The following is a 140,467-nucleotide window of genomic DNA, read 5'->3' on the forward strand; positions in this document are numbered from 1 at the left end:
CTAAATGCAGTCCCCTTCAAATGTAAATCCAGCAAACTTATTTGCAATTCTAAAGTGTTACATAGATAGTCTGCACATTTGATTCAGTTCAAAATATTAACTAAAAACTATGAACTTGATTTTTACGTATAAGACTGTTTAATCTCATGAGCTTTCATTTCTCTGCAGAACATAAAAAGCGGGGAGCTGGCAGCTATAGAGGAAACGCTCAGCAGCACTAAAGGTACACATGCACACAGATGTATTCTTGTCTTGCTATATGTTGCATTGACTTTCTTCAATTTTGTTTATATTCAACCCTATCTGTGCCATAACCCTGAAAATAACCCCAATAGCGTTACCAGTGCAAATCTGAACCTCAAACCAAACTCAATTCACATCTTAGTTCTAACCCTGTTAGCAAAAAGGAAAGTGAGGATCAGCAAAATGTCTTAATTTTCTGGTGCAAACAGTCCTTAATTTGATGGTGAAAAGAGAAAAAGTTTTCACTCTGACATCATAACAGGAGTACTCACACATACAGCTGCTCTGCCACCATGTGATGACATCCAGGAATGACAGCCTAATACTGACCTGTTCTCTTTTTTTAATCATAAGGGACCCTTACTGCAGAATCTGAAGTCTGGAAACAGGACATCATCAATCTGAAGGCCAATTTAACAGCATCCAGCCCGATATGTAATTACGTGAAGAAGGATGAAGTAGCTACGTAAGACAGTTCAATAAAACAAAGCAAACATTTTTAGAAATATGTAACTACACAGATTGATAAATAACAAGCTCTTCTGTTTTTCAGGAAAATTTGTGCCACGCAAAACAAAGCAAAATGAAAAGAAGTTCAGCAGACCGGACTACTGCTAAAAATATTAAGGAGATATTTTTCAGACAAAGGAAAATCTAATGTCAGGCAAGCGACCTTGCTCACACTATGAGCCCTGGAGCTAAGCACCAGCATCCCCCCTACACAGCCCTGCTGGATAACCTGGCTTTAGATCATGAGTAGATGAACAAATGCATAAATGGCTATTGTTGGTACGTAAATGTTTTCATAATTTTAAGGAAGTTCTTTCTGTTGAGGGTTGCTACTTCTTATTTTGCTTATGTAACAATATCCTGAACTGTTTAGATTTAATGGGTGTGTTTACCTTTCCAGGTTGAAAAAAGCTTAACCATGAGCCAAAATAAATTATCTTATTGCAATGATTTGTTCTGTAATATTAAATCTGCATTACCAATACTTTTGTGTGTTGTCAGTTTTTTTTTTTTTCAGTCTATTATTTCTTTACTCTGATTTTGAGGTGATTTGTAACACGATGTAGCTTAGTAGGTATTAAAGCAGGAAGAATGTTGGTAGAACCATGAAAAAAGCGGAATACAATTAGATAATGTCTTTAATGTACATCACTGAAAAAATCTGGTGATGATGAGAGGAGTGAAAGACAGCCTATACGTACAAATGTTGAGTAATTAAAACAGATGAGACAAGAATGAGATGTGGCTTTATTGATAAACATAAACCAAGACAATGATGCAGAACAGCAAAAACGAGCAAAAAAATTTGTGCAAACTAAACTTTCACTTTCAAAGGCCAGGCTCCAGCTCCAGATATCTGGCGACTGGTTCATTAACAGAACTCTGTGGGGCTCAACATAATGAGGAGGTATTCAGTTTAATCAAATGGTTGGATCGATCTAAAGTTACAAGACACTAACCCTAAGGACTGAGGTTTGATTACCCTGAAATAAAATGGCACACAGCAGGGGTATGCGTCACCAAGAGCTCCCTTTCTTCACCCTTTCTCACGCCTAATGCCATACTGATGAGGTAATTCTTCCATTTGAATCAACCGTGTTGGATAAGGGATGCATTATTTAATCCCCTTATAAAGCTCCAAATTACAATACATCATCTAAATGCACTTTAATGAAACAATTCAATCAGATCATACAGTCAGACTGGTCAAAAGTTCTCTAAGGAAACCCATCTAATTGCTCTTCCTGGCTAAGCATAGGGCAACAGATATTAGCTTGCATTTGCCATTTTTTTTTTTGCGTTTTGCCATTGACAGCAACACTGGAGAGAAGAAAACAAAAAGACTTTGTATGATATTAAAGGTAACTGCTAAATAGCTCCATAGATGGTTCTGTAGAGGAAAGAATCAGTTAAGCAGATAAGCTCTGAGAGGTTTTTTATGTCGAAAAGGGGTAAAGAGAGCACATACAGTTAGTCATAGACAAAGTTGAGCTTATGGGTATGTCTAGGTGAGAAATTGGGCTACTGTAAGCACTGAAAAACAAATTGCAGTTGTAGAAGACAGCAGTTCAGCTACTGCCTCCCTCTAGCATGTGGTCACAACTAAATAAACCACCAGGCCAGATGAAGCTGCAATGACAAACAAAAAGGAGAGATAACATAAGATTAGCAGCTAAACTAACAGAAGTAGAATTTAGCAGAGTGATAAAAAATTGTCCCCATGTCCTTCAGAAGCCTAAGCCTATAGCAGCGTAATTATAGAGATAGCTCATGATAACCTCAGCCTCTCTATGAGCTTTATGAAAAAGAAAAGTTATAAGCCTAGCCTTAAAATGAAAAATGATGTTTGTCACATGGACCAAAACTGGTAAGACAAGGCAAGTTTGTTTACATAGCACATTCCAGTGGGATCAAAGTGCTGCACATGAGAAAAGGAATGTGCACTGCAGTTGCACAAAGACAACACAAAATAATTAAAGATGATGAAAGTGAATGATTGAAATGCGATCTCAGGGAAAACAAAGTAAGATGATTCGGAAAAAAAACTAAGGTGTGACTGAAAACTTAACTAATAATGTTGAGATAGCACTGTCAAAGGCCACTCAATCAAATACATTTTTTATTTATTTAAAGCAACCAGATTTCAGTGCTTTTACAATTTTCTTGCAGTTTATTCCAGATCAGTGGAGCATAAGAACTAAAGACTTAGGCCTCACCTGAAGACAATAAAGCAGCTGGTCATTGTTGTGAAGGTAATTTAGCTGTTGAATATAAAACTGATTGAACTTTATTGATCTCACATTGGAGAAATTTACTTCTGCATTTAACCCATCCCCTTGGGGAGCAGTGGGCTGCTATTGTGGGGCACCTGGGGAGCAATCAGGAGTTTAGGGTCTTGCTCAGAGAGCCAGAGTGGTAGTCTGCAGGCGTGGGTTTCAAACTCACAACCTCAGGATTACAAGTTCTATGCCCTAACCACTAGGCTGCCACTCCCCCAAGCTTTTTCAATGATCTTATTGATTTAATGATGGCCGTTTGACAATTGCTGGTTTAAGAGCACAAGGGGAAAATATCTGACTAAAGGGAAATGTTTATTATTTGAGATAAATCCGATTTTATGACAGGCAGAACTTTCTCAACGAAAATATGGAGATAGCAGATGGAAGAGGTTAGTTACTGTATTACTGTCTTCAAAGGTTTTGTAGGTTATTTTGCAAAATTGGGAAGTTTTTAGTTCAGTCCTAGTTGGAGGCAACTTTGGATCTGGACATGATATTGATGTACTGACTGCCCCTCTATTTATTCTTCTTTTAGGAAATTTGTTAGAGAGCCCTGGTTGAGTGGAATTCAGATGTCATCAGGGTTTGTTAGCCTGTCGACCATGGCAAATAAGACAAGACTGGTGTTTGCTAATGGTGTCAGAGAAGAAAGATTTGCATTTTTTCATTTATATGTTATATCTATGAAGTCTCTTTCTATAGATGTAAAATGCATATAAATGAACCGGGAGCCCAGACTTTTACCATCTGCATACAGCTGTCCCTTTTTTAACCTCTGACTAGTGGAGCAATTCTCCACAGATACTTTTTTTCCCCAGAGAAAACCTTCAATTTAACTGCAGTAACTGAGTCAATGATTTTAGAATAAGTGTTCTACCAGCGCTTGAACAGAGTGAGAAGGCAAAGTGGAGCCAGATGAGTAAATCTGGTTAAAGGTTTCAGTATCACCATCCTTAGAGATGCCTTTTCTTGTGAAGTCTCTTTAGAGACATTTTGAAATAATTTGTTAAAAAATAACAGGAAAGTGGTAAAATAAAGAAACATCAGTAACACACATTCTGGAAATATTTAGATCCTTAGTGATGATCAAGTCTAAAACGTGACCCTTTTTGCAGTTTTGCAGTTAACATTTCAGGTTTCACCAACATTTCTTAGAGTATCACATAGTTCTATTGCATTTCTGTTTTTCCCCTCCCTCCGTCGCTCCCAAGAGGGAACGCCTATTAAACGCCTATTAAAGAGCATGCAGGAGCCCATTTCTCCTTGTGCATCGCTCATACAAGCCTACTTTCCAAAAGAATATTTGTAATTTTTTAACTATGTCAAACTCACCACCGGTAAGTGAAAATAGGGACGAGCACATACTGTAGGACAGACTTACGTAAACATATCATGAGAATGATTGACGTTTAGGAGGACCACCTATTTTGATGATCCACCCAGAAAAATAACTTCCTTCACTATACCTTTAAAACGTATTTTTCAAATAGAATTACCACTGTCACCGTGCATTATGTAGCTTTAAGATTTGTCCAACTTTTCAAAAGGTCTCCCCACGATGGATGTTTTCATGCCTGCTAAATTTCAGATTTTTCCACTTGTAAAATAAGGCACTGATACATTTGAATCTGAACGTTTATTTTGAGCCACCTGCCTATTTCATCTTTAAATCTAAATTCATGCTAAAAGGTCAGGTGGTTACAGGCTCAGCCTAACCCGCACAATTAAAATATTCATTTAATTTATCGACTTTAGTATTGATAAAAATCATAAATTTAAAATTCTTATTGTAAAACAATATATTTTTTTAAGATATTTAAAAGTTCTAAGGATAAAGCAATGCAGTTCTATTTAGAAAAGGACTTGATTCATATAATTTTGTGCAGTGAGATGATCACATTATATTAGGAAACTATGAGCCTGCCTGGTATGAAATAGTATTACTCATGATAGTACTACTTAATACATTATAACAATAGTACTACTTCAAGTGGTAGGCTCCACATTCAAAACCTGTTCATTAGTGATGAGTAATTCATTACGCCTTTTTGTTCCTACTGACCTGATTATTCCTCATCTTCACCGTGTAACATAAGGCCACTCTGGGACTTGCCTATCAGGAGGGGAGGGGGGCACTTCCACCACAGGGGGAGGGAGGGAGGAAGAGGGTTGAGTAGACGCGGCTGTGACAAAAAGCCGATTACAGAAGGCCACTGAGTCCTCTGTGGCAATTTGCATCCATCCTCTCCTGGTCATTCGAGAGGAGGACACAGCTGTGGCTGAAGTTTTCAGGAAGCAGAATTCCTTCATCAAAAGTTTTCCTGGGAGGCATCAACTTTATAACTTCTTTTTTTACTTTCAGGCTTTTACTTTCTTTACAACATTCTTGGGGTTATTTATTTTTAAAATCTTAAAGCGTTTCAAAGTTGTTGTTTTTTCTCCCAAGATTATTTAAAACCAACAGGCACCAACTATTAAGGTGGACCTTTAAAACTTTTTTAGAAAGTAAATGAAACATTTAAGTCAGGAGAAAGATTAAAGGAACTATACAAGAGATATTTTTTTTTGTACAGAAATGACAAGCCCTTCTAGGAGTATAGATGCTCAGAGAGGAACTGGAGAAAGCCCAGCTCACAAACCGGAGATCCCCAGGTACCGCAGCTGGAGCAGCCTCCGCTTCGCCAAATGGAGAAGCAGTTCTCAGAGGACGAGTCCTCCAGGCACCCCTTCTCCAAAGACACAGAAGAGAAGTGACGTATCCAGGACACTCTTCTCCCTTGTCAAGACCCACAATGACGACTACACAGCAGACCCGGACGGCACCCTGGATGAGGATGGAGAGCCTGAAGGAGGCCTGGAAGACCTCAGTGAGGATCAGTCCACATACTTTCAGAAGCAGTTCGGCTCTATGTTACAGCCTGGAGTCAACAAGTTCTCCCTGCGCATGTTCGGCAGCCACAAGGGGGTTGCAGCAGAGCAGGAAAGGGTCAAGAGCTTTGGAGTGTGGATCATCCACCCCTACAGTGATTTCAGGTAATCTAGGGTTTGGGTGATCATTAAGATCATGATTTAAACTACAAAATCAGCCAAGCATTTTATAAAATGTATCTGTTATGTTTAAGGTATAAATGTATCTTTATTTTCTACAAACCTCCCTTGAAAGCAGTAAAGCCAGCCCCCCAAGCAGCTTGTGACGTCCAGTTCTCCAAGGACATCAGCTGATGTCATGGTTCATAGCACATGATAAGAAGATGAGGGGATTTGATTAATGATACAGTATTTAGGGCGAGATCAAGTGGATTAATGGTGCAACTCTACCATGACTCAATTTTTTCTATTATAGGAAGAGGCGGATTCATTTTATTGACCCTGATAGTTTTAACTGAACAATTATTGTTGTTGTACCCATGCTCAGCCTTGCCTTAGGGAAACTTAGTTGGACTGTTAAACTTTTAGATAACATTATCTTAACTGTAAATCCTGAGCTGCCTTAATGTAAAGTCATTAACAATAGCTGGCATCAGATTTGTACATTTTTTAACCATCAGGCCTATGCCAAACAGGAAGGATAAACCCGGTTATGGGGATTAATGCCCATAAGAATCCCCATAATTCCCATCTTGCTCTATTATGCAATAATACACAGACAGCTGAGGGGGAGATTACAGAGAGCCTGCTTTCCTTGGACCTTATGGTCCAGCTTCCTCCTTTATAATAGACCAGATGGAACAGCACTGCTCTAGTTTAGTTTAGGTTTCAAGGACACATGGCTTCCTGTTAAATGACCCAGTAAAAGTTGAAAAATATGATGCTCGTTGGTAAAGATATTTAGTCACAAATAGACCAAACCTCCCAAATGTATTTAATGTAGATTTTTTAATTATAGATAAAAATGACAAAAAGAGACAAAAATTGTAAATTGAAAGGGAAATAACATGTTTTGTGTTATAAACATGTATGCAAGGTGTGGTTTGCATGCTGCACTTATAAATGTGATACAGATGAGCAAATTTAATTAAACAGGGCTCCCACGTTTTTATTTTTTTCATCATAAAAAACTGTTCTGTGAAACCCTAAGAAAGCTAAGAACAAGCAGCTTGATGAAAACAGAGAACACACCAGCAGACAGGAGTTCAGGTATAATGCAGTTTTAGAAGATAAAATAAAATCCTCAGCCCTAGATATCCGTGAGAGCTAAAGGCTACACCATAACCTTTGAAAGGAAGGAGTATGGCAGGACCGTAAACCTACGAAAAAATGGTCGTTAACCTGAACAGCAAGAGAGGTAAACAGCACCTTATTAAGAGAAATAGTCAAAATGCACATGGTAACCTCGGAGAGGCTGCAGAAATTCAAAGCTCAGGTGAAATTTAATGTAATTAAATGAAAAATACTAAAGACTGCAATGGCTCACCTTCAAGCACTCCTAAATAAATAGCTAAAAAAAGCAATAGTGTAGAATAAATGAACTGCAATGCTAAAATATCTACTAAAAAAAAAGTTAGAACTATAAATTTACAGTCATTTTTACTATTTTTCAAGGCTGCAGTTTTAAAAAAGATGAAATTGTCCAGACAAACAAAATTTCTTTTTGTTTTACACAAGTGTATACAAAATGACAAATAAAATCTATCTAAGTCTAAATATCTAAATCTAAAATGTCATAGTCAAACTACAGACCTTGAAGTTATTGTTAAAAAAATTGTCGGAAACAGACGTTGAGAGATGTTCCCCATCCTATACGACTCAGAAAAAAGAAAAAAAATAAGGAAAACTGTTTTCAGATGAGCAAAATTGGAGGAGACATATTTTACAAGACTTGCAGGGGTATTTTTAGCCAATGGCTGCTCTACAAAATACTAATTCAGGAAACACTGAACGCAGACATTCTTTGATTTACAAAAAGTATTTTTAAACAGCCTATAATTTTCCTACATGTCAAAACTATGCAAAAATATTTGTTTGTCAATAACATAAACTCCATTTAATATGCATTAATGTTTTAATTTATTCTCTATCTAAATGTTCAGACACTTTTGCAAGGTGCTCTAGCTTAATGTATGCAACTCATGACAAATCAGTGCTGCATTTCTCACAATATGAACCCTTAATAGCTTGTCTAAAAGCTTTTTTTTTGTGCAGCTGAAACTACTCTTGCACGTTAAGCTTGCATAAATGTGGACAAGTCCATGTTGACAGCTGTAAAGCCATCCACAGTCGTGGTGAATTATTAGCAGCAGGAAGTAGCCGTTAATCTGTTGTAACATAAGTAGTCTTGTAAACCGGCGTGTTGACATGGAGGACACAGCCACAAGAGGATTGGAGGATGAACAAATGTGAAAGAAAACAAGAATCTCAATCAACTCGTTCTTTATCTCCACCTGAACTGGTTGGAGGAAAAGAGACACTTTCTCAGTGCTTCCATTAAAATGAGTCCGACTGATATTCTGGTACCGTGCCTGAGTAATAAAGGAGTGAAAGAGGGCCAGTAAAGTAATCTGTACTTGATGTAAACAATCTGTAAGGAAATCCTTGGTTTGTAACGGGACACTGGAGAAACATAGGCCAGTAGAACGTGTTGGATGCAAATAAAGAGTAAAGCCACAAGGCTGACATTTCCACTGAGTGATACGTTCTTTTGTTCATTGCCGTGTTTGACATGTATGTCTCCCTATGAGACAAACTGTATTTATTTTTAATGGTACAGGTTACTCCTGTGTCAGGAAATGTTCAGAGAATAAAGAGAAGGCTCAGCGCTCTCAGTGGAATTACTTTTAAAGCCACGACCTTATAATTTAATCTACAGGTTTAAAAGATAAGATTAAATAATTCAGCAACCTGTTATTCTATGAAGGGAGGATATTTTATCTCAGTGAGCAAATCCATAAAGATTTAACACTTTTATTTTAACTGTGGTTGGGTCTTTCCAAGACTTTAACAGAGTTTTCTTGAAATTTTTTTTATTTTCTAAACGATGATTTGGGCCTTTGCTCTTTAACAGTTAAAGCTCTCAGTCCACATATAGCAGAAAGGGGTAAAAGAAAAAAAAAGGTATTTTGTTAAATATCTGTATTAACCAAAAATTATATACTGTGCTAATAAAGTAAATTGATCAGTAACTTCTGGTAAGCTAATAACAAAGGTCCTACACAGTTTGGGAAAAATCTGTAAAAGTGTGATACTTTCAGGGTCTAGTGAACATGGAAGCAGAATGTAGTAGACGAGTTTATCTGTATATTGTTAACATTTTTCTCCATCATCCATCCATCCATCCATCCATCCATCCATCCATCCATCCATCCATCTATCCATCTATCCATCCATAGATAGAAGAGTGTTTCAGGTTCTCTTTAGAAACTGGTGTACTCAGAACTGAACCTATTTTGTAAGTTCAACAAAGTTAGGAAATATTAAATAAATTCACGAAACCGCCTGTAGCCTCTTAATATCCACCTCATTTTGGGAAATTCTCGTCTATTTTGCATACCAAAATAAAAAAGCAAATAACTGAGGAGCTGTAAGGCCAAATTACATGTGTTATACATTATTTGAAATCTAACAACTTCTATTTTCTGAATAGATATGGTACATGAAAATGTGGTGAGTGAAACGCCCAAGCTGCATCAAGCCCAAGCTGCATCAGTTCAAACAAGACTCAAAGTTGTTTTTTTGATTCTCAAAAACACACAAAAACTATCGGGAGATTGAGACCAATTGTTTCTTTATAAAAGACACAATTAAACCATACATATAGCCTATTACTGAAGGAGAGCTGCTGCGCAATGACCATGGCTGGATGCTTGACAGAGAGTTTATGAAGGTTTGCTAGTGTTTTAGGGTTTATAGAAGCTATTCTGAAAGTGTACCTTCATAAACGGTAATAATAAAGGTCAACAGAGAGGACTATCATTATTGGTTTATATAATCAGTGGGGAAAAGGCGGCACTGTGAAGACTTTTATAACCAAGCAGTCAGAATTTAAGCAGTGATGTATAGAAGTCAGAAGTAAATATAACTGTAGATGTTGTATCAATATTGCTGTAAATTAATGAGGAGGATATTTGTAAAAAGAAAATGAATAAAGCCAACATTTAATTGGCTCTATTACAATTTAAATCTCCTTTTTGTTACAGTATAATCAGAAGGTTCAGTAGTATCATCACAGAACTATAGAGATAACTGCACTGCTCTCTCCTATTTTGTGTAGGTTTTACTGGGATCTTGTGATGCTTCTCCTGATGATGGGCAATCTGGTCATCTTGCCCTGGGGAATCACCTTCTTTGAGGATCAAAACACCTTGCCCTGGATCACATTCAATTTTCTGTCCGACACCCTCTTCCTCATGGATCTGGTTTTCAACTTTAGGACGGGGATCCCGGGAGAGGACAGCCAGATTATTCTGGACCCCAAAGAGATCCGGATGAATTACCTCCGCACCTGGTTCCTGGTAGACTTCATCTCCTCCATCCCTGTTGACTACATCTTTCTAATTATTGATCTTGAGTCCCGGCATGAATCATCTGATGTGTACAGAACCGCCCGCGCTCTCCGGATTGTACGCTTCACCAAGATTCTCAGCCTGCTGCGTCTTCTCCGACTCTCCCGTCTCATCCGGTACATCCATCAGTGGGAGGAGGTATGTGACAGAACGCAAAATTGCTTCACCAGTTTGTAATCTTTTCTCGGTTTTAAATGTCATGCTTTCACTGACTTAAGGAGCCTTGTGATCCATGTGCTTCTTGATTCATGCAACACTCAAGACTGTTGTCCAATTCTTAGCTATCGTTTAAAACAGGGATTCCCAAAAATATGCAGACTGGCAACCCTCTAAAAATACATGATTTTTAATAAATTTTTATTATTTTATTAGTTAACTATTTAATTGTAAATTTTATATTCTAATAGAATGTTTAATGTTTTAGTCAGCATTAGTCAACATGTTTTATTAATATGATGGGACATATGTGTGCTCTACATACCTTGGGGATCACATCGTGATTGCAAAAAATCATCTTCAATCATCTTCACTTAGTTTTTGCTTTTTTAAATCACCTTGTGTTGTTTCTTTGGTTGACTCAGTACCATCCTAGATGTACTTTATATAAACTGATCTTGAACTCAGTCTAACTTCCCCTCCAACAGATCTTCCATATGACCTATGACCTGGCCAGCGCTGTGGTGCGTATTGTCAACTTGATTGGTATGATGCTGCTGTTGTGCCATTGGGATGGCTGCCTGACCTTCATGGTTCCCATGCTGCAAGACTTTCCACCAGACTGTTGGGTGTCCAGGAACGACATGGTGGTGAGTCAAGACTCAGTAACCTTAAGGCTTAGTTAGGCAGGTTTTGAAAAAAGATATGCAATACAGGTTAAATATAATTATGCCTGTAAAGCAACCAACTTGGCCTGCCTTTTTTTGAGGTGCTTTTATTTTAAGTCAATTCAACCCAACATTTATTTTTATTTTTATTTAAGCTTTTGAGCAAAACTATGTGCTTTTTTATCCTCGCATTTTAGTATTTGTTAAACCCACTTGGAATTAAAGTTTGCTATAAGAATAAATACATGTTTCTACTCTTCTTTCCTTATTAATCTCTCAAATATCATACATGCATGTTTTATTTTTAATAAAATGATTTATGCTAATATTTTTAAAAAGAAACAAAGTCATATGAAAGAAATCTATATTAGAAAAAATCTGAAAATTTCAACGACTCCTCTTTATAGCAAAAGTGATTTTATCCTCTTGGCTGTTGTAATATTTAAGCTAACAGCTGGCCTCAAACACTAGCCTATTCAGCTTGAATACTTAGTTTGTTTCAAGAGGAAAATGTTAATATTACCTGCTTCTAGCCAATATGTCGGGTCTGAATTCAGCCTTGCTTGTTTCTACTCTAACAAGAGCATAACTACATTTAGAGTGTCTTGTCATGCAAAGTGGGGTTGTGCTTAAAAAAGAGAAAATAAACAAATCTAAGGCAAACGTATAAATACCAGGATTCGACCCTATGGGATTTTAAAAATTATATATTTTTAACTGTTTATGAAGTTAATCATTTTTATTTTACAATAAAATAAAAAAATAAGTAACAGAATCAACAAAGAGCAGCAAAAATAAACAAAATAATGAAATGAGAGAAAATAAAAAACATTATTAAACCTAAGCTAGTAGTTAGTTGACAAAAGATGTTCATTTCTATATTAGGTGGAGCACATGTACTTTTTGAGGACCAAAAACAATCACAGCATCATCAGATCAGAGCCAAAAACAGGAAAGAGGGAAACCAGTCCAGTCCAAGCCAGGCTTAAGCAAAGCCAAAATACCTTTTCATCAAATCCATCAAAAGTTTTCATCACCAGATAGCCTTCTTACTGACTGCCTGTAGTATCTGTAATAAGTAGCGGTCTTGTTTTTTCTGGCAATTGGTATATTACCAAAATGAAAAAACTCTAAAACTCTTTTCCATTTGCAGCCGTTTAATAAATTGAATTTTTGTAACCACATCTGTCCAATAGGGGAAGAATTTGGGACATTCCCAAAACGAAAAGTTTGTGTGAAAGAAAGGTTTACCCACAACCCTTCCAACATTTACCGATAATAATACCTTTTAATTTAGTGAAAACTCAAGAGAAGAACAGAGAAGGGAACTGATATATCATTAATTAGTTATATCATTAACTGCATCCATATATTTCAGCTATTGCCTTTATCTGTGTGAATTACACATTATATTTTTTGTGAATTCAGCCAAAGAACTTAGAAAAAATTCTATCTTGTCTGACATACATTCGTTTTCTCTATAATTTTGTGGCTTCAGGGGTTAAATGACTAAAATTATCCTTAAAATATTGAGGTATTGGATTAATATATGTGGAAAAATTGCCAAAGACCACCAGAAGGCCTATATTTTTCAGTAAAAAAATATGGTTAACTAATGATTTATACACTATGTTGCATTGACTTGAATTTCTTATTTGGTATGCATATGACTAGATTGAAGTTTCAGCTTGTGACTTTTGAATGTTTTCCTCTTCAGAACTCCACCTGGCACATACAGTACTCCTACGCCTTGTTTATGGCTATGAGTCACATGTTATGCATAGGATACGGCGCTAACCCTCCAGAGGGAATGACGGATGTGTGGCTTACCATGATCAGCATGGTTGTTGGGGCCACCTGCTATGCCATGTTCCTGGGTCATGCTACTACCCTGGTCCAATCTTTGGACGCATCACATCGCCAGTATCAGGAGAAGGTAATCACCTCTGCAACAAACTAAATCTTCCTGACATATACACTTGACGTTTCACCAATAATATATTCCAGGAGCATCATGTGGATGCTAATGTGCCCTTGAGGTTTAATATCGCAGCTATGTTCCAAACCAGAAGCTTGTTCGTTTTTTCAAACTTTACTTAGGGAGACAGTGCTACATACAATATTATTATTATGTAATAGGGTTTACGGCATTACTGTGACCTTTTCCTGGGGATTTTCACATAATAAAGCTGAGCAGATGATTGCAAATTGTGGCACCTTTGTTTTAGATCACTGTCTGCTGTTAGCAAGTGCAAATGAGTTTGTAATCCACTTAGAATAGGTGAAAAAAAACACACATATTAGATAATTTGAATTACTTTGATCTAATTCAGCAAGTGCATGGCAGCAAACGTGAGTCATAACACATGATATAAAGTCCCACAGAACTTTATCAGCACCTAAAGATGTTTAAATCACACCTCGTTTCATATAATTTTTGCAGTATAAGCAAGTGGAGCAGTATATGTCATTTCATAAACTGCCAGCGGATGTGAGGCAGAGGATTCATGATTACTATGAGCAGAGATTCCAAGGCAAGATGTTTGACGAGGACAGCATCCTGGGCGAACTCAGCGATCCACTAAAGGAGGTGAGTTTTTCTTCAGACATGCGACTTTCACTGTTCTTTCACTGTTTAAATAGCAAACATGTTGAGATTAGAGTAGAATCAAGGATTTGTTTATTATGATCGCATCTCAAGTATGCATGCTTGTGCAACAAAATTTGGACTGAGGTTGAAGATCTAAAAATTTTGGAAAAAGAAAGATAAATTGAGATAGCTGAATTAAATGTGGCTGGGGTTCACCAGTCTAATATCTGCAAGGTAGAAACTGTTTCTGGGACTGGTGGTCTTCACATTGATTCAGAGATTATCTTCTCTGCACCACTGCACCAGATGTTCAAACTCCTCTCTGCATTTGGACTCATTGTTGTTTGTGATGTGTCCAACTACTAATATGTCTTCTGCAAGTTTCGCCATATGACAGCAGGGGTGTCATAACATGCAATCATATGTTAGCAGAGTAAACTGAGTTATCTCAGCGTGCTGCCCTGGGGTTGCCCAGTGCTGAGGGAGATACCAGGAAGTCGAGGATGCTAAGATAGAAGATAGCTTAAATCTTATATCAGACAACCTCTTTTTAAGTAGGTGTTTTAACACTTACGTAGTATAATTTTCATAAAGTCTGTGTTAAAGTGTTAGGGTTAATGAGAATAACCCCTTATTGTCCCAGGAATAAACCAACAGACACAACACAAGTTACTTTTCTGCAGAAGAGGAGAGTGGACCTAGATGGAGGATTACACTCCCTTAATGTCTGTGGTCAACTCTGTCAGAACATCTCTGTCTTCTGCTTTTATTGTTCTAATTCAAAGAAAAATCAGGATGGGTCAGAAGTAGTTGATAAAGCATGAGAGTTCCTTGTGTAGTTTTATTGCGGGTGATGATCAGTCACCTGCAGCATAAGGCCAGGCCTTGAGAGAAATATTTGCTCTCCCCGTTTGAAGTTAAAACAATACAACATTCCTAGCAGGGCAAATGTCTGTAACTTAGTACAAATAAAATGATGAAATTAAAATTTTTCTAAGGTGTAATCTCCATCAACGTGATTTGTCTCTTTTATGCAGGAGATTGTCAGCTATAACTGCCGTGGACTCGTTGCCAACATGCCGCTCTTTGCTAACACCGACCCTCACTTTGTGACAGTGATCCTGACTAAGCTGCGCTTTGAAGTTTTCCAGCCAGGCGACTTTATAATACGAGAAGGAACCCTGGGTCGCAAAATGTATTTCATCCAGCATGGCACCGTCACAATCATCCCGCGTGGCAGTAAGGAGATCAATCTCAGCGATGGAGCATACTTTGGGGGTAAATCATATTTAACTATATTTTGATTTCTAGAAGTATTTTCGAAATAATGAAATAATGAAAATCTAATGTTTTTTCATTGAGAAACATACTTTATCTTTAATGCCTCGCTAGAAATTAACAACAGTTATGAAGAAGTAATTAATGCTTTAAAGCTTTGACCATGAAATAACTTTCGTGATATTGTTTTTTTATTAGAATTGTCATCAGACTTTCTGACAAATGAAAAAAACTGCATTAGTTAAATCGGATCATTTATTTGCATCATTTGTCATTCAGTAGGCATTTCTGTATAATATTTTATAGATGTTCTGTTCACTTTTTCTGTATCTGTGTAAGTCTGGGTTTTCAGCTAAAGAAATGTCTCACTGATGATGCAGAGGTCTCAAGAACTCATGTATCAGATATGATACACTTGGTTTTAAAGGGTTAAAAATTGTAAACTTAAAAAGCCATAAAAATAAGTTGCAAGTTGTTTTGCTTTGCTTTAGAAATGGTTTATTTTAATTCTGAAGTATTTTTTGCAGTGTAACTGTTTAGCCTTGTGTCCATTTTATTCTGATCCAATGGCTAATCCCAGTCTTTTTTTTTTTGTTCAGAGATCTGCCTCCTAACACAGGGCAGACGTACGGCCAGCGTTAAAGCCGAAACCTACTGTCGTCTTTATTCCTTAAGCGTGGACGACTTCAACGAGGTCCTGGAGGAGCATCCTCTGATGAGGAGGGCGTTTGAGAGTGTGGCTGTGGAGCGATTGGATCGGGTTTCGCGCAGGTCCAGTTATCAGCCTCCAACAACTGAGTGAAGAGACTTCAGTCAGAAACATAGAACACTTTTTGACTCCTCTTCAGATAAAAAAAAAAACAGACCTAAAAGGAGCTGTGATGGACATCCAGAGGGAGATGCATAACTACCAAAATGCTACAACCCTTGGATAAACCTTTTGCACCCTCAGCTTATTATATTTTCTAACTTGGATATTGAATTTAAACATTATGTTTATTTATGTTCCTCTGTGTTAATACAAAATAACTGAACCTCTGTCATGGGTTTTCATTGTTTCCTTCCTTTCTTCATTTTTTCCCCCGTATTTTCAGACTGTAAATCTTGCTTTAAGCCAAACAGATAATGGTGAAGCTCATCATAAAGCTTTCTGATTCAATTGATCCCTAAATTCTTTATGCCGTTTCACATGGAGATTAATACCAACGGGCGCAGACGATATGCTCTGATGATGCAATAACTGTGACACCGGGTGCAGGTTGTAAACTTAACATCCCTCTATTTTTCATCTTGGTTTGTTGGGATTTATAATGACATGGTGTTTCCAATTATAATGTTTTTTGAATTATCAGCAATTATAATTAAAAAGCTCTCTCAGGATTTAACCAGATTGTTGCAAGCACATTTTACAAGCAGGTGAGGTAGATGCAAACAGATAAAGGCTTTTTTTTGACATTTTTCTTATCTGTGGATACTGAACAGTCACTTGGTTTACATTACTGTTCATAAAGTTTGTTTATATTGTATAAAAAAGGATTTTGATGTAGTTACAATAATATTTGAATTAGTATTGCACAGATACCGCTAAAATGGTAGTATCAGTATTGGCGAGTACCGTCAAATAGGACACCGATACCATTTTGAGAGCCAAAGGTTTATTCAACTATTGTCACGCATTCCAGGTTAGCAATAAAAATTCTACTGGATTCACTTTTTATTAGTCTTTTTCCTGCTTCACAAAGGTAGGCAGCAGCTTGACAAAGCCATGATGGCAATTATATTACATCCAAGTATTATACAGTTCTTCATATACACACACACACATCAATTTTAAACAGATGGTATCAGTATGGTATCGGTATCGGCCAATACTTCACAGCCAAGTATTGGGTATCGGTATTGGGGCCAAAAAATGGCATAGGCGCAACACTACTTTTAATTGAATAACAGTGAATTTAAAGTATAATTTCTGTGGCACATTTGATAAAAGGAAAAAGTAATCTGCAAGAGCTAATCCGACATAATTATCTTAGATCGCAGACCTTTCTTACACTGATTATGATTGTAAATGTGAATATTTCTGTCCCTAAAATATAATGAAAGTGTATTTTTTTCCTAAAAAGTTGTCGTAATATTTTTTTGTCTTCTTTCAATATTCATGGTTCATCATTTGAGCTTATGTTAAGCGCTAGCTCAGGTTATTGGAGACGACATTTGGATATTACATTGCTTATTCAAAAAAAAGAAGAAATTTCAGGAAAGGTTGGAGCTGCCACTCACTGTAATATAAATACGTGTACCCGAACCTCAGCCTGTTGTTTGAACAGTGCAAGCATGAAAAGAAGGTATTGCTCTACATCACATATCGCTGATGATTCGGAGGTTGGTGCATCACTGACAGTTTACGATACAGTGCTTAATCCAAGGGCTCAAGATGGTACTAAAAAGCAATTGGGTATGAGATTAGAAGACATAATGTTCAATATAGAAATAAGCTAGTGGGAAAAATATATAGTAATAGTCTATGGTGTGTTTATAAAAGCCAGTGCTTGATTGAACGATGAGAGAATACAAGTGAAGGATTTTAGAAATCAGGTTGGAGCTTGCAAATGCAATTAATATTTCTTTCCTTGTTTGATTAATGAAAGTTTTTTGAAAGATTGAAATAGATAAAAAGAGAATCGGACAAATTTTCTGTCTTCCCTGACCTTCAGTGTTCATTCGGTCAGATGTGTTTTTTTCAGATGTATCAACCACAAAAGTTTAGGGCCTAACAGGACTAATAGACCAATAGTGTGATCATTCTTTATATTAGAACTGTCTCATATTTAGCAGGAGGTTACCAAACTCCAAAACAAATCTATACCTGTAGTGGTGGCAAGAATAAAATGAAGAGTAGTTCCGATTTATTGTTTTATAAAAAGCTTTGAGTGAGTGGTCCATATCAATGATGTATTACAGGGCGATTTTGACCTATTGCAGTTTGATTACCAGGTTCACAGAGGAGGGGAGGACACTTCTGTGACAATTTTTTATACTCTACTTAAGAATCTTAAGTGCACAAAAACACATACAAGACTTTTATTTGAAACTTGAAATAACTTTAGATTCTGTTTGGAAACATTAAATTCCAAAATACTTTATTAATCCAAAGGGAAATTAAATGTTACTACTCCTTTTCAGGTTCTGGTGCTCTGGGCCCCAGTGGAGACAGACGTGAGGAAGCAGAATTTGATCAAATAATCTGGTAGCAGGTGAAGAAAGAAACAGACATGAAAACATCACACAAAACTGAGGACCCAATAAATATTGCTAATTGGAGGCTTAAATAGTGAAGAAAATATATGCAAATGATAAACAAAATGAGAAGACACATCTGAGCAGGATCTACTAATAAAAAGGTGAAACGAAACGATAAGAAATAAAGTAGAAAAAGCCAGACGAAAAGCACCAATGTGGTAAAAACAAGAAAGTATGGCAATATATAATGAACCAAATACAAAACTACCCTTTAGATTCTGAGAACTATCTTCTTTTGGTTCCTTTCATAAGTTGTGCTTCATGCTTGGCATGAATTTGTCTTCAGATTTTTACACAATTTAGTCGCTTATCTTGGTGAATAAACTCCTGCACCCCTTTAAATGTTGATGTTTTCAATGAAATTCGTTTTAGACATCATATTTGCTGGTAATCTGTTTCAGAGAAGAATTTGTTATTAGTAACTTTTTTTGTCCATAATAGTTTTCTTTTGGTCTGTAGACTACATAGAAAAAAACTAAAAAAACACACAAAAAAACTAACAAACCGCCATATCCTACTCTGCCTTATTCTGTATTGATTCATACCACTAAATCTTACGGAAGAGGATTAGGGCCACTGAACAATTTATTAAAAAGTTAATTGATTTTGAAGTTTTATTTCAATATAATATGAGATAAAATTTATTATTCTGACTTTAATCTCAGAATCCTTTTTTCTCAGAATTCTGACTAATCTCTAAATTTGGGCTCTTAATATAGATGGGCATCATGAAGGAAGAAATGTGGGATCACTCAGCTTCACTGAGAAAGATGGAAGTTGTTTGGGAGGGTCAGTAACACATTGGCAGAAAATGACAGAATTAGGCGACTTTGTACGTGCCCAAGGGGTCCCTGGTGACGGTATTTCATTAATGGAAGAACAGAAGGTAATTAAAACAAGAGAGCTAGTTTAGTCTTTAAAACAGACATGGCTACGGCTTGATGCTAACATGTTTGTTAGCTGTCAGACCTAATCTAGAATTCTGAGATTAAAGTAAGAATTCTGAGAAAAAGTTTCAATTCTGAGAAAAAAGTCAGAATTCTGAGATTAAAGTCAGAATTCTGAGAAAAAGTCTGAATTCTGAGATTAAAGTTAGAATTCTGAGAAAAAGTCTGAATTCTGAGATTAAAGTTAGAATTCTGAGAAAAGTCATAATTCTGAGATTACAGCCAGAATTCTGATTTTTTTTTTCCCCTCATATTATACTGAAATAAAATAAAAAAAATCAGTTAACTTTTTTAATTTTTTCCAGTGGCCCTAATCCTCTTCCGTAAAATCTAAGTCCATATGTGTGAAACATTATCGATGATAAAATTATTCTGACTCCAAATTAAGTTATTATTTCTCAGGTTTTAATAGCAACTACAATCATTTCTCCTGGCATGAAAATAACCAAGACACTATCAGATAATCTTACCAAACATTTTATTTAGTAAGGTTACATATGTCCCGTCAGACAAATGTTATGAAAGCTTTTTTTTTTTTTTTTATCAGTTATATATGTGCCACCACGGCGCTGCAGCTCTATTAACTACTTCCGGTCTACTCGCGCCGCTTCCTGCTAAGCTGTGTTTCATAAACCTCTACCGCAGACATAAGGTAGGGTGGACCGCTTGTTTTTGTTAGTAAATATTGACGCATATTGCAGGTTATGTAGAAGCTAGTCGTAGATGTGTTGTGAACTCAGCAGATAACAGTACTCTTATAAAAGTAAACATGTAGCGCTGTGGATCCCCTGCTTTTATTCGCCTGCAAGGTGAACCGCTTTGCTAGCATGCTAACACTGAGGTCAGATCGATCTACACAATCCTTGTTTATTCATGTAAAGGCTGGTTTAGCTTTGATTTTTATGAATTTATTTTAAAATATGTGTACTATGAAATTCAACACCCACATAATCCACCTAACAGCATTTACGTTTTATTCTCCCTTCTGTTAGCTAACGCTTTAGTTACCTGTGACGTAACATTGAAAGATAACCCAATACTTGAAATATCCAAGCTGGAAATATCCACTTTAGTATAGTTTTACTGCTGATATTGCTTAACGTGGCTGTCAGGTTGTATTTTACATGTAAAAGCTTAACGTGATGTAATAATCGATAATGCTCTTATTTTGGCACTGATTGCTGTGGTGCTTTTATTTTGAAATTCGATTTCCTACTAACCTAAGCTTTTATTCTTTAAGTGGATAAAATAAAACTGCAAACGTCCTATATAATTCCTATAAGATATTCTGCTACCAGCAACTATACAGTTTTTGAGTGTATTTTAAATTAGTTATGGTTGTCAGATATTTTATAAAAGTTTTGTGTGAAATTATAATTTGAACAGCCTTTTTTCTTTTGTCAAACAGTACAAAGAAGTTGTGACATTAAACAGAAATGCTTCGACATCTTTGAAAACTGAGACTGGGATAATATGTAAATTTACATTGAAAGAATGGGACCCAAATAGGATAAAGCATGTCTGTATTTTGTTGAAGTCGTTTTTGTAGATCAATTCTTCCTATTTAATATGATAGTTTAAAGTTGTAAAGGAAAGAAGGAAGACTTTCTGTCTAAAGTAAAATTCATGACGCTTCCTTTATTTATTTATTTTATTTTTTTTACTTAAACATGGAACTTATTTCCAATTTTTGATTTAAACTAGACCTTGTAGGGCTAACTAAGCACATATTTGACTATCAAAACTGTTAGAATAAAACAAACTTGACTCTGGTGTCAATTGTTCAAATTTTTTTTAATATATTTCCATGGCAAAATTTCCACACAGATCCTATTCCAAACTCTGCACCACTGCAGCTCACTTATGATAAAATTACAGTAAAAGAACAAATTCACTGATTGACACATCTAGTAAAAAGGGAATAGTGTTAATTAATTATTAGAGTTATACCTCCATCCTTATGTATTTCTGTTCTGGCTGATGTATTTCTGTTCTTGCTGATGTTTAAGTTTTTGATATAGAGAGCTAGTATATGGTTCCTATTTGATATGAGATATTCATTTAATAGCCTTTCTTCTGCTGAAACTCCTTTGGCGTAAAGTAGTATTCCATTATGTAGTATTGTATTAGAATTACTCCAGGCATATGGTGCTTGGTTTTAATGCTGCTGCTCTTTGTCTTTGCTGCTGGAAGGATGCTGTCCTTGTCTCGTTCGGTGGTGTGCGCTGCAGCCCGTGCCCCGGCTGCCGTGAGCCAGGGAGGTGTTACCACTCTCTGTAGGTTCAACAGCACTGCACAGGTAAACGGTTAGTTTTATTTTTTTATATAGGCACAATAGATATTGTAATAGTTATGTGACAAATGTATGTTTTTGTTACTAGCAGAGTGCTCCGAAGAAAACAAAATTCGGCCCACTGGCAGATGAGGACAGAATCTTCACAAATCTTTATGGTCGTCATGATTGGAGGTAGCAGGATCAATGCTTTCTCTCGTATTTAATCCAGAGCTTCATGTTTGTTCAGTGATTTGAAAATCATTAAAATTATAAAACAAATAATCCCCTTTTTGTTTCCGGGAAGGTTGAAAGGGGCCCTAAAGCGCGGGGACTGGTACAAAACCAAGGAGATCCTTTTGAAGGGGGTCGACTGGATTCTGAATGAGATCAAGGTGTCTGGTCTGCGGGGGAGAGGTGGAGCCGGTTTCCCGACTGGAATGAAGTGGAGTTTCATGAACAAGCCCAGCGATGGCCGGTCAGTGCAGAGCAGCACATCTTCATTTAGTTAATTTAATTTTCTCCCTTTATCTATTCACTTTCTCCCATTTAAGATTCCGTATTAAAAATAGTTTAGAAAAGTCCGAAATTCGGACTTAAAATATGTTAAGAAAACATTCATAAAAATCACTTGCATTAGAGCAAGTTTAAGCAATTGTCTGTTAAAAACGATTTTTGAGCCTATCACTGGGTTGGCTAACAAGCTGAGATAAAAAAAAAATGTTTTAATTTTTGAAATCAGTTATTTAATTGAGTAAATGTTCACCTGGATGTTTTGTAACTAGAATCAGACAGGTGGTCTTAAAATTCGGTTTTGCTTCCGAATTTTAGGCCAAAGTATCTGGTAGTTAACGCAGATGAAGGTGAGCCTGGAACCTGCAAGGACAGAGAGATCATGAGGAATGACCCACACAAGCTGGTGGAGGGCTGCCTGATCGCTGGCAAGGCCATGGGGGCCCGTGCTGCTTACATCTACATCAGAGGAGAGTTTTACAACGAGTCATCTAACCTGCAGGTAAATGCATACTGACTTCTATTGATTGCAATATCTCTAAAATTTGCAGTGTTTGTAGATTGAATTGAATACCACTGAAATATTTTTTTATTATTTATGCAGTTGCAAAAATAAGACAAGAGTAAAGAAAATCTTTATCCAGACTTTTCTTTGTTTTCCATTTTTGCAGAATAGGCACATTTCCATAAAGGGTGGATTAATTTTCACACTGTTTATACAAAATATATCTATTAAAAACAATAAAAAGCTGGATGCTGAGGTGATGCTTTTTGTTATGATTCTTCTATAATAAAACAAACCTGACATATGTTGTTTTTCCAAAATAAATAACAGATGCTTTATACATGACATTGAGATTATAGTAGAACCAAAGAGGACTTCTAGGCTCATATAGATATAATGTTAATCTATTTTAGAAATATATGCTTTATGTTAACATGAGATGATTAAACAAGAACTGAATTATGCTTCAAAAACAGTGGAATTTAATGACAATGGTTATCCTGAGTTCATAATAGAGCAAATCTAACTAAAAACAACTAACTGCAAATTGCGTTCCCTTCACACTAAAGCGTTGATATCACTATATCCTGTCATCTAAAGTGATGATGAGCTGGAATGGCAACAAAACAGGTTTAAGGGCTTGAAGGTTTTATTTGCAGAGAAACTGTAACGAGCTGACTATCTTTCAATCAGAATAAGTTTATTTATAAAACACTTTACAAACCCAGAGTGATTTCAATGTTACCAACAAAGTAATAAAAAAATAGAAATAACCATATACATATGATAGGATGCAATAAAACATATAAAGAAAAAGACAGAAGAAACAAAGACAAGCTTAATGGTCAGGCTCTTCTGAAATAACTATTTGAAAATAGTTTCTAAGAATTATTGAATGTTATGTAATAAAAATGAATAATATAAAGTTTTAATAATAATTATTGAAGGAAATTACCTGTTAAAAAGAGCTTGAGCTCTTATCCAGAGAGAGAGAGAGAATTTTTAATGACCTTTTTAAATATACTCATTTTTTGTTTGCTTGTTTCTTTTCCGTAGTTACACTAATTAGTTAACGCCTTTTTCTATTTTTTTTTTTTTTTTTTTTGGTACTGCAAAATCATAAAACGAACTCCAGTTATTATCTCATTATAACAATATAAAGACTGTCCTCCACTGCAGGTATCTTGCATGTTTTATTTACATCAGTGCTTCACTTTATCTCTGAATAACACCTTAAACCGCAACTTTGTTGGATGATGTCTTTTCATAAGTGCGTATTTTGCTCCAGGAATGTGTTGTAAAGGAGATCAGACAGCTTTTTATGTATAATTTGAAAGCTGGTCATGTTTCCCAGTGCTTCCCCAGTTACACACGTTTTATTTTTTTAAGTATAAATCAAGTGCACTGACTGCAGCAGGGGTTGCTGCTTGATGAGGGAGCTTAGACTCGAAATCCACAAAGATTTAAAAGAAATAACGCTTAGATTTACATAAATGTCTAAAGTTGCAGGAAAAAATCTGTAGATTTAAAATAAAAATAAAATTACAACTTTAAAGATAAATATATACATTCAGCTAAGATCAAAGATAATTGTTTAATGTTACTTTTTTTGGAAAGTATCATCTATTTTATCTTTTATAATTAATAAAAATTTGATCCACTGTTACACATTGAGATTTATTATTTTCTCTCTCTTTCAGGTGGCCATCAATGAGGCTTATGCTGCAGGGCTGATTGGCAGAAACGCCTGTGGTTCTGGTTATGACTTTGACGTGTTTGTGATGCGTGGTGCTGGCGCGTACATCTGCGGAGAGGAGACCGCCCTCATAGAGTCCCTCGAGGGGAAGCAGGGGAAGCCACGTCTCAAGCCTCCCTTCCCTGCAGATGTCGGTCAGTAACATCTATACATTTTACACAATGGTGCCAACCCTTTAGATCTTTTTTATTTTTTTTTATTTTTATGCAAATGTGGATTTTAATACCTGCAGCTCTTATTTCTTCTCCCTACATATTTTCTTAAAGGTGTCTTCGGTTGCCCAACGACTGTTGCTAACGTGGAGACGGTGTCTGTGGCGCCTGCGATCTGTCGTCGTGGAGGAACCTGGTTTGCAAGCTTCGGCAGAGAGAGAAACTCTGGAACTAAACTGTTCAACATCTCTGGACATGTCAACCACCCCTGCACCGTGGAGGAGGAGATGTCCATCCCTCTGAAGGAGCTCATTGAGAGACACGCAGGTACACGATGGACCCCAGTGAGCCTCATTCTGTTTATGTTTATGATGGCATCTATACACGTCTGGGAAAATTATGTCTAGTTTGATGCTTCTATGTTTATTTGTGGCTTTTTTAATCAGACCCTGCAAACTGTAAGCATACATGTTTTAAATTAAGACTAAACCTCTGTGTTTTCTATTTAACATTGACATCCTGAAAACTCAATCTAAAGAAAGTTTAGTTTTTAGATTAAAATTAAATCAAAAGGTCAGAGGTGGATGACCCAAATGTTCCATCTGCCACGTTATCCTTCAGATCAGGGGTTATGAAGTCAAAGATTAGGACGGCTTAACATAAGCGCTAGTATAGTTTTATTCCCCACTTAATTGAAAACAACATCTGTGGCGTAGGTGGAGTGCGTGGAGGCTGGGACAACCTGCTGGCCGTAATCCCTGGAGGTTCTTCTACTCCCATGATCCCCAAAAATGTATGCGAAGAGGTGCTGATGGATTTCGACGGCCTTATTCAAGCCCAGACTGGTCTAGGCACGGCCGCGCTCATCGTCATGGACAAATCTGTGAGTCTGTCACCTCTGCAGGATGTTCAGACGCTGGCAAAGCCCCAGTTCATTGGTTGATTAGGGTTGTTTTATTTTAAAGACTGATGTCATCAGAGCCATCGCCCGCCTGATTGAGTTCTACAAACATGAGAGCTGTGGCCAGTGCACGCCATGCAGAGAGGGTAATTGCTGCTTCCTAAATGACTTTTTTTTTATTTATTAAATGCTTTTTTAATAACAGCACTTATATTTCTACAGGAGTTGACTGGATGAATAAGATGATGTGGCGTTTTGTTCGTGGTGACGCACGGCCAGCAGAGATCGATATGATTTGGGAGCTCAGTAAGCAGATTGAGGGACACACTATCTGTGCTCTCGGTGACGGTGCAGCCTGGCCTGTACAGGTAAGGACAACAGGAGTGTGGAGAGTTTCAAGCCCTCAATTATTCCTATTAGATGCCCCATATATGTACTAATAAAGGGTTTATAGCTTTTAAATTATTGTTATATTTTTCCCTTCTTGCCTGTTCTTTCTCTATTCTTTGTACTGATTTCTTTTTCTTGGATAATTTTTTTTTCTTGTTCTTCCTCCCTGGTGGACAGCCTTTTCTATTCTTGTCAATTCATTTATTTTCCTTTTCTTTCTTTCCTGCTCTCTATCCTTCTTGTTCCCTCTCTATTCTTTTTCCTTGTTTTATGCTAGTTTCCTTTGTTTTTCTTTCTTTTATTTATTCCTGTTGTACCACTTCCCCACTTTAATCAGGTCAGAGGTCATTCCCCCTCTGTTTCCTACTTTCCTGCCTTACTTTTATGCCCTTTATATTTGTTTTTTCTTTTCTTATACCCTGCTGTCCTCCTGCGTTCTATCCTTCATTATTCTTTTCTTTTTTTTTTCTTTCTTCCATTTCTGCCTGTCGTTCTTTTGTCTTTTTTAATTTCTTAATATTCTTATGACCCACTTTCTTTTCTTCCTCCTGTCCTTCCTGATTGAAGTAACCATTCCTCCTAGTCTTTCTTTGGTTTCTTTGTTTAATTTCTTCTTTCCCTCTGTCAGTGTATCCAAGCTCTTTCTGTTATTCCTTTCTTCTCTTTATTTAATTTTCATTGTATTATACCTCCGTTTCTTTTCTTTTTTTCATGTTATTTACTTTCTTTAAGCTCTTAATGTGTGCTACTTCCCATCTTTTGTGTCATTTTTTTAAACTGTCCTTGGTTCTTCCTTTCTTTATCATGCCTCCCTTTCTCATGTGTTAACTCCTTATTATTGTTTATTTGTTTCCTTCTTCCCTTGTGTCCTTCTATTCTTTACTTCAGTTCGTCTTTCCACTGTTTCTCTTTCCTTGGCTTCCCTGTATCAACCCTTCTTACTTTCATCCTTTTTTGTGTTTCTTCAACTTATCATACACTAACAAGAACACCTTGATTTTTTTCTGTTTTTGTAGGAAAAAAAGTGTAATATTTTCTACCAACAGGCTTTTTACACTTCAATTTTGAGCTTTTGAATATGATCTGAATATGCAGTAAAAAAACATTCACCATATATGATTAAAGGTGTTATTGTATTAATTAAAAATGTAATTGTGTAGAAATTAAAGTATACAGAGAAAAAAAAAAGTAAGTACTCCTTTTATTTGAACTTGGTTCCAGTAGATGTCACCTAATCCCTCAATAAACATCTAAACATAATACAGTTGATTTTTTTATTTTTTTTTAAATGCCATTTATCCTTAATTAGTTCCCTCTTTTATTAGTTTGCTATTGTAATTGTGGCTTAAATCTCTTTTTGTTGTGTTTTTAGGGATTGATCCGCCACTTCAGGCCTGTGATGGAAAGCCGAATCGCTGAATACCAGCAGGAGAAGCAGGCTTTGGCTTAAATGGCTTTTTCAGTTCATTGCACTCTTCATTATGTCTTCATATGCCTTTAACCTTATCTCCATGAGAAAATATTTAAACTAAAGACTACGTACTCTGTTTTATCTCTTCAGAATGCTTTGGGTGATGTCTCTGCCGTGTTTGGTAATGCCAATAAAGAAATCCTACCGAAAACTAATGGTTGGCTTTAAAGAGTTGAATCGTTTTCACTTCTCAGCAATTATTTTTACTTCACACCTCCACTTTTCAGTACAAAGACTCCTGTCATCAGTATAAATATTCAGAGGACTACATTTGTTGGGTTGCATCATAGTTGGAAGGCTCAGAGTGCTGGTGGAACGCTTTTAGGAAACAATAATCTGAACTTGGATGTGAATAAAATGTAATCAGGAGAAGAAGGAACAAGCCAAACAATATCATGATAGATGTGGGAATGGTGTATAAATACCTCTGTGTTCACCTTCACAACAAACTAGACTGGAGGCCCAACTGTGAAGCTGTCTACAAGACAGTTTACTTTTAATAATAATACATTTTATTTAACAGCACCTTTCTGGACACTCAAGGTCACTTTACAGAAAAGAAAAAGAAAAATGAAAATAAAGGAACATAAAAACAGTTATGGATAGGGACAGATAAAGAAGGTCAGCTCCGTTCTTGGGACTCTTGGAAGCTCTAGATGATTTTACAACAACACAATATCTTTAGTCAGTGGCCTTTTTTTAGCAGATGGCTACGGGAGATTTTTCCTGCCCAGAGCCTTCAAGATCTACAGCTTTTATAATTTACACTACCTCATTGATCCCAAATTGTTGTAAGACTTTATAACCGCCACTGTTCCCAACAACCTCAATAAGCTGTTACACTCATGTTGATTTTGCACAGTTTCTATCTTAGTCAGTTGAATAACATTCTGCTGCTTTCAAATATCGATTACTGTACAAATGGCGATAGCTGTATATTGGTTATTTTATTTTCCAGGTGCACAGATTTATATTGTTAAAACACTTTACAATAGTGCATCATTCCAAAACAAAAAAAAACGTTTCAATTTTGGGTGCAGGGATCTACGGCTCACTAGGATTAATGACGCTAAATAAATATGTCCTTGATGTAAGATAAAATTCTAAACAAAGATATTCAGGTCCCAGTTTACAGCAGGGAACTACGGCAAAATTCGGGTTGCGTTGTAAACTTAATCTCGCGAGATTTTCTTGAATGTCACGTGACAAGGGCTAAAATGTACGTTGTGGCTTCATTTCCGTGGACGCCATAAAGCAACTTTGGATTTGTTTTATTATTACAGATTTACACTTTAGGGTCAACCCTCGCAGAAATAAAATGCGGGATGATAAATGTTAGATGTTTTAAATCAATTTAATTAATATAAACAAAATAGCGTCGCTTCTGTTGTTTATATCGCCCTAATTCATTCATCGTTTGGATAGCTGTCATATTTTTCTAACAGCAGCCTAATGATTGATGCTTGGAGTTTAAGACATACAGCGTTAGTTTTCTATTTTGCTTTCCCTCTGATAGACATATACGAATGTTTAAGCTATTAAAGGCTTAGGTTGTTTTTATAACATTGTGTTTGTGTCACACCTTAATGTAGATAGATCTGCTTGCTGGAAGCCTTGGCATGGAATTGCTGAAGATAGAGAAAGTCGTTGGAAATGAAATCAAGTCTCCATCTGCAGAGATCAAGCCCAACCCCGTGGTCGCCCCGAAATACTGTAAGCTGTTTACTATTATTACAAAGGACTTAGGAAATAATAAGTTTTCTCTCTATTAGAATAGCAGCTAATAGACTATAAGAGCTGCTCTTGGAAGCAAATGTGTAAATGAAGCAACTTTTATACATGTTTATAACTGCACCATCTTCTTGGCAGTTTTGTTATTTTAAACTCATCTTCTAAGCAGAGGTGTAGCCAGAAAATCCTAATGGGGGTCGCCGAAAGGCACCAGAACCAGAGGCGTAGCCAGAACATTTTTATAAGGGGGGCTGGGCAATAACCAATGTATACTGAGGGGTGGCCAACAGTGGATAGGCACCAGAACCTCAGGGTCCAACTACACTGTTCCAACAGGAACAAACACAACTTCCATATTTCTAAATAAATACAAACTATAGTTTCCTACAGCCTTTGCTAACAAATAGATGCAAGATAAAAGGTATATTGGATAAAATTCTTTCAGGTGTGAGTTCTGGTGCGAACATCTTTTACATTGTCATTACTTACCTACTTATCAATATTATTCTACATTAAATTGATATTTACAAATACCAATATCTACATAAATAGATAATTTAATAGGTTTTTATTAAAATAGTTATTTACAGTATCTATGATTTCACTGAAGACTCTTAGATGACTTGAAGAGACGCATCATTTTCTCTTTGTGGCATATAACACAAAATCTAGTTCTGAAAGAGCATGAATTCTGTATTAATCTCTAATGTTGGTATATTGATGTGCATAATCAATCAGTGTTTCTGTTGTCAAGTTATTGTTTATATATATAAAATTTAATTGTTCTGAATATTCTTCTTGAGAGAAAAAAATCGTAGGGGTGGCCAATGGTTGCCCCCCCCATCTAGATCTACCCCTGACCAGTACCTAAGAGTCAATCTACACTGTTCCAGCAGGAACGAGAACAATTTCTATTCTCATATTTTCTAAATAAGGACAAACTATACTTTCCTGCAGCCTTTACTAACAAATAGACACATATATTTAATCTATCTAATCTATCTATGCTGTGTAAATAAAAGGTATACTGGACAAAATTCTTTCAGGTTTGAGTTCTGGGGCAAACATATTTCACATTGTCATTACCTACTTTTAACAATAATCATTCTGCAAAAAAGATATATTTAAATCTACTAATATCCACATTAAATTAGTTTTTATGTTATTATTAAAGTAGTTATTTATCTATGATTTCACTGAAGACTCCTAGATGACCTGCAGAGGACCATAATTTTATCTTTACCCTAAATAAGTTAAAATTTAGTTCTGAAAAGAGCATGAATTCTGTATCTATTATCTTTAATGTTTGTATATTGATGTGCATAATTAACCACAGCATTTCTGGTGTAAAGTAGTTGTTAATATATGAAAAATGTAAATGTTAAATAAGTTTGAACATTCCCTTTCAGAGTATTACTGCTGCCACCATCTGTATTATAGGGAAAAATGGTAGGGGTGGCCACAGGGGTGGCCAATGATTGGCTAAGGGTGGCCACCCCTGGGCCCCCCTCTAGCTCTGCCCCTGCTTCTAAGAAAGCTCATTTAACTCCTGATTTCTGTGCACTGGCCTGGCTTTCTACAGAGGTTGACATCCAATTTGAATGGTTAGTGCTAATTTATAAAACACAAAATATTCCATCAGCATCCAGTCTATAACCTGCCTCTGTAGTTGCACTTGTGAAAACAAACTATATGAGGAAATCATAGTTTTTGTTCAACAACTAACCATGAGCTAATTTCTATACATGTTATTGCAATATAGATCACCACGAGGGCCTGCAGTGTTTCCATTGTCTGATTATCTTCAAAGACCTCAAATCCAAGGAGAGACACATCAGGAGGAACCATAGGGATGAGTATGCACATCATCTGCAACAGGTAAAAAGACATCAGAGTGAAAATAAAAAAAAATCAGCAGGTTTTTTTTAGACAAACTCTTGAATCCATTGAAAATAGTAAAGCACAATTTTATCTTTAAAAGATGAACAGCTTTAAACTCTAGATAAATAATAAATAATGAACTTTAATTTTAAAACAAATATGTGCAGATAATATAAGAAAGTATTGGAAAAAAATTAAATAATGTCATCTTAAGGCACTTCACAGAGACAATTAAACCAGATCATATAGTCCGAATGATTTGAAGTTTTCTATCTAAGGAAAACCTGCTGACTCCATCAAAAAAACATCATGCTTACAGATATATTTTAGGCTAGGCAATTGTTTTTCTGTATGTTAAGTATTATTTTAGATTTATATTTTGTTGGATTTTTAACTGTTTTATAAGCTGTTTGTTGATCTTTCTTGGTTGTTATCTTTTTCTCCAGCTTTTATTGTCATCACACTGTCACAGAGCAACAAAATGAACTCTCTGCATTTAACTCATCCTGTTGGGGAGCAGTGGTCTGCCATTTTTGGCGCCGGGTGAAGGGTCATTGCTCAGGGACTCCTAGTGGCAGGCTTTGGGAGTGGGTCTTGAACTCAGAACCTCTGGATTCCAAGCACAATGCCCTAACTGCTAGGTCACCACTTCCCCTTAGGAGGATCTAGACATAGACCTGACTAGGGCTAAGCATTTGTTAGTCCACCGTTTTGATTGCTATCCCTGATAACAAATTCCTCTTTCATACAGATGTGCCTCATTAAACTGAACTGCTACTCAGTTCATTTATTTCAGGGCTTGGACTCCTCAAGTTTTTTGTTTTTTCATATAAAGTGATTTATATACAATATTTATTACTGTAATTTTTTTTCTATTTTTTATTAACTGATAACCCTCTCATAAAAAGTAGAATATAACATGAGAGAATACAAGAAGATAAATTTAGTAGACATATGCCAGTATTAAGGTTTACATGTTTGTAGTAAAGATTTCTGTCTTGACAGCTGTCCTGCAGACCGTTGTTGACACCCTCCATGAGGAGGCTCAGAAAGCTGGCTGATAACAGAGTGATGCCTCCAAGCACAACAATGCAAAATTACGAAGAGGGAAAAACTGTCATATTATAAAGATGCATGATCCTCAGAGACTCTATTGATTTGGATCCAATCTGGTTTTTGATTTATTTGAAATCATTGCAGGCTAATTAATGTGTCAAACAAAGTAATGGATATTATTGGATCAGAAAATATTACATCTTAGTCTTTGTTGATTGGTTTAATATTATTCTGTTGTATATTTTCCATCCATTCAGCCAGCCTCTTTGTCATTTTGCATGTTCTGTAATTAAACACTGACCCCTGTTGACATTTCAGCCACAAATAAACACTGTACATTTATGTTTACACTTCAAGCCTGGATAAATTATATTTGAAAAGTAATAATAATTAGGAACCATGCAAATAAGGAGTTGGTTACTTTTATCTAAAATTGTATGGAGGTAAACTGTGTATGGACATTGCTGTAAACATTTTGAAAATGTCAAAATGTGATAAATTTATTGTATATCGTGGTAAGGTTGCATCTTTTTTTAAAAGCTAAAATATAGCTTCTGTATTTTTTTTTTATTTGAATATGTTTTTGCAGAATAACACGCTGTTTATGTGCTACAAGTGCAATAGGCTGTTCTCCACCGCAGAGGAGCTCAGCCAGCACCAACGTACACACATTACTGATGAAAAGCCATTTGCCTGCAGCCTGTGTCAGAAACGATTCTGCACCTTTTCCGAGGTGGGAGCGCTACCACTGAAAAGGTTTTTTACATGTGTGCTTTAAATTCAGAGTTTTAGTTTTCTTTACCATTTATCCTGATTTTTTTCCCATCATTTTGCAGCGGAACAAACACAGGCGAAAGGACTGCGGAAAGCGGCGGTATCTTTGCAAGGATTGTGGCACCCGGTTCCCCATTCCCTTTCGCCTCCGCAAACATCGCATTGCAATGCATCCTGAGAAAGAGGTTGCAGCCGAAAATGCCGACATGTTTCAGTGCTCTAAATGTGGCGTTTGCTTTCAATCAGAAGAAGAGCTCCTTCAGCACCTGGAGGAATTTTCGGATTGTGTTCTCGGAGAGGCACAAGGGAAAATACGAGGCTATGAACCCGTTTCCACATATCCAGAGGTGGAAGTTAAAAAAATCAAGCAAGAAAAAGATGCAAAGCCATACGAAGGATGCAGTGACTCAACAGGAACTGCTTCTGTAAAGCCCAAAATTCCCTGTCCTGAAGAAGACTGTGACTGCACCTTTCCTTCAGTGGAAGCTTTGCGAGGTCACAAAAAAGAGCAGCATGGACCCTGCGCCTTGAAAGCTCCCAGTTCTGAATACACCCGCCCTACCTTTGGGGAAAACTGTGCAAGAGAAAGCACTTTAAAGGCTCATCAAACCTCCCATATTAAAAGAGAGGTTGATGTTGAAAGAGATGATATAGAGGGAGAAAACATCCCTTTGATGTCACACGATTATGTCATGCATGTCGCTAGATAAAGAATTTTAATGTGCTTTAGAAGCATTATTTATTTTCCTTTTTGAGGAAATACTCAACACTAAACTGGTTCTTATGTGTGTAAATATTCAGTATTGTTTTTCGATGGGATCGTGTCAAAAAGGCAATTTTATTGTTTAGATTGTATTTGTTTCATCCTAAAATGTTGATCTCGATAATGAAGTAGCTGTGTAATTCTTTTCAGGGTTGTGTGCAAAACTTGGAAAATATGTCATATAAGCATGAAAAATAAATGATAGTTCTGTTTACTGGTCTGAAGTGTTGTCTTTATGTTGCTGAAATAAAGTGAATAAGAATTCTGCTGTCCTTGTAGTATTAATTGGTGGTGAGGGGTCTCTTTGTTTCCTTATATTTGTTCTTTGGGATATTTTGTGAAGTAAAACAAACCCTGAAATGTTAAGGTCTTTTTTTTTCTGTGTGTCTTTATAAACTCATGTGGTATTATGTTGTCGTTGAACGGCTTTTTCTTCTCTGAAGGTCATTTCAACTCATGTAAATACGGGACTCATTTGTATACTCCTCCAGTATTTGCACAAGGTTTATTGCTTTCATTTTTAGGTTTATTCTCATGTTTCATATCAAAACAAGTTAATCTCTGGGAAATAACCTGTCTCTTTCATTAGTAGAACGATAAGTTGTCATTCTCACCGTGTCTATATTTACATATACTGTAACTGATCACATTAGAGTGGAAAAAGTTGACACTTCTCTTCATTTAGAAGTTTATAATTTTTCCCCCAACTATTTTGAAGAAATGTGCTTTGAAAAATGTGTGTAATCTATATAAGTTTGGATTAATTACTTCTCTTTCAGAGCTTTATTATTATTTTCGTTTCACTGCAGCCTTCTATAAAACCCTCGGCTTCACCCAAAAATATAATTTTAGACCAACCAAAGTCCCTGTTTAGGTCAGCCTAGATGCATTGAAATATTAGTTGATGTAATTGCAATTTTCTAAAAAGATATATAGCTCCACCAGGACTGACCCAAGCCTCTCTGGGTCCCAAAGCAAAATTTTATTTTGGAGCCCTTTATTTCAGCCAATGCAACAGTGCAATAATCAGAAAATTTACACACCTACTATTAACTCATTGCAGTGCCCATAACATTTGCATGCCAAATAACTTAAACTACTATGCCATTTATTTACAGTAAAAGCTGTATATGCTTAATGGTTACAACTGCAGAAAATAACATGTAGGATCAAAAGCAAACACACTAGTTCTGATAAATAAAACTTGTTAATATATTGTACTTTAACAGAAATAATTAAAATACACAATAAAATATCAAGCATGTTAAAAGAAACAATGTTTTGTCATGACAAATATACCATGAATGATTTCTACATACACATATTAATTTTAAGAATGCAGTTTTATCATCAAATTGAGTTTTTTTGTTACTGTAATGTTGTAGAGATTCTTATACATAGAAAAACCTAAAGAGGGAACTGTTGGACACCCTAATGCCCCCTATTTCCCTTGGCACTTAGTTTGCTTATGCCTTATGGGGCGGCCTTGGGCTCAACCATCTGTTAAGAAAAAATAACAGAGAGCTGGAGGGCCTTAGTTAATAAAACATTTTCTGTTGCGTCAATTTAAATTTAGCTTGAAAGCCCTTTATATTCATATTCCCAAATAAAAGAGCAGCCCTTTAAAAGCGCTGTCGTCTACCTCAAAGCGATGCTGGTTTACCCATGATGCACCGTTCTCGCGCCTAGATCAGACCCATCTTGCCTCGCGCATCGATGCAGTGATCCTCTGCCCCCGCGCCGTCCCCGTTGTTGTAGTAAATATAATGGCGGCCTCGGGAGGCGGATTATCATCTACTTCCACCGTTACCGGGCATAGTTCTCAGGCACCGCCGGCCCGGGCTCGCTTCCCGGGTCGGCCCTTCTCGGTCCGCAGCAGGCTGCGCTCGGAGAAACGGGTTAGACGCGGAAGACTGAGCTTGGACTACGGAGAGCTGGTCGCAGCCGGGCCGAGGCCCATCAACATCGGCCTCGCGTTAAGCGAGGACCCGTCTCTGCTGCGTCTGCTGGGGGTGGCGGAGAAGCACGGTCGCCGGGGAGATGTTGGTTTCGACTCCAGCAATAGTGAGGAGGTGAGTCAGCCGGATAGGAAAATATATAACTTTTAAACGGCTTCTGTGTAAAATAGTGACATTAAAGCGTATTTTTATGCCCATTATATAAAGGACAGTTAGGCTAATGTGCAGCTAGCTAGCTGCAAGCATAACGTAGAGAATTGTGTTGCTGCAGCTTCAGATGGGACTAATTGTTGTTGTGGTATTACGCCTTCTTAAATTAAAACAGTAAATTTATACTCAGATATATGCGGAACTGATATAGGAAGTTGCATTTAAATAAATAAAAAAAATCCTTTCAGCGCAGTTTTTGCATTATAAACAGATAAGGCGGAAACTTTGGCGGTATAAGTAAAGGCGTTATCATACTGGCAACCATTCTTTGTAACACTAATGTAGTTTGTAATTTTTTTTTTCCCACGCAGGCCTGCTAAATATATTCTAATAACATTATCGTAGTTAAAACGTTCGGCGCTGTCAGCTGACTGCTGAGTGTTTTTCAACTTCAGCTGAACGGAGGAAGTAGCGACAGGGAGGCAAATGTTTTATTTCAGTCTGTAAGACAAATCCTCCCTTGCATGATGATCATAGAAGAAACTTTAAAGCGTTATGCTGTTTGTTAAAGAGCATATTAAGCGAGGAAGTGTTTCATGTTAATGTTTTTATTTACATCTTCACAAGTAAATTCGTACATTACTTGCAAAAGTTAGTATTTTGTGATTTAGGGCTATTTTAAATGAACCAATAGGTTGTTTTGACTTTTTTTGCAGTAACGTGCAGTACTCAAGATGTGAGGTTTAATTTTTTTTTTTTTTTTTTTTTTTTTTTTTTTTTTATAAAAGGCTGTTTCACTGAAAATGACTCACAGAATTCTTAGTCATTTTATGGTAAACAAATGCAGCAATCAAATGCTTTTTATAAACGCTGACTTAGTTGTAGGTGTTTTTTGATTGTTGCAAAGGTCTACGAGTCTGAAAAGCTTTTTTTGGTTCCATAATTAAAATTATTAGCTTCCTCCACAGATCCTTTTTCGAAATTTAAGAACGCTTTAAATCTCCATCCATCCATACAGGTGTTTTATTGTTCATGTTAATTGTCTCTGTAAATGATGAATAGCTACTGAGAAATCGGATCTCATTTATCAAATATATGACCTTTATGAAGTCCTATCTTCATTCTACTAGAAGATCAACCAGCAGCATGACCCATGATGCAGTTTAAATTATTAAAAGGTTGGGTAAAATCTTAGTTTCCAAATTACTACTTTTATCGGATGACCTGTAGACATTAAGAAAAAACGAAACCTCTATCTATCAGCCAGAAAAAGCTTTATCGGTCCATTTTCAAGCTCTTATCTATATTTAGTTATTTAAAGTAGAAAATGACATCTGATGCTCTATTTACATGCATATAAACCCGTTGTTACCGGTAGTCAGTTTTGATGAAAAATATTTTAGTGCTGGTATATGTAGTGTTTAAACCATGCATGGGCTTTAGTGTCTGACATCAGCAAGACTTCAATGATGCAATCTCCTTAGAGTGGACTGTAACACCAGCACATGGCTAATGTTAAAGCTTGTGAGGATGCTTACCGGGACCTCTCCACATCTAATACCAGGCAGAGTTTTTTATGCTAATGTTCTGTTGACCAATGCTGAAGATCGTTTTGTTTGAGATGGAAGTAAGTAATATGAACTGAGATATATGTCAGTGGCTGTGGAAAACAAATGGGTGCTTCAGTCAGTGAATGCATGGTGCATCAAGTTTTTTTTTAATGTAAGTGCTATGATGCTAGGATTGTGTTTTTTAGCAGCAGATTTCTTAGAATTCTGTATCATTATGAGATTTATATGGTTATATTTTAAGTTATGGTTAGAGCTTCAGAACATAATCCTGTTATTAATGTGAGAATGGAAATATGTGCACAGTAATATTGTACAGTTCGAAAAAGAAGGTGTGATCCATTTGGATTTTTCTGCTGAGTCACATAATAGATAATAAAAGATAGTTTCAGTTGCTGTTTCAAAACTGTACTGATAGACAAGTGTAACAGTAAAGAGGAGTGCTGCTGATGCTGGCTACAGTTTCTGTTGGGCAAGTACCTCATAATCAAATCATGAACCATACTGACTCATTAAGTTTCTGCTCTAGACATATATGCATGTGTGGGTTAACGGTTCATTTTTAGTGATACTGATGAACAACACAACCAAGGCTGTGCAATGTGCCTGACATGTACCACAATATAGTAATTATATCAGTCGTTAATGATAGACACTGTCTATCTGCCAAAAAACTGAACCATTAAGGTCTACGGTGTGATTGACTATGGGGCGCTCTTTTAGAAACATGGGTCGAGTTTATTTGGATGGATGGCAGAGCAGAACAGGGACGTGTGAATTGTGTAAGCAAACCACACCCAGACGACTAAAACAATCTAAGTTTCTTTTTTTCCGAAAAATAAAATGAATAAAATAAAGTTACCCAGGCAGCAGCCTGGCTTGGGGATGGATTTGATTGGGTTATGTTGGGTTCTGGATATGTATGTGCATACATGCGTGTGCATGAACACACACATTCATATATAATTATACTGACTTGGCAGTTTTCTTATAAAATCTTTTCTAGGAGGAGGATTTCACTGGATTCGGGAGATCAAGAGTATGTCCACCCAAACCTAGAACCACTGTCTCCAAGAGACCCGTGAGGCAGACCGAGCCTCCACAAGCTTCAGGCCAGGGGCCAGAAGCAAAGTCTATCATAGGAGGATTTTTTCCCAACACTCAAAAACAAGCTCCGATTAGGAAAATTGTACCTAAAGTTCCCAAGGAAGAGCAGGATGTTGGGAGCACAGATGAAGACAAAGAACTTCCAAAAGCTGCTGTTAAAGGGCATGACAAAGGGGCTTCCTCAACCAAAACCACCAAAACTGTTAGTGACACTAAACCTCATGAAACGGGGTCGAGCGCATCTTACCATGCAGAGCAGGCTCATGGAACAGCCAGGGCAGGAGGTGTGGTGTTGGATGACTTGAAAACAGCTGAAGGATCTGAAAAGCTTGAAAGTGGTTTTCAATTAGGACGCACCCGGCAATCACCTCGAGGAGGCACCACATCCTTTAAGTCCTTTAACACACATCAGCGGTTGAAGAGCATGGTTAAAGGTTTGGTTGTCTCTCCAGCGCCTGCAAACCAGAGTGGGGAAGATGTTGGAATGTCACCCCAAGGTAAAGAGACTGTAGTGAAGACGGTGCACAAAAGGCATCGAGGCAGATTTTTGTTCGGGTACAGGCACAAACCATCAACAAATGTTTCAGTCAACAAACGGCCGAAAATCGGTGGGGTTAGCACACGGCATGTTTATTATGGCTATGTTCCAGAGGTGCTTCCATCTGCGGAAAATGCTGAACAGCAGGGTCAGAGTATTGAGCCATCAGCGGACGAGACAAAGCCCAGCTCAGAGCAGCCTTCCCAGACCTCCAACAATACAACCATAACAAGCGGACGGTCTTCCCGTATTATCAAAACCCCAAAGAGATTCCTAAATGAGGAAATTATTCCTTTTCCAAAGGGTTCTCTGTCAACATGGCTGAAAACACAGCAGAAGGACGACACAAAACCCGCCCTGTCCTTTAACGAATCAGGATACGATGGATGCTCGCAGCCAGTCGACAGCTCGTTGCTTGAATCGAAAATGTCATCCAAACACAGTCCAGGTGCGAGCCATGCTGAGATCTACAAGAACTTAAAGAAACTAACTTTAAAACTGGCAGAGAAAAAGAAAAGCCAGTCTGGCTTTCAGGAGGACGGCACCGACCAGGACGACGGTTTGACTTTCCACCACAGGAAGAGGCGCAGGTCCAAGATCATGATGGGGGAGATGGATTCTCCTGGAGTTGTGAGAAAAGTGTCTGTGGTGGTCAAGTCAGGCATGGAAAGTCCAGCAGAAGACAGAGGGACTAACGGTAAGAATCAAATATTTAGTTTTTCCTTAAAATCTGTTTAATATAAATGAAGATTACAGCAGTAAGAAACACAATGAAACTGTAAAACTTTTTTTTTTCTTCCTGTCATCAGATAAAGATGAAACAGCAGTTGTAACAGGGTTCCCTAGTTGTGAGCTTTCGGAAGCGGACGGTCCCAGCCATCGGATTGGTCTCAGTGGAGCTAATAAGAGGATGCTGCACCTGCTGAAGAAAGCCAAAGTCCAGCTCATAAAGATAGATCAACAGAAGCAGCTAAAAATGTCACAGGTTGAATAACATTTCCTGGCTTTCGTGATTTCACATATTTAGAGAAGAATTTATACTGGTAAAACAGACAAATAATATTGGGTTCTGTACTTATCAAAAGAGTACCGGTTATTCTGTTTTCATAAAACATCAGTCAAGCGTTTTCATGTTAATGTCAGCTAAATCCTGTAAAATATTGAATCAGTGAGGTGAGCGTTTAATTTGCTCTCTAGGTATAGCCTCATTATATCAAGTGTAAAAAGCATGTAGCTTGTTAGGAAGGTTTAAATTAATGCACTTGCATTGAAAGCATTATTTTTCTACTTCTAGTTGAGTTCAAGGGAATCCCAGGTGCCAGTTTGTGGAAGGCGGAGGAAAAAGAGGAGGAGAGCCGGCCTTTCTCCCAAAGAGTATGGTCCTCAGGTAATATTTTGACTGAAACATCTGACAGAGTAAACGTGTGGAGTAAAGTTCTTTCTTTGAATAAGATCCACATGTTACAATTTATATTTTTGAACAAAACAATAAATGTGTCACTGCATATCACCCTGAACACACCATCCCCATCATTTACCACCTAGGAGGTGTTTTCAAAGGGGGGCTTGTGTCGCAGCTTTTCACTCCAGTGTCTGTGTGCAGGAGCAGCCGCTTGGAGGTCCAAGAATCAAGCATGTGTGCCGCGCAGCAGCTGTGGCATTGGGACAACCTCGTGCTTTGGTGCCTGACGATATCCCCAGACTCAGTGCTCTGCCACTTCATGAGAGGGAGGGCATCACCTTCTCCCCTGCAGCAGAAGGTACAGTCCACCCTCTGAAAATTGCTAATCATTTACATATTGATATTGAATGGTAAAAAAAAAAAAAAAAAAAAAAAGGAACTTTGACTTGGAGATATTATAGTTAAAATAATATTATAGATAAAAAAATTATTTATTCTGAGTTGAACAAAAAAAGTGCAACTTTTGTTTTTCATTGGATGAGGCAATTAGATAAAATTGGTCATGTATATTAATCTTTTCCTCATTCTTTCTGTGTTGCACCATAAAATCTTATATTTTTTAAACATTCATTATATTCAATTTTTTTTATTTAACTTAATTTAAAATAAAGGTTTGTTGCAGCCCCAGATTATTTTTTTCAGTCTCTTGTTCCTGAAGTTAAGCAGATTGTTTTCGTGCTCGTTTTACGAGATTGAGGGGAAAAGGATCTAAATGAGGTTTAGTCATAATTTTTTTTTGTTTGGTTTTTTTATCCATGTGTAGCAAATTATTTAAAGGGCTTGCATTTGTTATTTTGTTGGTAATTCAACTTCGCAATTCAACTTATGAATCACCCAAGTATTCTTACCGATTTTAGCAGATTCATAACTCATTTGTTAACATCTTATAATCTTTTTTTTTAACTACTTTAAGTTTTACCATTCTCAAACATCCTGGTCTTTTGTTCAGGAAGAAGGCAGATGGACTTTGTCTTTAAAAACATCACATAGATTAAAACATTTTGTCTCCAAATTTATGGGGAGAAACAAAATGAACATGAACAATGCTAAATCAACTTTTTTTAGATTAATTGTTGAAGGATAAAGGCACCTTGGTTGGTATTGTTCACAGATGGATTGAATGTTCTTGATTTGTGTGATATAGTTGTTGAGTAATCTGGACTTTTACAAACTTTTGGATTAAGTTTTGAATTTCAGTTTTTATAAAATTTAGGTGGGTTTAGTTGTAATAACTATTTTGACCTTGACATCACCCATAGGATTGGCAACTAGAGGTTTTAATTAACTCTCTGTAATGACAAAATTATAACTCCAGTTTGAGAAAATGTACGACTTACTTAGCAAGCAGTTTTGCTGTCTCAAAAAACAGCTCTGTTACCTAAAGTGAGAGGATTGTTGTTCTTTTGAATCATCAAGCCCATTTAACAGCTTCTGTTGGTTTTCAGACTGATGTGTATTGCAAACTTTTCTCCTCATAATATTATTGTAAAGGTAAGTTGCTGAAGTTTGAAGATCTTAATTTTAGATCTTGTGTTCAGACCGAACACGTTTTGAGCATTAAAATGCGTCCAATGTTTCATCTTGCTTGTAGACATTAAAGCCAGATGAAAATCAAGAGGGTCAAAAAACCTTTCCTCGTAAAGTCTAAAGACCCATCTGATGCATGTTGCTTTTTACTTTTTTACCAAAACAGATGTAATCGACAAAGTGGGTTTTCATTATTTGGTCTGTATAAGTTGGGTGAAAGTTGTTTTAAGGGGTTTCTAAGCGAGAACGCTCCTCAAAATATCATCCACGCAGTCAGTTTATCAGGATTAAGATCCTACTTTTAGAAACACTACTTTTTCCAAACAGTGGAGCCTTGCATGGAAGTACGCCTCAAACCAGCCAGTCACTCTGGGATTTCCTGCCCCCCCTTGCAGCTGCTGACAGCTCTACAGGAGGAGAGATGAAAACAACCATCACCCAGAGAGCCTCCTGATCAGGGCTGCGCTGAAGAAGTTTAGATTCCCCAAACCTAGCATTTTTTCTTTAAATGTTCTTTTATGCATGCCAACGCCTAAAAGCTCAAAACGAGCTGCACCTGATGGTTAAAAGATGCTGCCCCTTGACGTGTATTCAACCATAGGTTTTGCATACATACTGGAGGCACCTGATGCTCAAAACATGTTGGGTCTGAATGTAACTTTGAATTTGCAGTAAAGGAAAAAAGTGGATGAAAATTTTAAATTTGAGACTGTTGAACTCTGAAACCTCTGCTAACAGCAGCTAAATAAAGGATTCGAGGCAAAAACCTATAGTGGTTTAAAAGTTTATTTGATTATTGCAGTAAAGTGGAGCACTTTCTGTATGTCACTGCTCTGAGATAGTTTGTGGGTGTAAATACAAAAAAAAAGATTTTTATGATTATGCAGAAGTTAATCTTATCTAGAACAAATAAAAAATATTGTTATAGTTTATGCAACTTAAAAAGAACACTATATCAATGAGCAAGGTTTTGGTAACGACTCTCCCAAGTTAATATGCAGAGGGGAAAAATATAAAAAATTTCAATGTATTAAATAAAATATTTGCCAGCAAAAATATCTTTTGTCACACACAGATTAGCCACCGCTGTTGGAAAGCTTTACCCAACACTGGTCGAGTGAGCTTCACTCAGTATGAGGTGAGGAAGTGCTGCTTGACAAATGAACTCACTGATACGCTGTGCATTTTAGGACTTGCTCTGATCCCAGGGATACATCATGAGAAGTCTGACCAAATGGTGTCAGTCTGTAGACAAAAAAAAAAAAAAAAAAATCAGGTCTCGGGATAAAAAAAATCATCAGACTTCAGAATTGGATAAATTTCATGAAACTGGTTCGACTGAGATTCAGTTATTTCCTTTCAAACTACATCTATCCTGTCAAAAGGCCATAAGGGCTACTATTTTGTCAACTGAGCTGGGTGAAAAATGTGTCCTGTTTCTTTAAAGGACAAAGTTTCCACCATCTATTAAAGCAACACTTTGTAATTCTTAGCCACTAGGGGCGCTACACCTGTGACTCCCCAGCTTAGCTCCCCTGAAAAACCCTGACAATGCTGCATTGTCAGAAAATCAAAGGATCTCCTTCCGTGTTTTGGAATTAGACAACAGACTGAGAAGTTATTGCGATATTATTAAAGACAAGGCCACACCTACCTACTCTAAATTAAATCCTACATTAGAGAACGTATTGGCTTAATTAGCCCTCATGTTAAGGGGAGCTCAGGCTGACATGAAGCAGCGCCTTCGCTCTTATAACTCATTCAGTGACGAATCTGACCTTTTGAGAAAAGCAGGCTGCACTGACAATCAATAAACACCAAAAGCTGTATATTAACCTTAGAAAAAAAACTGAAATCCTTTAAGATATCTCAAATTAAGAAAATATTTGGTTAAAAACTTACATAGTATTGCTTTAAGTTCCTGTATGGTAACATGATCTTTTAACAGCCATCAGAATATGTGTCCTGTTTCTCATACAAGCCAGGTTGTGACTAAAAAGATGTGCAGAAGCAACAGCACCATCTGCAGTCACATTCTCAAGTTGCAGAGAAGGCCTGTCAGTGGCTAAACCTGTGAACCTTAACAACACAAGGATGATTCTTTGTTATGACTGAAGTGTGATGGTAATTCTCCTGTTACTTGAGTTTTTAGAGGCTACAGCTTCAAATGTTGTCCTGAGACTGGCAGTCCTAATATGTACAACGTATACCGAACACATATGGAGAAAGGGCAAAGAGTGATGCTTGCACACGGTTAAAATAACCCTCTGAATCATTTTAATCTCATAATAGTTTGGGCATCTTCACTCTGAAACATCCGCACAAAGGAAAAGTTCTGATCAAATATTTAAAAAAATATATTAAAGGGAGTTTCCACCTGTAATGGATTTTGTGGGGGACTTAACATTTCATCCAGTCACCCATCTTCTTTAAAAAGCTTTATTTGGTCAGGCAGACAGAAACATACCAGTAAGAAGTCTCCTTATTTGAAAAAAAAGCTTATCATTGCATGTAACGAAGCTCCGGTCCCAGAACTGAGACCCTTAATGTCTCCTGTGGGCTTCCTGAAAAGCTTCACCACACGTTTGATGCAGATTCGGTGCCGTATCAACTCTTTACCCATCCTCCTTTGTGTCTCGTTTGCAGATGTGGCTGATGATGATGACGATGATGATGATGACATCTCTGATCAGGGCAGGGCTCAGTGGGCTGTCTCTCAGGAAAGTATCCAACGCAAGGGGCGGAAAAAGGGCCACAAGTTTCAAAGGAGGAGGTTACTGAGTCAGTATGTCAGTGGAGGAATCCGTTCGAGACGCTGTGGAATCTGCAAAGGCTGCTCCGTCGAGGACGATTGCGGGAAGTGCATGAACTGCTTGGATAAGCCCAAGTTTGGAGGGCCCAACACCAAGAAACAGTGCTGCATGTAAGTAGAGGTGCTTTGTTTTAAGGGGCTGAGTTTTTGTCTTGCATGTGGCGAACTTTTCACAAATCCTCTAAAGTAATTTACTATTTTTGCTGTCCTTTAATTAAAAGGAAAGAACATAATCAGTGAATTTGATACTCATTATCTGAGTAACCTTCTTCACTGTCTGAGGTGTTTAGAAACTCCCCAAATTCCAGTTTATTACTGCAAATTCTCTAAATATGTGAGAATTATCAATCACCCTCTATGTTCTACAAAACGGTTAATTACCTATTAACGTTTTTCACTCTATGGTTTGTTCAAACTACAGCCGTAATGGATTTTTACGTGTTAAAAACACGTAAAAATATCATATCATCTGGCCAAATAATCTTGGCTAACTAGCAGACATTGCTGCAAAATATGTAGACAAAATCAACTTTAAGATGTTTTTCTCACCTTTATCAATATTTGTTAAGAATTAACTTAACATTTTTTTAAGAACATAACTAAAGAAATCAAACCTCTCCAGTGTGTGCACTAGATTGAACAAGTAAGTTTGCAAAAATGGAAATGTATATCAGTGCCTGTCAGACTACTGTCTTAAAGAGATAAACAAGGGGAAACCCTCAATGTTCAGTTTAAACCCCTAAGGGTTTTTCCAGTTAGTATGATCTATTATTACAAGTTAAAAATATAACGATTTAAGATATAAAATTCAGTGATGGAGATAGAAAAGGTTTGTTTGCATATGTTTATCCTCCATTTTAGACAAGTAGTTTGCAATTGAAAAAGAAAACTGTTTATCATTTTCCTTCCACTTTAAAAATGCAAAGGATCACATTATACATTGGGCCGGATCTATCAAAGGTTTAAAAACGTGAGCTATTTCACTGCGCACGCTAAAAAATGTACAAACTGATCTTTCAACAGCGTGCTAAAAGGATTTGGTCTTTAAAACGTGCTAAATAGCGCCTCTTATCCATTTAGTACTTTTTCTGCAATGAATATGCAATATGGGGCGTTTACACGCTAAAGTGCGTCTTGTGGGAGGAGAACATGTAAATTTGCACCTTCAAAAGAAGGTGCAAATGGTCTGTATGCGTAATTGCGCACACATGGCAGCGGTTATTGTCGCAAGAAGGAGACATCGAAATGAAGCAGGGAGACGCAGAGAACGCATTTTTTCACTCCGTGTGAATATTTTTGCAATGAAGGAGGAAACGATCATCAAAACATAGTTTATCCAGCATTGCCATTTTGGAGCTGTTGGGGGAACTCCGAATGGATTTGGAGCCAGCCACAAGGAGGACCCACGCAATACCAGATATCACAAAACTCCTTGCAACATTGCACTTTTTTGCATCTGGGTCATTCCAGCGTACGGTTGCAGCGAGAGCTGGGATCTCCCAATCTCAGAAGTGCTGTCCGACCGGGTCGGGGTTCTCCCACTGCGCCTGTGGAGTAACATGCCAATGCTGCGGGGATGCGTAATCTCATCCACAGTCACTTCTTGTGAGCCATTTGGTATGTGCATTTTTCTACAGGCCAATACAAAATACCTGTTTGTTTTTTATTTTTTATTTTTTACTGCAGTGAAGTAGAAATTCAGCCACATACCACCTTAGGGAATAAAGGTTGCCAAAGTTTTTTCTTTACATATATATATATATTTGTTGGGTGTCACTGTAAGATTTAAATTTCTTAATGCACTAGTTTGTAGAAACTACAAACTACTTTGCCGCAAACCACAAAACGCGCAAAACCGTAATTTAAATAGGGCGTCTCCAACAGTTTTGCACCTGCCACCAGTTACGCAATCACTCTTGTTAAATCACCCGCAAACCATGGTTCAGCCCCTCGCGCAAAATTCCAGTTTGCGAGCGCAAATTACTGCACGCAAAATTGTATCTTGATAAATCCGGCCCATTGTGTACCTGTGATCTTCAGCGTTTATTTTTTGGTTTTGTTTTTAATTTTCATGTTAATTTTGATTTAGGCTTGGACTGAGTCATTCTGACTCATGTGTATACTTTTTCAATCTGGATAATATCAGCTCAAGCACAAGATTGTGATAATGTTCCAGAATATTATAAAATGATATGGATAACAAATACCCACTGGCTTCCTGACTCTTTCAATTGGATATATTAATACAAAAAAAAATACATTTTAGACAAGTGGACCGAACTGTCTAGATGACTACAAAATGCTCTTTATGGTTAAAAATGCCTTTCAGACTTATTTGTTAAAACTTTGGGAACTCGTCTTTCTTTCTATTACCACTTATCAATTACTCGTTGTTCCTCAATCTCATAAAAAACAAACGACTACACTAACCTTTGTGAGATTGAATGCATCAAGGAGTCCGTTACCAGGGACTTGTCTACCAGAACTGCCACAAAAGGAAGAAAAATGTTCCTTTGGCTCAACAATACAACAAAGCATCTTGTCTGTCAAAATTATTAGCAGAGTTTTGATCAAGTCATTTATTTGATGTCCAACTTGGTCCAAAATATGTTTGCAGTAGTCTGTAAAGGTTATTTTGAAGCTAAAGTACTGTTTAAATTGTTTTACATAAAACATGAAAATACTTTTTATTCCTTTCCAGTAACACATTTTAAACAATCTTCTTAAATAAGGCAAGTTGGCTCTTACAGTTCAACACATTCGCAGTTGTCTACAGAGAAATTTACTATCGCTGATTGATTGATTTTCGTCATTTCTTCTTCTTGCAGATACAGGAAGTGTGATCGGATTGCGAAGGGAAAAAATGACCGCACCTTTAAACCATTTAAAAGTAGGTTTCTAATAAGGCTAACAAGGATTATTGTGTTCTCTCTTAAATAAGTAATACTAAGGTATCTAAATTCTTATCTAAATATGATTTGATTTTCTTTTCTTCCTCAGTCCAGTCGCGGCATCTTTTAGCCTCAGGATCCAGCAGTGATTTGACCTGCAGCGTCGGAGATATAGGGGAGGAATCATCCTTGATTACGTGTGGAATCAGGAAGCAGTCACTGCGTAAAACTAAGCCACGCTCATACAGGAGATTGCTCAAATCTGATTCCGAAGAGGAGGAGGAAGAAACAGAAAATGAAAAGCCAGGCAATCCAAACACTGCTGGTGCTTCACGTCAAGGTAACCAGCTGTTACAGGTCACATTTTTTTTAACTAGCTGCCATGTGTAATAAGTAGATTTGGGTAAATAAAATATCCAAGTGTTTCTCCTCAGCACCAGCATTGTTTTTATTCTATTTTAGCATAACTTCACCTCTGTGTATTAAAAAAAAAAATGACTAGATCATGTAATTTAGGTGAAGTTTTAGCTTTCATTGCTTGTTTTGTCTTTTTGTACAGTGAACCCTTGTTTTTTGCGGGGGGATTGTTCCAAAAATAACCCATGAAAGTCAAAATCCAAGAATTGGTACAATTTATTGTTTTACAATTACTATTAAAAACTTATCCAGGTTTAAATCCCCCTTCCTCAAGGAACGCTTTAATTTTATTGTCCAAAAACACTTCTGCTCCAGCAGTATTCGCAGAGGCGGTCTCTACGTGCAGAGAAATATTAAGTCCAAAACGTTTCTTAGGTTACAAACCAGCCCTTGTTTGCATTAAATATGCTTGGTACTGCATGAACAGCGCTCGTATCTGCACCCTCCTCCTCTTCCCTGTCATTAATGTCATTGCTGTCAGTTTCTATTCAGTGTTCTAGCTTTTTTGCAGATAAAGTTCGTATCCAGCGAAATGTTCTTTTTTCTGCAGTCATTAATCCAAAAAGCCATTGCAGACACCATCCATACCATGGTCTTGTTGCGGACAATTGCAACCCCATCCTTATTAAAAATGTATTAATGCTTTCGTCCTTGTATTACTTTCTTCCTTCTTTATGGAATGAACGGGAGATTAATTCCGTAATGGCTACCTACAGCAACATACCTTTTACGCTCCTTTAGCATGTCCAGAAGTTTAACCTTTTCTGCATTAGTTAGTTTCCTCTGCCTTTATGGCCCGTCCACAAGTGCCTTTGTCGTTGACATTATGTTTTGGAGACAATTTGCAAACTTCATTTTTGACATGCTGTTTTAAGTAAATTTATATTAAAATATAAAACCGTAATGTTATTGACACAAATGTAGAGAAGAAGCGTGGAGAATGCAGAACACATTGCACAATGCGAAGCACCGAGGCTGTGAAAGGGGAACTGTGGTATAGCGAGGGTTCACTGTATTTTAAACATATGCCTGTTAAATTAAAATGTATTTTTGCCTTCGATCCTCTTTAGTGTTCCAGCATTGCAACCTTTTTTTTTTCAGTTTTATTTTTATCATTTTGTTATATTGCTATCCCTTTACAAGTTAATTGCTATTTTATTGGCTGAAAATATATATCGTATAAAATAGCAACCATGTCTTATAAAGTGTTCCAGTTATTTATTTTTTCTGAATGTCATAAATTCAGTAGGACTTTTACCACACTGCTAAAGCCTCAGCTGCATGTCACTTAATGAATCTGGAAACTAAACAAATATTAAAGCCCAGTTTGCTCTGTGTATTAGTGAAAAAACATTAAAGAAACGAAAAGTCAAATATTGTTGGAACCCCTAGTAAATCTAACCTATTCTCTATATTTTGAATTAGTTTTACATAACTTGCCTCAAAACATATATTGACCAGAGTTAATGTTTCTGCCAGTTTTCACTATTCTGAAGGTATGATAACCCTGTAAACCTCTCCAAAATAGACTTAAGCTGCTAAAAGTGGCGTTTAAGGTCAAATAGAAAACCATGGAAAGACATTCCTGTCGGTCTCCGAGAGAGAACTTTCTTCTGTTCAAAGAACCCAGCTTATGCTCAACATGAAGCATAAGGATTGAATATTGACGCATTGTTCTTTTTGTGTTCAAGGCTTTTCATCGCAAGATGGCATTTTACTGACAGACGACCAGCTCGTTGATCCAATGAAGAATCGCCGGGCTCTAGCCAAAAGTACAGGCAGCAGACTGAGACTGTACAAGGTAAAGAAAGGTTACTGTCTCTCTCTACTTCTATGTCCTACCTAATTGAAACTGGGCAGATTTGTATTGTTTGGAAATAGTTTTTCCATCAATATTTTTCGCTCTAATTTGATACAGTTTGTTGACAATTTGGCCAATAACCCTTCAACCTGTGGATCCGTTTAAATACGTGAACTGAAAAAACTAGCATTAACCATCTCCTGATTTATAAATCAATATTTAACTATTAAAGGTGCTTGTTTTCTCCTTTAAAACTAATTTGTTTCCACCCAAATAGCACACACATCTGTTAAGATATTCATAATTAAAGCACAAATTATTATTTCCAAATAATACAATCCCCAGGACTTCATGTTACTGATTTTTTTTCTCCTTTTTTATTTTTGTCTGTTTTGAATATACTAAGATAAGATACCTTTGATATCCAGTGTTTCTTATTTTCCACTTCTGACTTTATGCTTTAAAGTAAGCTGTCTGCATGATCATAATCTCCTTTTGTGAACTACAGATTCTCAAATATGTTACAGGGCTTTCTCTCCATTTAAAGAAGTATTACATGTTAAAGAATAATGCATTTACTAACTTGGTTTGTGTCTATTACCTTTATATCCTTGGTTTTAATGTCTTCAGTGTTTCTTCTTTTGAATAAAAAAGGCAGTTTTAGTTTATTACCTCTACTGCAATTGCATTTCACTGAATAGACCTTCCATTCAATGTATTTTTAAAACTGTGCTGCTTTTTTTCTTTTTCTTTGACAGAGTTTTATTTTAATTGGCATTTAGTGGAGAATATAATTTATATTTCACAGGCAAAGTCACAATATCTGAGCTAGAGATTGAGCAATCTGGGTTTTTCAAGGCCGATAATCTTTATTTTGACATCTATCTAATCAATCCCCAATATCTGCTGGTGGTCATAATTTTTTGTTTTGGGCTGATTCCTTCAGCCTATATTGCTTTCGCTTCCTCCATTTATATGATTTAAAATGACAGAATAACAGAAGTCACTTAAGTCTGAATAGAGAAATTATTAACAAATAAAAGAAACCATATTAACCATGGATTGCAAATTGAGGTAGTGGAAATGATTGCGCATTGCGTGATCCCAAGGCATGGCTGCTGAATGCACTAATGAATTGGCGACAGCATGCACATACAGACCAACGCATTAAATGGAAAGTTGTTGATGGATTTATCTCTCTATCTCTGATCTGAACCTGTCCAGCAATAATAGTGGTATCCTGTGTAAGTTGGGTTTAGTTGGCATCTCATAGTCATTTCTTTGGTTATGACTCGAATACGCTGGCTGAATTTTGCTGTTTAAAGTATAAACTAATCTTAGAAACCTGATCTGTTTGCATTATGTGTCTATATCTTTGTTAGTTTAATATGCTGTTTTCCTGCTTATGATACTACTTTTTTTTGCTTTTCCTTTACTGCTTTGGTCAAGTTGTTTAGTAACAATCACTATATTTGATAATTGAAAGTTGAAATCTCCTTTTTTATTCTTTTTTTTTTTTTTTTTAACTGTTCAGAGACAATACAAAGGTTTAATTAGTGTGTACTTTTATTTTTAAAAAGTACTGCTATTGTTTTATTTTTATCCAGGATACCGATCCAATTTATTTAAGATGAGGTGTATGTTGATAGCTTAGGATTTGCTAAGTCAATGGCAAACTGAGAAGCTTTTAGGTTTTTAAATGCTTTACTATGCTGTGCTATTGACTCTGTCCTTCTTTAATGATGATGCTGCTAGGGTTGTCACGATACTAAACTTTTCAACTCGATACCGATACTAAGGAAAATATTCGATACTCAATACCATTTTCGATACCACAAGGATAAAAACAAAGGATCCAAAATTCTACAGAAATATTTTCATTAATAAATAAAATACAGTAAAGGTTGTATGCTGTGCACTATATTAAGCAAGCTTGATAAAAAACTTATAAAATTAAAATTAAGTGTTCCTTCCTTGGCTATGCTTTGCACACATAACAATGAAACTAGCCAAACCGGTTAAGAAACAAAAATAATTCTCAGCAGCTGCAGTTCTTACAAAAAGAAAAAGTCTGAAACTGAAAACTGCGTAGAATTATTCAATCACACAGTGCTCTGAAAGTGCATTGTCCTCTATTCTGCACTCTAGATGAATGACTGCTTAGGTGCCACTGGTGGTGGCACTGTATCGATACTTTTAAAAACGAGTATTGTATCCGGATACAACTTTTCAGTATCAATACTTTTTTGAGTTTCGATACTTTTGACAACCCTAGATGCTGCACAGAAAAGCTTCTGTTTTTGTTTATTTTTAATATAGTCTCTGCAAGATTTTTGATATACTACTCCAACAAAGATTAATCAGGCTTTTAAAATGATCAGAGAATACCTTAGCTTCATTATGAGATAGTAGAGATATCTGCTTCGCTTTGACACGTATACCTACTGTCTTGCTGATGAACTGAAGTGCTAGGCTAATCTAGCATGTTTACGCTCTCATTTGAAATTGCTTGTTGATAATTTGGCCAATATTCCCTCTACTTGTCAGTCCAGTTAAACACGTGAACTGAAAGAACTAGCATTAATATCCCGATTTATAAATATGGCACCTTTCTTTGAGTGTTAAATCATAGCCTTTATTGACTCATGTTTCAGCTGCTTTCATCTAAACCAGATGCTGTCTAAATACAGCACACAGAAGCTCACATGCACAGAGGTGACTGCAGTAGTTCCCCAATAGTGTGTTTATTGTTTGACACCAGATAGACAGCAGAATTATACATTTTTTTATCTGTGCTGTTGGCTGCAGCCGAATGCCTTTGCTTAACTCTCTGCCTTTTATTTTTCTTTGCTAACACTTTGTGCTTAACACTGCTCCTCCTTTCCCCTGTCACTGCTGCTGATTGTCATTGCTGCATGCTACTATTAATAGTGTTACTATGGAACCCGTCTTGCTGGTTGGCTTAGGCAGTCCCCTCCTTCACAGGCACAGGAGAATGCAGAAGAGACGCAGCACAGAGAAACTTACCCAGAATCGAGATGGAGGGGGAGCCCAGTGGCAAAGCTGCAGAAGCAGCTGCAGATACACTTGTACCGCCTGCCTTCGTACATCCTGAAGACTGGCTCTCAGTCTTTGCCGTGGCAGATGCCTCAGTTTGTGGATCAGTCCCTGACTTTAACAAAGCCTCCTGTTTCACAGCCATCGTGTAACATCACAAACTCTCCACCAGAAGTGCTGCAACTTGAAATGCACCATGCTTCTCGATTGTCATCACCTCCCATTGCAGACTCTCCACTGTTAGGTTTGCCTTTGCCTGAGGTGAAGCCAATTTCTGATTTTCTCAGTCCTGCACCACCATCAACTCCACATCACCCAACATCTGCTTCGTGGTCATCTATGGCCGAGGTTTTTTCACAGAAGTATTACCAGGATTGCAAGTCTTCAGTGAAGCGTCCAGTATGCTCAGCTAATGCACATAAAACTGAGTTAAGGAAGCAACAGAAGCAGAAGGATACGAACGGGGTGCCGTACGAAGAGGACGAGGCGACGTCTTCTATAACAGAGACTGGGCTGCAAAGCTGTCCAACAACTGATCCACAATATGTGCTTCATTCTCAGAATCCTCCTGAATGTGGATCAGTGAACAACCTGACAGGGTTAACTAACGGCTTTCCCCAAAAGGGCCTGTTGCAACACAAGCACAAGATCCGTGTAGACTTTAAGGTGAGTCTTTGATTTGAAAAATGTTTGCTATTAACTGATCACTCCTACAGACTTTAATACTTGTTTTGGCTGAATCACGTCACATGCCTTTCAGAATAAAATGACAACTTGATGTTTTGTACACAATCCTGTAGAGACTTCTGAAAAACATTTTTTGTCATGCATATAAAACCCTTCTAATATAACATTTAAGACATTTTTGCTTAAAAAACACACAAAAACATTTAAAAATAGGTGTTGTAAATTGAGATATTGGAAATACTAGTGATATAACTGTGAATGAATAAAATTACTTTCCCATATATATTACACAGGCATGGGTTTGGGAAAAAGTTAGCAAGTATAGTGGATTAAGTGTGCATGCTGAGCCACTTGTGACGCTACAACTAAAACTGTTTGCACTGACTTCAATGCGAAAGACAAAGCATTTGTGTGTTTATGGACGGCATATTTCTATATTACAACCTCCACTAGAATGGCTTCTATTTGCGACATAGCATAGTGTGGGTTAGCCTTATTAATAAGGCAGCTTTAAGGCCTCAGACGTTTGTTAATCACTCTTTCTTTGTTTGTGAATTTTAAAAAAACGTATATAAAACTATTTGTGCCATTTTGTTATCTAAAATCCATATTGAGGTTGGATTGTGTGTGTCTGTGTATACCTGTCTAGCCCTCAGAGTGAGGACCATTTTTCCAGTTTCACCATCAAATTGAGGACTAGTTGTTGCAAAGTGAGGACATTTTGCCGGTCCTCACATACTATTTTGCTAATGTTTAGGTTTACGGCTAAGGTGTCAATTGGGTTAGGGCCGCGGTTCTCAAAGTGTGTGGCGTGACCCACTGGTGGGGAATTGAGACGTGACAGGTGGGGCGCGCCAAGTTCCGGTGTGTTGTGTGACTATAAATGTAGAACGTGTGAGAGCAAACTGTCCTTATAGCTGTATGTTGCCGCTTTTTATACCAATCAAACCCACAAAGTAATCATTACTAGCCTACATGCAGTCTAATTAAAAGAACATTAGATATGAGAAACATTTCACCTGGAACTGAAGTGCCAAAATAATGATTGACGTGACGTCGGCATATTATTTGTAATAATGTTGTGTGTTGCCAACTCAGCGACTTTGTCGCTATATTTCAGACCCCTCCAGCGACTCTTTTTCAAAAAAGCGACTAGCGACAAATCTAGCGACTTTTGGAGACTCTTAGGTGAAAGCACGTATCGTTCCTTTTCTTGTCCTCCAGCGGCAGGTGCTGCCGTGGGGCGCCTCCCCCATCCCAACCCCGTTCTCCCCCGCTATCACAGGAGTCCCTCTCAGCGCTGCAGTCAGAGACACAGCATGTTTACCCTCAGCGTCCAGACTGCAAATAAAGCGCACATGCGCCGGGATTGACGGCGCAGGTTGATCATAAATAACTGAATTTGAAATATTTTATCTTAAATAAATAACGGCGTTTGATTCACACAGCCACATGTTCATATTTCTAGTTTGGAGTGGAGAGGGAGTATCCACTCATCGGGCAGAGAGCTGTGTGCATTTTTCTTCCCTTTGCCACATCATATCTCTGTGAGATGGGCTTTTCAACTGTTGCTTCACTGAAAACAAAGCATGACAACCCCGTTTTGATAAACTGTGCAATGCAAAACAGGCTCATTGCAGCCACTAATGCAGGGATAAATAGACCTGTCTTGCCAGATGGATTTCACTTCTTTTCTTTTATTAACAGATTGCAGAGTGGCACTTTAATTTTTTCTATCTTTGAGCCGCATTTTTATTTTCTTTATTTTTGTTTTTATTTTCTTTATTTTTGAGCTTGCTGTTATTTGATGTAGATAGTTTGTATTTAGATACTACTTGTTACTTCAATAAAATTGGAACATTTTAAGATTGTTTCATATTTCATTAGCATTGTGTTGGGGCGATGGGGACAGGCGGGGCTTGAAAATTCCCCCTTGTCCAAAGTGGGGAATGACAGAAAAAGTTTGAGAACCACTGGGTTAGGGTGTGGTATGCATTGGTGATGGTTAGGGTTAGGGCATAAAAAGGGTTAAAAATGACTGAAAATCAATGGGAGTCAACGCATGGTCCTCACTACAATGGCAGAACGAGTGTGTGTGTGTGTATATATATAAAAAAAATATATATATATATAAAAAAATTTGAAACTGAGCTACTGAAATGAAATGGCAGACATAGGAAATTTTAAGTCCTTAACTCTGTTTGCTCTCAATTCCTCCAGGAGGACTGTGCTGTCCATAATGTGTGGCTAATGGGCGGCCTAAGCGTTCTCACCTCAGTCCCAACCACACCTCTGCCTGTCTGCTTGCTTTGTGCCAGTAAAGGAAAGCATGAGGTACCTCAGTTGCTAAAACTTCAAAGTTGCATAAATTCCCTCAAAACTTCTTTTTAACCTAAATGTCTTTCGTCTTCCAGATGATATTTTGCCAGATCTGCTGTGAGCCTTTCCACAATTTCTGCCTCACACCTGATGAGCGCCCTAAGGAGGAGTCTAAGGAGAACTGGTGCTGCAGGCGCTGCAAATTCTGTCACGTGTGCGGCCGTAGAAGCAAGAAGTCAAAGGTAGACGGCGTCACTTTGACAGCTGGAAGAAATGAGCTCTTGTATCTTTATGAATTTTACTAGACATAGTCATAAAAGTGGAATATAAATTGGTACTGTGTTTTTGTTCAGCCTGTCTTGCAGTGCAAGGTATGTCAGACATGTTACCATCCCTCCTGCTTGGGACCAACCTACCCGAAGCCAATGAACTCCAAAATGGCCTGGGTAACTCCTTCAGATTCCTCACAGTGCACTAAGATCATAAAAACTGAGGCTGATGTCATGAATGCTTGTTTTGTTTCCTTTAGATGTGTATGACATGTATTCGATGTAAGAGCTGTGGAGTGACTCCTGGGAAGACCTGGGACATGGCCTGGAACCACGAACTTGACCTCTGTCCTGATTGCACCAGCCTCAATGAGAAAGGTGGGATCTCCACAACATGCCAGCTCATCCAAGCTTAGTCCTGACAAACAAATTATTTTAAGGCTTTAGAGCTGATAGGTTTATTTCATTATTTTTTCACTTTGTTTCAGGGAATTTTTGCACTGTCTGTCATAAGTGCTATGAAGATGGTAACCAAAGCTCTAAAATGATCCGATGTTCAGAGTGCAGACACTGGATTCACTATGAATGTGAAGGACTCTCAGGTAAAATCTTGCCTGGTCTACTTTTTTTCTGGAGCAAAAAATACACTTTTTATAATATTTTTATAGTTTTATTAACAAATGACTCTGATTTTAAAATATTTTACATGTGTTTTAAATAGTTCTGTATTTAAACTCACGTTGAACATGTCTGTGTTTGCAGATGAGCTTTTTGGGCTTATGCTAAGTCCGCCAGACAAAGTACACTTCATGTGCTCAGCCTGCAGACAGAACCCCACTGAACAAGGCAGCTTGAAGGAGGTGCTGCAGAGCAGGCTGCTATCCGGGCTGGAGGAGGTGCTCGCTGACCTCCTCTCATCCGGTAGCACTCAGCACCTTCTCCTCTGTAAGGAGGTGAGAGCTACCACGAGATGCATTTTCAAAAACAATGTGAGCGGCCTCTAAAGACACCTGCTGTCATTGTGATAATATTCTTATTGCATTTCAGTGTCAGGGGTCAAATGGGACTCCGTCTGTCAGGGCGCAGCAACAAGTCTGTGATCTGCGAGCTGTGGAGGAGAAGTTTAAACAGGGCAGTTACACATCAATAGTGAGTCGTTTTTTTATTTGTCTTCTTTTGATCGTTTCATAAATTCCTTCCCCGGTTAACCTGATGTGTTTGGAAATGTTAGAATCTGATTTGTTAATTTTCTAGGTCTTATTTGTACAGAAAATTGATACACTGTGCGGGGGAAAAAAATACTATGTCTGTTTCCAGACCCAATTCGTTTTTGGTCTAAAAGTCTCAGTCTGTGCATTCATCTATCCGTTTGACCATCTGCGTTTTGATTCATACATTTATCTTTTAGTCACATGTTTATATAGTCTATTTCAAAAGACACTCCAGTGTCAGATTAAAGGGTCTTTTTGCTCTCTGTATGGTATTTGGAAGATGTAAGAGTGGTAGTAGTCAGAAATTAACTCATCATGGTTCTTTTGCAGATTTATGAGGAAATATTTTGCTACATATCGGTCCCTCCGTTTGCTCTACTGTTTACTTTTCCTCACACTCGTCAGCCTGCTCTCCACCTTTTGCTGCTTTCCTTCTTTTTATTCCCAATTTTTTGGTTATATGATTAACTGCTGACCACTTGAGGCATATATGCAGTAAATTCATGCTGAGCTGTTTTTGTTAACTGATTAGAAACCTATTAAAGTTCAGTCAGAGTGCTCAAAATGTCCTGTATTTTTGCTCACTCAGAAAGCCTTTCATCTGGATATTACATCTGTGATGAAAAGGTGGATGACAGAAGAGGAACTCCTTCCTGAGGATCAGAGGCCAACAAATCAATCCAAAGCACGCTACGTTCAAGTGAGTTTATCACTTTAAGTATTTCTTGTGTTTGATCTCCATGTATCAGTGTTAGTTTTGGCTTGTTTGCAGGAGTGTTTCTTTGAAATCAAACAGTGAAACGTTTAAAGTTGAATTGTTTTTCTGGCAGGTTATGAAACAGGTTTTCAGCAGATTTTCCGGGAGCCACCTAAAGAAGTGGAGCTCATGGTCTGAACAGATGCCAAGGTGAGCACATTCAGCTAATCTTTACTCCTTCCTCACCTCTTTAGCAGATCCAATAAGGTTTAAAAAAATAAAACAAACAGTCTTAAATTCTTGTAGTAGATGTGTCACTCTATTTGAAGAGCTTTTTCCTCACCAGCTGCAAACTAATTGGTAGGAGGCTTTTGCACAGCGGAACAGATACATTTCCACTAACAGCCATGAATACAGAGCTGTTTCAGTCTCCTAAAGGGATATGTGAATTGGTTTGAAACTGAATGAGCATCATGCTCCAAGCCGGGCTGTATGTTTTAAAAATTCTCGCTCTCTTAGTTTCACTCTTGACATAAATGAATTCTTTTAACTATAAGCCCAGATGTTTCTTTTTAAACCCGCTTGGATTTCCCGTGTCCCGGATGACTGATAACCTTGACTAACTTATCCTTAAGCAGCTACTTTAATAGCCTCTCTACCTTGTGATTCTTAGTGGCATGCTCCCTGAGGCTGTCCTTCCTCCTTCGATGGAGCACAGCTATGCTCAGTGGATGGAGAGAGAATTCCACAGCAGGGGACCAAAGGACCTGAAAACTCAGACCAGCTCCAAGCCATCTTCTATACCTGTACTGGAGGCTCGAGCTACAATCAGTGTCTCAGATTGTTCGCAAGGTAAGGAAACATTTCACTCTGTCAAACAAGGTATTTTCGTTGTTTTTTTTTTCTCTCTAGTTTACCTTGTTAATCTGGTTCCTGCAGACACTGCTAAGATGAAAGACCTAAGGCAGTGTGCTCTGTGTCAGCAATATGGAGATGCTGCTCCTAGTGTGAGTTTATGCAAAAGTTTTATTTCTCTTCTCTCATTCCTAAAAAAATGTCCTCAGTTTTTTTTATTTATCCTAAATGAAAGTGTTTTTTTTTTTTTGTTTCTTTTATGGCTTGGTGAATTACTGTGAACACGTTTCTGTCCTGATAGGATGCAGGGCGGCTGCTGTACTTGGGGCAGAATGAGTGGGCCCATATTAACTGCTGCCTGTGGTCTGCAGAGGTTTATGAACAGAATAGCGCTCTTCTACAAGTGCACAGTGCTGTCTCAAGAGGGCGCCACTTGGTAATTATTTTCCCTCAGATTTAATTAAATAGAGTTATGCAAAGGCTTTTACACAGTTAAAGTCTGGAAATTGATTTTTCTTTAAAAAGGAAAGTGTATTAGCTAGTATTCCTTGCGTACTTAAATGTATTTCTGTCATAATCCATGGATATATAACTGTTTAATTATAACTCTTAACAATCAGAAAACTTTAATGTCGGTTTTCTATCAGAGATGGATATAGTTGGGCCTTTGCCAGGTTTTTAATGTATCTGTTTATAACTCTATCCCTCTTAGCATTGCTGTTTTATACTTTGCTTTTATTGTTTATTTTTTTGTTAAATTTAAATCAATCAAATGAAATGTTCATGCATTCAAAGTTGTTTTTTTAGTTCATAGAACAGGGTATTTCCAACACTTAAAAACTTGTAAAAACTCTTAAAGTAGGTGTACTTGCCCTTAATCTGAGTAGTAAAATAAGGTGATCTGACAATGAAATAAGTATTTTTACTCTTAAAATAGATCATTGGAAATTATTCATGACATGATGATGCAATTGTTTTTAATTATTTTAGATGTAAATTGTCTTATTCCCCTGGCAAAGTGTCTCACTTACCTATCTCTCCTATTATTCATCCATCCTGCCATTTATTTACCAAACTATAGAGCCATTTGTCCATACAGGCAGTCTGTGCTTTATGCTACTTCCATATTTTAACTGACCAGTCATTAATCTGACCTTTGGTATCCATACTTGTAAAAAAAATATGAACAAAAAATATTGCGGAACTGTAAGCAGAGCATGTACATTTAATCAAAGTTGTAACTTTTGTTCATCGTCCTTCTTAATCTAGCGCTGTGATCGATGTGGTCAGTGTGGAGCCACGGTGGGCTGCTGTCTGGCCACCTGCCTGAGTAATTACCACTTTATGTGCGCTCGTGCAGACAAGTGTGTGTTCCAGCAGGACAGGAAGGTCTACTGCCACAAACACAGGGATCTCATGAGCTCAAAGGTGAGGGGATGAGAAAATGTTTTATTACAATTTTTTTTTTTTTTTTTTTAGCTTTTTTGTTTTTCAGATTCTGTTGTCATAAAACTTTGAAATCATTGTGATTGTTTGATTCCAGATGGTTTCTGGGAAAGGTTTTGAGGTCCCTCGCCGGGTTTATGTGGACTTTGACGGGATCAACCTCAGAAGAAAATTTCTAACAGGCCTTGAGCCAGAAACCATAAACATGACAATAGGTAAGAATAAACATGTTTGTTTATTCTGTGCACGGTACCGTGAGACTTTGACTCATGAAGCACTACTGAAACATGTGCAGGGTTGTATTATGGGCTGTGTTTATTGTGTAACTTCATTTTGAGGGATCATTTGGGCTTTCTTATAATAAATCCACAGCAAACACTCTGCCTTCCTTTACTCTTCATACTCTTACAGCTAGAATTTTAACTTTTCAAAGATAGTTAGATAACAACAAAAAGTCCCGCAAATTAAGTTGTAGGTCCGTAATTCAAACTGATTGCAGTGACTCTTTGTTTGCACAAGGTATTGGGTATTCTTTATGTCTAGCCATATGGGGCTTCAACTCCTATATGTACAACAAATGGTTTAAAAAAATACTTCAATTTAACACCAGGTTCAAAGCAGTGCCTTTGCAACTTTATAATATGGCGGTATATTTTAGCAGCCCAACCATCTGCCTCTATAGAAACTGAGGACTTTTGTAGACTTAAAAAGGTGAATTTATCAGTTTCAGAATGTAGCCTTTTAATGGTAGCTGTAGTGCACAGCTTGCGTTTTCTCTCTGTAATTTGGATATTACTGTGCTAAATGTTCCCTTTTTTCCCTCCTTCATTTTTAGGCTCTCTCCAGATTCAAAAACTGGGTGTGTTGTCTGAGCTGTCTTCAAATGGGAGGATGCTTTATCCTGTTGGTTATCAGTAAGTGCGCGTTGTTCACAGAAAGTCAAGCCTGGGTATTTCTAAGGGACTTCTATATATTAGTTGTGGTGTTAGTAGACGCATTTTTCTGATGTCTTATACCCTTTTGTGCACTTTATATTTTAATAATGCATTTTCAGACAACAGCAATGTTCACTTGAAATAAACATTTTTAAAAGCAGTGTTAAAACTGGTATGTGTTACTGTTTCTAAAAAGACTGAATCCAGTTTTCCTGTGACTTTTTGAGGAGTTTACAACAGGATCATCTTGTTATGAAGTATTTTTTAAAACTAATTCTCTCCCTTTAATCTGTAGATGCTCTCGGTTGTATTGGAGTACTGTGGACCCTCGCAGGCACTGTAGGTACACCTGTAAGGTGACAGAAGTGAGCACACCTCTTCCTGGTGAAGAGCAAGATCTCAGGTCGGACAGAGAGAAGAACCACACCATAGTCCATAGTCCCAGTCGCCACAGAGGTGAGCAGGTTTCCATTATAAGTAATAAAATAACTAAAGCTAATAATAATCAATATATATATATATATATATATATAAAAGATCTGGACTAAAAAGAAAAGATTGTTACACATCATCTGGGATTGTTATCATGAAACGCTGTTGATATGTATGTATTTACCTTTTTATGAGCAGACATGGAGTCCCCAGACCGCAGCAGCCCCCCTTCCAGCCCAGTAAAGTCCACCACCCCATCTCCCAACTCGAAGACGCTCAATACATCATGCCCTAAGAGTCCTGGTTACTCACAGACCAGGAAACCAGCAGGAGGATCATCACGTCCCCTCCCTTCTCCAGGTCTGTCTCGTATTTGTTCTATTTTAGTTTATTCTATATATTCATCTGCAGATACTGTAGCTCACAGATTCTTTATCTTCATAGGAACCTTTAAATGTTTTCTTTTGTTTAGATTTTCTGCGATTTCTTTTATCTTTGATTTCAGGGTCTGCTCCTCATAAGTCTCATCACATCCTCACTCTGAGGGACCTTGATGACACCAGGCGGCCTCGCAGGCTCTCATCAAGAAGCCGCTGCAGCTCCTCGCCAACAGAAACCAACCCAGGTGGAACAATGAGCCACCGTCCTGGAGGCTGCACTGGACCTAGAGGCACTAGGTTTAGCTCCCCTCCAAGATCCACCACCTTAGGATCAGCTTCTCCTCCTCTTTCTCAACAAAACCCAACTTCTGCAGCCTGGAACTCCAGTTCGAGATCCGCTTCCAGCATTTCTGGGGGTTTATCGCCTGGAGAAGGTGGAGTCACCAACTCTCCCAGAGGGGCGCAAAACTTTAAAATCACAACGCCAGTGACTGCAGAGGTCCCACAAGACTTCCTGGCATCATCTGAGGCAGAGGATGCTGCTGTGGCCACAACGAATGGGATCTCCCTTGCCCCTGATAACCTGGAGGAGGAAGTAGCTCGGCTCATGTCTCAGGAGCTGCCGTATACCATGTTTGACGCTGACGCAGATGTGGTTTCAGTTCTGGGCACAAAGCTGGAGTTTGACGAGGCCCTTCTTGCTGAGAATGTGGATCTGGGCAATAGTCAAACGGAGGGCGGGACACAAGATGTGGAAATGCGAGAAGACAATCAAGAGAATAGCTCTGAGGATGAAGACTCAGGCCATTACTCCAAGATTTCACGTACAGTCGTGTGTAACACAGGAAGCGGCTCTGACTCCTCAAGTCAGCCTGCATCAACACAGTCGATCTCCCAGTTAGACGGTGCAGACAGCGGGTCAGAGGCAGAGGAAAGTGAGGACAAAGTTGAAACTCATGCCGTTCAGGGAACACCTACAAAACATCTAACAATTGCTCTGCGGAGGCTGGAATCCATCTTTAATCTGCCAAAGTCAAACACTGAGAACCAAACATCCAAACCGGACGATCTGGAAAGTTCTTCCTCACCTGTTTTCCTGGAGTCCAATTCAATGACGGACGACCTGTCCTTGCAGGAAGAGGAGGTCCCATTGACCTCAGAGACCCCAACATCTCAGAGAGACTTGATATTGGATCCATCATCAGGTCATTTTGTTTCAGCCAAAGATGGCAGGACAGTTAACTCAAGCCAGAGTGCAGCTCCCGACAAAGAGGACAGTTCCTCCAATGACTCCAGTGATGTGTTTAAAGACGATTTAAATGATCCAGATTTTTCCCCTGAATCTGAATCCAAAAAATCTCCTACATTGCAGAAGAAAACCATCATTGTAAAGAGGAAACTGTGTGCAACAGGCCCCTCTATGCCTCTGCTACCTAAACAGTATCTCCAGCTGAACCCAAACATCACCCTCATAGCACCTCAGCTCCGGCAGACTATCGGTATCGGCTCGGCCTCTTCTCCTTCTTTCCATGCAGTTCCACATTCAGTCTCCTCCCCGATCATCATAAATGGCTTAAACACGATACCCATTCAGCCTGCGCCTAATCCAGCCAGACCCATCGTGATCCGCTTGGACAGCTCGAGATTGGAGGCTCCCAAGCAGGCTGTGGGGAGTCAGAACCAGTCTGGGACAGTGAACCCACCCGCCCAACAGACCCCTGTCCGCCATGTCTTGCTTGTCAACCGACAGGGTCATATTCTCGTCAAAGACCCCAAGTCCAACACTTTCCAAAACCTTGATGGAAACTCACCTGCGTATAATAAAATAAACCAAATCGCTAAAATCCTCCACAGTAGAACCAGTCCAAACCAGTCTGTTCCACAAGTTGTCTTAAAGCCAACCCCCAGCTCCTCCAATTCGAAAAACATCACTCTTCTCCCCAACCACATAATGCCAGAGAAAAAAGTCATTGTCAAAGTGTTGCCAGTGAAACCGGCCGCGGCTCCAGCTCCTTCGATCCCAGTTGGCATCCAGACTTTTACACAAGCTAGTTTCACCAAGTTCGAAGACTGCACCACCCAGGCCATCCTCAATAGAGTGACAGCCACCGAAATGGAGACGCAGCGGCAGGCGCCGACTATTCTCAACAACGTTCTCAGGCAGAAGGCCAGGAAGCAACAACCAGCACCAATCCCTGACATGGAGGATTCAGATCAGTCGCCGGCGGGGCGTTCAGAGTCCCACAGTATTTTCCAGAATCAACTAGCGTCCCAGCAGGTCAGAGTGAAGAGGGCATCTTCACTTCCAGAAAGACAGTCCAAGAAGAAATCAAAGATAGACTTTTTAAAGGATCCATCTAGTGAATCAGAGGACATTAAGGAAGCAAGGTACGACATTTTAAAATGAATCAAATGCTAAGGTTGTAGTTGGAACACAAAGAATTGAAATCTCTGACTAACTTGCAATTATACTCAACTTACATAGAGCCTTTCTGCTAATATTTAGTACTTTTTAGAGACGAGTATTAAACCACCTGCAATTGTAATTCTTATGAGCTGCAGGATCAGAGCTTAATTGGACATTATTTACACAGAATGTTTGTTTACAGTCTGGATAACTTGGGTGTGAGCTATCAGAGTCGGCATCTATACCTAGCTAAAACTAAAGACTGTACATGGAGAGTCGGCTTGGGTTATTTCATCAAAATTAATTTTAATACTTGCTTATAGATTCTAGAGAGCTTATTTTAATTTAATTTCAATTAAAACACAAAAAATATCCTCAAAGATCAATTTTTTCTTATCCCGGTTTTTTAATGGAAACTGTAACCTGGCTTTTTATGGTGCTTCTAGAGAAGTAGCTTTTACCTCTGATCGACCTTAAACCAAATTTGGAACACCTATCTCTCCTACCAGCAAAAAAGACAGAAATCCCACATTATTCTGGCATTTAACAAGTGGTAGTCTGGAAGTATATAATAGGTGGCTTGTATTTTTTTTTATCAAACCAAGCGTCTCCAGAATCAACGCTTTATCAACAAAAATTTCTCTTGATCCTGACAGGGATAAAGTGAGTAATCCTGAGCGAATAAAGATCGCCGTTCCGCCACCTCCTACACATAATTTTAGGTAAGTTTGTTTTACAAACAACCTCAAAGAAAACGGGTCACAATTGAGATTCAAGAATTATTTTTACTTTAATACACAAAATACACACAAGGTTGACTTGAAAGGTTTCACGTTACTAAACAGGCTAATTTAAATGTTTTTTTTTCTGTCTCCTTCCAGGCATCCTCAGGCTGAGTGTCCGGCTCCATCACGGAGCAGCGTTCCCTCACAGTGTAAAACTCACATGTGGATCAGCTCCCGGCATGGAGAGCTCTCTGATTGGGCTCCGTATGCAGGTCTCTTAATCATCAGATCTTAATCATCCACTTGTGTTTGGTGTTTGTGTATGAAACTGATTCAGCTTTTACTCCCGGTTTTACAGGTTTTAGCTCTGAAGATGATGCCCCTGCACTAAAATACAGGAAGAAGACTTGCATGAATCAGCCTCACTTACGCTTTGAAATCACCAGTGATGACGGCTTCAGCGTTAAGGCCAACAGCATAGAAGGTTGGAGTAGCCCAGCTACTTGGATATCAATGTGGAAATAGAAGAAGAACCATTGACAATAAGTTCTTCTTTGTTTCTTCTGGTACAGTGGCGTGGCGTGCTGTGATTGACAGCGTCCTTGACGCTCGAGCTGATTTCCACCTGAAGCAGCTTCCTTTGGGTGTGATGAGTGGCCAGCGGGTCCTCGGAGTTGTCCACGACGCTGTCATCTTCCTGTTGGAGCAGCTGGAGGGCGCAGCCAGCTGCAAGCGACACCGTTTCCGCTTCCACCGCTGCGAAGACGCTGAGGAGGAGCTGCCTCTCAACCCGAGCGGCTGCGCTCGAGCTGAAGTTTACACAAGGTACAGACAGGTTGCTTTACACAAAGGCTCACCTCAAGGGTTTGCAATTAAATGGAGTTCACATGTACAAAAAATGTCTCATCAAATTAATTCACAAAATTCAATAAAGATAAATAGATTTCCTAAAACATGGAAGAATTTACTTCTCTAATAACACTGATCACATTAATATATGTTAGTCAAGAAAGAAAATATATACAGATGATAACATATCAGCTAGTTCTGAAAGTTTTTCATCCACTAATATTTTGGCCGAGTATGTCTTTCAAAGTTTTGAAAGATCTGCACTGAGCCTTTAATTTGTTTTTTGTTTTTGTGTTCTTGTTCTAAAAAGCTAACAAGCTAACTTGTGCTTCCCCTTCTGTCATATCTATGAACAGGAAAGCAACATTTGATATGTTCAACTTCCTGGCATCCCAACACAGACCGCTCCCTGAGTTAGTAGGCCCATTTGATGAAGATGATGATGAGTTCCCGCTAAAAGCCTCCAGGTTTCTTAATCTAATCTCTACTGTTTTTTTTTTTTTTTTACTGCGGCTAAAAGAAAGCAGCAGGCTCACATTGATGCTATCTCTGTTTTAATTTGCCTCCTCCAGACGAGCCACCAGCAGTGAACTACCCATGGCAATGAGGTTCAGGCACTTGGAAAAAATCTCTAAAGAAGCAGTAGGCGTCTACAGGTAACTGAAGAAAAAAACACTTTAGAGAAGATGCAATATTTTTCTTGTATTCAAACCAACTGGAGGAACATTTGTCTCGTAGATCTGCGATTCATGGCCGCGGCCTTTTCTGCAAGAGGAACATCGACGCTGGGGAGATGGTGATCGAGTATGCAGGCACAGTCATTCGGGCTGTTCTGACGGATAAACGGGAGAAATATTACGACAGTAAGGTTAGTGAGAGTTTTTCTACACAAGGGGCCCTGAAATAATCCTGTTTGGATGCAGAAGTATAAAAGTTACTCTGAAACATTTGAATGCATCCTTTGATGTGATCCCTGACCCATACAAACACGTGTTATTTTTCATTGTTACATTAATAAGCGCAATCTAAAAAAATTGCTGTTGTCAACTTAACATATTCAAAATATTGCACGATTTAACAGTTATTAGAAAACATTTAGGAGAGTTCAAGCAGCTTCTAGAAGAATGAGAGCTGCTATACTTAAAAAAAAAATATATATATATATTTTTTAAGAAATCTTTTCTCACACAGTCTGTCTGTATTTATCCTTCAGTGCTCTAAAATATCATGGTAGATGGCTGCTTTCACTTTAACAGACAGACTCCAGCAGAGAAAAGTACTAGAGACTTTCCTCTTAAACTCCTGAATAACCTTTTAGCCTTTGCTTTTCTCTCCCCATGTATCTGTGAACCCTTTCATCATTCCTACACGGTCCTGAAAATTGTGTTAATCAATTTAAATATGTGCCAGATCTGGATCGTTATGGAAAACATAAGTTTTTCTGGTTATTTCGCTGTCTAAATGAACCACTTAAAGTATAACTTACCCTGAAAAGAAGCATAACCATAGCCCAGAAGCAGTTTGGGGTTTAGCGGGGCTGTTAACGAGACGGGGTAAAGCATGGAGAGGGAACAGAGGGACGCTGGTGGTTATGCCACAGATGGATCTTCTGAGGTGGAGGATTTTTTCCCCTCATCACCAGGGGTTGAAGAAAGCTTTGTGGAGCCCAGTAGGCCGAGCCATCATTACATGATGACTCGCTATAGTAATATCTGACTGAGATGCTTCAACGACATAAGCTTGAAACTTTTATAACAGAAAAAATTCAGTTGTAACATTAAGTGATTGACTCCAATGCCACATTCACAGATTTTAAGTTTCAGGTATGTCCTGTTTAAATTTAATGTCTGAGATGGACGCTCATAAATGGGCATCAAGAGGTCCTGCAGCCCTTTTTAACCATTTGGTGTGGCACCTCTTGAAGCTTTTCAAAACTTGGATGCGACGCATCGTGATCTTTTAAGCTTTTATGCACATGCAAAACACCAGACGCTGGATTAGCAAAAACTGAACTTGTGTAGAACTTTTCTCTAGCTGCAAGACATAATCATAAAAATTAGGAGTAATACATTTATAAAGATGGATGTACAGCTCTCTCTCTCTCTCTCTCTCTGTGTAATCAGCAAAAGTTATTTAATTTCAATTGGATTATATGAAGCTTCAGCTGTATAATTTTATTTTTTTTTTTTACACTAGGGCATTGGCTGCTACATGTTCCGCATTGATGACTTTGATGTGGTCGATGCGACGATGCAAGGCAACGCAGCCCGCTTCATCAACCACTCCTGCGAGCCGAACTGCTACTCTCGCGTCATCAACGTGGACGGACGCAAACACATCGTCATCTTCGCCCTGAGGAAGATCTACCGGGGCGAAGAGCTCACCTATGACTACAAGTTCCCCATCGAGGATGACAAAAACAAGCTGCACTGCAACTGCGGCGCCAGGCGGTGCCGCCGCTACCTTAACTAGACATCCTGGTCACAACCATCGGCTTTTGAGTACAGAAAAAAGCCATCTTTTTATATGTATATATGGAAAGAGCTTGATTTAAAAACAAATCTTCTCATGACTGTCCTCAAATCCTTGGTTAGTTTCCTGAGTGCAGACGTGTGTAGCGTTCCTTTGGATTTAAAGTAGGCTTACCCTTTTCCCGCTGCACTCTCTCAAGGTGTCCTTTGTTTGTGACTTCTGCTGAATTTGAGTCTAGACAGATAATTACCAAAACACCCACGTATGGAGCTCACCAGCAGACCCCGGTGGCAGTTATTAGAGTAAAGGAGGCCCGTCGTTATGCTGCTGGAAGAGCGTGCCTGCAAATACAGGATCAAAAAGAGGGGAATGAGGAGAATTTATTCAGCACCTTACTTTGACACAACCTCCTCTGGCAGCGCGGCAGCAGCAGACTGGACACGTTTCCTTTTCCAGACAGAGTAAACAAATTACACCCATTGCACCTTGTGTATATTGTAGAGCAGCTACATTTGAACTCATCTCCGGTCAGCAGGGAATTCACTGTTTTAGATCCTGATGTTATTTATCCCCCCAAAAAGTCTGTTTTAATAGTCCTTTTCCATCTGCTGTCAGTTCCGTTTTGCCATTTTTATTTGTGATGGAAGAAAAGTTTTTATCCAGCTGATATTCTCTTCTTTATTTGTTGTTTTTTTGTGTATTGTGACTAATGAGGGATAGTTCTCTTGTTGCAGGATTTGCTTCTGCCATGCAGTCGTTTTTCTAAATCTTTTTGTATATTTGAACAATAAATGTCTATTGAAACCAATCGGAAGCAGCGTGTTTGAGCTTTTAAACAGCTGAAGGTTAAACTGAGACGAAGCTTTCCTGGTTTCTTCGTCCTCACATCTCTCAGGTTTTCCTCATCTAAGTTTTCATTTTTCATATAGTAACATTGTATTTAATTAAACACCACTTTGTTGTTAAATCTTTCTAATTCTAGAGGAATGCGTGTGAGTACTAATAAGCATAAACTACTGTACTAAACACAAGTCCACGCATTGGGAAACCACATGAAGTCACTGGCTGTATATTTTTTGTCTTCGTTTGAAATCCTAATCGAATTTCAGTTGCAAATCCATAATACAGAGGGACTGTTAATGTAAAACTTGTATAAAGAATTTCTAAACCTGTTACATATTTTTTTACTTTTTTTTTTATTTATGTTGAATAAAATTTCTCAAAGTTTCAGATGCCTCCTTTTCTTGTTCAGGAACTCTTATCGTTATTGACTTTTTGATATTGACACACTTCTCCCTCTGCTTTTTTTCTTACTGTATGTATTTTACCCTACTGTATGACCATTATTCTTTTTCACTGTGCTTCTGATGTGGATTCATTTACCAACTGAAAGGTAAACATTATTTATTAAGAAAAAATATTATCCAAACCCATGATGCTCTATATGGAAAAAGAAGATTGTGAATAAACTGATTTACAAAAAGTTTTGTGCAATCTAACCAGCCAAGCCCAGATCGGCTTACTGTTAAACCTGTGAAATGTTTAAGATAAACAGAATATATCTAACAAAATGGAAAAAGAAAATGATTAAGGTTTGAAAAAGTAAAACACGAGTCTCCAATGTGTAGAAGTCAAGAATGCTGCATCAACTCTCCAGGAGGTCACAGAAGAAGCCAGAGAAACATCTAAACATAGCAGGCCTTATGATTCCATTAACCACTAACCTTCCTTCCATCCATCCATTCATTTTTAGTCACCATTATCCCAAGCAGGGTCCCGAAGAGTGCTGGTGTCCTGCTGGGTAACACTACGACAAACTATCATTCACACACACTCACATCTAGGGAGAATTAACCTAACAGTCATGTTTTTAGACTGGGAGGAAGCTGGAGTACCCATAGAGAACTTACATATGCTCAAGGAGAACATGCAAATTCCATGCAGAGCAGCCCATAACTACTAACCTGACAGGATAAAATGCTTCATTTCACAATTTCCCCCAAAATATCTTTTGATTTAAAGACTTCCAAATGAAATGTACTTTGGATGAGACAGAAAAGCTTTTTTTTTTCAGGCTGTGTTTACTGTCAGTACTTGCTTAAAAGTTATGTAACATTTCAGAGAAAGAGTATATCTACTGAATGTTAAACACGGTGGTGGTAGTGTGATGGCCTTGGGCTGCTTTAGGACGTGGAGAGCATAATGTGAAACCATGGATTGGGTTTCTATTAGAGAATTGTGTAGAGTACCTGTGATCTAACGTAAAATACAAAATCCATATCTACAAAAGATAGAAGGAGGGTTTTGAGCTGTCCTACTGAAAGCCTGTTCTTGTTTCATGAGGCATAAAAAACTAACATTTGAACGCTTTCCTGAGTCCCTAAATTAAACTAATTCTGCAGAATTCTGAGATCGGTCCAAAACGTCCTCCACAGTGATCCACAAAATTTACGGTACTTTTTTAATTTTTATTAAAGCACTTGATTGGAGCTGTCGTTAGTTTTAGCATTAAAAATAGCATATTAACATAGATTTTAGCTGGTTTGGATAACTTCTTTCTAATCTCACCTGCTTTATATTATCAAACAAGAACCAGATTTTTTTGGTTTTATTTGATTTTGGGTAAGGGGGGAAAATTAATATCAGGTTTTTTAAATTAGAATTTTGGAGTGGAATATATTAAACACACTTTTATGTTAGATATTAAATTGAATAATGCCATAATGATGTTTGAGATTAATGTTTTACAGGTAGCTCAGATGTGATTAACTCTTCCTCAATATTCAAGAGTTTTAAAGCTGATATTATTGGTTTTTTTGTTTTTTTTTCCTCCCTCTAAATCCTGCAGTCTGGGACTCTCTTATCAGGTTTGTTGGGAATCATACAAATGTTCCTGGTGCCTTTTGCTGATATGAGAGCAGACACCTGCAGGCTGCAATCCGATAGTATATAGGACCATGATATATATATATATATATATATATATATATATATATATATATATATATATATATATATATATATATATATATATATATATATATATATACATATATATATATAAATATATAGATATAGATATATATAGATATATATATGCTTTGTTGTCCCTTAAATGTGTTGAAATATTTTATGTCTTAATGTAAATTTTCTTTGCATGATATAAAGTGAACTAAAGCAGCCTGAAGACATCAAGCTTCATTTTGGACATAAGTCAAGGTCTCTCTTTCTTTAGGCCATATGAACCATATGGACCCTTCCCAGCTCTTAGCTTGATAAGGTTCGATGTAAAGGCAGCAGAGAGGTTTATAAGGAGCCCTGCTATTGGCTAGATCCACACACAGACAAACCCAACCATGAAGATCCTCATATTCCTGTCATTTGTTGGCGCAGCATGTAAGACTGGACTATTTTATTTACAATATAACATAGTTTACAATATTACATATTTCTTGTGTAGCTCAACACATTCCCTCTTAGTGTTTCTCAGCATCTTCTCCACAGCACAGATTATATTTTCTCTTTCAGTTGTTGCAGCTGAAGATCAGAAAGTTGTCGGAGGATATGAGTGCCCCAGACACTCCGTTCCCTACCAGGTGTCTTTGAACGCTGGGTACCACTTCTGTGGGGGATCTCTCATCTCAAGCCTGTGGGTCATTTCTGCCGCTCACTGCTACAAGTCGTGAGTAAAATAAGTCATTTCTACACCTTATTTCTCCCAAATCTGACACATGTTCCAGGCTGCTTTTATCTGTGGGTCACTAGAAGCTGTTGGATCTGGTTAGTTTCTTATTATTTTTATGGAAAATCCAACATTGTGTTGAAGAGTCTGAAAAGCACAAAGTTTTGCTATAGTTTTCCAAGTCTTGAAATTAAAGGTTACTCTTAAGAGTCTCTAAACTTAAAGGATATGTCAGTCAGGTTAACACAACTTTACAAATAATTGTTTTATATTAAGTCTCTGCTACCAGCAGTCTGTCACCAACAAAATCTCAATCTAAATTTTTTATCTCAACATTTTTAAACATGACACAAGCAGGGTTTATTTCTGAGAAATCTCATCATCTCATCAGGCAGGAACTGGTTTATGTTAAAAAAAAAAGAAATATATCGAAAGTATTTTACCATTTATTTTATAATTTCCAAATGGATTTACGAAGAAAAATGCTGAACCTCACAGAAGAAATTGACCAACACTGAACTTTTCCACATTTTGTTCAATAACAATCAGGAACTTTATTTCATTAACCAAAACTAAGTATTTTCCAAACATGAAATGTAAATTATGTTATTTTTAAATAACTGAAAGTCAAAAAACTGTTTTAGTCGTATTCCTGCAACATCATTGTGATACCCATCAATAAAATATCCTGCCACCAGTTGCCTTTAGCAAAGGATAGTGAGGAGAAAATTCATCAGAGGTAACTCTGCAGGAGCTGCACAGCTCATGTGAGGAAAATCTGCTAACATGAAAATAGCTGTCCACTCCTCAAATATATCTAACATCTACAATGTGACCCCTGCTTCCTGTCAACCAGCGGCATCCAGGTGCGTCTTGGTGAGCACAACATCGCTGTAAATGAAGGCACCGAGCAGTGGATCTCCGCCTCCAAGCTGATCAAGCATCCTCAGTACAACAGATACAACCTGGACAACGACATCATGCTGATCAAGCTGAGCCGGCCCGCCACCATCAACAGCTACGTCCAGACTGTGTCCCTGCCTAGTCGCTGCCCAGTGGCTGATGAGAACTGCCTGGTGTCCGGGTGGGGCAACACCTCCCCCAGTGGAAGTAGGTGAAGGGAGAAAGGAGTAATAGTTATGATATCTAGAGCCTTAATGGAAGGTGGTCACTGACAGAATCTGCAATGCAAAGGGATTTGAAGAAAGTCACCATGTGAAAAAGGTGTAAAAACATTTTTAAAGTATCCAATCAATGATAAAACCAAAACTATATCAGTGATGCCAAAGACTCAATGAGAACTGTTGCTTTTAACACCATTGTTTTTTTTTTATCATCTAACAATTTCTGACTTCCTGTTTCCCTCTGGTATGATTGTGACATGTTACTAAAATCACTTAGCCACTCTTCAAAAATGATAATAAGGAGGGTACATACAGTTCATGTAGGGGAGGATTTGTTTGGTTGTCATAATTAAGAAAATAATCTAAAAAAAATCCCCTGTTTAAAAAAACAAACATAAATCCAGCTAATTAGAGTCTTAAATTATCATTCAGTATCATTATTTATTATTATCATGTCATTATATACTATTATCATTTTGTATGCACAGATTGCATATAGATTTTGTTGCATACAGCTTACAACAGTGTAATGATATTGCAGTTGTGGTAAGATAAACATCAATATAAAGTGCAGAAGTAATCAGAATGTAAAAAATATAGAAGAATAAGAAACCAGTTTAAAATAATGGTGCAAAAGGGCATTAATATGAAAAACGTTTAGCTCATTGCAAAATAAATATGGTGCAAAATGCAGTAGAACATTGAGTTTTGTTCTATTTAAAAAGGATTATAAAAGTTCACCAACATTGGCAGAGTCCAGTTTAGAGTTATACGGTCTGATGGCAGCAAGGAAAAAGCTGTTGTGAAACCTGCAGGGGATGCTAGGAAGCCTCTTCCCAGAGGGCAGAAGGGAGGTGGGGAGGGATGAAATGTCTGTTGTGGAGGTAATTGTGATCAGAACTCAAATTTATTTTACTTATGTAATAGACAGAGAAATCAAATGGTGACAGTTTCAACTAGCAATAATCACTAATTTACCCCTTTCATATTCTGCTAACTTTTATATACGTTTGCATATTATATTACTAGTTTTTTCCCCTGTGGCTAGGAGATGCATTTTCAGACAGAAATGTAAATAGATGTATAAATTAATACTTATCCCTCTTTTAATGCAGGCAACTACCCAGACAGACTTCAGTGTTTGAAACAGCCCATCATTGACCACCGTATCTGCAGGAATGCATACCCACACCTCTTCACTGACAACATGGTGTGCTCTGGATTCATGCATGGAGGCGCCAGCAGCTGCCAGGTGAGGAGTTAGAATCCACACCAGCTAAGTGTTGTTGAACCTAAAACATTGATTTATCTTTGCCTCATAGATCTTTGTATAATTCAATGGTTTAACGTAAAGGAAATCTTAAATATTATAATAACTGCTTAGTAAATTATGAAACAAAATCAGCAATAATTTGAGTTCATGTTAGTAAATCACAGAAAATAATCTTAATAGAAAACTAACAGTTGCCAGTAATGAATACCTTTACTCTAAGGCAATTGACAGTATTTAAAACTTCTTGTACAATAATAAAGAATGGATTAAAAAATAGCATTAATGATAACCGGAATATTTATTTGTTGTGTTAATAAGTTACACTGGTAAAAGTTTTGCTTATAACTGTAACAATCATTTACAAAATTTTCCCTGAAAACCATTTTTTTCCCCCATTTTCCATATCTTAGAATCTTAAACATACATGCTTCACATTCCTCCCTCCACTCTTATTGCATTTTTGGTCAAAATTGACTCTGTGTTGATAAGAAGAATCACACATATTTTGCTTGAATATTAATATACCCTTCAAGGCGTTTAAGCCGTTTTCCTCCCATTGATTCCCATTTAAACCGTTGCAGATTAATTGCTGTTTTTTATCTGGTTGCTCCCTTGTGTTGAAGCATCTCTAGTGATATAGTAAGATATTAGTGATATTTTCAAATTGCCTGTAAAATAAGAACACATAACTGGTGCTACTCTTATCTTATTATATATCTTTTTTTTATCTATATCTTTAAATAATATTCTAATATTTTACCCTTTCTTGTCATCATTAGTTTTTGGCCTACTTATCTGCCATTTCATCTTGTTCCAAAAATATCCTAAAATGGTAAAAATAAATAAATAAATAAACCCCAGTTTTACTTTTTCGGTATGATATTTTTTTTTTCTCTACTTGACTCATACATCTCCATACAATCAAACAGCAGTCCTGGGTTATGAGGAATGACAGAACAATGTCTTTATTGATCAGCTCCCCCCTCCGCCTGCAGGGTGACTCCGGTGGTCCGTTGGTGTGCGGCGGTCAGCTGCAGGGAGTTGTCTCCTGGGGTTATGACTGCGCCATGCAGGGACACCCCAGCGTCTACGCCCGTGTGTGCCGCTACAACAGCTGGATCAACTCCACCATGCGCAACAACTGAATTCACCTATCCATTAATGTATCAGCTGGATTTACTGCTAAATCAACAAATTAATAAAATCTGTTTTTTCAGGGAGGTCTATTGCATATGTTTTTTTGTAAGTCTCTATAATTTCTCAGTGGATAGCAACAACTTTAACATGCTCATGTTTGTCACTGGTTCACACGTTCAGTTTTACTCCACTACACATGCATGCATCTTGCTGTATTCTCTCCCTGGATGCTGTTAGGACCAGGCTGATATGGAAAGTCAAGCAAACTTCTAAATATACAGTAATAGATAACTGTGTTTCACAGGCGTAAATATGCTGTGGATGCTTTCCTCAGGCGGCGCTTTGTAAACTTCGCTGTTTCTTGTTTGCTGAGGCAACCTGGACACACAAAAGGAAACACAAAGTTGAAAGAGAAGTAATAAATATAAGCTATCACCATCTAAATAAAGGTATTGTGCAATTCCTTACAGATGCGCTGTCAGTAAATAACCATCAGCTGTGTCCAAGCGGCTCCAGGTTATATTATATATATATTTTTTGCTTTGGTTTAAAACTCTCTTTGATTGTCTGCTTGTTTTTTTTGTTTGTTTTTTTATCTTAGAGACCTTTTCTCTGTAATTTACCTGAATATCACGAATTTCATTTCTGAAAAAAATTAATTATTTGGTGGGTTTTTGTTTTTTTATAAAGTTATATTAAAGTTATGATATTTCTACGTTGAAAACCCACCTGACCAGCAATCCTGTCCAAGTCCCTCTGGCCCTGAGGAGTTAGCCGACGACCTCTGTGAGGACAAATGTTAATGATTAGACACCAATTCAGTGTTAAATACAATGTCCTGAATATATATATATATATATATATATATTTTTTTTTTTTTTTTGTGCGACATTACTATAATAATGTATAGTTTGTGTGATTGACTGACACAACATAGCAGAGCTGAACAGAAAGGAAAATGGATTTTCAATTAAAAGTGTGGTGTGCATCTGCATTTACACCTGAATGCACACCTGAACCAATACTTTGCAGACTTACCTTCTGTTGCAATTAGGGATAATTAATTAGAGATAATTAATGTTTATGAGATATGTGTCTACCTTCCAACTTTCTAGAGAAAACAATTCTTCTTTGCAAAACAGTTCAAGTTCATTTAGATTGATTTAGGACATTTATGTAAGATCCATCTTTTCAAGCCTTGCTTTAAATTCTGTATTAGATTTTGGTCTGCACTGTGGCCTGTTTAAACCCAGTTAGAAGTTTTCATTTAAGCTTTTGTCTTGTTTTAAATTGTTATTTCCAAAACATATCGACATCAAGTTCACACATTTTATTTATTTATTTTTTTTGCTGTTGAAACATTTGAACATATGAATCCCACACACTAGGAAATAGTAAACATGATAATTACCATGCTAAAGAAAAACTGAAATTATACAAAGAAAAGAAAAGAAAAACCCAGAGCAGAAATATTTCACTAGTTTTTGGTAATTTAATTTAAACTCTAATGGAGAACAGTTGAAAACGTATTGTAGAACAATAAAAAGGACTGTCTAACCCATCTGTTTTAAAACCAAGCTGATGTGAACTCCAAACATATGCTGAGCTGTTCCTAGCAGAATTTCTAATCAACTTCCCCCGAAAATTTATGGAATTATCAGTAAATCAGACCTCCAGGTTATGTTGAACATTTCAGAACACCTCTATTTTAAATTTCCTCCAAACAATAAGCCCTTTGGTCTCGATTGCAGGATTTGTATCCTGTTGAAGAGATAAATGCCTGTGCGCAAGAGAAGCACGAGCAACCATGTTTCTGTCTCTGTAACAGTCAGATTGCTGTGGAACACTAAACAGTGAGATCAGAACAATGGGATCCAAAGTTATTAGTCATACTGTTGATAGATTCTTCCACTAAAGTGAAAGATTTCTGCAGCTGCTTCAATCTTCAGGCTTATAATTTAATAATCACTGGTTTTCTGAACTTTTGCATCATGCAACCAGACTCTCTTGCATTCTTTAAAAGTTATCTTGATGACAGGATTTTGGGTTCAAATTGTTCTTTCTGGGGGACCGCCAATAGTTTGTAAGAGACTGGAGAAATACTGGTTAATATTATTTTTTTTTAAAAAGTTTACTTGCTCTCATTTCTTACCCATTTGGATCCTTCTCCACCATCTTAAGGCCGTCCAGGGCTTGAAGAACCTTCCTTGCAACGTTTCTAGAGCCCACGCTAAAGTGGGCGGGGCATACACCATTTCTCTGACGCCCGCCATAGATCTTGATCATAGCGCCCACTCCTACACCGCCTCGTAGGTAAAGGTGACGGGCTGTGGATGCTAGTGAGGAGTCAAAAAAAAAAAGAACTGGTTTTATCATATTAAACATACAATTATTCCATTCCACCTTCTGTGACATTTGCTGCAATGTACAACTTTTGATTGAGATTGTAAATCAAAAGGACATCTGAGAAGGATTGGAATATCTCTGGACATTACAGGGAGAAAGAGACAAAGATAAAGTGAAGTTCAGCACTTTATCAACATCAAATATCTTAGTTATTCCTTTATTAGAGAAATAGTTGTACAGTTAAATTAATCAGAGCTTTAATTTCTATTGTGCTTATTGCATTCAATGATTCATATTCAAAAAGATGCACATCTGAACGACGACTGATTACAAATCCTAAAATGTACATTTGAACACTTCCTGCTGTGAAGCCGTGGAGGTCCAAAAGTCTGAACATTGAAAAAATAAATGTAAAAATTATTTTTTTGTTTTTATTAAACTTCCAAACAAAGTCACAACTAACAAATAAATAGACATATTTATGGCCTACTGCTGTAGGACATGTTTTTTTTATTTGCTCTCTCAGCCAATTAAAGTTAGTGGGCGGGGCTAATACTGATGGTAATCAAGATGGCAGCTCAGTGAGCACTTTAACCAATCAGCTGGTAGGAGCATCAGTGACAGTGGTGCATGGTGCTATAAAATCTGTTTCCTATAAATGGATAGAGGTAAGACAACCGGATTTAATGTGGCTATAAAATTACTGCAGTTTGATTGATTGATTGTCGGTATTGATCTCACAGTGGAGAAATGTACTCGTTACATCAGCTCAACTAGTCAAATAGAGAAGAAGAATGTGCCAAAGGAGAAAAAGGTGCATGGGATATATACAGTATATACAGTGCATCCACATATGGCAACTTTTTTTTTTTTATGGCAGGATTATTATACAGGGTTTTTGCACAGGGTGTTTATATGGGTATTTATATAGATGGATATTTATATATATATAGTTTTTGCACTGGGTGTCAATAACTATATATATATATATAAATAAATTCTTTAAGGTTTTAGCTGTAATCACTCTCTTCACGGATACATACATATCTATATGTGTTATTATTCTTATCATTGTTTGATGGCTGCTGCTACTACTTGTTGCAAACAAGTTGCCCTTCAGGTGCCTAATAAAATCAAGTCCAAGCAACCTGCTCTGGTGTAAAACCAGTTGTCATCGCAGGGTGCCAGCTCTTTGTGTCTCGCTAACTTCCCAGTGTCAACCCACTCTGGGACCTTGAGTTTGCCAGACCTGAAAAACACACAAAATAAAAATAAGATGATTAGGTTTAACAGCAAAGAAATAAGAGAGATGAATGTCCTTAAATAAAGTAAAAAATTATAGGGGGTTTTAATGCAAACCAGATTTTTATTTTTTTTAACAATGAGTAAAACAGCTAATAATTTTATATGATCAAACCAGGTCAATTTTCACATTTCCCGAGACTTAATTGAAAGAGTGAATGACATTTTAACTTGATGGCAAAAAGATTAGGAAGAAGAGTTAACATTAATAATAACAATGGTCATTGCAATGTTCAATACAATGATGGATGGATGGATGGATGGATGGATGGATGGACGGACGGATGGATGGATGATGATGGATAACTGGATCCGTGGATAAAAAAACCAAAAAACTTTTATTCTTTTTATATTGTTTTCAACCTGAGAACACACATGTAATTAATCAGGTTGGTTAATTACATTTTAAGTTTCAATTCAAAGATCACAGATGGCCATTTAATACATTTCTTTTTATTCAATTTTCTTTCTTTATTTAAAAATGTATTTATCTAAATAATGAAATAAATTTAGCCTTATAGCAAGTGTTATCCTTTTTATTTTTGTATATATAATTTTACTTTTTGTGTGTATAGATACATACTATATTTCTGCAATTTTCCATGGAAATAACAATGACAAGAATTATAAAAGTACAAAAAATTTTAATTTGAAAAATCATAAAAAAGAATATCCCTTCATTATTAACAAGGAAACCTAAGGAAGAGGACGAAGATGAAGTTAAGTAATTTTTAAATTGTATTTCAGTATAATATGAGAAAAAAGTCAGAATTCTGACCTTAATCTCAGAATTCTGACTTTTTTTTCTTACAATTCTGACTGTAATCTCAGAATTCTGACTTTTTTTCCTTACAATTCTGACTTTAATCTCAGAATTCTGACTTTTTTTCTCATAATTCTCACTTTTTTCTCACAATTCTGAGTTTGTTCTCACAATTCTGACATTTTTGCCATATTAAACTGAAATAACATTTAAAAATCAGTTAACTTTCTTATTTTCCACTAATTTTTCCATGAACTAATCCTCTTCCATAGAAACCAATTAGCTCCTCCTCATCCTCATCAAACTGCATCAGGTACTTCAGACTGGTTGATTGACGGGCAGTGAGCGCAGAAAGTATGGCTTCACCTTCTGGTTTACTTACTTTTTGAGAAAAGCTGACAACGCCTTGACAAACTCCTGCTGGTTGACATCTTTCACCGTCACACTGGGCATCTAGAAAAACAAACAGGAGAAAATAAGCAAATAAATTCCTCTAAACATGACAGAGATGGGGCGGTTGGAATGTGGCGCGTGTCGCAGTAAGAAACGTCTCCCTCTTGCTAACGGTAGCCTAACGGTAGCCTAGCTAAATCTGATGCTTTAGGTAGCCAAGCATCGCACTATAGGACATATTTGATCTATTTTTATGTCTAGTATCACATTTTTCTGATTTACTTTAAAAGCCACAAGTTCCCCAGGCTGGACGTATCTCGGTGTAGTCGAAGCATCAAAGGGAGGATGCTGCTGCTGATGATGATGATGATGATGATGAGGGATGGAGGAAGACTGTCCGCATATGGAAAGGATGAAGCTTTACTGTTCGTCCTAACAATTCAAACCGTTTTAAAGGTCATATTTATTTATTTTTTATCCACAACATCTTATTTTATAGATGTGACGGTTTAATAATATTGTAAAAACATATTACATAAATAAAATCAAGTAATTCATATTGTATCCAGCAGGGGGTAGTGTTGTGACAGTTTTTTTCCTCCCCTCTTATTTGACTTTTTTCTAAACAGATTCAAAAGCTCTTTTAAAGACTACTGCGGTACAGACGGCAACAGAGGGGAAGTCGTCTTGGAGAAGAATGCATCAAAGGAGGGTAAGTAACTCCAATGTTTGACTTTAAAACTCGTAATTCTGTCTGGAAATCGACTTACTTTGCTGTACTTGCATGTTGAAGTGAGTTGCACCTTATTTAGGGCGATTGATTTGTAGTTTTTGTCAATTCTGTTACAAAAAAGACAGTTTGCAGCAAATTATTTAGGTTTTAATGGATAAGAGGGGCTTTGCAGTTCTAAAGAATGATGTTCTTTTATCACTGGGCATTGTTTGCTTGGATCAGTGGCCATCTTTTCATACTGGGACTGAGTCACAGGCCTTCCAGTGCCAGGATAATTCTTCTACCTTTCAAAAACAAAGAAATAAACACTGTGTGCTTCTAGAGTTTGGGTCATTACAAATCTCCTGCCTAATTTACATTGCATGAGAAATTACAGGGTGCAGTAACCCTGCAGACCAGGCTTCTAGGTTTTAGCTCTCTCCCTTTGTAACCACTCCTTTTTTTCTTTCTCCCTTTCCTTTCTACTTATATCAGTCCTCATAAAATCCTGAGGTTTAAATTATTATTTTATTTCCTTAATTCAGTCATCAATAAAGCTACACCTTTTTTATTATTATTAATAACTAGGATTACTTCCAAAATATCTGTTGCAGTGTTTCAAAAAGTACTAAAGCACCTGTTTTACATTTGTGACTTTAAACTACAGTAGCAAGTTAGGAGGCTGAACGCAAGGATCTGCAGAAATGTATATTAGATTTTAAGTTAGACTCAAATTGTTTATAGATGTTTTTCATTTTGTGAAAATGTTATAAAAATGGAAAATTCCTATTTAAAAATGGCAGTGTTTCTATAGTTAGACTAATATAGCAACAAGCCCTGCCATATAATTTCTTTGTTGAATTGATTTGGTTATAATATCTGTAGAAATAAAGCTAAGAATTAAACCTAAAAATATAATTTAGTTCCTGCTAATGTTTTCCATTTCAATCTATTGTTTTATAATATATTCATTCTAGTTTTGTTTAATAGACAGATAAACAACAACAACAACACACAATATCAGTACAAACTTAACAAATCAAAAAAATATCCCTACTTCTAACTGAAAGCATTATTGGGATCAACCTTTACAATGTGAAATCTAAAAAGTCTAATTTTATTCTTCAGAATAACTGTAATAATAAAGAAAGATAGGTTTGGATGTATTTCTCTTTATCGTCTGAAATATTAAAAACTTTAATAGTAAGTATAATCTAAATGCATAATGCTCAGAAAAAAATTGAGAGTTTTTTTTTTACTAATATCTAAGTGTCAGGATCTTGAACTTTTATGCTATTCATCCTAAAGTCTTCAAGAAAATGTTTTTAGATTTTCAGTTGCTGCTGAGGAGTCAAGCATAAAGGGAATAGTTTTTGCAAATGATATATTTTTGTTATGATTCATTTTAAATAGCAGATTTAATGTTAACCTTAGCATTTAAAAATGATTATAGGGTAGCCGTAAATGCTGGATAATTTGAAATGCTGCAGGAGAGCATCTACGAGCTCAGCCTCTTAACCTTAATATTTGCGTTGCCTTAGAATTCGTTATTTATAATTACATGGGAGTGGGTCTCGCAGCCATGGAGGCAGACATCTTTGCGCTACGGCAGCGCAGAGCCAACAAACTAGCGATTGCGAGATCGCCCATTACGGGTATATTTATTATCTTAAGTCTACATGAAATCTATACCCTACACAGACTAATGAAATACTATCTGTAAAATTATCTATGTAAACAAACCTCATCACTTGAAAAGGTAGGTGATGTGGACGTCGTGGAAGACATTTTGTCCCGTAACGCTCGCCGTCCTGTTGGGGGGGAGAAGCGGTGGGGGGAGATGTTCATGTTGCTGCGGTCTGCAGTATGGAAGTTAGATGTCGCTGAAAATTACACACTGTAGCTTTAAAGATGGTAGGATTGTATGATGATGATGTTAAAATACATGTCTTTGAAACACCTCCTGGACAGTTGGTAGACACTTCAGTGAACTCACTATCCTCTGCAGGACCATCCTCTTAGCTAAATTGACCCTGAATCTAATTGATTCATTTTTTTTAGATATTAATCTAAAAATACTGTTATTTTTGTTTTGATTTGTTTTCTCTTTTTTTGTGGAAATCTAATATGATGATTTTTTTTGTGGAAATGTTAATTTGTTAAGGCTTATTCCAGTTACTGATGTCCATGCATAACAAGGTTTATAACAGTTAAGAGAGTGAACCATTGGGATTTAGGGAGTATTGTAGGCTCCAACCCCTATTACCCACTCGTTGCTGTGCACTGCTTGTAAGCTTGCTTAAAGAAGACCATTAGATCATTACCTCACTTTTAAGAATGACTGATTCAGTTGTTTAAAAGTATCTTTAGCCCTGAAACACATGAACAGTCCTCATGTTAAAGCGGGCCGCTAATCACCCTCATTAGGGTCAAGATGGAATGAAGAATTGCAAAGATTGCAAAATCATGTTTTTTTAATATGAAAATTGGCAGGTGATTATTTTTAATCGTTAGCCACATAAGCAAACAAATAAAAAATAAAATAGTTAATATTTTGATCAAATTCTTAATGAAATGATTAAAATGTCCTGTTTGATATTAAATTAAATAGATTTTTTTTTAACACACTTTAGTTTAAAATCTGTGGAAATACCAGAACACAAAACACAATGAAGCCCTATAAGATTTTCACACAGGGAGACTTTAATTTATATATATATATATATATATATATATATATATATATATATATATATATATATATATATATATATATATATATATATATATATATATATATATATATATATATATATACATGCATACATACATACATACATACATACATACATACATAGAATAGAAGTGCAAAACTATTATAGAAGAAGCCAAAGAAGATATTTTACAGAATTAAACCAGGTGAAACTCAGACTTTTCCACTTGAGGAGTATATTGAAAGAAAAAAAAAGATTTTTTTTATCTTAAATTCTAAATTTTTACATATTGTTTGTACAATTTTGGTATAAATGCTACTCAAGGTGGATTTCTCTGTCTGCTAAAGAAAGACATGTTATAGAGTCTCTATACTCCAGTTAATGATTAATCGGTTACTAAATTAGTTGATGATTATGTCAATAATTAAATAATCACAATTAATCCGATTAATTCTTTCAGCTCTAAATATATATATATATATTTATAAATAAGTAAGACTCACCTAACCTGCAAAGTTTGTAGGTTTTGAATAATTTTAAGGTGTTTTAAAAAAAATCAGTGTGATGTATTTGATTTTTTTCATCAAGGCCTGCCAACTTATCACCCTCAGTCTGCAAAATCCTTCATTCAAATCTAATGTTTGATGAATATGTGTACTAATATTCAGACACATGCAGGACACGCAGCCATAAACACACACGGCAGCACGGCGCTCTCTGTGTCAGCCCGTCTAAAACTCATTCCCCTCCCCCCCCCTCTCAACTCAACATCTCTCTCCCCTTTTTGTCCCTCTCGCCCTCTCCGTTTCCCTCCCCACGCGCTCTCCTGCCTGCTAGCACTATTTCAAGCCTCTGCCGAGGACCGAGGTGGGGAGAGCGAGGCAGAGACACACAGATGCGCAGTCAGAGAGAGGGAGAGGGAGAGGGGAGGGGAAAGCAGACAGGATTTAGAGTTCAAGTGCACGTGCAGAAAACAGGGTGAAAAGAGGCGAGCTGAAGCAGAAAGGAAAGCAGGAAAAGGAACTGCAGGGACTATAGACCAAGCCCACACTGGCCCTTAATCCTCCTCTTTTATCCTCGCTATTTTCTTCAAATAGGAAAGTAGAAGGTATTAGTCTTAGATATACAAAAGAAATTAACATATATCTATCTATATATATATATATATATATATATATATACATATAAAGATCTCTCTCTCTTTATATCTATATATATATCTATATATATATAGATATATATACGTACATTTATATATATATATATATATATATATTTTTTATTTTTTTTTTCCCTACTTCTACCCCCCCCCATTTCTCTCCGTCCTCTCCAGACTGACACACTCCTCCCTTATCCCTCCCTCTTGGATATTTCTCCATTAACCTCCAGTCTCTCTCTTTTCTCTCCGGCTCTCCTTTCTCTCCCCTCCCACCTCTTCACACATTCACTCGCCCCGGACTCCTTCCCACTCATTTCCCTCACGCGCTCTTACTATTCACTTTCACTGGAGACCAACTGCAGTCCGCTCAGGTTTTTTCTCTTCCTTTTACTTTTCTTTCTGCATGCCATTATTTCCTTTCTGCTATCCGTCCAAGTACAGAGGCAGCAGCTCTTAGACTGCGCACTCTTTACTATGTGTGGCGTCTCTGGAAAAAAAAAAAAAAAGTAGGCCGTGGATTTGTCCCCGCATTAGACTGCATGCCACAAACCGCTTGTCCTATCCTGTCAACTATTTTTTTCCCTCCTCTTCCGCAGTATTTTTAAATTTAAAATTTTTTTTTTTTGGGTGGGGGTACCCATGTATTTCCCTTTTCAGTAATCTTTTTTTTTTTTTTTTTCTAAAATCGTTTGTGCATTGAAAAATGGAAGCTGGGAGTTGAAGAAAGGAAAACTGTCTGATGTGTGGACATGTGAAGCAGGCAGAGGCAGAAAAAGGAGGGGAAAATGAAGAGCATGGTCTGCGGTAGAAAGCATGCAGCATAGGGAAGGAAAGAAAGAAGAAAAAAACAGGAGGAAGAGAGGAAAAAGAGGACCGTAAGAGGGGGTAGACTCAGGAAGGAGGTACGGCTGGATAGGAATTGGTGAAAATTATGGAAAAAAACTTGTCAGACTAGCACTTTCTGGTCGATTACGAATTTTGATCATGAGTTCTACGGTCTTTCCTCTCATTCATTCGTAAGTATGCAGCATGTACCTGTCCTTATCCTTCCCATTTTTAAATACTTCATATCCTTCACCTCTCTAGTTTTAAAAAGGCTTTAACTCCCCCCTCATTCCATCCATCCATCCCATCTCACGCTCCAGCTCTCACTTTTCCTTTCAACATCTCGCTCTCTTTTCCCTCCTTCAGCCCCCTGTGTATCTTGAGTTTTGTCGTTTGTTCTCTCCGCCTTTTTTCCCACAAAGAGGCAATCTTTGTAGGAAAGAGATTCGCTTAATACACCCATTTTGAAAGGGGGGCCCATGGATGGGAGGCTAGCTTGCGAAGGATTAGGGGAACATACATTTGTATCAGTCATGTGTATTTTTGTGTTTGTGCGTGTGTGTTAATATGCTGTGATGTGATTTTAGAGTTAATGGAGCCGGCAGTGTCTGAGGGTCCTCCCTCTGGCGCATGCGTGGATTCATAGAACTGTCCTTCATATATCTTGATTTAGTGAGCTTTGTTGGTATTAATTATATGAACTAAAAGTGCAAGGAAGCTGTTAAATTACTTATGTGGTTATCTCGAAGTTTCTTCACTTATCCAGTACTTTTTCATTCATTGTTTTTTCCCCTTAAACCTCCATCCATTCATCCGGGTATCCTCAATCTTCCCATGTGCCTTCGCAAGGGATTCGCCATTAATTATATACATTTATAGTCGAATTCTTACAGCTTATATGAGAAATAAACCATCTTGATTTTCAGATTGTGTTTCAGGGAGTTCTTTTTTAACTAAAAGCTGAAGAGTTTATGCATTTCTGTGAATAAAAAGAGCCTTGGTTATGCTGTGAAATACAGAGACCAGCTGAGGATGGAATAATTGATATTTTTTTCAGTTTATTATATCAATCTATTCATTTGGCTGAAAGCTTCCTGAGCGATTTAAAAGCATCTTTGTCCCTTTGTTTTTTCCTCCCATCTCCTCCTTTATGTCTCCCTTCCCTCTGCCTCTGCTTGTCTTTTACAAAACCAGATTTTATATCTGCGCAGTGATGTTTTCTAACTCCTTGTCATTGTTCTGAGGAGAGGACAGCGCGTTGCCCTTCCTCCTGATGGTCTTTATGTGTTGAATGTTCCATCCATGTTTTAGGATTGCTCGGCTTAAAGCAAGCCAACACTGATGGCTAAAATCAGATAATTCTTCTAAAACCTGTTTTGATTAAAAGCAGTCGAGTTATTTCTTTCTTTAAAGGAGAAGATAACTATGATTCCCGTGTTGCCCAGACCCTTAGATAACAGTTACTCTTTAAATAACAATTATCAGTGCCTCAAAGTGAGGAGATTCAATTAATATGCACTCATTTAGTTGATACACAATGGCACGACCTTTGGGAAGGACAGCAGCGTGTCAATCTGATAAACTCTGGGGGGAGCTTTTGTTTAGTAGGATCCCTAGGTTAGCCTTCTCCTGACATCTGAAAATCATATGTATAAAAAAATGGGGGACATTTGTGAGACGGACGTTTTACTGAAGTCAAACATCTTCTCCTATTAGCAAAACTCAAGGGAGGATTCAGAGAGACGAACCTTTCCCCTAAACTTTCATAATGAATTTATTAAAACTAAGTTGTTCTTCCAATTCTTATCTCGTTTGATTGCACTCTAAAGGGAACTTGATGCTTTAAACCGTATAGTGGGACCCCAACGTTATGAAATGTTACTGAGACAGGCCTGGTGTTACGTAATCTTACATAACCAAGGCGGCAGCTCAGCAAGCTCGTGATCTGAGCCTCTGGAGGAGAAGCTATATGGGTCTGCTTATGGTATGAACTCACTGAAAGGGTCAACACACGCTTGAATACCTGGAACTCAAAGGGGAAGAGACCTTAACATGATACTGCAGAATCTGTACAAAAGAAAGACAGAGGAAAAGCTCCTTTGTTCCTGTTTAAAGTTTACAGTTGCTCTTTTGTTCTTAGATAATATAGAAAATTATTTATTTGTCTTCTGTTGAATTCTTCGAAAATCATTTTAAAGGAATCTACATGTATGTAGCCTTTCTATTACGTAACCTTGGTTTCATGTGGTAGTCTGCAGATTTCCTAGATACTACCACCCCTCTTCACCCCTGTGTTTCTATACCCGCTTTCTGTGAGTCTAGTGTGTTTCTAATTCATAATTGATGACACCCAACCGCAGCATACATTATTGGATTGAACAGACCTCAGGAATTCCCATGCAAGCTGCGCTTGTGTTTAGCCGCTGCCGACCGTGTGCTGCTCCGTTTGCATCCCGGTCGCTCGATAAGAAACACTCAAATGTGCTGCAGTAAATAAAAATAGAGCATCGATGAAACCCTGTTGCTTGGATGAAGGCTTGGGCTAAAAATGTGACAGCCTTTTTTGCCAGAGAATTATTAAATATTCTTCTGATTTTTATTTCTGAAGAATATTGAGACACATTTCATCAGGATTTTTTTGTGATAGGCCAGCATAATTATGGCTGTCTAAATATAATTCACAAATAAAAATCTGAAAAGTGCGGCTTACATTTGTATAAATTCTCCTGACAACTACATTTTACTGAAATTATGGTCAATTAGCATTTTGAGGGATCTCCATACTGCTTGGTAACATCTATAGACTAAAATATCAGACTTCTACTTTGGCAGGACTGAAAGACCCTGAAGATCCATCTCTAAGTCCTAGCTCACAATATAGTCCGATTAAACAGGACTGACCTGGTTTTTTTTCAAGCTATGTGTATACTTTGATCCCTTCCACTTGCTGTACATTTGGGGTTCTTGCCCTGCTTAAAAGTGAAGCTCTGCCCAAATCTCAAGTCTTTTGCAGATTTTCCACCAAATCAGTCATTTGTTTAGTTGCATCTCGCTTTATATTTTCTCAGACTTCCTCCCCTGTTAAAAGGAGGAGAAAAGCTGTCCCCCACAGCATGATGCTGCCACTACAATGCTTCACAGAGCAGAGGAGGCTTCTAGGGTAACGCCTGACATTGTTGCTGTGGACATTTTATTTCTTCAAGCCTTTCTCACACAATTCAAATAAAATACAGTGATGTGTGTGATTGTGATGAATTTGAATTATCTAGCAATGCACTTTAAATAATATGTTGAAATAATAATACCAATTTAATATTATATGTTTGTATTTCAGATTCAACTACAGATGACCCGCACTTTTGGACACGCTTTGATGAGGTAAGGATATATAGGTTAATAAACAAAAAAAAAGATAATTGATTCGTAGGTTGTACTGTTTATTATATGAGCTGAGTAGATGCTTTTTAGTAAATTCATTTTTTATTTTTTATTTTTAAACTGAGTTTTCCCTGATAGCACTCAGTAGACTAGAACACTTGGTCAGCCGTTTAAGTCTGTGGCCCGATCGAAATGTCAATGCACCATCAGTATAATTCAATTACTCTGCCCTGAGTCATTCTGTCATGATTAACCTAACATATATGTGCTAACCATGGGCCAGTCTGAAAGCAACCGACAGGCAAGCTTTCTGTTGCACAGCAGTCCGATATAATACTGTAGGGTATGACTTCTGTTGGTTAGCAACAAGTGGAAAGGTCATTGGGGGGTCGTGTCCCCATTATCAGATGTTGCTGAAAAGTGAGAGACAGTGGGCATAAAGGCAGGCCTGTGGTTTAGCCTTGAAGCTGGTTTTGGAGATGCCTCACATTACATTTCTGTCTTTGTGCTGATGTCACCCCATGCCCCCAGACTAGCAGCGCCAGAATAAGAGCCACATTCTGCCTCTCCCATACAATAGAGCCCTTCTTGCCCTGCTATTTTCACTGTGTTTTTGCACGGCCCCCTTTCGCACACATGTGCACACAGTTCTCTGCGAGCAGCTGGGGCTGTTGATTCAGCAGGTCGAGCCGCTCACCTGATGTTTCAAATCTTGCGGAAGGTATTTGCTCTGAGATTATCGCTTTACCTCACCCTTCGGTTCGATTCTCAGATACATTTCTCAGCGCCTACTCGAAGCTGTTAATGTTGATTATTAAAATGTGCAGCCATTAGGGATAGTTAAAGGGATTTATTTATGGGTCAGCGACAGGAAGACTGAACAGTACAGTATGATGCTGCAGCATGGGTTAACGTCTGACCAGAGGAATGTGTCCGTGTCAACGAGGAGAATTCCTCAGTGCTTTGCGACTGGGTCACTGCCCTGACAAGAGTCCGCCACCTATTTTCGCTTGCATACAGCTCTCTTCATTCTAATTCTGTCCTTTTCTCTTCTCTCTCTGTCTTTCACATGTCATTGTTTCAAGCTTTTGTTTATACTGCTTGATCTCACTGTCTGTCTCTGTGTCTGGTGTCCCTTTTATTTAATCTGTCTACTTTGCTGTCCTACTTTTCCTGATTTTTTTTCTCATCCTCCCTCCTAGGTCTAAGTTGTCCCCCAGTACCAGCTTTCTTTTTTTTTCTTTTTTTTTTTTAGAATGAATACCTTAAGATATTCATAAACCAGAGGTCATTATTCTGTCATCATGAACCCAGAGCATCATTTAGAAGCAAATAAAATAAAGAAATCTAGCTGTCTTTTTGTGTGGCAGGTGCTTTTAGAAGGGCATGCTACGAGTGAAGGGAAATGAGACAAAACACTCCCGTTTTGCAAAACTGCCATACTCGTACATCATAATATAGTTGTTATGTATGCTTTATACATTGTGTTTCCTACACACTGCAGCTCTCTGTGTTCACCTTCTCACTGGTTAGCGGTGGGGGCACCAGACAGACCCTCAGGTGTAGAAGTGTTTCCAGCGACGGCAGAGTCTGAGCCTCATACGCACCTCCTCACAAACTGCATGTATCTTTCTTTAACACAGATGTGCTTTATTATTCTAGTATTCATTTTAGTGGTGCATTAATGGTTTCTGATTGATCACTGGTCAACAATCTTTAAAAAGCCTGACATGCCGGTTCACATTATGATTTAATTTGACTTACAGCTTTTTTTTTTTAAACTGATGCTGCCGGATTGTTGTAAGATCACAATACTCCTTAAATGTTTTGTACTTATTTTATTAAAAAACTGTGAACAATAACCATGTAACAACACAAACTGCACTAGATAATGTTTTTTGATATAAATTCAAGAAGTTTAGATCATTGAGAGTGGGCGATTTCTACTTCTACAGAGGTAGATACGACCAGTTGAAAAGGGTCATTTTTACATATATTTATCAGTCAATCACAGATTTCTTAAAATAAAGCAAAAAAAAATATCGATCATCGATGCACTCCTTATTAAATGTATATAAAGCATAAGTATTAGAGGCACATCTGGATTTATTATGTTCCTCTTTGCAGTACAGCAAAAAAAAAAAAAAAACTCGGAAAATTATTTCTGAAAGTTTTAATTTGTGGATGAAAAGGATGAATCTTAGATCATACATTTTATAGATAGAAGAATAAAGAAGTGTTTTACTTGCAATGCGGGTAATACAGCTAAAGTTCCTCTGAGGAATAAGTCTACTATAACATCTTCTATAGAACGTAATCCGCTGGCCCCTGCATCTACTCAGCAATCTTTGGTAGTCTTAGAATTCACTATTTCTGATATGTATTCATTAAGAAATGTATTATTTGAAGATCAGCTGTAGACAAGCTAAAAGAAAATTAAATACTTGATGAAATAATTGATAATAAGTCAAGCAGAAGCATAAAAGGGAGTTCTTTAAATGTTATATTTACATATATATTTGTGTTGTATTAAACACTGGCTTACTATTAGTGTGAGGCAGGCATTTGGAAATTTAAAAAAGAAAGCAAAAAATCTAAAATAAATTTCTTAATTTTAGACAATCTGTTTTTTTTTTGTTTTTTTTAGAAAGACTGCCAAGATTTCCAACAAAAGATGTCTCAATAAAACTATGAAACTTATTTTACGAGGCGTATTAAACTGGAATATAATATGTTAGAAATATTTGTTAAAACATTTTTTTTTAAATTACCTAAACTTAAAAATTACCTGGAATGTCACTCAGCGGCAAAAACTATATTTATGGATCAATGTATATAGAAATATCACAGTTTTAAAATAAAAATTATTTTATTATTAGTTATTTTATTTATATATATAGATGTATGTGTCTATATATGTGTGTGTTTTTATATATATATATATATATATATTAGTGCTGTCAATTGATTAAATTTTTTTAATCGCGATTAATCGCATCAATGCCTGAGTTAACTCGCGATTAATCGCATTTTAATCGCAAATTCTTTTTCTGATTGAAAATCATTTAAATACTCTCGATGACATACAAAAAATACATACAGGCTAGGTTTGTGCCAATGTTCTTTTTTTAAAATGAAAACAGGTCACAGACATTGATTTATGCCATAGAAACATATGGCAAGAAGATGGGGAGGCATGTAGCAAAAAATAAAAAAATGTAGCCAAAAAAAGGCCCTGAAAACAGGCTGATGTAAAAGACAGTCTTTACAGTTAATACAGTCTTTTGAACAAAGACAAGCATTTTACCCTACTGCTATAAAATGTAGTACAGTTAACATTAGATGTTAATTAACCAAGATAATAATGAACAATTTTCAATCAATACATCAAAATCAATAGACCGACATCACTAGATGGAGGTAGTCTATGCTCTAGAAAGTTACTTTTCAGCCTCTTAACAAAAATGAGAACACACACACACACCCACACACAGACACACCCACACACACACACACACACACACACACACACACACACATACACACACACACACACACGATACCGACCTGTGGCGTACACAGACAGCAAGTGCCGAAGCAGATTCCATTTCACCTCAGTAATCTGTTTTCTCAGCGTATTTCAGGTTGCTACTAGTTACCAGACACTCAACTTGTTTGTTGGTGGTGGGGCTTAAAGAAAAGGCACTAGCGCTACCCAGTGTATGAGCGTCTTTTTCCCTTGAGGAGCTCTCCGCTCTCGAAGCCTATGAGAAATGCATAGACTGGGGGGAAATAGCCCCGCCTTCCCGCAGGCTGCAGCGGGATGTACTTGGAAAATTGTACCATAAAACCACATAGCGTTAATCTCACGTTAAAAAAATTATCGCCGTTAAAATGGCCTCGCGTTAACGCGATAATAACGCGATAATTTTGACAGCACTAATATATATATATATATATATATACATACATATATATATATATATATACATACATACGTGTTTTAAATTTAGGCAAAGATTATATTGATATTTTCTACATTTTTGGTTTAATTTATGTATCAAAGTTAAAATAAGAAATTATTGTAATAGATTATATTACTAACTCATTAATATCCCTCTCTACTTGGTCTTTCAAAGGTAAACAATTAAACATGCTGCACACTTTTGTTTTATTTTTGTGCTTATATCCTGAGGCTGTAGTAGTTTTACTTCTTATTATTATCACACACTGAGAATCTCATTCTGGTTCATGCCAAGGTCAGGTACAGTAAAGACATCTAATTAAAACACGCCTTCTGATTTGCTGAGAGTAGATTTTAAATACACCACAGATATACAATATCTTGGATCCAAATCCATGTTTATATTACACTAACTTCAGTGTCAGCTATGTGTGAAATTGTAAAACTATTTCAAGTAAGCCAGACTCAGCATTTTGGACTCATTAGATACCATTTCACTCACGTTGTTTGTTTGTTTTGTGTTCATCACCAAAGCCCCGACAGCTAGGGGAGGTGAGACGTGGCTAATAGAAGTGACTGATGATGTCACAGACAGCATCAGGCCGTGTTAGCCGCCTTGCTGACCTGGCTTTAGGATGGCGGTGGCGGCAGCACACAGGCACCCGTGGGTAACGCACGCCAAAGCACATTAGAGGCAGGGAGATGGAGAGAAGAGAGTGAACACAGCTTAAGGGGACAGAGAGAGACAGACAATGAGACAGAGAGAAAAAGAGACAGATGGGTGGAGGGGTGTCAGATTTAACAGCAGAGAAAGCAAAGGAATAAAAAAAATAATAAAACAGTGAAACATGACAGTGGGGCCTCTCCATGATTTCAGTCTCTTTGCTCAGCAGGTTTTCTGGTTGGAGGTAATATTCAGGCTCTTTTCTGGGTTCTTTTAAGTTTTGCTGGGCATCGAAGGAAATTTCTAGAACATAATATGGATGTTTAATAGCCAATATAACAATAAAAAAAGAAAAGGTCTACAAACTAAAATGTTGCTCGTCTCTCTCTCTCTCTACTGACCCCTTTTGGAGATGAAAAGATATTTTTATCTTCAGCTTCTCACATGTTCTCTTAGTTAATCTTGTTTATATTCATAGCCTCTGAGCTTTGCTCACTGAGTGAGATTGCCAGAGGTAAAAACGATAAGTCTAACTCTGTTGATGTGAGTGACAATGATGTAGTTGAAGGACTGCCTATCTTTATGCCTTGGACATCTTTCCTCATACGAGTCTGATAGACAGGCTGTGAGGTCTCTCCTGGGCCACTGAACGTTACACAGTACATTGATATAAGCTGCAACAGCTGATCTGCAAAATTCAATATTACTGTGCATTCATGGCCTTACCTTCAATGTTTAGAATACTTTATTATTTCCATTATTTGAGTAATTTTGTATTATGTGATTATACGAGGATTATTATTTAATATAAGATGTTAGTAGGAAATCAAATAAACGTAAATAAATATTTCACAGATGTTTTTATTAAAAATGTGGCCAAACCTTTTCTATTGGTATGCTTTAAGAGTAAATATTATTGAATTTAAAAATTCGGACTCATCCACCTCCAGAGCCTGAAAAGAAGACTATTAAAAAACTGATTGTAATTCTTGTCAGGAGTGAGAGAACCTTGAACTCCAGGTAGAGAGCACTTATTCACGGCTCTCAGCTCCCCTGTGTTTGTTTTCGCCACAATCACTTCAAAGTCACATCGAGTTCCCACTCCTAAAGGACTCTTCAAGCTTTGATATTGCAGCCAGAAGATGAACTGATACATAAAAACTCAGTAAACACATTTTCTATTTCAAGGTCACTTTATAAAAGCAACATGTTTGCAGCATTTCTTAACTGAACTAAAGAAAAAAATCTATAATCTTAGGAATGGCAAAATGTATTTTTTTTGTTTTGTTTGCCCTCACAAATATATCAGTCCCAATCAGTCAAATTTAACCCATAATTAAAAAGGAATGCACCTGACAAGATAAGCATTTCAACTTTTGCAGAAACAATTCTTTTATTCAAACAAATAAAGCAATTATTTTATTTTAATCTTATGAATTGATTAATAAGATCAATTAGAGCTTTTCTTTCTAAAAATGGCTATCTATTGTTTGGTTTTGGTTACCTAAATGTAAAATTACTAATGATTATGATCATGATTTAAAATCCTAAATTACATGAACATATGGTAGGTAGAACATGGTAGAACACTTCTATATAAACCAAAGTTTACTAAGGCGCAAAACAGGGACAGATTTGGCCAATACGTCTTGCATTTTTTTAGGACAGATTTTTTTCTTTAAGTGCAAAAAACATGTTTCTGTTGCAACAATTAGCAGCGATGGAAACTTAAAGATAAGAATTACGTTTTCCTTTCTTTGAAATTTAATTCAGAATATATGAAATAGGTGGCTTAGGCTTGTTTTTATATATCATAACTTTAAAAAGCAACATTTTCAAAACCACCGTATTGTTTAGCCATTCATACACTTTAGTGGGATGCCAGAGAAAGTATAAAGTCTAGAGTAGCAAAGTGCATCCCCTGTCCCACCTGCTGCTGCTCTATACTGGCCAGCTGCCTCAAAGATGCCCTGTTTGGCTTTTACTTTCACAAAGAATAAAGGCACATGTTAAGTTACTGGTTGTGGCTTTTTATTCTTGTGTTATTTTTATAAACATCATACAATAATTTGTTCCACAATTAATCTAGAATCTCCACTGAGAAAAGGAAGTTAAGCTATATCTACTTAAAGTTAATGCTTTGGGATTGGGGTCAAAAAATATATTCATAAATCAAGTAACATATATTAACTTTGACAAGCAAAACGTTCCAAGAAATACTCAGCAATTAAAATTTAAGTTGTTTTGAAAAAAAAATCACATACATGAATCATCACTTTTAAGATATTAGGAAGCTTAGACAACCTTTATTCAAGCTTTTATTCCCATGATTTTGAATATTTATTTGAAGCCATGAACATGTAGCTGCTGTTTTCAACAGGCTGTTGTTCACTGAAGGAAACATTTAAACCAAGTAATTAGTTTTTCTTTTAAATTTTTACTTTAATAAAAACAGCATTGTTGATGCAACATATAGATAATTTACATGCAGTTATTTTCTTTTAATAAGGCTTTTTTTCTTCTAAAAAATGTTGAAAAATATAAAAACAATTGGAAAAGATTATTTAGTTAATTTAAGTATATAAGGAATCTATTAAAGTGAGTTATTATGAACTCATTCAAAAACTATGCTAATTACTGTTGTTCCCATCCACTCCTGACTAAAGGCCACTATCAATAATGCAGAAATGCTCCTTTGTCTCAAGTCCACTTCTGCCGTCGTCCCCCTGTGTGTTCTCTCTCAGTACCTCTCTTAACCATCCATTTCTACCTGCCAGTGACCTCAAAGCACTGAGGTTTTAGCTTTAGTAATGAGTATTTTTTTTCCCCATGTGCACAGTTAATCGCTGATCTCCTGGTAACACATCACCACGTCCAACCAACCCACTACCACCGCTCCTCCTCATTCGTCTCTTTGGTGCATCACCGCGCTCGCTTGCTTTCAATCTCTCCTTCCCTTTCCTTCACTCTCTGGCTTAATATTGATCTGAATTCATTTGTTTTTTATCGATCCACCACTCCACCCTCTGCCGCATCGAGCAGACATTAGGACACATACCACGCACACAAAAGCTTTCCCATGCAGCACATGCAGCTTTCTTGCAGCCCTTGCAAGTGCACATACGCAAACACCTAAATGAATAAGCTTTACGAACCTGGTATTCATGTAGGTCATGCACACGCTATCATATCTGAGAGCCACAATTGCAATCACAAGAGGCTGAAAACACAATGGCTTTTAAGAGGTCTCAGCTCAGGCATCAAGCAAGCTAATGACATACAAAGGAACCTGAATTCTATATTGATCCAACACTTTAAGCAGCGAGATGAAAACAAAGGCAGTCTGGAGCTGCCACAGGCATGCGACACAATTAAGACTGCAGTTCATTTCTCAGGTTGGCTCAAATGTACTTAGAGTCATTAGTGCAAAAAAAATGAGAGGAGTTTATTTTAGTGGTAATTGTGCCGAGGTATATGAATCAAGGTGACATTTGTGGCAGTAATTGGGTGGGTATTTTTATTTCAAAACCAGTCTTTAACTAAAAGAGGCCAGCTATTAAAAAAAAAAGGTTAACGTTAAGCTAAATAGCGTTTAATACTCCTACAGAATTTACAAATTTGGATAAACTAATAGTCGGAATTAAAGGATGGAGAAAAAAAAAGAAACATTTAAATGGGTTGTTTTCCTATTAAATTTACCCCTAATTGAAGAGAATTTGGAGGTAATTCCTGACATACTTCCTTCTGAAGGTCCAATTACCGGTACAAGAAATCCGCTCCTTTAACTTGCTTCTTGTTGGGTTTTTTAAGGTTTGAAATCAAAATATTTTTTACTTATCCTCACTATTTCTTGTCTGTGAAAAGAAATTTTTTAACTAAATTTTCCTTAACAGTGTTTCCAGATTGGGGCTAAAATCCATATTCTGTTAAAGCTTCTGTATACTGTAAAAATAAATTAAATTAAGGTAAGCCAAATGTAGTGGGACCTAAAAGAAATTTATGTTTAAGTTGTTACAGATATAAAATGAATTAGGCAAAGGAAATAAGTTTAAAATGATGAGGGTATAAATTTAAGTTGATATTAATTATTACAATTGTCAAAAAAGGTCTTAATTGAAATTAGCAGAAGCTGTTTTCTATGTTAACCTTACTTAGCAGCAGTTAGCTTGTTTTTACTCTCCCAGGCTAGTTCATTGTCCAAAGACTAAAAATGAATATAATGATTCTTTCTAGCCTTCATCCTCACCTGACTATCAATTATATCTGTCATAAAAGGCTTTAAAGTACAAATTGAAGGCGTTAAAGTACAATAAATCATTTGTGTACTTGTTTTATATCTTAGTGTGAGTTTTATTCAGATTACAGCCATGGTTTTACTCTGTGTAAAGTTCTTCCATTACTTGATTTTAATCAACCCTGAAACGTTTGATGAAAATGGTCCCAATTTGTCTTCATCCTTCGATAAACTGACCCAAATTTTCAGCAATTTCACCCGTCGGTTCAAATTTTTGGCTAATGGCATCAAGTTGCCATGACACCAGACTATTTGGGCTGCCCTCTGACCTCTTTTCAGGACATGCTGTGCTCAGTCAGAGTACATCTAGAGCAGCGGCTTGAGTTCAAAGGGCCGGAGAGGAAAGGAGCGAGGGGCGGGGGAGGCTGTGCGTCCTCCATGTTAAATTAGATAAGGTGCACCAAAGGCAGTGCTCTGCCTAAGATCTTCTAAGTGCATGCTGACAGGAACACACAGACCCAAATGTACGTGTGGGAGCTTTTGAGCACATACCAGCACTAAAGCCACTACTCTCTGTCTGCGTTTCATTGTGTTGCACTGTCATAATTATTGCATTCATTTGACTAACTCCTGGTTAATTTATTACCCTAGATTGTATATTTCGTCATTATTAATGCATTATTTATCACCAGGGTCTTTAAATGTCTCCGTTGCTGGTCTGTTATTTGCATCCCTCTCTTCATTCATGCCACAATATCCAGTTTGTCAATCTCTTTTCTTATGAAGCCAAGATTTTTTATGCTTCCTCCGTAAATATTTATTTTTATTCATTCTAATTCTGCATGCTCTCGAAAGTGTATTATTAAATTTCAGTTCAATTACTGTATACTGTCAAGATATTCACAAGATTGCTGTTTAGTTATACTGCTGAGAAAAAGCTATAAATAGCTGTGTTTATTAGTTATTCCTGAATATATCTTCAAACTTGTGACATACATGTCATTTGCACAATGCTCATCTGCTTTCAGAAATGCTGCGTTCAACCACAGATGACTTCCCAGTATGGGACAAAGGCTACTTCCTGGTTTAAAGGTAAAGGTTTCTACATAATCTATTATTTATGGTCAGAAAAATTTTGATTCACCAGATGAAAAAAATTTGATATTTTATTATTTTATATTTTGAAACTGTTTTTATGTGTTAAACAAGGCTTGGTAGATCCTTAATGGGAGAAATGGGGGAAAAAACCCAATCCTGTTTGGTCAGGGGTCTTTTCACAACAGAATGGTTTAATCAGTTTAAAATGAACTCTGGGGTCCTCGTTGGGACCTGTGTGCAGAGGCCTCAGCCCCTGACAGGTTTAAGTTCCAGAGTTGGAGACCTTTGCTGCATGATTTCCCCTGCCGCTCACTACTAATATCCTATCAGTTCACTTTCAAAGTAAAGGCAACTAGCCTAATGCAATGGTTTGTTTAAACTAACCATACCAGGACCACCCACCCCACATGGTGCTGGTATGGCTCCAAGTAAACTTTAGATTGGCTGATCTACAGTATGTATGTTCCAACCTTAGTATGACACAACTGGGAGGTGTGTTCTGCAAGCTTAAACCACATGCCCTCCCTTAGCCAGGTATGCATTGCCATTTGGGACGTGGCAGAGTCAAAAAATAAAAGGAAACTATGGCTGCTTGTCTTTTTGAAAAAGATTGAAGCGCTGTGAAGATGTTTACACAACATAACTGGGCTTACTTCTCTGATGGTTGTGCCCTAAATAGTAAGAAAAAAAGCTTTACCTGTTCTTTTTGCACTTACATCTTGTACTCCCCGACACATCTGATCCATCTACAGGCTGAATTCTCTAATGTCTTCTAACAAACAAATTAACTTATTCAAGATAAAAGAAACACCCTTTTAAACAACCCTGGGCTAATTTGACCCAAATCGTTATTTTACTTAATCAGTATATGAGCTAAACATATGTTATTCTTATCTCAGTTTCTCAAGTGGAAGCAGCTGAGTCAGACAGATGCAATTTTAGATAATTTATCCTTAAACTAGTGTCTGAAGAAGCACATAATTTGGGTTTAAATGGGTAATGGATTGCCAAGTAATAAGGTGAACACTCACAAATAAATGGATTCTGTGCTTAGCTGAAAAAGGTTGATAATGTTTTGCTTTATTTCTAAGAATCCAATGCAGAGGTTATCTTCTCTGTAATAAAAGAAGCTCTTATGTATATATGAATGGATAATCACGGGGATATAAGTGAAATTAAGCTAAAGAAAATGAGTCTGTGGATAGACAAAATAAAGGATGAATCTAATATTTTTAGAAAGCACATCTAAAGGTGAACTCTTCCATCACCAAACCTACAGCAGCATTCGATCGTTTGATGCTCTATAAAGAGAGCAGGAGAAATTATTTAGATGCTCCTCTATCCTCCAAGTCAAGTAAAGAACTGGCTGTGTGTGGGAAGGGCTGAGACCTGAGTTCCCCTAGGATGATAATGCCCCTCTTGAGTAAGAATGGTGTCTGCTGAGAGGCCAGGATAATTATTCACAAACCATGAATTATAGTCTCTCTTAATTTGATTCCATAATGTGATTTATCACAAACCCCTCCTTTTTTTTTTTTTTTGCTCTTCTCGTAACTTATTTACAAAGCCAGAAAATGTTACCATGGGAACACAGTACCAGGCAACATCAGCGGCTTGGCATGATGCCCATTGGTTGCTAGGGCAGTGTTGTCAATGGCTATTGGGTTGTGTGGACTTTTGTGTGTGGGCATGTCCTCTATGTGAGCATGAGTAGAGCTAAAGATCATATTTTCATTTTGATTTAAAGCTGCACAGCACAGTAGTGATTAAAAAATATAGTTTTTCTATGGTTGGCCCTTTTAAGCACCTATGATCTAATTATTTAGACTAATTTGTGACATTTCTTTTTTTATTTCTTGTTATAGTTTGTAGGAGTTGAGCTAAATATATATGAAATGTCTGTTTTGATCTTGTCCCACAAAGGTATTTCTTTATTAAGCATTGGTAATTTTTATTAGTAATATCTGAAGAGTAAATTAGCAGAGCTAATAGAGAAGCACAATTGGAATATTGAATATAAAATATGCAAAAAAGTGTTGAATGTTTATTGATAAAAATTTTGAATCCAAGGAAGTATTGAATCAAAAGGTTTAGGATCACATTTACTGTATCTAACTCACTGGTAATGAAAATGTGTTTTATTAAGCTTTTTCTTTCGTAACACAGAGAGGAAATTATTTTAGTATTCTCTGTGTGTGAAATTTATTTAGCAGATCTTTTATTTTGCATCAACAGCTCCAACATGCATCTTTCTATGGGTTTCTCGCAAAGCTGAATTCTAATTCAAAAACTCCTTACTTGACCCGACAGCAGCTGGCTTTCAGGCTCCTGGGCCACCCAGGCCTCTGGTGCAGGAGGCTCCTCCTCAAACATGCCCAGGCACATTGGCACAGAGCTGGCACTGGCACAACCATGCCGCATGCATGCGTGACCTGACTGCGAATGAGTCGGTGTGAGAGGTTTAAATGGGAGGAAGGGGAATCGAGGGGATAAAGGGAGGAAAATAAGGTAGTGCTTGTCAGAAAATAAAAAGGGGAGAAAAAAGTTGCTAAAGATTTTGGAACTTTTAAGTGTTCTGTGATGAAGGACAAATCAGAGACCCGTAGAGGGCAGGGAGGATAGTCAGAGAAAGACAATGAAGGGTGGGTGGAGGCTGGGCTATTAGAGTAGCAAAAAGGGAGTGGAGAGAGGTGAGATGAGTGGGGTTTTTGTTCTAAAGGTAGCCATGCAGCCCAACAAAATGTCTCAAAGATGAGGAGCTTTGAAATTAAAGTGGTGTTGCCTTATGTTGCACCACTTGGTTTTCACATTTACCGTCTGATAAACCTACCTTGTGTACAAAAACACTTTTAAACAAACCAGGCACAGTGGGCCATTATAAACATCTGCCTGTATTGTTCAGTTTGAAATGATATGCATACGTAGTGGTGTCGGTTTGTAGAGTGAGTTACATGGTGTGGAATTAGCAACAGGCTGCTTCTAGTTCTCCATCTGCAGTTGTGTTTTGGTGCATTGACCAAGCTGAATAGAAACCCCTGCAGCTCAGCTGTGCAGCAGTTATCAAATAATCCACGAGTCCTTGAGGCACACAGCAGCAGTGTCAAAACACATCCATTGACTTCTAATAACAGCCAGTTTGCTGCTTTCGATTGAGATCACCTCAGCTAGATGTCGAATGTGTGGGTGCAGCCTATTATTTATGGAGCATAGTAAGAGAGATTGACTATATGGTGCTGTTACTCTGAGCTGTCATCCAATTACTTGGTCGTTAAATTATATTTGATATGTTGGAAACTAATGTAAAACGAGGCAATGTTAGCCGCACTCTGCAAAAAGCTTGTTTAATAGCAAAAAAAACCCAGCAGCATGGTGAGGTTCTGTCACCATGACATCATACAGAGACTGATGGAAAATTATAAATCTATTTATGATCTACTAAGTTTGCCCAAATGATCCAATTTTACAAGCTTAAATCTGAAACCATTGTTTCAGAACCACAGTTTTCCCCATTGATATAATCAAAGATGGCTTGTTTATGATGTTTTTTATATTCCAATACCACAAAATAAAACATAGCTAACAATTTGGATTGGAGCTGTTTTGTTTTTTATAAGTCACATTTTCTGTCCAGTTATAACTCAAAATAGATGAATATGAAACTATTACTGTTGCTAGATTTATTCACATATGAAACTTTTTTTTTTCTTTTTTCCAAAAATAAAAAAAGAAGCAAATTAATTTGTATGGAATCTTAATACCTTTTAAATTAAGTCTAATAGCAATTGCAGCTCCTCTATGGTAACTCTAGAGGAGCTACAGAGATCCCGCTCAGGAGGTAGAATTGGTTAACTATTCATTTATTAATGAACATGGTCTTAAAATAGTTTTTCTTTTATCATAGCAATATGTTTTATTGTTTATTAATCACATAAATAGTTATCTCAATTGTTAGGCAGGCAAGGTAAACATTAATTGAAGAAGCTATCTATCAGCCAGTAATAGAGCTGCAGAGATCCACAGCTTGAGCCATTTTAGGGTGAATGTCCAACTCAGACAGCCAAGGTTTTAATTTTGTATGAAATATTGAGCTTTTTATTTAAAATTTATAATACTATGTGCAAAATTAAGACTGCACATAACCCTAAACACCATGAGCACAGGAAACATAGTGGTGGCACTATCATGCTCTTTAGCAGGGACAAGGAATCTGGTCAGATTTCAATGGATTAAACTCAGATCACTCCTGTAAAAACTGCAGCTCATGTTGTAGGTTTTGGCAAGAGGAAGCCGGCATCATTTGGAAAATATAGACACGAAAATGAGCTGTTCCCCAAAGTAGACCCCCTGACTCCCTTTTCATCCCACTTCACAATTCTGCTGTGTATTTTGTTGGTCAGTCACATAAAATTGTTCAGTTGGTTGTCACAAAAAAAGAGCTTAAGTGGTGTGAACACTTTTTCAAACCATATTAAGAAGAAGACTGTTTGGATCTGGTTAATCTGTCCCTATTTATACTCCATGAGAAAAAAACGCAGCAAAAATGAAGTTGAAGTATTAGTCCAGTTAATCAAAGACAATACAAGGTCGCAGAGTTTAACCTCTTGAAGGCGGTGAAACAAAGCCCAGTCTAGAGCTGAATCAAACCTTTGAGGATAAGGAAGATTCCAGCAGCTCCGCTTGCGGAGAAGTAGGTCAGGCAGACGCCTACAGTATGCAACTGCAGGTTAAGTGCTCGTCTTTGTATTCCAGACAGCGAAGGTCTGCTGCGGCCTCTGGAGGGGGGGCGGGGGGGAGCTGGGGTGCTTTGTTCTGGTTCCTCCCACAAGAGGGAGACAAGTCCACAGAAATGCAGATGGCAGGAATTAATATTTTCCCAATTCACATTGCTAAGCTTCTTTTACCGATGAAACCGACTAAAATGTGTAACGTTTTACATGTTTTTGGAAAGTAGATGTGGAAAGGTAATGATTGGGTGGATCTGAACTATGAAAAATAGAAAAGCAGGTAGCAGAGTGAAGGACAAGACGATGGAGAGTCGCCAGACATCAGCGCTGACCCTGGTCCTGTGCTCTGCAGTGTGAGGTAGTTGGTTGTATGGTTTCGCATAATAAACAGCCTGGAGATAACTGTACAACCTTCTAGCTTTCCCTGCGGAGTCACCCAGACTTCAGATGGATTCCTTCAGTCTGCCCACCTTTTGATATGGTAAGTATGGTGTGGAAAGAGAAGAAGGTTAGAAAGTTATACAATAATTGACTTTTTCTTTCTGTAGAAGCATATTCAGCATGACAGACTAATCCCCCAGTTCAGGCTTGATTAAACATGTACTGTAATAATATTTAAAATGCATTTTCCCTTATTTTCATCGGTCTTTATTTACAGAACAGGGGGATGTCTGTTCTGCAAACGGTGAAACAGATCCACCGACAGTCTGTGCCACACACGTCGCAGCTATTATTAGATTTTAAATTATTCTAATTCACTTTCAAGTCGGTAATTATATTTGCACAAACACAAACTACAAAACAGTTTCAGTGCTGACTGTAAATCTAATAAATCTGGATTAGGTTTAATTAGCTTTTGAGATCGTGCTAATCCATTTTTCAATACAGGCACCTTGCTCTGCAGTGCTCTTTGATTTGTTATTTGGTGCAGTCTGACGGGACGTGGCACCAGCTGTCAGGAAGGGGTTCTTTCTTTAGCGTGCCACACACACAGTGTTAAGTCTTTTGAAGAGGTCATCTTAGATTGGAATGTAATGAGGAATTTCCACAATAAAATATATTTTTGCAGTTTTAAATGAAGCTTTAGAGATTTAAAAACTAAAACCCTTCATATCTGATCAGAACTCAGCTCTCCTCTCAAACCAGACATTAGTATCAGTGTCTCCTGAAGCACGAGGCTGTGCGTGAACTTGCTGTACTGCCTCCGCCTCCTCCCCCCCTGTCCCCCAGTGTGTCTGGCTAGTGGCTCAGACACCCAGTATCCGCATTGCGTTGCAGTGCTCCAGCGAGGAAGGGATAAAAAAAAAAAAAAAAAAACATATCAGCGAACTCTGCTGAGCACTGCACAAAGAAGCAACTCCTCCGGCAAGTTTCCAACTCAAGGGGAAATTCAGCCATCACATCAGACCCACTTTCCACCTGCTGTTTCATAAGAGGTGGCCAGGTTCATCCGTTGCAAAGTGTACATTTATTATTTTCACTCTATTTGTGCTTCTTTTGGTGTGTATTCTGACTTTATTCCCATTTAACTTTAAGCTGAAAAATCTGGCAGGATTTCTTTTGCATAAACAGATTTTCTGCCAAGTGATCATAGATGCATTGTGTGCTGACATAGAACTGCAGGAAACCGCCTGTTTGTTGAATGTGGAGGTAGAGCAGCAGTATTGTGGTCAGAAATGCCTGGGAGGTTAATCACCTCTGGGCTCGCCATGGCTTTGATCCTCACACTGTGTAAAATCCACATCTTTTCAGCTCTTCCTCTGCCTCTTTCCCACACATATGCCGCCTTTCACACACATGCACATGCACGAGGAAACCAGTGTGCACACCCCTTTCCTGACAAACTCCTGCATGAGCATCACACACATGAGCAGCAACACATGGAGACGCATGCCGTCATGTGAATGTGGGTCGTTGTTTTTTTTCTCTCTCTCTTTTCTTTTGGCGAGACGGGACGTCACGCCTTGGAAAAAAGTATGACGGGGTTCAGAGAGTGTGCAAGAGAAGAAGAAGGATGATGAGGAGAAGGCTGAGGAGGAGGAGGTGGGGACAGGGTGATGGAGGGTGTAAAGGCAAGAGAAAGAGCAATAGCTGGAGATGCTGCATGCTTGCATAAGTAACTCCGTGTGTTTGCGTGTTGTATGCAGGTGACACAGATTTATGAACGGAGAGGGTGATGGTTGTTGGGGGTTGGTGGGAGTGGGGGTGCTGTTAGAGCACCAGATAATGGAATCGATGCAACTGTCTGTGTGTATGTGTGTTGTGTACCTGCGACTGTTTGGACCCTAATCGCCTGAAGAATTAGTGATGTGACTTGGCAGAGGGAGACAGGCATAAACCAGAGCCAGGGACAGCGCCTGAGAGAGAGGCATAGAAGAAGAGAACAGACACAAAAAAGAGAGGAGAGTGAGGGATGGAGGGGTAGTGAGAGGGGAAAAAAGCTTCATTTTCCATTTGCAGCTGCTTGCTGCGCTCACAGACGACTATGGAGTCGGGGCAGGATAGGTTTTATCAAATGCTTTTTTTCCTATACAGATGGAAAAATTTTGCATTTTTTTGTTTCTCCTACGGATTAATAACTGGTCGTAAGAGAGTGTTTTGTGCGGACCCGAGTGATAAAGTGTCTTTTTTTTGTTTCTTCTTGTAAGGAACGGCAGGCAAAAGCAAATGGTGAGTCGAGAATAACTTATCGGGCCGCTTAACAACCTGAGGTGATCAAATCGGCTGACCGCATTCGCCCTCCGTCATTCATCTCTTCCATGTCCATTCGGTCTGATTCTGCAAATATTGCTTTACGTCCTCCAGCCTTTGTCTCTTGTGCTTGTGAGGACAGCAGAGGAACTCATAAAACTAGAGCAGGGGAGGGTGTCTCAGTGCAGCAGAGACAAAGAGACAACAAAGAGGCAGAATAAATTCATAACAGACACTGATAGACTGGATGTTAAATGTCCCCTCGGTAGAGTCGCATGTTTGACTGGGCGTTTGCACCCATCCTGAGACAGATGTTGATACAGGTGTCCTCTGGACAAACCGATGTGATGGAGAGGCGGTTATTTGAGGCTCCTGTATGTCATGTGTTTTATGTGCAAAAGATGTTCAGATCTGAACATCTTTGTCATGGGGGAATGATTACATAATCCTATGAGATCATAAGGCCCATAGGAATATAAAAGAGACAAGGTTGTCTGCAGCTGCAGGCGCAGGTGTCTGGCGATGAAGCACAAGAAATGTCAGCCGCTCATAAATATATATATACCATAAACTTTGTCGGATGACTTAATGTACTTTCTTTAATGCCTTTAATTTCAACTTACAAATAGAAAAGCTAGATTTCCCCTTTATACCTACAGCTGACTTCAAATGTTGGTAGAAACGTCTGCCAGCAGGGGGAGCTTTTTTTGAGCGTTCTACTCCACCGATCGGCACTGAATTAAAGGCGTTGGCTATGTCGCTGCAACAAAAAAGGACCAAAATGTTGAATATTGAAATATTTCTAATCTAGAATGTCTGCAATAAGCTGTGAACTTAAACTAAATCTGTGTCTTTCTACAGGTTGGGATCCAGTCCAGCTTCTGCAGATTTGTCGCCGAGCATCTATGACAAACAGGGATCCAGCTTGTTTGACGTAGGAACTGCTTCTCATTTTGGAACTTGTTGTTCTGTTTTGCAGAGATGCAGTTAGTGTTTAAAGCATTTTGAAAGTGAAAAATAAAATTGTCATACTAAAAATATTGGTGTGCTTCATTGTCCCTGAGACCCTTAACCTGTGATGATGTAAACAGTCACAGGTGAGGTCCTTGGGAACAAAGTTTCATGCATTTTCCTTCAATATTTTCAGCAGAATTAAACATTTTAAACATTTTGTTGACCATTCATCCTTTAATTGGTGAGGCTGACAGCATAGATGGTGTGGATATTGGATGAAACTGTAGGAAACATGTCCAATCATCTGAGAGGAGGAACTTTTTTTTTGTTTAAATTTTTTTTTCTGAAGGGGATATTAGATTTTGACTGGCTTTGTGCTGCATAGCTCCACATTTTAATAAAAAAAAAGTCAGAGTTTGTGACCCCGATCTTTGGACTCACAGAACTTTTTTTCATTTAGTGCATCAATCAATGCAATCAATCAATCCATCTCTGCTGACAGAAATTCTTCACATCAGCGAAAAAACAACTTTTAAACTTTCTTGAATAAATATGGGTTGTTGTTTTCACAGTTCTGATTTTAGATATGAAGATAAAAAAAATGTCTTCATCAGCCTTGTTTTTCACAGTTTCGGTTTATTAAAACTTTATTTTTTGCAAATTAAGGCCAGTAGCTTTTTTTATGCTGCTGTTTTCTGACTTATAAAGACAGACATTCTGCTGGCTTGCCTATGCTTTCTTTTCTTATCTATTTGGAAGAGTGTCTTAAAAGAATATTTTTAATAAGTTTGTCTTTGTTTGAATCTGTTTCGTGTCTAATTTAGGCCTAGAACCTTTATGTTGTCAGCTTATAACGTCAGTTTAAATTTTCTAATAAATAAAATATAGTTATACCTTTTGTCTGTCTTTTTATTCTGGAGTTTATAATTGCATTTTGTCAGTTCTTAAAAACTTTTTTCATTTGCTTAGCTATGTATGGTCATTGATCGCTATTTGAATGCTTGTTTTACCCTCTGTAAAGCAGTTTGTGTTACATTTGACATGAACAGTGCTCAATAAATAAAATCGAATTAATTTATACCCCCTGGAAACAGGACGTCATTCTTTAACCTTTTTCAAGACAGCTTGATCAACTTAAATAAATAATTACATTAAACAATTTGATTACATTTATATTGTTCTCATTTTACACTGGAATCTGTGATTTGGAGGAAAAACAAATACTATTCAAGTTTTATTAAATACAGGTTATTATATTTAAGATATAATACTGCAACAAAAGATGCAATATTAAGGCTGTGAAATATACAGTGCAATGGAAGAGGACTGGTGTATACTTGACTACTATTTATCTATAATAAACAATTTTAAAGGGTCATATAAAGTTCCCAGAAATTCTGGTCTTAGTTTCTTAAACTGATTATTCACAATGCGTTTTATTAATTGCTTAAAATTAGGTGATCATTACCTCTATGTCCCCTGTAGAAGGCTGCCTGCCTCCAGAACTGTTTCCCATTTGTTTCAAATTACAACAATAGATTTCAATATATTTTTGTGATTTTATCTGATAGACCAATACGGGTTACAAAAAAAATATCCTAAGCTGTGAAATTCTGACTGAGAATTGGCCCATCCATCTTCTCAGTCGTCTGCAGAAGTAGTTTGAAAAATCTCTAAATATTAGTAGACCACACCACAAGTCTGGCCAACCCTGTTTTTCTGCAACTTGCATGCTTAATTAAGAGCAAAGTCATGTAGAAGTCCTGGGATAAAATCTAAATAACGAGGTCTTCTCTCAGGCTCTCGCCCTGACACCCAGCCAGGGTCCCTCAGTGTTCCCTGGCTCTCAGCCCTCTGCGTATTTGTGCATCCCAGGACACTTGACATTGATTTTACAGGAGACAGACTGAGACACATTAGTACCCAGCTCGCTCTCGCTGCTGAAAAACACATTAACTGGCTGCATTGGGAGCCCTGTCTGGTAACCATGGTAAAGCACACAGGCTGGAAGGAGGAGGAGGAGGGTTGAGACGGGCCAGCGGGTTCAGCGCGCCGTCTCTCAGGGGTTGTCTTTCTCAAACGCTCATATCCCTTTCCTCCGGCCACGTCTGTCATTGTCTCTAAGCCTCTCTTCCCCCTTGTTTCGAATTGACAGCCTCTCTCTCTGTCTCACACTTATACACATTTGCATATTTCTTTTTTGATTCTTCTTTTTGACGCTGACCCTGACATTACCTCATTCTCTACCCCCTTATCCAGCCACCATGTGCAATATAATCTGTCTGTCTCTTGTTTGTCTTCTTTTCTCTAACCTTTTCCTCTGAGCCAACATGATTCTTGTTTGTGGAGAAGCTAAGCCAAGACAGGAGGGACAAGCATGAGCATGAAGGATAAGCTCAGCTAAAAGTGACAAACTGAAAAATTAATCCTAATATTTAATTAACTTTTTACAATATTTTGAATCTTTTGTTCTTCCCATTCTTCAGAAAACAGGTGACATGAAAATGATCTGTATCAGCTTTTTCTTACCATCAAGGCTATTCCTTAGTTTTTTTTTAAAGAAATCTGATATTTTACTTTACACCTTATAAATATTGGGTTATAAACATACACTTTGAATTTCATATTTTAAGAAAAGCTTTATTTTTGAAACCTTTATTTAAGCGTAACATACGTAACTTTTTAAATGTTACCCGCAACCGTAAAGAGTAAAAGGGTTAAACAGGGAATTAAATCTCTAAACTACAGGGATTTAACAGGCTGGAAAAGTCTGAAAAAAGGAAATGATTTGCTTTTATAAGCTGTATGGAAAGGTTTAAACCAATAATGGAAAAAGGTCTGATTTTCCACATGTGTTTCCTTAGTTTGATTTCTAAAAAACAAAATTTATTCTTCAGCATGATGTTTTTTTGAGCTCCTGACTGAATAAATGCTTTTTAAAATTAAAACAAGGAAGGTGCAAATTTTACTACATTCCTTGTCTGTAGATAGCATTATCATATGAAATGTTAAAAGTTTTAAAGACAAGTCATCTATTTTAGTCCAGAACTGAAAGAAAAGTAGTGAAATAGCCCTTTATAAAACTGAGACGCTTTTGTCAGAATTGTGCCGTTTCTTTATGTTTTAACTTACAGACAGTCAAGTGTGCTGGAAAATAAATGAAAGTTAAATAAATAATCATTATTAGAAATTGAGAAATTCAAATTAATTTAACCCTTGAAAAGTGTGGAGTTTTAAGACCTCTTCAACTTTAGCCTGACCCAGGAGACAGTTCAGTAATGTGGAAGACCTCCTGCTTTTTTCAGTACCAAAGAAAACTCAGCCAAACATCCTAAATGATCTGTTGCCCTGACATCCAGGCAAACAAACTAGCAGCTATCAGGACCTGTCTAATCAGATAGTCAGCAACACAGGAGCACCACAGGGGACGGTACTCTCGACATTCCTGTTTACCCTCTACGCCTCTGCCTTCCAGTGCAAGAAAAACTCCTGTTATCTGCAGAAAAACGCGGATGACTCTGCATGATTGGGGGCATCAGAGATGGACAAAAAGCTGAGTATAAAGAGCTACTAAACCGCTTTGTGGTATGGTGTGGATACAGTCATCTGATCCTGAATATCAACAAACAAGGGCAATGATTGTAGATTTCAGATGAAACAGGAACAAAACAAATGCTATCAATGGCATGGGAGAAGAAGCGGAGGTGGTGAAGGAGTATAAATACCTCGGTGTTCACATCAACACTCGATTGGAGACTCAACTGGGAATCTGTCCAGAATAAGGGACAGAGCAGACTGCCCTTCTTGAGGAAGCTTAGGTCCTGCTGTATATTTTCTATAAGTCCGTTGTGGAGATTAGGGCTGAAACAATTACTCAGATAAATCATGATTAATCAATTTATAAAGTATAGAAACTCTAAAACGTGTCATTAGGTGACAGAGTGACCCACCTTGAGCAGCATTTATACCAAAATTGTATAATAACATTTTGCATTCAAGATAAATTTCATCCATCAATATGCTCTATCCTGAACTCCTCAACTGGAAAAGTTTTAGTTCCACCTAGTTTTATTTTGTAAAAAGACTTGTTTAAGGAAACTTTTCCTATCTGATTAATAATAGAAAAAATATTTGAAAGATTAATTGATTTGCAAAATAATCATTAGTTGCAGCCCTAGTGAAGAGTGTGATCTATTCATCCATCATCTTCTGGGGTAGCATAATCAGAGCAAATTATTTAAAAAGCTTAACATGCTGATAAAGAATGCTGGCTCTGTTCTAGGACCTCCTCTTGAACCTCTGGAGAGTTTTTCACAAAGAACAATTCTTCATAAAATGAAGAACATTATGGAAAACTGTGGGCATCATCTTTAGAAGACCATTGAACAACAACAGAGTGTCTTTAGTCCAAAGCTTCTTCATATCGGAGCAAGACGAAGATCTTTCTGACCTACAGCTATCAACATCTACAATGAATGGTTGTAAAATCCCTATGAGCAACTACAACATTTAATTTCTCTTTCAGGTTAATGATTCAAATTGATTTGAATTGAACAGAACACTGTTGAAGGCCAATTTTGACTGCCATTTCATCGTTTTCCATCCTGCTCAGTCCTAGACTCTACAGGGCTCTGTTTCTTTACCAAATTCAAAATTCATCACAATACAGTTTGAAGTTATCTTTATTTAATTTATATTGATTGATTGACTTTATATATACAGTATATACAGTGCATCCACATGTGACAGCTTTTTTTATTTTATTTTTTTTTATAGTAGGATCATTATACAAGGTTATTGCACAGGGTGTTTTACATGGGTATTTATATAGATGAATATTGATATTCATATAAATAGTTATTACACTGGGTGTCAACCATAGAGAAACAGGTTATTGCACAGGGTACCAAATAGTAATTGTACATCATACATTGCACAAATTATTGCCGTTGTAGCGTCGCATTGTAGAGTCTGGTTGCAGCAGGGATGAATGACCTGCAGTAGCGTTCCTTTTTACAAACGGGGTGTAAAAGCCTTTCACTATAGCAGCTGCTTAGCTCCTCTACAGTCTAGTGCAGAGGGTGGAAGGTGTTGTCCATGATCGATGTAAGCTTGGACAGCAACCTACACTCGGCCACTTCCGCCACTGAGTCCAGAGTGCAGCCTAGGACAGAAGCGACCTTTCTCAGTAGTTTGTTTTGTCTCTTTCTGTACACATTTAATGTTTAATTTTTTATATCTATTTTTTCAATCAACGAAATGGAAAAGTTGCATTTAAAAAAAGACAGACCATTAGGAAACAATGTGCCATAGACAAAAGCGCATTTAATGATGAGTTTCTGGAGAAATTAACTCTATCATAATCAAAAACAAAAGTAAACATGACCTCTGCATATGTAGCTACTAATGTGAATATTTTTGTTTCACATCTTAAGTTTGGTCTGGGAAAGCATCAGGTAAATATGCATTAGAAAGAATTTAAAAAACAATAGACTCAAGGTGTGGTGATGGCCCAGTCCAGAATCTCCAGCTGATCGATATGATTTGAATAGAACTTTATGGCCATGTGCTGAAAAAAGGCCAACCAAGCATCAATAAAATGATGCCATATTTAAAATAACGGTCTGAACTCCTTTCTTTGTAATGTAAGAATGTGCTAAAGTATTAAATAACATCATAACTTCAAGTCACAGAAATTTTCTTCCAGGTTTTTCTTTTATCATTTAGTCATGAAGGTTTACTTCACTATGCGTAATAACATGGTCATGTGCAATAATTGTAATCTGGTACTGAGCAGCATTGTAAATTGTAAATACTTTCAATTGTATATATAATGTGATCCTTATTTTATTCTGATCCATATAAAATTTTATTCTTATATCTTATTCTTACTTGCAACCATAGTTTTCTCTCTTGTAAATAACTGCACTGCAAGAAAAGAGTGATTCTGATTTTAGCAAATATTTAGATGGACACATTCACTTCAGATTATGCTCACAATTAAACTAACAATTTTAAAAGTACTTTTTGACTAGTTTTTAGAATCCAGTCAGACTTTTATATTTGCCTTGTAAAGGTTCTTTAGATCTGTTACTGTGAGGACAGTCAAATTCAGGGGACTTTACAGATTTTTAGCTGTTTTTTGTTGTTTTTTCCCAACCATTATTTTGTGTATGTGGATCATTGGACTCTCTGTGAGACTGTAAAATAAAATCCCGCTAAAGGTTTGGGTCAGAGATGACTGGTACTTGACGGTGTCCCTAGTATCCACTTCAATAAAAAATGCCAGCTCCAACAAGAGAAGGTTCCCCTGCCTGCACCTGAGGACATGTTGTTCTTTTAGTGATGCACTGTTTTGTACCAGGATTACATTTTGGGAATGTAGCCCAAATATTTCCAGTTTCAGAGCATATTTTCCCACATAGTCCTTGGAGATTACAGCAAGACTTGGATTATTTATTTATTTATTTTAATGCACCTGCAATACAACCTTCCTCCTTCACTTAGACACAGGAAAAAATATACTGTAGATTACAGGGAGAAAATATTTCTCAGAAATTGCTGCAGATCCTTCAAGTGTTACTGTTGGCCTGTTGGCAGGAATACTGACCAGCTTTGTCTCGGAAAACTTTTTATGCCATTTCCTTAAAAAAAAAAAGAAATAAAAAAAATCACTAAATTTTAATAAGAAAAATATGGCATGATATATATATACACTATATTGCCAAAAGTATTTGCTCACCTGCCTTGACTCACATATGAGCTTAAGTGACATCCCGTTCCTAATCCATAGGGTTCAATATGACGTCGGTCCACCCTTTGCAGCTAGAACAGCTTCAACTCTTCTGGGAAGGCTGTCCACAAGGTTTAGGAGTGTGTTTATGGGAATTTTTGACCATTCTTCCAGAAGCGCATTTGTGAGGTCGCACACTGATGTTGGACGAGAAGGCCTGGCTCTCAGTCTCCGCTCTAATTCATCCCAAAGGTGTTCTATCGGGTTGAGGTCAGGACTCTGTGCAGGCCAGTCAAGTTCATCCACACCAGACTCTGTCATCCATGTCTTTATGGACCTTGCTTTGTGCACTGGTGCACAGTCATGTTGGAAGAGGAAGGGGCCAGCTCCAAACTGTTCCCACAAAGTTGGGAGCATGGAATTGTCCAAAATGTCTTGGTATGCTGAAGCATTCAGAGTTCCTTTCACTGGAACTAAGGGGCCAAGCCCAGCTCCTGAAAAACAACCCCACACCATAATCCCCCCTCCACCAAACTTTACACTTGGCACAATGCAGTCAGACAAGTACCGTTCTCCTGGCAACCGCCAAACCCAGACCCGTCCATCAGATTGCCAGATGGAGAAGCGCGATTCGTCACTCCAGAGAACGCGTCTCCACTGCTCTAGAGTCCAGTGGCGGCGTGCTTTACACCACCGCATCCGACGCTTTGCATTGCACTTGGTGATGTATGGCTTGGATGCAGCTGCTCGACCATGGAAACCCATTCCATGAAGCTCTCTGCGCACTGTTCTTGAGCTAATCTGAAGGCCACATGAAGTTTGGAGGTCTGTAGTGATTGACTCTGCAGAAAGTTGGCGACCTCTTCGCACTATGCGCGTCAGCATCCGCTGACCCCGCTCCGTCAGTTTACGTGGCCTACCACTTCGTGGCTGAGTTGCTGTCGTTCCCAAACACTTCCATTTTCTTATAATACAGCTGACAGTTGACTGTGGAATATTTAGGAGCGAGGAAATTTCACGACTGGATTTGTTGCACAGGTGGCATCCTATCACAGTTCCACGCTGGAATTCACTGAGCTCCTGAGAGCGACCCATTCTTTCACAAATGTTTGTAAAAACAGTCTGCATGCCTAGGTGCTTGAATTTATACACCTGTGGCCATGGAAGTGATTGGAACACCTGATTCCAATAATTTGGATGGGTGAGCAAATACTTTTGGCAATATAGTGTATATATATATATATATATATATATATATATATATATATATATATATATATATATATATATATATATATATATATATATATATATATGTGAATGTATGTGTGTGCTTTACTGTTCCTCTGACTGATACCTGTGTACAAGTATAATATTCTGATTCTGAATCTAATCATAGTGAAAAATTAAGGAAATCCATATACATATTATATACATATTATAGAAAAGGGTATTTTGTTTTAGGGTGTTTTGATCTTAACCTGTAGTTTCTTTGTAATTTTGCCACTGTAATCCTTATTTTATGTCGTTTTGTTCATATAAAGTAGGGCGCTATGAGCCATCTTCTTCCCGTATTCAAAGCGGCTCTCGATCAGGAACTAAAGATGTAGCGCATTTGTTTCCTTCAGAATCTAAAATACAACGGACCAGCGGGAACAGCCATCACAGCAACAAATAACGAGCACCTTCAGTTCACGGTATGTCCGTTGAATATATATTTAGAGAAAAAATAAATTAAAGTCTAACTAGTTTCGTGTTTCACGTGATATATGCACCCTGTGGTTTGCAGCCTTGTTGCGTCTTTACATCTTTATCTACAGCAGACGGGTTTTGGCGCTAGCTAATACCCGGAAAACAATCTAATCTGTAGTCAACGCTTTTATTACAGACATATTTTAAAATAAAATAAAAATATTTAAAAGACACATTTATGATTTTCTGTGCATGTTGCAGATATTCCTATTTGTTCGTATGCATACTGAAAATGGAAACATCTTTCCTGCTGTTGTTGAATTCATTGTATTGATTTGGAAGCCTGTGGACTTTCCCGCCGTTATTAGATTGTAAACCAGGAAATACACCGAGCCCTTTGATAAGCAACCCGAACTTCCTAGTTACAGTTTGCTTTACAAATGGAGGTCCACCTTAATATTAGCATTCTGCCGGTAGAGGGCGCCTTTTGCTCGTTTTGGTAGAAGGGGGAAACGCAATGAGGGAATAATAAACTGCAATTGAGCTATTATAGGCGGGGCAACTGTTATGTCTTTATATAGTAATATATGTGTTAAACTAAGTAACAACAAAGTACCTTAAATAATTATTTACAAGATTTTATTTAAATAATAAATGTCATTTAAATTAAAAATATTTAATATTAAAGTATGTATTAGTTTTCCTAATATGTACTGATAATTAACAAAATATGAAGTGGTATAAACACCCCTGTCCTTATTTACTCAGACCTAGAGGACATAAGATGTTCACTAAGGTACATTAAAACTTCACAAAAATATGTATATTATTTTATTTCCAGTAAACTGACCTGTCACATATATTTGGGTAGATTTAAATAACTGATAGCCTGAGTCAAAAAGAAATATTATTGTAAATAATATTTCTTTTTTGATGAAACTTACAGACCTCTCTCATTATTCTTAGTAGGAGAACTTGCACAATCAGAGGCTGACTAAATACTTTTTGGCACCACTGTAGATTGTGAAAATCTAGAAAATAATCAAAACATTCAGTAAAAACAGTAAACCATGTTATTCTATAGAGATATCAGCTTGAAAAAAGTGAGGGACTAACCTGCCCTCTACTGTTCAAATGTTACTTTTAAGGTGAATATCAAACTAAAGACATAATTGAGAACTGTTTTTTTTTTTTTTGCTTTTCTTTAAAATTATTTTAAGTAATATAAAAAAAACTACCAAGATTTAAAAATATGCATTTTCCATATTTTATTTAATTCATTTAATTTATTTCATATTTCTGTTTTTCATTTTCTGACCAACATTATTTGTGCTCATATGTCCACAATCTCATGCACTCTAAAAACATTTGGCCATAAAAGTTTAGAATCTTCCAATTAAAAAATAAAAACGGGTCTTTCAATAAAGGTCTTTCACCAGGATGCTAAATGTAAAGCCAGCATCACCAGTTTCTTTATTGGCTTAGTAGAAGCATGTTATAAAAGCCAAGCTAGGCAACAGTTACATTTTAGTGAAAACATACAGTTATATTAAAATGTGGAAATATGAAAATAACATTTTCAGAACCCTGAATATGTGGAATAAACATTAAATCACTACATAAAAGCATTAACTACTTATTGCTGGGGTTTTAACTTTAACCTTTTGTGTCAGTGAACAGAAGGATACTGACCAAGGAGGGCTGAGCTGAAGGAAGCGGCATGGAGGAAGAAGCAATAATGGCTGAGGTGGAACAAGAGGAGCCAGTTTCCAAAGGGGAGGCTGACGGCGACGTCATCCAAAAAGGTCCAGTCAAAAGGGGAAGGGGCAGGCCACGGAGTTCCAAACAAAAAAATGCCTCTGCTGCAGAGCTGATCCAGGATGATTCAGACAGCCCGTCACAGAGGGGAAGAGAAGGCCAAAAAGTATTTAAAACAAAAGCGACAGAGCAGCAGGAGTCTGGGGAAGAGCTCACTGAGAGCTCTATTACAATTCACAAGCGCAGAGGAAGACCAAAAGGGTCCAAGAAGCAAACTAGTAGTGAAGAAACGGTTGAAACAGAACTCTCCCCAAAGAAACGAGGACGGCCAAGAAAATCAGACTCTGTTAAGAAACCTGTTGCTGAAGGCATACCAAACGGCAGCTCAGATGCTCCAAAAAGAGGCCGTCCAAAAGGATCGGTAAAGCGCAAGTCTGAAAGCTTAACAAGCGGTGAGGAAGATGAATGTAGCCCAGTTACACCTCGGAAAAGAGGCCGACCTAAAGGAGCTCGCAATAAAAAATCAAGGATGGAACGGGAATATAGCGATTGGGATGCAGAAGCCTACAGAGCTCAGAAATCAGTGAAGACATTGAGAGGTCGACCGAGGAAGCCTGTGGTGAAGTACAGCAGTGGGCCTTCCAAGACCATTTCAAAGAAACCTGGGAGAGGAAGAGGGAGACCAAGGAAAAACTTGTATATCTCTGAGCCATTGAAGAGGGGAAGAGGTCGGCCAAAAGGCTCTCTGAATAAGAAGCCGTCTTCATTGATAGCGCATGGTAAGGTGGGAAGGCCTCGTAAAATATTCAGTCTTCCTGTAAAAGGGAGGAAGCCTGGTCGACCGCGGTTACAGCCAGGCAAGAGAGGAAGACCACGGAAGTATCCTTTACCCTCACCAGAGGAGCTGAAGAAGCCTAAAGTATGGAAACCCCTGGGAAGGCCGAGGAAATATCCTAGAGCCGATCCTCCAGAGGAAGCATCACCGGCACCTAGAAGGGCCCGCGGTAGGCCCCGCAAGTCAGAGTCCAAGAAAGGTGCTCACTTACGAAAGAAAGCGCTCAGTCCATCCTCTGCACGTGCCCCAGTCGATGGACTAAAGAGGAAAAGGGGCCGCCCTCCGACAACCCCAAAGAGTGATGAGGGGGTCGTTCGGAAAAGGGGCCGCCCTAAAGGCTCGCTCAACAAAAACAAAGCAGGGGGCGAATCACATGCCGACCATGTGCTTCCAAACCACTCCAAGCCCGAGAGCGAGTGTCCCGCCGTCGGCATGGAAATGGAGCAAGAGCTGACAGAGGCAGAGTCGATACCCACGAAGCACACGGATGAAACGGAAGAAACTGTCCTGGTTCAGGATGTTAGCATTGAACTTAGTGAGGAGGCTTGATAAAAGACTCAGGCCGTTTCTCAATTCAGTAGAATGCGAGTATCAACTCTCATTCTCGCCAAGTATGTTCTTGACAAGAACACAGGAAAGTCTGGAGGGAGAATGGGAGCACGCAGCATAAATATGGATCAATTGGAACAGAAGCGTACTCGTGACATCACCACACGTTCGGCTCGTTAGGAGTCGAACTGCTATTAATAGTCTCCAGATAATAATAAATTCTTACTTTTTTCATGTAGTAGAGGAATAATAACACAGTCAGATAAACAAAAATCAAATAAACACTTTGCCAAATGAAACAAAACATTTGCCAACAGAGCCAGTGGTACTTCACCCTGGGCTTTGCCAAGAGAAGGCTGCTGCAGACGGGCTAAAGTTAGCCCCGGCAGCGGCTAGCCCCGGAGGTCCACTGGCTGCCAAGTTCCTCTCAACATTGGAACTTTTTTTTTTATCACGCACTAAATCAGTAAATGGACCATATAGTGGCTCTTAAAAGTATAATTTTTCACCTTAAAATGATCTTAAAACATTTATAGAACAGCGGCAACAGAAAAGTGAACTTTTAATACTCTGAGCTCTGTGAGCGGTCCATTTGAAGCTGCTGCTGCCGCAGTGCATGCTGGGACAGCTGGGAATCTCGAGAACGGACGACTCTGCTCTGATACGTACTCTGTAAAGAGGGAGGGGCGAGAACAACATCCAGGGTCTGTGTCTGTTCTCGGTCTTGTGTTCTTGTGAATTGAAACAACGCTAGGTCTGAGGCTGATGACGTTTCACGAGCACATGAGAACGTACAAGTACACACATTGAGAAACGGCCTCAGTCTGACCAAAACATTGGCGTCAGTCATTACTGTTGACTCATAGATGACATGTTTCACCTTCTGTCAGTTCACTAGGCTAGATGGCCAGCAGCGCTGCCACTTTCTCCCCACAGTGGTTATCTGTACTGGTTTTTATTTGCTTTTTGAAAGTTATTCAGGTTAACTAAGTGTGAAAAGGTAAGTGTGGTAAGCAAGTGTAGACAGATTTGTCTAGGTTTTATAATGAGGCACCTGTTTGGATGTTTTTGTTGTTGTTGTTGTTGCCTGATCTACTTTTGCCAATTTTTGTTGTCTGATTTTTATGCCTATTTTTCTCTTTGTTACAAAGAATAAAACAAGACAAATTAAACTTTTTTTTGTAGATTCAGATTTTTTTTCCCCTTTTTCTTTTACAAGGACTGTAACACAAAAGGAAAGAAACTGATGCAGACATGAAGGAAGATCATCTCCAGTTTGTCTCAAACTTTTGTCTGAATTAAGTTATAATCACCAGAGTACAAAAAATTATTGATGCACCCATACTTTTTATCTTTGAAGCACTAACTAAGAATAAAATAAACAATTTCTGTGTTTTTGACAATAAGATCACTGACCTCTGGCTTCTAGATCTAGATTTGTGTTGAGCTGACAGAGCTAATGTGGGGAAAGAAAATCAGGAAAAATATCCTGTATTTTTAAATGCAGTATTTCTTTTTTTATTATTTTTTTGTAAAGAAAAAAATATTGATTTATATTAAATTTATGACCAATTGCCCTTCTATTGTAAGCTAAAGTGTTTTGTGTAATAAATGGACCAGATGTCTTAAATTCTTAAAAGATGTTTCATAATGCACTGTGTTAACAAAACTGTTGTATTAGTAGAGGTATAATACACAGTTTGTTCTTTTAAACTTTAAATTTACAAGAAGAATGACTGAAGAAAGACCCCAGGCCCGGAGTCAAACCCAGAACCTTCTTGCTGCAAGGCAAGAGCGCTACTAGCTGCGCCACCCAGTAAATACCCGGTATAAACGTCATTTTATTTAAATGTTTTGGGTTTTCCTTTTGGAATATACTTCTTTGTGTGCTTCTATCATTTTTAAAGTAGCCAAAATGATTTTTATTTATTGAACCCACAAAGGATTCACTTTTAAAAAGACCTCAAAATGAAAAATTAAAGAATTGTTTTAAAACACCAAATTTTACCTTATTTTCTCCTAATATTTATGTCATTTAAATGCTTTGCTTTAATTTAGCTACTTTTGAAATGAAGTTTTTCAATTGTTTTAATGCAAATGTCCACTATTCCCTGGTTTCTTGCTTCGCCTCAGTGCCAAAGCTTTGAATGTACTTTATTTTAACCGACTGTCCGTTCGTAGATTCCTCCAGCAGTCAGAATATCACATCTCATTTTCCTGCTGTACAAAGGAAGAGTTCCTCTCCTTTATATCTACTCTACTGTGTTAACTGTTTTTTGTCTTTAAATGTTAGGCGTGTAGCTGTTATTGCTTCACTTTCTATTGTTCTTTTTAGTTTGTTTTTACATAATTTAGTCCTTTTGGAGCTCAGACTAACATATTTCACCAACCAGTATGTGTGTTTTGGGGTATTTTGTCTGTTGTACATTATTACTGATATTGTGAATCTAAGAGGGAATTAGGATTTGTAAGGCTGAATATTTGAATTTTTCCAGAGTGATTTGTGAAAATCTGTTTGTATTTCAATAAAGTGTCCATGTTGCCATTTTATTTCCTACTGTTTCTTATGTTTATATTTTTAGAATATATAAACACTCCTCAGCTATATAATTGTGGAGCAGTGCGGGTGACACATATCCTGTGTCATTAGCCTGCTGGTAGCTCCACACCCACTAGTCCTGTTTGTGATTTCACCATGGACTCTGTACCTCTGATGAGACAGAGATTGTGTCCTAGACAGATGAATCACTACACATTGAAATTAAAGGTTTGGGCTAAAATGCACTTTAAAAAAACAGATACCGGTAAGTGCTTTTTTGAAATATTTACATTGTTCAAAGAATTTTAGAGATTTCAACCAGTAGGTTCACATAGTTTCTACAAATCCTGGATTTTTATTTACTTTTTGTCTGGAAAACGAATAAAAAATAAGGTCTTTTTTTCTGTTTCCATAGTATTTAATGCCCCACCGTCTATGTTGTGTGTTTCTGTCCCTATTTTTACACTCACTGTGAACCTCTTAGCTTTTTAGGCCTTCAGTCTTTTTACTTAGATTCTCTTGTTACCTTCATTCTCTTTCCTGGTGTCCCTAATTTCTCGTGGCCTTTTTCAGTTTCTTGTCTTTCTCGCTTTCTTTCCTGCCATCTCTAAATTTATTTTCTTTTTTCCTCTGCTATCTCTGGCCTTGTTAACTTCCCCCTGAGCTTCTGCTCCCCTCTCCTTGTACCTTGCTATCACTTCTTTCCTTGGTTACTTGTCAGTTTTAATATTTGCAGGGTTTTCTTGTGCATGAATGTTTTAAATTGATGGTAATTTAAATATTTGTTGTACTGTGATATAAAACCAACATAATTTCCTGGAAAATCTGTGGTATAAGTGGTTTGAACATAAAACATTTGGTTCCTGTAAAATCTACCTTGAAATGTAAAATAACAAAGATAAACACTGATCTTTTGTTTTGTTTTTTCATTGAAGAGCTGCAAGAAGAAAGCCAAAATAAGTCCTGTTTGTAATTCAATAAGGTATTCTAGCTGCTACAACCATCTCAAAGAAGCTGCTCTGCTCAAAAAGAAACTACATTTGGGTGATTTTGGTAAAAGTCATTGAAGCTCCTTTTTTAAATATCTTATTAATAAAACTGAAGTGTTGCATTAATTTTGAATCAGCTGCCTCTACCCCAATGTACCTAAAAGAGAATTCCACAACATAAAGGCAGAGTGGTGGCAGTATCATGCTGTTTTTCTCCAGCACATAGAGGAAAGTTAGTTGAAGTTGATAGAAACATATATGGAGCAGTACTGGATTCATTTTAGCAGAATGAGAAAAGATTAATAGAGGAGAAGCTTTGTGTCTCTCCTGCTCAACAACTGAGCAATAAAACCCAAGGCAAGTGAAGGACATTTAAACAACAGGAAAATCAGTGTGGATGGCAGCCAGGTGAGCAGCATTTTAAACATCCTCTCATCTCCCTTTATCCTTCACTCTGAATCTCATCCAGTCCATCTGATTAGACTCTTGAGTGTTGTGAAATAAAATATAGCCAGAATGTCTGTAGTCCTCATTAAAGTGTCCTCAGGGTGAGAACATGCCTGGAAAATCTGCAGAAACACATCTAGGAGGCCCGCATGCCAGGTGCTCAAACTACCTGAACAGGATCGTTCTGAAGTGGAGAAATTAGATCTTTGACCAAGGAGCATTTTAACGTACCCAGAGGGTAACTAAGCTTTTCTAAAGAATAGAGTTAACCATAAAAATGCTGAGGTAAGTGGCACATATAGGACATGAAGGAGTCATTTATTTTGAAATAAAGTCAATTAGGTGGTTTAGTTTATCAGACATCCAGCTGTTTATTTATTGCTCTGATCGGGTTTATGTAATTATTTTCCTGCTGCCATTTCTCAACTTCTGTCTACACCTATTCGCTTTAAAAGAAAGAATTCATGTTATTTTGTTTTTCTCACATTGTATTCTGACTATGAGAAATTAGCCTCTTTGTCACCCCATATTTTATACCAGGGAATAAAAGAAGCTCTGGATTAGCAATTAAAATCCCAAGAAACTCGTTAAATCAAAACTAAATCTGCATGTATGTGTAATTATATGAGTACTTATATCATGTTTTATAGTTATTCCACCAAAATAGGAAACATTTAAAACAAAAGAGAAATAAAAATCAATGAATTGTATGAATTTTCTTTGGTATCATAATTGTGGAGGGCATTTTAGCTTTCTTATAATAGTTTAAATCGGGGATTATTTTAAGAAGAACACAGACTTCTGTGATTAAAAAATAAAATAGGGACCTACATGTCACAGTTCATTTCCTGTGATGATAAATACTATTTTTAAGATTACAATCTACAAAGATTTTTTTTTCAGAAACACATTATTTTAAATAGTATGAGCAGTAAGATTTCCACTAACTGTATTTCTCGTTTTGTTGTTTTCAGTAAATCCTGTCTTTTATTTTCAATTTTCATAGTTTTAATAATCATTTTTATCATTTTTTTCAACTGAACGTCGCGTCATTACGTGATGACGTTTTCGGAACGCAGGATATCCTACAGAGTGATACCTCTTCACATTAACCGCTCTTCGATGAAAGCCGCATTTTCTCACCTGACAGGTACGTTTTAGCTTAAAGTTTAGATTAAGACACGAACAAACACACGTAAACAAAGTTTAACGAAGTTTTTAGCGATGTGAACAGACTAAAACCAGGTAGCTGCTCTAATTATGTTTGATATTTAGTTACTTGTTGCTGAAAGTCGTCTTTTCTGAGTAACTTGCTTTAAGCCAAAAGCTTGGCGTCAATACAAATGGTAAACAAGAAGTGAAACACATATTACTACTATAAATAGTCTTAAACAAGATTTTTAACATATTTATGAAGTGCAACCATTAATTTTACCACCCATGGAGTTAAATAGAACCTATTTTATAGTTTCAGGCTTTAAATAGATGTTTACATTGAATATTTGTTACTAATTATTATTAAAAAATAAATTAAAAGACTGAATCTTGGGAATGAAACTGATATATTGATATTAACTCCAAATGATTCGATAATATTGAAGTCAAATTATTACCAAAAAGTAATTTTTTTGTTTTGTTTGCATTTAACCTTGCAGTGTGTTATTTAATTATTTATTTATTTTTGCTTTATTCAGTAATGGAAAAGGAGGTTGCTCGTTTTGATTTCTATAGTTTCTCACATTTTTCTTTGTCATTCTTTATTTTCTAATGACTTTTCTAAATCTCCTTTAGAGATAAGTTCTCGGGGTCTTAAATCAAAGCTGCAGAGACTGAAACCTGCTGTATAAACGGGATTGTCCTGTGTTAAGGGCAGGATCCGCCATGTAGAGCAACACACCCATGTCAAACATTGAACTTTGGCTGCATTGTTAGGCTCAATCAGCTTGTTGTTCTTTTCTTTGCAGGAACTTTTCTAGGATTGCTGAATCTGAAAATGGCTTCTTTAGACAGAAGGAGTCATTAGAAACAGCAAGGCTGTTGTTATTGTTGCTGGATACTGACTCTTAAGAAATAAATCAAATTGGACTTTCACAATGGCTGACCAAGGAGGCACAGTGGGTCGTTTGAATGATTTAGAGGTTTCAAAACCTGATGATTCAAATGAAAAACCAAAAACAGCCGAAGGTCAAAAGCCACAAGACAGTGACACCACTGAAGGGGAGAGAACCGAGACTACAGATGAAGAAGAAGAAGATGATGAAGACGAAGAGGAGGAGGAGGAGGAAATGGCAAAATCAGCACATTTTGAGGCGACCACTTTACCGTATCCTGGAGATTTAAACAAGAAGCTGCAGTTGGAACAGAAAGAAGATCTATTTGGGTCTGAGGAGAGGGACACTGGGATCAGTCAGGGGGAGAGTCAGGATCTCTCAGAGGAGCGAAGCCAAGAGGAGGTTGATGGTAGGAACAAGTGGAGAGAGAGCATGCCTGAGGGTGAAAGGTGGAGGGACGACGAGATTGAGCTGCAGAGGCACAGCAAAGAGGACGGTTCACTCGCAGACGATGAGCATGAGGACGATGAGGAGGAAGCGGATACAGTATGGATTTCAGAGAAACCTTCTATGGGTTTCACCCCACATGTCATGATTGTGTGTCCAAATGCCAAGGAGCAGCCGGAGGAGAACCGGGACCTCGGGGAGCAGGTGGTGGAGAGGCAGGTGCCGATGGAGTATGACCCTGCTGCACAGTTCAGCTCTGAGTGGGAAGATCAACCGGACGAGTACTGTGAGTGGCTGACACAATCTAATACCACAGTCATCAAGACTAACAATAAAAGGTGTATTAGTTTGACACTTTTTACTGCTTTCAGGCCTGTTTATTTTTTTAAGCCTGATGCAATTCCAGTCAAATTATATAATCCAGTGATTTTGAAGTTAGTAGAACTGAGGTAAGTTGGTGACTTTAAGCGATTTCTTCACCTTGGTAAGCATGTGCTGGCGCTAAAAAGAAACCACTGTCTTATGAAGGCTGTGTTAGCTGGGATCAGTCTATCATGCTTAATAAATAATCAGAATAAATATCGGCCAGCCAACATTAGCAGATTATTTATCTGCACCTTTTCTTTTTGTTTTGTTTGGTGTTTTGTTCTCTTGGACACGTTGCTGTCATGTTTTTAACCAAAAGCACCATCAGCAGGGCTTCCACGGGTCATTAAAAATCATTAAAAGTCATTAAATTATAATTTTTTTAATTAAGGCCTTAATTGGCATTAAAATTCATTAAATTTGATAATCGAAAAGAAGCTTGAGGTGGAGAGAAGGCTAGAGAATGAGGGAAAAAATGCTAATTTGAACCAAAGTAGCGGGAAAACGAGGAACTCGGGACATGGCTGCAGCCTGGCCATGGTGAAGATGACGAAGGATTTTGCCTTGTATGTATGTATATATATATATATATATATATACATATACATACAAGTCATGGGTACTTGTTGATGGCATTAAGATTATTTTTAAGAGCATTACAATGCATTAAATAACAGTTACTCATTTATGTATAAACCCTGATCAGATCAAAATGTGTATTTTTTTTCAGTCAACATCTAATGAGGTACATCTAATTTTAGTGTAATATTGAAAAGTAAAAATATTTCCTGAATATCTTGTTGCAGTTTATTAGTCCATAGGTTATTCATACTTGCTGGTGTTCACCTTTCAATCGTCCCTCAGGCTGCATTGGTTCCTACCTATTCAAACAATTTATAGCTGATTAAGCCTTTTTTTTTCTCTTATGTTGAATTTCTTTCTTTAATGATTACTGGGTGTGCTTCTGTTCCTCAGATGTGTGCGGGGGTGTTTGCAGTGAGAAGCTAGGGCTGGTTTTATCCACGGTGGCTGGAGCGCTCCTCTTCCCCCTGCTGGTATGGGCTGGATATGCCCTGCTTCCTTTTGACTACCCACATCTGGAGAGTCCCCCCCTCAGAGTCCTATACACGCTCCGCTGCTCCTTTTTTGCCATCATCCCAATCATCCTTGGTAAGACATCCCTGATGCGTCTAGTGAATCTTGCTCTGATATCCTGTATTGAAGGGCAGGTGTGTCTGTGCAGGTGTGATGGTCCAGGGAATTGCACGGCTGCGCTTCAGCGCTCTGAAGCCCCTCTATCAGGGCAACCTGGTGAACAAGGAAGTGATGGTTCACTGGCACTACGTCAACGAGTCGCTGTCTCTCTTCCTTTTCTACTTCCTGCAGCTTGCTGTCATGGGAACCTACATCAGCCAGGACTTGGTTAAGCTGGTGCCTCTGCTCAGCATCATATTTGTTTTCGGCAGGTAGGTGTGATTTTTATCTGCATCCTGTAATTTATAAAAACAAACTATTGTTTCACTGAAACCAAGCTTTAGGTTTTATACATCTGCTGTGAAAACTTTATAACACTTCATGGAAATCTATATTTTTTAAATATTAGATTCTAATAGTTTTTACTCTGTTTTAGTTATATGCTTGGATAAAAGCCATTATCACTTAAGTAAAATCAGCAACACTGTAAACCGAAAAGGGTGACAGTTTCTTGCTAATATTTTTACCTGTACATTTAATGTGGATTAGTAGGTAGTTTATATAGAGAAAAATGTTAAGTTAAATGTTTTGCAAAGCCTTTCCCTAGATGGTTTTTAGTTTTGTACAAAGCAGGGTTCCTGCAGATCCATTGGCATTGAATTCTTCAATATAAAATCAAGGCCTTAATTGGTATTAAAATGTCTTAAATCAGGTTTTCATAGGTCTTAAAATAGTTACCTCATCATAAATAGAATTTTATTTTTGTAATCTATATCGAGCATTAAAATAATTGACAATATTTTTCTTACATTTACCAAACCGTTCGCTGTAACTGTTATTGGTTCCCTCCCGATAGTGGAACCAGTAAAAACAATGTTGCAGCCGGACCTATGGGTGATGTGCCACTAACTTTTTTATCTGGACAACATGGGGAAGTTTAAATTAAATAAAAAATAAGCAATCTATCCAAGAGTTTTCTGCACGGCTAAAACCACTGCCAGGGAATGTAGATGAAGCACGATGCGAATCAAGGCAGTGGAGACACGTCTGTGAAGCTTGAAACTCAAAACAGCGCCAGTAGAACCAAATCTCCGGATAATGTTTGGCTGTATGGCGACAATGAAAGTAGAGGGATTGAGAAGGAAACAAAAAAAGTTGTTACAAATAGTGTTGCAACGATACCAGCATCGGGCGGGGCACAGATCCTGCACTAAAATGGTGGTATCAGTATCGGCGAGTAAAAACAACTAGGGCACCGATACCATTTTGAGAGCCAAAAGTTTATTCAACTACTGTCACCCATTCCAGGCAGGCAATAAAAAGTTCTACTGGATTCACTTTGTATTCGTCTTTTTCCTGCTTCACAAAGGTAGGCAGCAGCTTTACAAAGCCATGATGGCAATTATTTTACATCCAAGTAGTATGCAGTTCTTCATATTTATATATATATATATATATATATATATATATATATATATATATATATATATATATATATATATATATATAAACACACACATCAATTTCAAACAGATGGTATCGGTATCGGCCAATACTGCACAGCCGGTATCTGGGCCAAAAAATGGCATCGGCGCAACACTAGTTACATATATATCTGTTATTTGTGTGTTTTTAGTTTTCTTCCCATATGGAAAGTTTTTCAAAAATTTGAAACACATCTACTGGGTAGGAAAGTAATGGTTTATGTTAAAATAAACATTTGGGGTAAATTTGTTTTTTTGTGTTTATTGTACAGTTGGTCTTCAATTTTTATTTTAAGTGGCACTAAAAAGTCTTAAAAGGTCTTGAATTCAACTTGCCTTATGCTGTAGGAACCCTGACAAAGGCTAGGGAAAGGAAAACCTGAAGGGCTAAATATATATATATATATTTTCAATATGCTGAATTAAGAAATAAAAAAATGAGTACATCATTATGTTTTAAAATGTCTTGTACCAGCTGTGTTAAATACCGATTGAATGAACAAACAAAAATCATCTCTTACACATTATTAAACTAGACATATTTAGAAGATAACTAAACAGGAACCTAGTGACCTACTGAATAAAAAAAAGATAAAATATGTGCAACATGTGATTTCCAGTGTGCAGAGATGTAAAAACTATCATTAAAATACAGGATAAGGTATTTACCGAGTCTTTTTATTTGCAAACAGAACTACATTAGGTTAATCCCGCATCCACAGCGTAAATAATTGTAGACTTTGCATCCCTTCAAATTTTAGCATCACTTTGCTCCTGAGTTACTTCTCATGCAAATACACGAGGCTCCGCTTAATGCTGTGTTCACACCAGGCGCATTCAGGGCGTCAAAGCGTCAGGTTTACATACAAAGTATACGGGGGGCGCAGTCGAGAAGTCCACCGGACTGTCCGAGCGTTAGGAGCGGCGCGTTCGAGCATTCCTGCATTCCTGCACCCGAATGTCGGATTATCTGAGCGTTTGCCGCTGGAGTTTTTTGGTAAATTGAACTTTTGGCGCTGGATGCCAGATAGTCAACTAATCAGAAAAGCTGATTCATTTTTTTTTAGGCAGGGATACACTACCTGCAAGCTGTCATTGCCTCTGCAGAGATTCTGCATATGGAAAATTAATAAACATGACGGGAGTTATACTCCAAAGGTTAGAAAATAGCCAGAAGAATGGATTGTGTAGAAGGAACAGGGAGTGAGCTCTGATCATTATTGCTGCACTAAAACATTTTTTTATGTACTATGGCAGGGGTCGGCAACCCAAACTGCACAAAGAGCCATATTGGACCAAAAAAGGAAAAAATAAATTTGTCTGGAGGTGCAAAAATGTAAAACTCCTCTATCAGCCTCTTATGGCAACACAGGCTCTAAGGGCCGGATTTATCAAGATCCAATTTTGCGTGCAGTAATTTGCGCTCGCAAACTGGAATTTTGCGCGAGGGGCTGAACCATGGTTTGCGGGTGATTTAACAAGAGTGATTGCGTAACTGGTGGCAGGTGCAAAACTGTCGGAGACGCCCTATTTAAATGATGGTTTTGCGCGTTTTGTGGTTTGTGGCAAAGTAGTTTGTAGTCTGTACAAACTACTAGTGCATTAAGAAATTTAAATCTTACAGTGACCCCCAACAAAAAAAAAAAAAAAATAACTAAAATAAAATATATATATATATATATATATATAAATTGGCAACCTTTATTCCCTAAGGTGGTATGTGCTGCAGTAAAAAAAAAAAAAAAAAAAAAACAGGTGTTTTGTATTGGCCTGTGAGTGTGGATGAGATCCCCGCAGCATTTGGCACGTTGCTCCACAGGCGCAGGGGGAGAACCCCGAGCCCGTCGGACAGCACTTCTGAAAAAACGAGATTGGGAGATCCCAGCTCTCGCTGCAACCGTACGCTGGAATGACCCAAATGCAAAAAAGTGCAATGTTGCAAGGAATTTTGTGATATCTGGTATTGCGTGGGTCCTCCTTGTGGCTGGCTCCAAATCCATTCGGAGTTCCCCCAACAGCTCCAAAATGGCAATGCTGGATATACGATATGTTTTGATGATCGTTTCCTCGTTCATTCAAAAAATATTTACACGGAGTGAAAAAATGCGTTCTCTGCGTCTCCTTGCTTCATTTCGATGTCTCCTTCTTGCGACAATAACCGCTGCCATGTGTGCGCAATTACGCATACAGACCTTTTGCACCTTCTTTTGAAACGTGTTAAATATAGAGTCAGATAGCGTTAGCAAAATTGCTTTCAGGTTTGATAAATCTCTTTGCGAGTGCTAAATTAATATATTTACATGTTCTCCTCCCACAAGACGCACTTTTGCGTGTAAACGCCCCATACTGCATATTCATTGCAGAAAAAGTACTAAATGGATAAGAGGCGCTATTTAGCACGTTTTAAAGACCAAATCCTTTTAGCACGCTGTTGATAGATCAGTTTGTAAATTTTTTAGCGTGCGCAGTGAAATAGCTCACGTTTTTATACACGCAAACCTTTGATAGATCCGGCCCTAAGTGTATTATCCCTCTATAGAAAAGGACTATGTGGGCTTAAATATATAATAAGCATTCATGATTAAATGTTTATCCTGGAGCAAATGTCACATAGCAGCATGAGGTGACGGACGAGCAGTGAACACTCTCACCGCGCGCCGCTTCACCACTCTTCACTATGCAGTTTAGGTTTTGTTGCACTGATGAAATTATAGAAAAACAATAAAGAATTCTTTCTATGGTGGATGTGTTTCTGTTGGGAGGAGTTGATTGAGTCATAAGGAACCAAGCAGGAACTGACATCCATCAGAGCAGAGCTCTCTAACCCTGAAATCCCACATCCTCTGTCACCAGCATTCCTTGGTGTGATTTATATTTTGAGGATTTGGGGAAAGATGGAAGAAAGTTCACATACCTGCATCAGAGCGCTACCTGTTTGATCTGTGGACGCTTTTCCATCCTTGCAACCAAACTAGCAGCAGTAGTGGAGTTTGAAGATGCAATCCACTTCTTAAATCTATCTTTGCGCTCGTCTAATTTATCCAGAAGTTCTGTAATCACACTTTTTCTCTCAGGCTAAAGATCCACAGATCCGGAGCCACGGGTTGCCAGCCTCAGAACAATGTTGAAAATGTTTATAAATGCCAAAATTAACTAGAAATGTTAAAAGCTGTCGATCAAAAAATATTCGATTGTATATTCTGGTAGTTGCGTTTTTTACCACTAACCTTAAAAACTTTATATTCACTTCCAGCCGCTACAAAGGGCAGCGGGAAATCACCCACAAACTGCCGGTGTCGTGCAAAGGTAGATATCCCCGACAGAATTTGTAGCCCATCGATGAGTTCAATATGCCTAAATTTAATGAGGGTAGTACAGCATACAGAAAAACTAATAAAGTAAATGAAGCTAAGCTGCTCTCTATCTTTAAGCTACAAAACGGAGCAGATGATCCAGCGTCTGACCCAGCATCCAAGTTTCTGCGTTTGCATGTTTTTTGACGCTCCTAACACCTTTGGTGGGAACGCAGCATAAGAATGAACAGCATCTTCTAGTGGATGACGGTAATATTGCAACACTGAAAGAAATTCCCTTTAAACTGACATTAATTGGAGGAACAAATTTATATCTAATAAACAGTTATTTGTTTACATCCTTGGTAAATAAACATACAAAACATGAAGCACAAAGGATTTCATGATGACTTACAAAAACATAAGATAAAGCCTTCTTGAGTTAATTTAGTGTTAAAAAAATTTTAATACAATTATATTGCATAAAAGTTCCTAGGTATATAAAACTAAATTCTTTCTAGCATAATTTTGTTTTTTATTTTCTGAAATTCAGTTTCTCCTGCAAAAATGTAATTTAGAAAATATGTTATTACAGTTCAGTGCAGGATTGTGATTTTGATCAGGAGGAATCTTATTTTAGTGATCTACAAACGGAACAACAGAGAGAAGAGTGCTTTTAATAAATATAAAAACGGTCTTCCCACTTCATATAAACTTTTGCATTAACTTGAGCAACAATCTTCTTCACCATCTTCCTCTCCTTTGCAGCTGTAGCGCTGTTTCTTTCTCTGTTAAACACATTCTCCTTTTTTTAATTTCTGCATTAAATTCTCTGGTTCCAGTGGGGTGAAATAGGCACTTACTGTTGTCATGGTAACCCGTGAAAACCGGGCTCCACTGATAATGGCTTTTCATGCTTGTTACGCACGCGTTTAACTCTAAATGGACCTATTTACAGTTTATTGGACTAATTCATAGCAGCCATTGCGTAACCGAAAACTCAAGAGTTCCTGACTTTAGGTTAGATCAATTTAGAGTTGCAGATTTGAATCTGAGTTTGTTAAACCTGCTTCCTGAAACAGACCCCAGGAGTTTTTCTAATATAAATTCATTCAAAGTAAAACCTACAGGGTGTCATACCAGGTTAGGAGAACCAAATAACTGAAGTTGTTTATGTAGACCACGAATGTAGTCAGCTCACTTTAAACCAAATGATATTACTTCTGGTGTTGTCTTGTACTTTGGATGGTCTTAATAGACAAATGGCTCCTTATCAGTGACAAACGCAGCTTTGTCTTGGCAGAGTTCATGTGTTGCTTTTATCTCCCAAACTAATCAGTGAGTCATCATCGGAATTTTTTTTTCCAGCTCCTCGTTTCCTTATGTAACTTTCTTGTCGTTAACCGTTGATAGTCTGGAGGGGTTTGCTTGTTAAGGAGTTATTAATCAGATCCTGCTTGTCTAAAGAGGTTATGTTTTACTTGATAATCAAGCTTGTTTATGTTGCAAAACTGTTAATGGCTTATTTGCTTTTATGTTAATTATTATTATTATTATTTTTTTTTTTAAGCCATCCAGTTATTTATGAGGATGAAATACAAAAAGAAACAACACTGCTTTCAAAGAAGTAATTGAGCTGAAAGCCTGATTTTTAAAAGTGCAGCACCACCTCTCTTATTTAAGTTTTTCGGTGTTCCTGAATAAAGCCCAGAGATCCTGCTGATCGTTCCTGTTCCTGACGTGAGGCTCATGCCTCCCTCTGCTCTGCAGGCTCATCTACTGGCTCTGCCTCTCTCTGGAAAGCAGCATCAGGGGCTTTGGCTTCGGCTTCTCCTTCTTCCCCATACTGGTGATGCTGGGCGCCAACCTCTACTTCGTGTGCGCGTCTGTCGGACAGGGCTCGGTCTTCGATGTGGCGCCGCCCGCGACGCCTCCGCCACCCAGGCTCCGCTGGTGGTTTTAGAAAGAGCTGAGATCCAAAACGGGGTGAGAGAAGAAGCTACAGCAACTTGAGTAACCCTCAGGAAACACGAGTCACTCAGGCGGATCTCACTGTTAGTTTATTATGTTGTAATTGTTAAGATTTGTGGAGACACTAAGGTCTTTTCAGTAAAACTGTGCGCAGTTGAGGTGCATGTTTACAAGAAATGGAACAGAAAACAAATCAGCTCAGGTTGGATAAATAAACACTAATGACTCCTGTCAACAGGAGCTTCTGTTCAACACAAGGACCTTATATAGTTAAACTACTGATTTTGGTAAAATAATGTTAATAATAATGTTTTCTATTTTATTCATGCATTTACTTTGGTTTTCTTAGAAAACAGTGGTAATCCGATGAATATAAAGATAATCGACAGTTGTCTGTTTTTGAACTAATGCAAATAAATAAAACTTTGGTTAAAAAAAATCAAGAAAATTAAAATATTTTCAACTTGACTCCTAAGAGCTCAAAAAATCAAACAATAAATGTGTTTTATAATTATTTTTTACTTTATATTTTTTCTTTCAAATATATTTTTTATTTCGTTTTGCGCACTGCTGTTCTTGAAAACCTTGAAAGTTATAATTGTCTTCGTTTTGTTTTTGGTTGAAGTTCCTCTTTATTTACAGCAACATAAGCTGCTGCTGTGCTATTCTGGAGAATCCCTTTTTTTTTCTCTCTTGAATGATGTCAAGGAAATTTGAAAAAAGCTTAATTCAAACATGCAATCCAATAAAGCTTTATAAAAAAATAAAAGACTGAATGACTGTTAGCCGTTATTGATGGTCTGTTTCCTGCAGAGGGAGTTGATGTTAAATAGATCAGAGTTCAGGGGAGAACGTGGGGCATGTTACCATAGCAACCTGTCCCACACATCAAACGACACACAAACACTGGAAGGAGAAAACTTAAAGCTTGTGTAAAGAGATTTCTATCATTCCTCCTCCAGCCGTCGGAGGGAGGAGCTCAAACCTGTTGGGCTGTTTTGGTTTAGTTTCGTTTATCCATTTAAACTAGCTTTAAGACCGAGACCTTTGATTTGGCTTCAGAAGATCTTGGCATATTATTAAAATACAAGATACAATACAAAGTACAATGGTTTTATATGCCTTAAAAAAACAAAAAACCCTTGACTTATTTACTGTTATTAAACAGAAAAAAAATCAGTGTAAATTGGAATTAAAAGGAACTTGGTGTATTTTCCCTTCACTGGGGTTGTGCGTGCGTACAGTATAACCACCTGCACGCTTACACATACACTATATTGCCAAAAGTATTTGCTCACCCATCCAAATTATTGGAATCAGGTGTTCCAATCACTTCCATGGCCACAGGTGTATAAATTCAAGCACCTAGGCATGCAGACTGTTTTTACAAACATTTGTGAAAGAATGGGTCGCTCTCAGGAGCTCAGTGAATTCCAGCGTGGAACTGTGATAGGATGCCACCTGTGCAACAAATCCAGTCGTGAAATTTCCTCGCTCCTAAATATTCCACAGTCAACTGTCAGCTGTATTATAAGAAAATGGAAGTGTTTGGGAACGACAGCAACTCAGCCACGAAGTGGTAGGCCACGTAAACTGACGGAGCGGGGTCAGCGGATGCTGACGCGCATAGTGCGAAGAGGTCGCCAACTTTCTGCAGAGTCAATCACTACAGACCTCCAAACTTCATGTGGCCTTCAGATTAGCTCAAGAACAGTGCGCAGAGAGCTTCATGGAATGGGTTTCCATGGTCGAGCAGCTGCATCCAAGCCATACATCACCAAGTGCAATGCAAAGCGTCGGATGCGGTGGTGTAAAGCACGCCGCCACTGGACTCTAGAGCAGTGGAGACGCGTTCTCTGGAGTGACGAATCGCGCTTCTCCATCTGGCAATCTGATGGACGGGTCTGGGTTTGGCGGTTGCCAGGAGAACGTTACTTGTCTGACTGCATTGTGCCAAGTGTAAAGTTTGTTGGAGGGGGGATTATGGTGTGGGGTTGTTTTTCAGGAGCTGGGCTTGGCCCCTTAGTTCCAGTGAAAGGAACTCTGAATGCTTCAGCATACCAAGACATTTTGGACAATTCCATGCTCCCAACTTTGTGGGAACAGTTTGGAGCTGGCCCCTTCCTCTTCCAACATGACTGTGCACCAGTGCACAAAGCAAGGTCCATAAAGACATGGATGACAGAGTCTGGTGTGGATGAACTTGACTGGCCTGCACAGAGTCCTGACCTCAACCCGATAGAACACCTTTGGGATGAATTAGAGCGGAGACTGAGAGCCAGGCCTTCTCGTCCAACATCAGTGTGCAACCTCACAAATGCGCTTCTGGAAGAATGGTCAAAAATTCCCATAAACACACTCCTAAACCTTGTGGACAGCCTTCCCAGAAGAGTTGAAGCTGTTCTAGCTGCAAAGGGTGGACCGACGTCATATTGAACCCTATGGATTAGGAACGGGATGCCACTTAAGCTCATATGTGAGTCAAGGCAGGTGAGCAAATACTTTTGGCAATATAGTGTATCTAGACATGTCACAACCTGAGCAGCAATTTAATAACCTGAACTGCTTCAGTTGGATAATATATACATGTTTAAAAAAAACAACAACTGTTAAACGGAAGCTCTCAATATGTGCTGCCTTCCTTATTCAACCATTAACACTTCAGTGTTACTGGTCTGTGGGATGTTTAAAAACCTTAAAAGGTTAAATATATTCACTCTTTAACAAAGTTTAGCGTCTTCAAAAAGCTGCTGGTTCAAATCCTATAATCTTATTTTTCCCACCAATTTTGAGGATTAATTGCAGAACATTTATTACCACTAAAACCAACAATCTAGAAGCTCATGATGTTAAAATCTTTAAGCTTCTGTTCTGGTCTGACTTGCAGAGGTAAAACACTCCGAAGCCAACACAAATAACAGATCCTCTAAATTTGGACAAAAACTATTTATTCCTTTAGGTGTATGAGTAAAGTTTTTTTATTTTGAGCTTCCATATGAAATAAAAAGTACGAAAAGTTGTTAAAGCTTATTAAACATCTCTAATATCTTTTACAATGAGAAAAGTTGTTTGTTATAAGGATAGTTGAAACATTAACACTGCATCTAAATTTTGTACAGTCGGGTTTGAAATTAGTTTATATTTTGTTTTAAATCCTTTATTCAAGGTTCAATGACCAGGATGCTGAGATCTAGTAGTCTGAACTTGTTTGGCTGGAAACTGTTTTGGTGATTGTAATCAGAAAGTTTTATTGCTTTAGGTAAATTCAAGCAAATATCTGATTTTAAAAAAGGTAAAATATTGCTACTGTTCAACAACTATACATTAAAAAAATGTCCAGGCTGTTCTTTTTTCAGTGTTTTAAACTCACTGCCAATATACACAGTCAAAACTATTAATTTATGGCAGATCTTTCTATTTGGAAAGAATAATGGATGGATAAACAAATGAAAGGATAGATGTGATGAAATGAACGGAACGATTGATCAACCAATGGAGGAATGGACAGATTAATGGATGGACAGTCAATCATTTCCCATTTTAACGGCGCTCTGTTTGGGAATAAAAGGTTTCTTTAAACTCACCTGTAAAACTAACATAGCGGTTTTCCTCTGTGCAGCTTATGAACGGAAGGCTGATCATCCTGCTGTTTCGTAACAAAACCACAGAGATATATTTACCGTAATAAGGATTTAGTTAGCTATTCAGGATTTGACTTTATTTTGAAAAAAAAGGAACATCTTTGAAAGTAAAGATCAAAATGACCAAAACCATCTAAAGAGGAAGAGATGTGGGGCTATGGGAAGATTTATGGATTACAGCTACAGCTGAAAAAAAGTTAAATACTGTATAAAAGGGTAATACTTCTTATTCATCTCAGGAAGTGAAACTGTTATTTCACATATTCATTATAAATAGTGACATATTTGAGGCTTTTTTTTTTATTGTAAGAAAATGTAAGAAAAGTGTGCGTCTCAGAAAATCTTGTTTTAAGCATAAATGTCAGGCTAGTGAACCGTATTCACCGTGGATGGAGGCGATCAGCCTGCGGCCCCGTGTAGAAGTAATGGAGGTCCACATTGTTTTTGATAGCTGCCTTCAGGTCATCAGACTGACCAATAAAGACCAGAACTGAATCAATCAAAGGACTTCAGAGAACCCAGTTGACCTACACCAGCAGATGATAATGGCCTCTTCTCTCTCTCCAGACCCTGAAACCTGAATTACAAAGTGAAATACATAAATTACTTTAATCTGAAAACAGGACTTTGGATGCAAAGCAACAGTTTAGCTGCTTTTCTTAGACCAGAAAAGACACTACTGACAGCAGCTGCATTTCCATTAGAAAGGAGCGCAAAACTGTTGATTTTCTGCTAATTTGGTAAACGCAAACTTAGGCAATTAAGGGTTTTCCCCCTAGATAACAAATACAATTAAAACTGAACATAAATACGTTTGTTCAGGCAGTAACTCTGAAAACAACATGGCAGCAGTGGATTAAGTTGTGACACCATATTATTTCAAATAAATACCTTTTGTTTTACAGTATTATTTTCTGACTCACTAACTTTTGTTTAATCTGTAGGACTTAATCATCATTACAATAATAAAAGACCGGAATATATCACCCTGTGTATTGTTTATATAAAAACGAGTTTCACCGAATATTGCACTTTTATTTTTAAGATGTACCTACATATATTTATTTCAGGTGTTTGATATTCTAGTTTAGATTGGAGCTGCAGGATGAGTTTAGCACATGTTGCTGGTGAACTATGAATGAGTCGCTTCATCATGACCCAGTTAGCTACAGTGTCAGCTACTGATGATGATGAGAGCTGTTATATCATGGGTTCACTTTAAATATGAGAGAAGAAATAAATCGCATTGTAGGATTAAAAACAACTTGTTTATGGTGAAAAGTAAGTATAAACAAGCACGATGTTTTCCACTGACAGACTTCTTTAAGAAGCTCTTCTATCCTCCACTCGTTAGCTGTAATAATGGAACCTGGTTGAGCTTGTTATCTGTATAAAAGTCACCTGTCCACAGCCTCAAACAGTGAGGCTCAATCAGAATACCTCAAACTGTAGCTCCTATCCCTTCACTTTTGATAGGGTGAACAGTAAGAACACCATAAAAAAAAAAAATAATAATAATAATCCGGACAGCCCTCAGCCTTATGGACGTTATCAAATAAATCCTGCGGTGGTCAATTTGAATACAAAAACTAAAGTTACCCAAATGTAGTGAACAGATGGAACGCTCCTTTACAAAACATAAAGATACAAAACATTAAAAAATCTAACATAAAGAAATAATGATTGTTTTTTTTTAAACTCTAGCAATCATATAGCTCCTTGCAGCAGCTAGGAATGTCAGAAGGTTCTTTTGGGCTTAATCCGGCTTCTGCTGACTGCACTGATTGCTGACACACTTCTGCCATCCTTACCGGTTTGGGGCATTTGGGTCGATCCTTAAGACTCCAAACCCAACCATAACCAAGACCAAAAAACTGCTAAAGGAACAAAGGTGTAGCTCTACACCGGGCTGAGAAGAGCGAATCTAAAAAAGGTAGGTGGGTCGGTGGGAATAAATCAACAGTGGGAGCAATTGGATAAAAAGACCATTGATAATCTCCCTTAATCTAGCACCTCAAGTAACATATTATCCCTTGGGATCAAAATAATTAAAAGGGTGGGCCAAAAGTCCCACATCTGCACAGTGAAACCCGATGGATGACCTGGAGAGAGCTGGGACCAAAGCAACAGAAGCTACCATCAGTACCACACCACATCAAGCAGGACTCAGATCCTGCAGTTCCTGCTGTGTCCCGGCTTCAGGTCCGTCTGTAATCTGCTAGAGAGCATATGGATGATCCAGAAGAGAAACGGCATCCTGTGGCTGATTAAGGCTGGAAGAAGAAGAATGCTGAGCTGCCCAAAAACACCATGCCTACTGTGAAGCATGGGGGTGGAAGCATCATGCTGTGGGGCTATTTTTCTGAGATCAGGATGACTGATCTCTGCTAAAGAAGAATAAACGGGATCATATATATACATATATGTCTGTAAGCTTGAACCTCCTTCCATTAGTGAAAACAATGAAGATGGAAGGTGGCTGGGTCTTGCTGCCGAGCAACAGCCCCCAAACACCACTGCTCTAGAGGAGATGTTATGGAGGGATGGACCAAACCTGCAGCTAACCTGGTGAAGACTGTCGGAAAACGTCTTACCTCTGTTTGTGCCAACAAAGGTTATGTCACAAAGTATGAAGTTGAACTTTTATCATTGACCAAATACTTATTTTGCATAATAGTCTACAAAATACCATTTTTAATAAATCCTACAATGTGATTTCCTGGATTCTTTCACC

At 37.6% G+C, this 140,467-nt stretch overlaps 8 protein-coding genes across 16 annotated transcripts; 7 read left to right on the top strand and 1 right to left on the bottom strand.

Moving 5' to 3' along the window:
* Nucleotides 1-5,249: 5,249 nt before the first annotated feature.
* Nucleotides 5,250-16,262, top strand: hcn3 (hyperpolarization activated cyclic nucleotide-gated potassium channel 3). Of its 2 annotated transcripts, XM_038279429.1 has the most exons (8): nt 5,250-5,511; nt 5,606-6,065; nt 10,240-10,669; nt 11,176-11,337; nt 13,073-13,291; nt 13,799-13,945; nt 14,983-15,223; nt 15,823-16,262. In XM_038279429.1, the coding sequence occupies exons 2-8, from the start codon at nt 5,608-5,610 to the stop codon at nt 16,023-16,025; spliced, it is 1,860 nt and encodes a 619-aa protein (XP_038135357.1). In that variant the 5' UTR covers nt 5,250-5,511; nt 5,606-5,607; the 3' UTR covers nt 16,026-16,262. The 2 variants fall into 2 exon arrangements, with proteins under 2 accessions (XP_038135357.1, XP_038135356.1); XM_038279428.1 differs by having other exon boundaries at nt 5,250-6,065.
* Nucleotides 16,263-20,016: 3,754 nt separating this feature from the next.
* ndufv1 (NADH:ubiquinone oxidoreductase core subunit V1) lies at nt 20,017-27,585 on the top strand. 4 transcript variants are annotated; one of them, XM_038279333.1, is made up of 11 exons: nt 20,017-20,122; nt 21,664-21,769; nt 21,852-21,937; nt 22,050-22,220; nt 22,574-22,757; nt 24,461-24,650; nt 24,783-24,995; nt 25,385-25,551; nt 25,634-25,715; nt 25,792-25,937; nt 27,332-27,467. In XM_038279333.1, the coding sequence occupies exons 2-11, from the start codon at nt 21,665-21,667 to the stop codon at nt 27,407-27,409; spliced, it is 1,422 nt and encodes a 473-aa protein (XP_038135261.1). In that variant the 5' UTR covers nt 20,017-20,122; nt 21,664; the 3' UTR covers nt 27,410-27,467. The 4 variants fall into 4 exon arrangements, with proteins under 4 accessions (XP_038135261.1, XP_038135262.1, XP_038135259.1 ...); XM_038279334.1 differs by having other exon boundaries at nt 21,855-21,937; XM_038279331.1 differs by lacking the exon at nt 20,017-20,122 and adding an exon at nt 20,283-20,311 and having other exon boundaries at nt 27,332-27,585.
* An 867-nt stretch (nt 27,586-28,452) lies between these two features.
* Nucleotides 28,453-34,045, top strand: LOC119779677 (zinc finger protein 345-like). 4 transcript variants are annotated; one of them, XR_005280264.1, is made up of 6 exons: nt 28,453-28,914; nt 29,023-29,143; nt 30,571-30,765; nt 30,924-31,039; nt 32,688-32,831; nt 32,935-34,045. XR_005280264.1 is itself a non-coding variant. In XM_038279433.1 (5 exons), the coding sequence occupies exons 1-5, from the start codon at nt 28,756-28,758 to the stop codon at nt 33,580-33,582; spliced, it is 1,038 nt and encodes a 345-aa protein (XP_038135361.1). In that variant the 5' UTR covers nt 28,474-28,755; the 3' UTR covers nt 33,583-33,903. The 4 variants fall into 4 exon arrangements, 3 of the variants coding, with proteins under 3 accessions (XP_038135361.1, XP_038135363.1, XP_038135362.1); XM_038279433.1 differs by lacking the exon at nt 30,571-30,765 and having other exon boundaries at nt 28,474-28,764; nt 32,935-33,903; XM_038279435.1 differs by lacking the exon at nt 30,571-30,765 and having other exon boundaries at nt 28,475-28,914; nt 29,027-29,143; nt 32,935-33,903.
* A 1,265-nt stretch (nt 34,046-35,310) lies between these two features.
* On the top strand, nt 35,311-69,837 carry LOC119779627 (histone-lysine N-methyltransferase 2B-like). Its single transcript, XM_038279335.1, has 36 exons — nt 35,311-35,707; nt 38,318-39,653; nt 39,766-39,941; nt 40,251-40,343; nt 40,560-40,716; nt 44,592-44,868; nt 47,586-47,647; nt 47,758-47,988; nt 49,757-49,866; nt 52,852-53,589; nt 55,831-55,944; nt 56,025-56,171; nt 56,283-56,375; nt 56,459-56,576; nt 56,687-56,800; nt 56,961-57,151; nt 57,246-57,347; nt 57,999-58,109; nt 58,240-58,316; nt 58,780-58,958; nt 59,046-59,113; nt 59,263-59,397; nt 60,231-60,389; nt 60,505-60,622; nt 61,243-61,321; nt 61,638-61,798; nt 61,973-62,134; nt 62,280-64,542; nt 65,218-65,283; nt 65,443-65,558; nt 65,645-65,770; nt 65,859-66,111; nt 66,492-66,602; nt 66,708-66,791; nt 66,874-67,003; nt 68,332-69,837. The coding sequence occupies exons 1-36, from the start codon at nt 35,402-35,404 to the stop codon at nt 68,605-68,607; spliced, it is 9,039 nt and encodes a 3,012-aa protein (XP_038135263.1). The 5' UTR covers nt 35,311-35,401; the 3' UTR covers nt 68,608-69,837.
* A 2,041-nt stretch (nt 69,838-71,878) lies between these two features.
* Nucleotides 71,879-75,907, top strand: LOC119779628 (trypsin-3-like). Its single transcript, XM_038279336.1, has 5 exons — nt 71,879-72,003; nt 72,136-72,289; nt 73,146-73,399; nt 74,529-74,665; nt 75,682-75,907. The coding sequence occupies exons 1-5, from the start codon at nt 71,964-71,966 to the stop codon at nt 75,829-75,831; spliced, it is 735 nt and encodes a 244-aa protein (XP_038135264.1). The 5' UTR covers nt 71,879-71,963; the 3' UTR covers nt 75,832-75,907.
* On the bottom strand, nt 75,626-81,000 carry LOC119779629 (40S ribosomal protein S19). The gene is made up of 6 exons (XM_038279337.1): nt 80,910-81,000; nt 80,617-80,687; nt 79,318-79,418; nt 77,976-78,159; nt 76,553-76,607; nt 75,626-76,201 (listed from the first exon to the last, which is right to left on the bottom strand). The coding sequence occupies exons 2-6, from the start codon at nt 80,685-80,687 to the stop codon at nt 76,154-76,156; spliced, it is 459 nt and encodes a 152-aa protein (XP_038135265.1). The 5' UTR covers nt 80,910-81,000; the 3' UTR covers nt 75,626-76,153.
* Nucleotides 81,001-116,022: 35,022 nt separating this feature from the next.
* On the top strand, nt 116,023-121,861 carry LOC119779630 (chromosomal protein D1-like). Its single transcript, XM_038279338.1, has 2 exons — nt 116,023-116,174; nt 117,843-121,861. The coding sequence occupies exon 2, from the start codon at nt 117,890-117,892 to the stop codon at nt 119,309-119,311; it is 1,422 nt and encodes a 473-aa protein (XP_038135266.1). The 5' UTR covers nt 116,023-116,174; nt 117,843-117,889; the 3' UTR covers nt 119,312-121,861.
* Nucleotides 121,862-124,361: 2,500 nt separating this feature from the next.
* On the top strand, nt 124,362-134,379 carry tmem79a (transmembrane protein 79a). 2 transcript variants are annotated; one of them, XM_038279339.1, is made up of 5 exons: nt 124,362-124,436; nt 125,251-126,070; nt 127,126-127,320; nt 127,394-127,616; nt 133,892-134,379. In XM_038279339.1, the coding sequence occupies exons 2-5, from the start codon at nt 125,380-125,382 to the stop codon at nt 134,082-134,084; spliced, it is 1,302 nt and encodes a 433-aa protein (XP_038135267.1). In that variant the 5' UTR covers nt 124,362-124,436; nt 125,251-125,379; the 3' UTR covers nt 134,085-134,379. The 2 variants fall into 2 exon arrangements, with proteins under 2 accessions (XP_038135267.1, XP_038135268.1); XM_038279340.1 differs by having other exon boundaries at nt 124,414-124,531.
* The last annotated feature ends 6,088 nt before the right edge of the window (nt 134,380-140,467 follow it).

Source organism: Cyprinodon tularosa, unplaced genomic scaffold (genome assembly GCF_016077235.1).
Source record: "Cyprinodon tularosa strain WSP-4 unplaced genomic scaffold, ASM1607723v1 ctg15, whole genome shotgun sequence".
Classification (NCBI taxonomy): Eukaryota; Metazoa; Chordata; class Actinopteri; order Cyprinodontiformes; family Cyprinodontidae; genus Cyprinodon; species Cyprinodon tularosa.

Excerpts from the sequence above, each read along its gene's own strand:
- hcn3 (XM_038279428.1), top strand. The coding sequence starts at position 5,608 with ATGACAAGCCCTTCTAGGAGTATAGATGCTCAGAGAGGAACTGGAGAA. Across the intron at positions 11,338-13,072 it reads TGTCCAGGAACGACATGGTG|AACTCCACCTGGCACATACA; the intron begins GTGAGTCAAGAC and ends TTTCCTCTTCAG. Across the intron at positions 13,292-13,798 it reads ATCGCCAGTATCAGGAGAAG|TATAAGCAAGTGGAGCAGTA; the intron begins GTAATCACCTCT and ends TAATTTTTGCAG.
- ndufv1 (XM_038279331.1), top strand. Across the intron at positions 24,996-25,384 it reads GCTCATTGAGAGACACGCAG|GTGGAGTGCGTGGAGGCTGG; the intron begins GTACACGATGGA and ends TCTGTGGCGTAG. Across the intron at positions 25,552-25,633 it reads TCATCGTCATGGACAAATCT|ACTGATGTCATCAGAGCCAT; the intron begins GTGAGTCTGTCA and ends TTTATTTTAAAG.
- LOC119779677 (XM_038279433.1), top strand. Across the intron at positions 29,144-30,923 it reads CGTGGTCGCCCCGAAATACT|ATCACCACGAGGGCCTGCAG; the intron begins GTAAGCTGTTTA and ends ATTGCAATATAG. Across the intron at positions 32,832-32,934 it reads GATTCTGCACCTTTTCCGAG|CGGAACAAACACAGGCGAAA; the intron begins GTGGGAGCGCTA and ends ATCATTTTGCAG.
- LOC119779627 (XM_038279335.1), top strand. The coding sequence starts at position 35,402 with ATGGCGGCCTCGGGAGGCGGATTATCATCTACTTCCACCGTTACCGGG. Across the intron at positions 44,869-47,585 it reads ACCAAGAAACAGTGCTGCAT|ATACAGGAAGTGTGATCGGA; the intron begins GTAAGTAGAGGT and ends TTCTTCTTGCAG. Across the intron at positions 53,590-55,830 it reads AGATCCGTGTAGACTTTAAG|GAGGACTGTGCTGTCCATAA; the intron begins GTGAGTCTTTGA and ends CAATTCCTCCAG.
- LOC119779628 (XM_038279336.1), top strand. The coding sequence starts at position 71,964 with ATGAAGATCCTCATATTCCTGTCATTTGTTGGCGCAGCAT. Across the intron at positions 72,290-73,145 it reads GCCGCTCACTGCTACAAGTC|CGGCATCCAGGTGCGTCTTG; the intron begins GTGAGTAAAATA and ends CCTGTCAACCAG. Across the intron at positions 74,666-75,681 it reads GAGGCGCCAGCAGCTGCCAG|GGTGACTCCGGTGGTCCGTT; the intron begins GTGAGGAGTTAG and ends CTCCGCCTGCAG.
- LOC119779629 (XM_038279337.1), bottom strand. The coding sequence starts at position 80,687 with ATGCCCAGTGTGACGGTGAAAGATGTCAACCAGCAGGAGTTTGTCAAG. Across the intron at positions 79,419-80,616 it reads TTGTCAGCTTTTCTCAAAAA|GTCTGGCAAACTCAAGGTCC; the intron begins GTAAGTAAACCA and ends TGTGTTTTTCAG. Across the intron at positions 76,608-77,975 it reads GTGGAGAAGGATCCAAATGG|AGGTCGTCGGCTAACTCCTC; the intron begins GTAAGAAATGAG and ends TTGTCCTCACAG.
- LOC119779630 (XM_038279338.1), top strand. The coding sequence starts at position 117,890 with ATGGAGGAAGAAGCAATAATGGCTGAGGTGGAACAAGAGGAGCCAGTT.
- tmem79a (XM_038279339.1), top strand. The coding sequence starts at position 125,380 with ATGGCTGACCAAGGAGGCACAGTGGGTCGTTTGAATGATTTAGAGGTT. Across the intron at positions 126,071-127,125 it reads AGATCAACCGGACGAGTACT|ATGTGTGCGGGGGTGTTTGC; the intron begins GTGAGTGGCTGA and ends TCTGTTCCTCAG. Across the intron at positions 127,321-127,393 it reads CATCATCCCAATCATCCTTG|GTGTGATGGTCCAGGGAATT; the intron begins GTAAGACATCCC and ends GTGTCTGTGCAG.